Source organism: Gnatocerus cornutus, chromosome 4 (assembly GCF_029298725.1).
Source record: "Gnatocerus cornutus isolate USDA-ARS CGAHR chromosome 4, icGnaCorn1.1, whole genome shotgun sequence".
Taxonomy (NCBI): Eukaryota; Metazoa; Arthropoda; class Insecta; order Coleoptera; family Tenebrionidae; genus Gnatocerus; species Gnatocerus cornutus.
The window spans coordinates 6957467-7077671 of NC_142236.1; the positions used below are offsets into that span (position 1 = coordinate 6957467).

A 120205-nucleotide genomic window follows, 5' to 3' on the forward strand; every position below is an offset into this window, starting at 1 on the left:
AATGTTTGCGTTTTTTCAAAAACTTTTCTTTCCGTGTTAACGTATTTTTTAGAACTCATTTGTGGAATATCTAAAGCGGCACAAAATTCAGTTAATTGCGCATGACCCCCACCTACAGCAACATTTCCGCAAACAATAGATTCATTAATTTCACATCTAGCATTTTCTGGTTCTGAACTGAAAGTCTACAATTCTACACATGTTACACTTATACGTAAATATACTTTTTAAACCTATTCGTTTTTCCGCAATTATATCAAAGTTCTGAAAATTGCAATTAAATTGATCGTGTTTTAAATTTTTTATAGTATTAAACAAATGATTTATATCTACAATTCTACGACCACTGAGAGAAAAATTTGTATTATTGGAAACATTTTCTATTTCAAAGACATCGTCCGATAACTCTGACTCAAAACCGCTATTTACATTTTCACTTTTGGAACTCTTTCTAACATTTTTCCATAACCGCTTCGCAATTTGCTTCCTACTTTTTCGTTTAACTGATGTGCTTACATGATTTATTGAACCGTTCGCCATTGTAAAATAAAATAATTAAAAGCAAATAATAATCTAATCTAAAAAACAAAAATTTGCCAGTAACGATAAACACTCTCTATATCTGTAATAAACAGCAATTCTGATACAAGCAACTCACCCACTTTGAACAAAAAAACTCACTAAAGAGATTTAGAAAAGTAAATTGATTCAGAAGTCGAGCACAGTCAAAAACACAAGTGTTCACAGACTGAAAGAATTTAAATTTTTTTTTTCAAGATATTTATACATAGGGCTTTCATCCCTTTATTTGTTGTTGTAGTAGGATAAAGAAGTGGGGCTATCACCCTCTAAATGTCTTTTTCTAAGTAGGTAAGCTAAGAAACTCAAATTCGTTTTTAATTGCTTTTGGATGATTGGAGTTTAGGGATTTGCAATATTTTCTTGAAATGGAAATTATGGTGTTAATCTCGGGATTTTTTAAAGCAAAACATTTTTGAAAGCAAATTGTCTTATTGGTTAAGTGTAAAATCCACCGGTAGCAGGTAGCTTATTAGAGATGAGGATTTTTATGTAAAATTCGTACAATTAAAGACACAAGTGGATACAGGTTTTTAAAAAATAGTTTTTTGCATAATAACAATAAACGACAATTTTGCTTTTCCTGTGTGGTTCTGACTTAAAAAATATTAACCAATATAGAAACTATGATAATTTAAAATGTTAAAATTGTTAAAAATGAATTAGGGAACTATTTTTATTGATTATCGGGATGTATTATTATGAAGAGTTAATTTTTAAATCACAGAAAACAACAAAGTAAAAAAGGCCCAAAAACTCATGTGTCAGGTAAAAGGTTTGGTTAAAAAAAATTAAATGCGTTTTTCTCAAATAAAAATAATAAAATAATAAGTAATTTTAAACTTTCCCCGGCGACCAGTGAGGAAAAATTTCGGACTACATTTACGAAAATTACATTTTTCAATTAAAAAACATTTTGCCATTACGTACTATGGAAACTGGAAATTTGCGGATTTTATACATACATTTTCCATTAATTGAAAAAAAAAATTACGCCCGTAAAATTTTTACCTACTAGAACCAGAAATTTCACGGGCTCAAAACGCAGAGAAACTCAAATCCTGATATTTAAACTCATCTTTGGTCCAACACGAATTTATTGTTCCAACCGCTGGGTTTCTTAGGAAATGTGCAGGTCAAGCGACCGTTTCCATAAAGTTTATGATTCCCTCATTACCAAATCCTCGGTAATCCCTTTTGGCAGCTGTCAATCAAAGGTGTTGTTAAAGTTGCATACTTTTCAAACAGAAATTTTCGGGCAGGCTCGTAGACCCTTAATGCTATACGTTCTTGGTTTGCTTTAGCTTCAGTTATCGGATAGAAAGAGATAAAACCATAAACGTACTTCATTTCTTGCTCTGAACGCTTTTATGGTAGATCGGGATAAGTTCCTGAAACAGACTGTACGTGTCCAAAAATACTAATCTGATTTGTCATTGATGAATTGCTGAACATAGGGAAATAAATTTTTTTTCTAACACTAATATGTTATACTGTTTCTATGGTGCATAAGAACTCACCCTTTATATTGCTCTTAAAATACGCTTTTTTTTATAAAGTACGTCGTCAATGGCAACGTATCTTATAGAGTTATAAAATACGATTCAAAAATTCACTTTATTCATTTTGCTTAGATTTTTCATAAAAGTTAAAAGTACAGTAATTGAAATTTTGACCGACGTTGTTAGAACTAGCACATTTCTCCCGTAACATCGTTAATGTGTTTTCAGCTTCTTCTGCAAATATTTCATTCACAGTTGCTCTTGTAATAGCCGTTTCATTCTTAAACTCTCTTCCAGCATATTCTTCTACTTCGACTACTTCATTCCCAATGGCGCAATGGATGTTCCATTCCCAAAAACTTGTCTAGCTATCTTTAATCTTTCTCCCAGCGACTCTTCAATATAAGATTCTGCTACTTTTGCAGATTCCCATCCTCCATGTCTCTTCAAGGACGTAATATCTCCCCCTACATTGTAAATTTTATTATATGTTCTGAATAATAAACTGACTACTCACCAGCATTAACAAAAAGAGTCGCCGAAGTGCGGCGAAAACAATGCCCAGTGTAACTCGATGGATTTTCTAGTTTAAGATATGTTGCGATTTTCTTAGGAATTTCCCCCAAGGTGTTGATTTCCACACATTGGCAGCTGCACTTTCCCTTATTGTAATGTAAGAAAAATCTTGTAGGTGATTTTCTTGGGCGCAAAACAATATAACGTCTATACAATTCGATGGGATTAACCCCAAAACCTTCACTAACAATGGTGAATCGTCGTTCCTTATGGGTTTTAGAATCCGGAATAATGACATTTATTGTGTCACCACAATCATGTACGTCACTGAATTCCATAGCGGCCAATTCGGCTTTTCTACAGGCTCCAGCAACTCCGAAGATCAGTGCAACCTGAAAAATTTCATAAAATTTATGTCTAAATATAATTTATTCATTACTTTGACAAATAAATATTCCCCTTCATCCGCTTGTTGTAAAAATGTTCTAATTTCCTCTTGTGTCAAGACCTTGGACTTTTTACTGCGAAAACCAACATTTAAATTTTTTAAGAAAGGAATAGGGGGAAACTTGTCAATTTGTATGTTGTCTTTGGCTTTTAGTGTAGCCTTGAGCATGAAATATTCTGGCCACAATGAGGCTGGTGACAACTTTTGCGACTAAAAAGTAAATGTGTTAGTTTTTCAAAAATGTTCCATTTCTATTTACGCACTTACCCTCATATCCAGGAATGTCATATCCAGGAATGTCAAAATGACATCTTCCGTTACTTCCGTGATGCCATTCTTATTTTTCCAGTCATGAAATGAATGATACACTTTCTCGTAGGCGGGTTTTGATTTTGCAGGTAACAAATTGCCCCGTAATTCCTTACCTTTTTCCTTCATTTTTTGAGAAACACTCTCGCACATTTTAACCGATGCAAATTGTTTTTTTTCACAATTTGTTTACTGCTACTATAGGAAACCTACCACCGCACACTTTACCCACCACACTTTGACACATTTTGCTACAACTAAGAATTTTTTAATTAAAGAAGATTATTCATAAAACAAGCATTAGTGTTAGAAAAAATCTTGAAGACAACTCGTGTTTTATAGTTGAAAAATCTCGTTCTATAAAATCCTCGCTCGCTCCGCTCGCTCGGATTTTAACTACGAACTCGATTTTTAAACTCTGCTTTCCAGAACCTTAAAATAAAGGTCGATTAAAAGTGGATTGTACTTTAAGAAGTTCTTAATTTAAGAGTCATTTTTTAAATTAAATGTTATTGCGGCATTACTCAAAAAATCAAAACAAAAATGTGAAATTTCAAATTTCCCTCTCAAAGTTTGGAAGTTCGACATCTCGCTTATTTTTAGAGCAAACTTGCGTTTTTGAAACTGGTTTTACGCAGAATTTCGCACAAATTCGAAATCCGGGCTCAAAATCTACGTACGACAACAAATAATCGAGTTATGGTCATTTAAACTTTCGGACAGTCAATTTTTATTTTTCAAATTTATAATGCTCAATATCTTCGAAACTACAACAGATACAAAGAAACGGTTTGTGGCATCGTTTTTCTTGCGCCTTTCTCCTTTAGAATTCGCCTCCAAATACCCCAAATTTGATAATCTATTTTTTCGAAAAAAAAACTTCCAAATATCGATAAAAAAATTTAATTTTTTGTTTTTTAGCCGCTACTTGTAATCTATTTGCCCTTCCAATCTGAGATTTGACCAATTGATAGATGGTGCTCTTTGGATTGATGTAAACTCAAACGTACTTAACATCGTCTTCGCATAAAAAAAACACTGAAAATCACCCCAAAAAACTCCTCGAAAACGGACTTTTATCAATGTCTCGTTTATTTGTGAAGCAAACTCAAGTTATTTGTGCTCATTTATCGCAGAATTTTACGCTGAATCCAAAACCAGGCGAATTGTTAGCGTACGTCAACAAATAATTGAGTTATAACCGTTTAATTTTTGATAGTCGCCACAGACTCAAAATTTTGAAGGTTTATAAGTATTAAATATCAATATCTCGGAAACTACGACAGATGGAACGGAACGGTTTTGGTTATCGGTTTTTTCGCGATTTTTTAGATGTTTTTAGATTATCCGAAAATCGAAAATTTAATTTCGTTGAAAAAAAAATGCGGATAAAAGTATATCAAACTTTTGCGGTCGAAATCTCACTTATTTTTTGAGCAAACTTGCGTTATTTAGGTTCATTTTACGCATTATTTTTCGAAGATTCTAAATCCGGAATCAGAATCTTCGTACGATCACAAATAATTGAGTTATGACCGTGTAAAGTTTCGGATAGTTGATTTTATTTTTCAAATTTGCCCCAATAAAACCAAATAAACCAAAAAAAAAATAAAATTGCACGTGCAAAGAATCCACGAGATCAAACCAACAGAAAAATATAAGAAAAAATCATATCTGAGGAGTTTTTTAAATTTTTTTTGACTCGAATCGAGAACTAAAGAATTGAAAACATGACCAGCGAATTATATCCAATTTTCCTTATAAATTATTTAGTCAGAGAGAGGTCAATTACATTTCGTCAATAAATTACGATTGGAATACAAACCATGACAACACCGAGCTAGTAACAACAAGACCATGAAACTAAAATCAGTTTTTCTTCCAGTCCAAAAGCAAATCAGAAAAATACTTCAAGATGACCTCTTAAAAATTTTAAGTGCCAGCAACATTACAATTTTAGAGTTAATCTGCCACCCGATCACAAATAAAATTGTTGTTTTTGCATTGTTCTTTAGCTGCGTGATCGTACTGCTGCAAGGATACTGGCTCTTCGCCAACTTCAACTTGAATTTTTTAATCGACATTTTTATGTCGTTCAGCATGGCTCTTAACGTACGTTTCCACACATTAATTAGGTAGTGCTAAAACTTAAGATTTTTCAGGCGGTATTCTTCATTGGAATCGTTTTATTTAAACAAGAAAAATTTCTTAATAATTTCAATCAGTTAAATGAAATTGCCTCTCCGGGAAGATTTTCAAGAGAGCATAAAGTTTTTTGCGTCCATGCTCTATTCGCTGCTTGTCTTCTCCTGGTCTCCGTTCTGGCAATGAGTTTAAACTCAGCTTCAAGACGTCGAATTTTCTACATAACGGTTTTATTTGAAGAGAACTTCTCATGGCAATGGACGTGGTTCTTCAGTACCATTTATCAGATCATCCTCTTGTATTCTTTACTCTGTTATTTACTAATCTTGTTTTTATGCCACTCTTTTGTTGTACGCGTCATGCACCAATTCCAAATTTTAAATTTTAGAACAGAAAAACTCTCAGAAACAGCAGAACGCTCTTTGAAATTTGAGATAAAAACGATTGCGCAACTTCACTCGGCCTTGCTTCGGTTGGTTTCATCGAATAATTTTTCACAATTTTTATGACTATTTTTGCAGATTGTTAAAACAAATTTGTCAAGACTTTGTCGAAGTTGTTCATATTTGTGCACTACTATACCAAATCACCGTGGTCGGAATGGTTCTTGTGGCGCTAAATGTAAGTAAATATATAGACTGTTCCAAAAATCACACAAAGAATTTTTTTTCAGAGCCCAAATAGTGAAAAAGATGTTAGCACAATCATTATTGTCGTTATTACTGATCTTTATGTATCTCTATTGTCGGTGAAATGGGGTCAAACCCTGCAAGACATAGTCAGTTGTGTTATCATTTAGGTTTTTTTTTCCTAATCGCGTTTCTCCAGACGAGCAAATTTTTTAATCAACTCTTGGGGAGTTCATGGTACATCTGGGATAAAACAGAGAGAAGAATGTTACTGATTATTATGGAAAATTCAGTAGAACCTTTTGCTATTCATATTTATGGAATTGGATCAATTGGATACAATAATATTCTACAAGTAAAATTTATAAAAAAGTTGTTTTTTCTATTTTTTTTGTAGATTTTCAGGTTGACCTACTCGGTTGTTACGTTGCTATATGGTTTACAGTACCAATAAAGAAAAAGAAGAAACAAAACAAACACAAAAATACAGCAATTTTAAGCTTATTTTATTATAAAAGCTGGTCCACAATTCGACATTTTTCTTAAAAAACCATAAACTTTTGATATTGCGAAAACAGAAGAAAACATCAAATAAAATATTAACATTTTTGTGACACTTCTGGCCATACCGGTGTTAAAAATGTCAAATAAACTCATCGTGTATGTATGTAAATACAAATAAAATTTTCCTATCTTTTAATTTTTTTAGAATTGTTATTATGTTTTTTATACAGGGTCCGGCAACACTTGTGTCCACCCCCAAAATCGTCTTTAATTTTAAAGAAAAAATTTTGAAAATTTGCATACGCTCACAGTTGACGAAGCTCTAGAAGCTGACAAAAAAAATTGTTTTTTATCACGGTTTGTTTAGCGTCGCGACACCCAAGAAGTCTAATTTTTAGCGATTTTTGAGTTTTTGCGGAAATATTCGCGAATTCAAATTTTTTTCGACATAACTGTAACAAAAATATTTGAATTTTTGTTTTAAATCAAATACAAATTGTGTTTAAAATTTGCGAAAAAAACGCTGCTTTATCAAGTTAGTTTTCAAAATTATAACGGCGCAGTGGCAAACTACGTTTACACCAAAATTTCACAAGTCACTTCATTCACTTTATAAAGGCTAATTTTGATTTACACGGGCATGTTGCACTTTATGGACACCACAAATCGTTAATTAACATCGACAAAGCGACAATTTCACCAAGTAAGGCTTTTGTTACAATCTAAAGCGAGCCAATGAATAGATGTCATTTGTGACACAAGATGTTGACAGATGGGTGTAAACGTAGTTCCCAATTTTGACGTAATGAAATTAGAAACTAACTTGATAAAACAGCATTTTTTTCTCAAATTTTGAAGACAATTTGCATTGAATCTAAAATAACAACTGAGATATTTTAAACATACTTATATTGAAAAAAAAATAAATTAGGAGTTGATATCACAAACCCTCACAATTACCTAAAAATTACATTTTCAAAGCGTCGCGACGCCAAAACTATCAGTGATAAAAAAAAAAAATTGAGTCAGCTTCTAGAGCTTTGTTAACTGTGAGCGTATGCAAATTTTGAAAGTTTTATCTTTAAAATTAAAGATGATTTTGGGGGTGGACACAAGTGTTGCCGGACCCTGTATGTATGTTGTTATACAGGTGTCCCAGAACTTGTGACCCAGAGAAAAAAGGCTTATGAAGGCAACAATTCTGAACCAAAATTTTGAAACAAGAAATTTCTAGCTCAAAAAATAATCGAGTTAATACAAAAAAAACGGTGGCCAATCCGGAAGCTGAACAAAATTTGAAAATCGGTAACTATGGACACATACTATCGTCCATTGGTCAGACTCTCGTTGCCTAGGAAATTAGGATGGCCTTTTACTCCACCTCTAGAATAAGCTTTCGGGATTGGTTGTTAATTTTTTATCCTTTCTCGAATACTATTAAACTTAAGCAATTTTTGTTTTGAAATTTACCATCTGTATTGCTGTCGGCACCCTCCCTTGCTCTCTGGGTCATGAGTTCAGGAACATCCTGTATATCTACTGTTATGTTCATTTAAAAACAAATAGACAGGCCATGACTTTGTTTCACAACTTGGTAACACTGGTGAAGCCATAAAAAATGACACCTGAAGTAACATTTCGTTCATGACGTTAGCTCAAATTATTGATTGATATTCAGTGTTGCCGAAATCACATTAAAATCGTGGCCTCTCTATTTTATTTATTAAATGAACATCCTGTGAAATATCCCAGTTTTATAAAAATTTAATTTTTATGTCGCCGTCATTTTTTAACGTTTTTGGAGACATAAATAGGCCGGAAACAGCGTTTGACGCCCTAGGCCTCCAAAAAAACCTATTTTTTTTGTTTACCGGTTGGTATCAATTGACACTGGAGTGTGCTGAAGTATTTTAAGAAAAGTTAGAATGTTACTTGGAGAGCAACCTTTAAGAGTAAAAGTCACTAGATCAGAATCTTTTTTAGTTTTTAAAATTTTTAAATTTTGTTGATCTAAAAAATAGTGTGGAGCGCACGTCCGAAAGTACTTTTGAAAGTCTTCGTGTTGCTACGTTTGCTTCTTCTTCTACGTTGCTTCTTTCCTATTTCACTCAGACTTCCGGCCTTGTGATTCAAATTACTATTTTTTTTTTGGAATTTCCAGTGTTTTTGTAGATCTTTAGAATTCTTTTTGTTTCGGTTTTTAGAACTGCAATTACATTTCTCTTTTATGTCAATCTTTAACTCTACTTTTGTCTCTGTCTCTATTATACCACCATTTCTCTCTCTCCATTATCTTTATCTCTTTCTTTGTGATTGTTTGTTGTCTGTCTAGTTTCCTTTCTTTGCTTGTCTCTACGTTTAACCATGTTTTTATCTACATCTTTGTTCCTTTCTAAATTTCCGTTTTTAGAACTGCATCTGCATAAATTGTCTTCATTCTGAACAAATGCCTTTTACAGTTTTATGAATTTCTTTTCCTGCAGATAATTTTTTAAAGGCGCCAAACTTAAATTGCAACTCTTCGATTGGTCGTTTGTCAAAGCTGATTTTTTACACTTTTGCAAATCTTGCTGAATGTCAAACAGGAACTGTCACATTTGTCAAATTGTCACCAAACTGTAAAACCATCAGCAATAAACTTGCTTTTGTAATTTTCAGTGCCCTTTAGCAGGTACTCGCAATTTGTTATAATTTTTCGTTTTTTATGAATATATTTTGCCATTAGTAGAAAACTTCACAGCTGTTTGTAAAGTCTGTGGCTTAGTGCAAGAAAGACCAATTTAAAAAAAACATGATAAGATAACAATTGAATGGTGTTATGCAACAAAGATAAAATCCACAACATTTTTTTAATGAACTGCATCGCGTTATTAAATCCATAAAAATTGTCACTATCTGTTAAACTTCATATGGCTGGATCTTTATTGTGTAACCCTATTCAATTATGGATTAAATAAATGTCGTCGAATAGTGCGGTGCAGAGCATTTGTCGTTGAAAAAAATCCTTCTTTTCTACTTTTTCATTCACATTTATGTATACTACATATTAAACAAATAAACTCCAAAAAAAAATAGATTTGGTCTTTTTGTTTAAAAAATATTTGCTAAAATGGTCAGATTGGCCCTTTCAAAACTACATATTTGATGAAATAGTGCAACCTAAAATAGTACATTATTACACGTATTTCATAAGGCGAGTGTTGTAGCACGAATAAGTTTTGACCACGACGAGCGCAGCTAGGAGTGGTCAAATAGAATGAGTGCTACAAGTCGTCTTATGAAATGAGTGTAATATACTATTTTTTCTACTTTGCATTGCAAATAAATTTAAAAATTGCATTTGAAAGAAATTATTTTTGATTAGGGATTTTTGACAAGTTAGGTTTGTGACAAAAGATTCATTATTCCTAAATTCACATTTTCGTGATAATGATGATGATCATCATTGAGGTTTTGATTCAACGTTCAAGTGTCGGCATAATAACATAGCCAACATAACCAAAAAAAATTACTGTTTTGCGTGCTATAATAAAAACAATTGTTTTTAAAACAACATAAAAATATTGTTAACGCAAAGTAGAAAAACGGATATTTTAAAACTATTTTCGTTTCGTTTAAAGTAAAAAACTTATTAAATTCTAACACAATTCATTTTGACTATAAAATTTACATTAGAGGTTATTTTTTTAAATTAACTTAAATAAAATATTGAACAAATAGTTAACTACTAAACTTAAGCTAAAACATCTTATGCAGAGGAAAAGATTACATTATCCCATCTATAAATCCCTTCTAATAGAGTTGATTCGCTGAGGTAAGAAACAGCAACATCTTCAAATCATTCACTTTTTCAGAATTTAGTGGCAACGCTGTGGTAAAATCTAAAATTTTTATGAAATTATTTGAGGCAAGTTTTTTTTTATGTAATTTTTGTAGATCTAGAATTTTAAAAGTTTCTTTCCTATGAATGATTACTTTATAATTTATTTTGCCTAGACTTGCAGTATGAAATTGAAACCATTTAATAAAAAGACAATAAACAATTTTTTTTTAAATTTAAAAAAGATCTTTTTGTGCATGCTCAATGAAATTATCTATGGGATATTTCCTGTTGATGCTCCTAATTAAGCTAAATTAGTTAAAGCTAATTAGTTTTTAGGCAATTCAATTCACGGTAAATCGCATTAACACTGCAACGTGCATGAGATAAGCCCTTCTTGTATAAAAGAAATCATATCATATTATGAGATTGGCCCTTAAAAAAATCTAACTTGCAAAATATGAAATTTTTTGGTTTTGATCTTCAAGCAATAAAACAGCATTGTAATGCCAGTTTATTTTCGCTATAAAAAAAAAATCTCAAAATTCCAACAATCTCCAATTATTCGTTTGTTTCAGAGCCCAAACTGCGTAGAAGATGTCATAGCAATTTTGATTTTTGCCATTTTTTCGTTTAATTTTTACTTTTGTAATTTTTTCTCTTAATAAGCTCAACTTGTGAAAAAGAATTTCCACATTCTATTTGTACATGTATTTCAAAAACACCCTGTATAATAGAGAATCTAAAAAAATTAAAGAATCTAGAAAATCTAAAGAATATAGAACATCTAGAAAATCTAGAGAATTTAAAGAGTCTAAAAAATCTAAGAAGTCTAAGAAATCTACGAATTCAAGAAATCTAAGGAAATTAAAAACTCTAAGGAATCTAGAAAATCTAAGGAATCTAAGAAATCTAGAAAATCTAAGGAATCTAAGAAAATCAAAAAATCTTATGAATTTAAAGAATCTAAGGAACCTAAAGAACCTAAAAAAACCTACGAAAAGTAAAGAAAATGAGGAACTTAAGGAATCTAAGCGACCTAAAAAATTTAGAGAATATAGAGAATCTAAAGAGTTTAAGAAATCTAAGGAGACTAAAAAGACTAAGAAATTTAAGAAATCTAGGTAATCTAGGTAATTCTAAGGAATCGCACGTAAAGAATCGAATCTATTGAATTGAATCTATAAAATATAATCTATAGAATCTGAAGAATTTCACAAATCTCAATAACCGTAGACTATGGGATTTATTTATAGTATCTATGGGATCAAAGGAATTAAAAACCAAAAGTACCAAAAAAAACGAAAAGAAGCGAAGAAACGTAAATAACGTAAAAAACGTCAAGAATGTAAAGAACCTAAAGAATCTAAAAAACCAAAAAAATCTAAAGAATCTAAGATAAAATCTAAAAAAAAATTTAAAGAAGTTAAGAAAAAATTTTGGAAATTTAAGGAATTTAGGGAATCTAAGAAATCTAAATAATTTATAGAAATCTAAGGAATCTAAGAAAAACCTAAGAAATCTGAAAAGGAATTTAATAAACCTAAGAAAGACTTTAGGGAATCTATGCAATGTAAAAAATATAAGGAATCCAAGAAATCTATTAAATCCAAAAAATTGAAAAAATTTTGGAAATTGGATCTTAGGAATCGAATCTATTGAATCGAATCTACGGAATCTAACGAATCTCACAAATCTTAAGAATCTACTACTAGATTTATCTATGGGCTCTATGGGATCGAAGGAATTGAAGAAACCCAAAAATCCAACAGAACGTAAAGAAGTGAAAAAACGTGTAGAACATAAAGAACATAAAAAACGTAAAGAACGTAAAGAACGTAAAGAATCTAAAGAATCTAAAGAATCTAAAGAATCTAAAGAATCTAAAGAATCTAAAGAATCTAAAGAATCTAAAGAATCTAAAGAATCTAAAGAATCTAAAGAATCTAAAGAATCTAAAGAATCTAAAGAATCTAAAGAATCTAAAGAATCTAAAGAATCTAAAGAATCTAAAGAATCTAAAGAATCTAAAGAATCTAAAGAATCTAAAGAATCTAAAGAATCTAAAGAATCTAAAGAATCTAAAGAATCTAAAGAATCTAAAAAATCTAAAGAATCTGAGATATACCATAAAAAGAAATCTAAAGAATCTTAAAACAATGTAGACAATCTACGGAATCTACAAAATCTAAATAATGTAAGCAATCTAAGGAATCTAAGAAGAAGTTAAAAAAATCTAAAAAGGAATTTGAGAAATCTAGGAAAGGCTCTACAGAATCTATAAAATCTCAAGAATCTAAAAAATCTAGGAAATCCAAGAAAATTAGGGAATCCAGGAAATTCGCATCCAAGAAACCGCATCTATGGAATCAAAAATATTAAATAGAAAATATAGAATCGAATTTAAGGAATCTGACGAATCTTCCAGAAAAAGAATTTCAAGAATCTTAGATTACAGGATCTATGAGATCGAAGGAATTGAAGAAACCAAAAGAACGTACAATACGTAAATAACGTAAAAAACGCAAAAAACGCAAATAACGTAAAGAATATGTAGAATCATAACAATTTAATATTTTACCGTTAATGCTCGAAGTGAACATCAAATTTTAATTTCACCCGCATTAGCATCGATTAGATTATTGTAAGAAAAGCATCAATGCATATTTAATTCAATTATGAAATAATAAATTAGAACATCAATAGTCTTTGTCTTCGTATTTAGTAGCGTAAATTCTGATTTCGGTTGTACTCATTTACGATACGTAATATTCTTTTTCGAATTTGCCGCTTTAATAGGTCCATTAGAGTACTCAATTTGGAGTCGTTTATAGGTATCTATAAAAGAACTCGAAGTAGGAAATTTTGTTTTTTAAGAATTGGCAGAACTAATTAGTTTGGCTGTCACCTGTTTCCTGTCAAGTTCTTGGTCAATTTGGTTTTTACGATTTGTGTTTAATAAATTGCTGCGTGAATAAAAATGTATGAATATAATTGAACTGTCCTTTGCGGCTAACAATAATTGTACCTAAATATAATAGGTTTGAATACTGGCTGTGAGGTTAGGTTACGTTATGTCAAAATTCAGTGACAGTGAAACTCAATAAATGTCAAATTTTAAATTAAATTTGAAAATCAAGTGGCAAGTCGTGGTTACAAAACCATTACCAATCGTGTAACACGAAAACTCTTAGAAGTCTAAAATTTAATTTTTTTATTAAAAAAAGGGTGCAAATTCGAAAAAATAGTATAAAGGACTTGTTTTATAATGGCATTGGTGCACTCGTCCCATACAAAACTCGCCTACGGCTCGTTTTGTACACCGGGAACTCGTGCACCAAATTGGCCATTATAAAACACGTTCTTTAATATACTATAAAAAACATGTAAAATATAATGTAATGTTGAAATTTAAGATTGCAAAAAAGTGACTAGAAAAAAAACAATAAATTTGAACATCATCCAAACAACAAGAAAATGCAAGAAAGGAAGAAATGTGAGGAATGTATAGATAATTTTCACCATTTCTTCATTGATCAAATTGAGAACTAAAGAATGGACGATAGAGCCTGCAAATTACAACAAATTTTCCTTATAAATTATTTACTCACAGGTCAATTTGATTACATTTCGTCAATAAAACACGATTGAAATACAAACCATGACAACACAGGGTTAGTAACAACAAGACAATGAAACTAAAACCAGTTTTTCTTCCAGTCCAGAAGAAAATCAGAAAAATACTTCAAAATGACTTCTTAAAAATTTTAAGTGCCAGCAACACAACAATTTTAGAGATGGTTTGCCACCAGATTACAAATAAAATTACTGTTTCTGCTTTGTTCTTCAGCTGCTTGATTGTACTACTGCAAGGGTACTGGCTTTTCACCAACTTCAACTTAAAGTTTTTCATCGACATTTTTATGTCGTTCAGCATGGCTCTTAACGTACGTTTCCACACATTAATGAGGTAGTGCTAAAACTGAAGATTTTTCAGGCGGTATTCTTCATTGGAATCATTTTATTTAAACAAGAAAAATTTCTTAATAATTTCAACCAGTTAAATGAAATTGTCTCTCCGGGAAGACTTTCAAGAAAGCATAAACTTTTTTGCGTCCACGCTGCATTCGCTGCTTTTCTTCTCTTGTTATCCGTTATGGCAATGGGTTTAAACTCTGCTTCAAAACGTCGGATTTTCTACATAACGATTTTATTAGAAGAGAATTTCTCATGGCAATGGACGTGGTTCTTTAGTAACATTTATCAGATCATTCTCGTGTATTCTTTACTCTGTTATTTACTAATCTTGTTTTTATTCCACTCTTTCGTTGTACGCGTCATGCACCAATTCCAAGTTCTCAATTTCAGAACAGGAAAACTCTCAGAATCAGAATCAGAAGAACGCTCAGTTAAAATTGAGATAAAAGCGATCGCGCAACTTCACTCGGCGTTGCTTCGGTTGGTATTGATTTATTTTTTAACTTCTTCATGATCATTTTTGCAGACTGTTAAAACAAATTTGTCAGGATTTCGTCGAAATTATTCATATTTGTGCGCTACTGTACCAAATCACGGTGATTGGAATGGTTCTCGTGGCGCTACAAGTAAGTGAATATATAGACTGTTCTGAAAATTACACAAAAAATTATTTTTTTTTCAGAGCCCAAATAGTGAAGGCGATGTTAGCACAATCTTTATTGTCGTAATTACTGATCTTTACGTATCATTACTGTCGGTGACGTGGGGTCAAATCTTGCAAGACATAGTCAGTTTTGTTATCATTTAGATTTTTTCTAATTGTGTTTTTTCAGACGAGCAAGTTTTATACCCAACTTTTGGGAAGTTCATGGTACTTCTGGGATAAAACGGAGAAAAGAATGTTAATGATTGTTTTGAAAAATTCAGTAGAACCTTTCGCTATTTATATTTATGGAATTGGACCAATTGGATATAATATTATTCTACAAGTAAAATTAATAAAAAGTTATTTTTACTAACTTTTTTGTAGATTTCCAGGTTAACCTACTCTTTCGTTACTTTGTTGTATGGTTTGCAGTACCGATAAAGAGGAAGAAGAAATAAATAAGCACAAAAATACATCAATTTTAAGCTTATTATAAAGGCTGATCCACGATAAACTTTCGACATTTTTCTCAAAAAACGATAAATTTTTGATATTTTAATAACAGAAGTAAGCCTATACATCGAATCCAATGAAATACTAACAGTTTTTTGAAACTTCTGGCCATACTGGTATTATTAAAAATGTTAAATAAGCTCATCGTGTATACAGAATGTCCGGAAAGTCGAGCACCACCGTGAAACTGTATCATCGGACAATGTCATATATCACCGAAAAAATGTTAAAAATAGGTATGTCTTCAATTTTTCAAGATATGACGAGTTCAAGAGTTAAAGTTTAGTCACAAAATTAACGATTTCTGTGCAAAAATTTCGTGTTCAAATAAACTTGTTACTTAAAGGACAATTTGCCCAAAGACATGATGCAAAAAAAATTGGAAAAATCTTGTTCAAAACAATTGAAAACAATCTCGATCAGTCATCGTTCACGTGAAACCATAGTTACATTACTTTTTCATGAGCCGCCAACAATACAACAATATCGTTACTATGGCTTTGAATATTAGAAATTTAAATTATTGGGGGAACAGTTCAGCAATGTTATCATTTTCCTAATTTTATTTTGGTCCTACTGCAAAAACAGAGAGAGGAATTTTTTTGGTGCTCTAAGGGACCATCCAATTACCCCCTGTCAAGATGATGCGTCACTTTCCGGACAATCTGTATAGTATATGTACAGGGTCCGGCAACACTTGTGTCCACCCCCAAAATCGTCTTTAATTTTAAAGTTACAATTTTGAAAATTTGGGTACGCTCATAGTTGACAAAGCTCTAGAAGCTGAAGCAAAAATTTATTTTTTATCACGGTTTGGTTGGCGTCGCGACGCCTAAGAAGTATAATTTTTAGCAATTTTTGAGTTTTTGCGGAAATATTCGCGAATTCAATTTTTTTTCAACATAACTGTGATACAAACATCTGAGTTTTTATTTTAAATCTAATGCAAATTGTGTTTAAAATTTGCGAAAAAAACGCTGTTTTATCAAGTTAGTTTTCAAAATTATGACAGCGCAGCGGCAAACTACGTTTACACCAAAATTTCACAAGTCACTTCATTCACTCTTGTAAAAGTTAATTTTGATTAACACGGGCATGTTGCACTTTATGGACACCAGAAATCATTAATTAACATTGATAAAGCCACAATTTCACCAAGTAAGACTTTTGTTACAATCTGAAGCGAGCCAAAGGCTAGATGTCATTTGTGACACAAGATGTTGACAGACCGGTGTAAACGTAGTTCCCAATTTTGACGTAATGAAATTGGAAACTAACTTGATAAAACAGCATTTTTTTCTCAAATTTTGAAGACAATTTGCATAAAATTTAAAATAACAACTGAGATATTTTTAACACATTTATATTGAAAAAAAATTAAATTAGGGGTTGATATCACAAAACCTCACAATTACCTAAAAATTAGATTTTTAAGGCGTCGCGACGCCAAAACTATGAGTGATAAAAACAAATTTTTGCGTAAGCTTCTAGAGCTTTGTCAACTGTGAGCGTATGCAAATTTTCAAAATTTTCTCGTTAAAATTAAAGACGATTTTGGGGGTGGACACAAGTGTTGCCGGACCCTGTATATGTAATACCACTCTGTCTACGATTTTATAAGTGTCCAATATGTAAATACAAATAAAATTTTCCTATCCTTTAGTTTTTTAGAATTGTGTAAGACAATAAAAATGTGGTAATTGTAATAAAAAGCTCTTGGATTGGCTCAGTAACTTGTGCGCACCCCGGGTTGGTGTAAATGACGTCAGAATGCGTGACTTAAGCCAATTCTTTAAAGGCGCAAAATTTAAAATGCAACTTTTTGATTGGTCGTGTTTCAGAGCTGATTTTTGATGTCAAACAAAAACTCTCACATTTGTCAAATTGTGACCAAATTTGTTTTTGTTATTTTCAGTGCCGTTTAGCAAGTATTTTGTTATAGCATTTTGTTTTTCTATGATTATATTTTGCGATTACTAAAAATAATAACAATAGCTTGTGGAGAAAACTATTAATCAAAATTAACATGTATTCAGTACAGACATAAATTGCTGCTTTATAAATCGAAAAGTTTCTGGAGACAAATTTTTAGGTTCTTTCAATATCTTCCAGGATTTTTTTTACGTTCACTCATATGTATTTTTCGAATTTGCCGCTTTAATAGGTCTATTAAAGTACTCAATTTGGAGTCGTTTATAGGTATACTATATTTCAGAATTATTGACATCTCGGTAGGCCATGTCTGTGTAAAACGCCTCTAACAATGTGAACGACTTTTAGCATTTTGGTTCTAAAACTGTCAATGTAACATTTTCAGGTTATGAAGTAAATTATTTTTTAAGCTAATGGATTGATATTTTAATCAGATTCTGAATCTACCATCGTAATACAGATTTCTTCTGCTTCAGATTCCAGTTCCTCTTCAGAATCTGATGAATCAGATTCTAAGTTGACGTGACACACATTACATACACATAGGGAGAAATATAAATCTAAAAACACTAAATACGCTTATATCAGAAAATTCTGCCAACATAAATTTGAATTTCCAAGGCACACTAAGATGTCAATAATTCTGAAATATAGTATATCTACAAGGTGTTTATAAATGTTTCTAGCATCAAGCGTGGCTTTGGAATTCCTGTCGTACACTATTTTGTCGCTTTGTTTTCATAGTGAATGTAACTATCTTGACAATTATTCATAATGTAGCTAACTCCAATGACGTTTTAGTTACGGTTTTGTGCCCAAGTTTTGGATTTTCAGGTTTTAAGCCACAACTGGAACAGTTTATTTTTCAAAACGTATTTTACTTCATGTTTGAGGTTAACTGCAAATGTCAGTTGACAAATCGAAACCCATATTTGTAATGAGCGGCAAATTTCTTTGACATTTCATAGCCACCCTTGATGCTAGAAACATTTATAAACACCTTGTATAAGAGAACTCCAAGTAAGAAATTTTGTTTTTTAAGAATTGGCAGAACTAATTAGTCTGGTTGTCACTCGTTTCCTGTTAAGTTCTTGGTCAATTTCACCATTACGAATTTTACAATTCGTGTTTAATAAATTGCTGCGTGAACAAAAAATGTAACAATATAATTGAATTGTCCTTTGCGGCCAACAATATATGTACCTAAATATAATAGATGTGAATACAAGTTGTGAGGTTAGGTTAAAATTCAGAAACTCAATAAATGTCAAATTTTAAATTGAATTTGATTGAAAATCCAGTGGCAAGTCGTGGTTACAAAACCATTGCCAATCGTGTAACACTAAAACTCTTAGAATTGGAAAATTAAAATTTTTTATTAAAAAAAGGGTGCAAATTTGAAAAAATAGTATAAAGGACTTGTTTTACAGGGTGATTTTTTAAAAACGGCAGGCATTGTAAAATTTTTATTTATGAACCGATTTCAAAAATTTAAAAAACAAATTAAATGGTTTTTTATTTCCTATAATAAACTATAATTTTAAAATTTTTCTAAATGTCTTAGTATCTTTTGGGCAATACTCAACTTTCTTATTTTTTTGGAACCCATTTTGTTTTTTTTCATAATTTGGAAGATATTAATTTTCTTGATTCAGAAATGTGTAATATGTTCTACTTTTACAAAAAATATTTAAAAAAAATATATCAAAATTGAAAAAAAATAAGCAATAAAAGTTAATAAAATCTAGGTGCATGCTGTCAAATAAAAGAATGCCGTTATTGTAATGTCAAAAAGCAGCAAATAACAGAAAAGATTGGCAATTTTTTTTGAAATTATTAATAACAAAAGACAATAATAAATACATTATACAGGGTCCGGCAACACTTGTGTCCACTCCCAAAACAGTCTTTAATTTTAAAGTTACAATTTTGAAAATTTGCACGCGCGCATAGATGACAAAGGTCTAGGAGCTGACGCAAAAATTTGTCTTTTATCACGGTTTGGTTGGCGTCGCGACGCCTAAGAAGTATAATTTTTAGCGACTTTTGAGTTTTTGCGGAAATATTCGCGAATTCAATTTTTTTTCAACATAACTGTGATATAAATATCTGAGTTTTTATTTTAAATCTAATGCAAATTGTCTTCAAAATTTGCGAAAAAAACGCTGTTTAATCAAGTTGGTTTTTAAAATTATGACAACGCAGTGGAAAACTACGTTTACACCAAAATTTCACAAGTCACTTTATTCACTTTTATAAAGGTTAATTTTGATTAACACGGGCATGTTGCACTTTATGGACACCAGAAATCGTTAATTAACATCGACAAAGCGACAATTTCACTAATTAAGACTTTTGTTACAATCTAAAGCGGGCCAACTTTGACGTAATGAAATTGAAAACTAACTTGATAAAACAGCATTTTTTTCTCAAATTTTGAAGACAATTTGCATTGAATCTAAAATAACAACTGAGATATTTTTAACACATTTATATTCAAAAAAAATTAAATTAGGGGTTGATATCACAAACCCTTACAATTAAATAAAAATTACATTTTTAAGGCGCACAGTGGTCGGAGTTGCAGATCTAGCTGGACAAAATCCGAAACGATGTTAAAAATCCTGAATTTTTTACTAACCTAAAGTTTTTGTCTTTGCTGATTAACAATATAATTCTTGTTCATGAAAATTCATGGCCGACTAAAATGGCAAATATCATACAACGAAAATTCGCGTTTTGTGAATAAAAATTTTTTTTTAAATCACTTATTTAGAATGAGACAATAGTTAGAACAAAACAAATGACAAGTCCAGCATGGCCGAAGTTTCAATGTTCACGAATTTACCGAGGTTTTTCGTCTATACAGGGTCCGGCAACACTTGTGTCCACCCCCAAAATCGTCTTTAATTTTAAAGTTACAATTTTGAAAATTCGCATACGCTCATAGTTGACAAAGCTCTAGAAGCTCACGCAAAAATTTGTTTTTTATCACGGTTTGGTTGGCGTCGCGACGCCTAAGAAGAATAATTTTTAGCGATTTTTGAGTTCTTGCGGAAATATTCGCGATTTCATTTTTTTTTTCAACATAACTGTGATACAAATATCTGAGTTTTTATTTTAAATCTAATGCAAATAGTGTTTAAAATTTGCGAAAAAAACGCTGTTTTATCAAGTTAGTTTTCAAAATTCTGACAGTGCAGCGGCAAACTACGTTTACACCAAAATTTCACAAGTCACTTCATTCACTCTTATAAAGGTTAATTTTGATTAATACGGGCATGTTGCACTTTATGGACACCAGAAATCGTTAATTTACATCCACAAAGTGACAATTTCACCAATTAAGACTTTTGTTACAATCTAAAACGAGCCAAAGGATAGATGTCATTTGTGACACAAGATGTTAACAGATGAGTGTAAACGTAGTTCCCAATTTTGACGTAATGAAATTGGAAACTAACTTGATAAAACCGCATTTTTTTCTCAAATTTTGAAGACAATTTGCATTGAATCTAAAATAACAGCGGAGATATTTTTTACACATTTATATTGAAAAAAAAAAAATTAGGGGTTGATATCACAAACTCTTACAATTAACTAAAAATTACATTTTTAAGGCGTCGCGACGCCAAAACTATCAGTGATACAAAACAAATTTTTGCGGCAGCTTCTAGAGATTTGTCAACTGTATAAAAACAACTACCTAATTTAATTAAAATACTGTTGAAACGCCATCCCGTTTTTTTCATTGCACAATTGACACCTACGAGAAATGCATTGTGTATTGTAAGGTGTAGCCCCATCTTGTTGAAAGATAACTTGTTCTTTCTGTTATTTGCTGCTTTTTGACATTACAATAACGATATTGTGTTATTTGACACCATGCACCTAGATTTTATTAACTTTTATTGCCTAAATTTTTTCATTTTTGATATTTTTTTTTAACTATTTTTTGTAAAAGTAGAACATATTACACATTTCTGAATCAAGAAAATTAATATATTCCAAATTATGAAAGAAAAAATATGGGTGGCAATTTAAAATAAGAAAGTTGAGTATCGCCCAAAAAATACTAAGAAATTTACAAAAATTTTAAAATCATCAGTTTAGAGGAAATTAAAAACCATTTAATTTGTCTTTAAAATTTTTGAAAAACTTTTTGAAATCGGTTCATAAATAAAAATTCTACAACGCCTGCCGTTTTTAAAAAATCACCTGTATAATGGCATTGGTGCACCTTTCCCATACAAAAAGAGCCGTAGGCGAACACCGGGAACTCGTGCACCAAATTGGCCCTTATAAAACACGTTCTTTAATATACTATTAGAATCTCTATTAAAGATTCACGTTCGGTAGAACTAACTAAATTTAATTAGTAACATTTATTTTTGAGCTGTGTAACTAAGGTTATAATTTTTCTAGTGTAATGTCTTGTAAAACAGATGTCATCTAAATGACAGTTTTTGGTTTGTCATTAAAGGTAAATATTTATTTTCCAAACGAAAAAGCAGAAAATCATCAGAGCTCCGAATCAGATTCAACTAGTTCATCGATATCATCTTCTGAATCTGACTTTGTTAGTGTTACAATGACTGGTGGAAAATATTGTCTACAGCTGCGTCGCCCATGAGTGCTGTCCAGTCTTGCCTAATTAATTTTTCGCAGTGTGAAACAAAGTTTTTTCAGTTTGGTGCGCTTTGCGAAATTGATTTTAACCATAAATTTCTGACTTTGTTCCTTCCGATCCTGTTTTCTTCCTTTTGAAACTGCTTGTCTTGTAATAGTTGATTTCATCTCGTTATATTGTCAAATTTGAATGACAAATTTATTTGATAGACAATGATGCCAATGTTTAATTCCTAGTTATTTTAGACATTCAACGTAGCGACACAAAAGTATCTATTAGTTACTTCTACCGAACGTGAATAGCTAATACAAATTTTTTCTTTATATTTTTTTTTATATTCTACAGTATGTTCCCGGATTGAGTTCCCAAGAGGAAAAAAGTTTTCGATTTTAGGAACACAGCTTGATAATATTAAAGTTTTAATTGAAGCTTTATTCATTTTAATTTAAGCAAAAAATATTATTCCTTTGTCATTTTTTTGTAATATGAAAAATAACGTTTTTTTTCGTCTTGTGAACTCAATCCGGGGACATACTGTATAATACAGAGTGTCCCAGAACACACGCCTAGACGAAAAAAGGCGGATGCCGACAGCAATCAGGATGCCAAAAATGCAATTTGTTTTGTCCTAATGTGCATCAAAATTGAGAAATTGCTTAACGAAAACGACCAATCCCAGAAGCGAAAGCACACATAATATTAAGATTGCTAGGTTTCATTATTTAATCTTAAACAGGATAAATTGATTTGGTCCACTACATTTTTTTAACTGACGTCTAATGTCAATTTGACAAATGAAAACCACACAATGGCAGATCTAAAAGAACAAGGCACATGGTGTAACAGTTACATCAAATACTCGAACAAACCACTATTATTTTGGACACACAGATGACCTCTTCTAACCAAACTTTAACATGAATTTTCAATCATTTCTTGCGTGATGCAATCCACAGCTCCTTAAATGCGTTGTCTGAGCTCCGCTTCAGTATTTAGCGGCACTACATAAATAACATATTTGAAGTGACCCCAGAGGAAGAAATCAGCGGCTTTCGTTGATAAGCCATTCGCAAAAATCTCTTCTGACCGGATAATCCTAAGGGAGTAAATGTTGAATTCTGGTACGGGTGCCTGTGATCAGTCGCGAGGATTCTTTGTACAGAAGATCATCCGATTTCTAACTAGCATGCCACAGTTCGGATTCTTTGCGTGGGGTCCAAAGCGGCTTCTTCATTTTCAGCAGTTCTGGCTTGACTTGGTGTTTCACCAACGGCGCGCCAATCTGGTAATATCTGACCAGTCTGTCTAGCCCAAAAAATAACACAACGAATCGTTTTGTTGTCCGGACCTGGAAAACGTTCTCGATGCGTTCTTGCTACTAAAGCCAAATTTCTATCGCACTCTCCAAAAATAAGACACATTTCATGGCATCCTGTCGCCGAGTACATCTTGAGCCTTGTTAAGATATTTGTTAATACCAAACACCAACTAGGAAATCAGCAAGTGAGGGAAACCGAAAGAAACGCCGTTGACACACTCCACTTGGCTTTCCACTGTGTCAATTCTCCTGCCGGTTTGTCACTTGTTATTCATCGCTCGTCAACCAGTGTCACTCCCTAAAGTACGCTGAGCCGTTTCTGCACACTAAGTTCAAGGAGTTAACTCATTTATTGAAGTCTGTCATTCTAACGTCAATTAAGTTTACAGTGGACTAGATTATTTATACAAAATTCAAAGGAGAAAATTTAAACTGGTCTCTTAGCAACACGCGAGTGTATCCTCCAGACCATTCCCACGTGGCCTTGTGATTGGTCAACTTTGTCATGTCTTTTCAGTTTCTGTTAGAATTGGAACTTTTTTTTCAGCAATTTACACATTCACAGCTTTTCCCGATATGCCCGGTTTTCGGCTAGGCATGAGTTTTAGGACACCCTGTATATTTAAATTTGCTATAGAATTTGCACAAGAAGGAACATAAAAACAACTTTTTTAGGTTGCTTTTATGTTCCTTCTTGTGCAAATTCTATTTTTAGAAAACAGTTTTTGCTTAAAATTAAAGTTATAGTTGAACCTTAAATTTGTGAAAATGGTGGATGCGCCGGGACAACGAAATACTTTCAATTTCATTTCCACAATAAAAACCAATAAAATCAGAAAATTACTTGAGCGAACTTTTAATAAAAATAATCGAAACGATCAACCCGCCATATCTCAATTTTATCGATCCACAGCTCCGGTTAATTACACAGAACAATATTCAAGAAAAATAACATTTCTAGCTAATAATTAAGTTTCGATGTTTCGGATTTAAATATATCTTAGAAAGAAAGAAATAGTTTAAAATTTGCATTTTAAAGAAGTCGCATAAATAATAAAAATGATAATCATTACATTGATAAACCACAGTCAGGATTCTATCAATATCTGAGTTATATAACGTGAAGGATCCGCCGCCGCCGGACCTTTCAGTGCGCGTCAGTGTCGGTGTTAGAACAGTTTACAATGAGCGCGCAGTGGGATCTTCACCACAAACAATTCTCTTTCATGCTCAGACTCATGGGCCTGTGGCCTGAAGATAGCTACCAGTTCGACTGGTACACAATCTACTCAATTTTCGTGTTCACGCTTTTTATCTGTGGTCACAACTTTGCCCAAGTCATCAGCATCTTCTTCGTGGACGACCTGAAGCAAGCCACTGCTGTCTTCGTCATCATGTTATCAGTCCTCATTGTGGTAATGAAATTCTACGTCATCTCCGCCAATATAAAGACGATAAAACGGTTGATGGGCGATATAAACAAAGAGGAGTTTCTCCCGAGGAGTCGCCTCCAGAAGGAGCGAGGAAGATCCGTTTTGAAGTTCTGGGAGAGTATTTCTTTGTTTTTTGGTACCACGGCTGGATTTACGGTACTGATCTGGACGATGATTCCAATTCTCAATGGGAGTTACAAGCAGTACAACTTACCGTTTCATGCTTGGTACCCGTTTGACTACAAGAAGCCGTTTTGGTACGAACTGACGTACCTCCACCAACTGGTAGGAATTACTTACATCGCCATTGTTACCGTAAACACGGATTGTCTCATTTCCGGTTTTATGTCGTTCGTTGGAGTTCAATGCGAGCTTCTATGCGACAATCTGAGAAAGTTACAGCCAATGGACAACATCTCCGTGGAGTTCCTTAAGTGCATCCAACACCACCAGGAAATTCTCAGGTTCTTATAATTCACAAAAAACTTTTCTTAAAATCAAATTTTAGATACGCGCACGATGCTAATACTGCCATTGATTCGCTTGTTTTGATTCAGTTTTTTACCAGCGCCGTGTCTTTGGGGTTCACCATGTTCCAACTCACTCTCGTATTCTCGAAATTTCGCTTTTTATTCTTAGTTTAACTAAATCTTTTCAGATATCGTTTTTCAGCAACGAGTTTTTCTCTGTTTTGGGATACGCAAGCACCATTCTTTCGCAAATTTTCATGTACTGCTGGTTCGGAAATGAAGTCCAATTCAAAGTAATTGTGATAATTTTATGGGTCCTTTTTATCCGTTTTTTAGAGTGGAATTATTTCAACGGCTGCGTACGAGTTCGATTGGACAGATCTCCCAGTTACGTTGGAGAAAGATTTGGTTTTCTTTATCCTAAGGAGTCAGAAACAGATTTATTTTACTGCGCTTGGTTTGTTCCCTCTGTCTTTGAACACGTTCATGAGGGTGAGTAGAAAATAGTGTGCATTCTAGTTCTGCATTCTTACTCTTGCAGATTATAAAGAGCGCGTGGTCGTATTTTGCTATTTTGCAGACCATCAACATGTCTTGAGCAGATGTAAATCAATGATAAAAGAAAAACTTAATTTTAAAGAGAATTCAACTCACTGTAGATTCGACCAATCAGAGACTTTAATTCTTTTAAATTAACACACTTTTTTGAAATTTCACGAGTGAAAGACAAAGTTTTAGCGGAAGGCGCAGTGTTCACATTAAAACTACTGATCACCACAAGATGTAATAAAAACTGAAATTGTATTGTAATTTTTTAATTGTAGGATATTTTGAAACTTTTTAAAAACTGCTTAAGATTTGGCCAATTCGAGGTTTCTTCAAAATGTTTGACTTTCTGTGGGATTTTAAGGAGTTTTTAGGTTTTTGAAGATTTCCAAAGAGAATTCTGGACTGTTTAGGATGTTTCTGCCAATATTTTTGAATATTGTCAGATCCTTTTAGGAATCCACAAAACTTTCAAAAGTCCTTGGGGTCTTTTAAAAATCTCCGAATATTTTTGAGAAAATTTTGGAATTTTTAAAATTGGTTTAAAATTATCCTCATTTTGTGGTTAGTGAAAATTTTCCATAATTTTTCAGAACTTCTCAAGACAGGAAATGTTGGTGATTATTGAACAGATTTTTTAGATTTCTCACCCAATTTTCGCCCTTCATTCCATTCTTTCAAAACGTCCTTCATCATTTCCATTTCACCCATTTAAACATCGAAAAAATCTCTTTTTATATTACTAATGAAAATACATGTGCACTGCAATAATTTTGTTTTGCTTTTTTATGTTGGTTCCATTGATTTGCAGAAATTTAAACCAAACTTCTAAATTATGGAAGACAAAGTTTTAGCGGAAGGCGCAGTGTTCACATTGAAACTACTGATCACCAAAAGATGTAATAAAAACTATAATTGTATTTTTTAATTTTAGGATATTCTGAAACTTTTTAAAAACTGCTCAAGATTTGACCAATTCGAGATTTCTTCAAAATTTTTGATTTTTGAAATTTTTGACTTTCTGTCGGATTTTCAGGAGTTCTCCGGTTTTTCAAAATTTCCAAACAATTTTTGAGAATACTGGACTTTTTAGGTTACTTAAGAACTTTTTAGGATCTTTCTGCCAATATTTTCGAATATTGTCAGAACTTTTAGGAATCCACAAAACTTTCGAAAGTCCTTGGGGTCTTTTAAAAATCTCCGAATATTTTTGAGAAAATTTTGGAATTTTTAAAATTGGTATAAAATTATCCTCATTTTGTGGTTAGTGAAAAATTTCCATAATTTTTCAAAACTTCTCAAGACAGAAAATTTTTTGTATTATTAAACAGATTTTTTGGATTTCTCACCCAATTTTCGCCCTTCAATTCAACCTTTCAAAACGTCATTTCTATTTCACCCTTTTAACCCCCCAATCTCGGAACCTAAAGCCCCGAAATTGACTTTACAAATAACTAATTAAAACTAACAGAAGTATAAATGTAAATAAAAGTTTGTGAAATTTTATTTGGTCATAAAACTATAATTTTTTGTAATTTTGAAATTTGGTACAATTTCTAAGCTCTTTCCACACAAAATTCTAGCCCTCCAATTAAACCTTTCGAAACGCCCCCCATTTCAATTTCACCCTTTTAAGGCCCCAATTACCCACTTAACGCACTTTCCATCCACCTTGAAACCTAAAACCCCGAAATTAACCCCATAAATACCGAAACTCGCCACGTCCGCTACATCAAATGACAAAATGTTCCTAAAATGGACACAAATCCTCGGTCTAAACTCGGCAATAACTCCAAGAAAATCCAGTAAAATCTCAATCGTCCATTCTCTAGTTCTAACTATTATTTTCGTGGTTATCATAGTCTTACGTCTAACTGAAAACTCAAAAATTCGAAACCACACTTCAATGAACACCGCAGTGCTTAAACTACAGCTCGCAATTTACATCTTCACTTTCTTCGCCTTCATCCTTTCAAACTGGTTCCAGTCGAAGAAGTTCGTCCAGGCGATGAAGAACTTGGCGTTGTTTGACCAGAACGTGGCACGCATGGGAGGAAGTATAAACGTGAAGAGAATGAATTGCACATTTTACTTGACCTTCTTCTTCGCTTTGGCGGTGTTCTTCTTTGTGGCGACCATCGACTTCTGCTTTTCCGTGAAGATTTTATTGATGGAGTCTTCAGTGCATTGGTTCTCTCACTATATTCCTGTCATCGCAAATTTCTTTTCTTCTTATTTTATTGTGATCTGTTTGTACTTTTTGTCTCTTCGATTCTCACTTCTGGTGACAGTTTTTAAGAAGTATTTGGCAAGGGACTACTTCGTTTCCGGTCACCGCGATGTCAAAAATTACGTCACTTCCTTTAAGAGCTTGGTCAGTGTTACCAACTTGCTAATTCCTCAGTTTTCTTTAAGAATTTGTGCTCTTTTCACCCTGTCAGCAGTTACAATCACTAACAATATCTTCTTGCTTGTAAAAGGAAAATTTGATACTTATCAACGCTTGATATTGATAAATTTGATATGTCTCCACGCAGCTGAAATGACTTTGGTAGTGTCATCTCATTATCAACTCCAGATGAAGGTTCCTCCACCTATTCCAGTCATTCTAAATCCTCCAAGTGTGTTTTAGATCAACGAAATTCACGACTGGATCTCCGAAATTGTCATGAACGAAATGGAATTCCACGGCTGCACCAACGAGGTCATAGGATGCTACCTCCTCGCAGAAAGAAATAAGTTCGATGTTCAGGTGTTTGGGATGTTCACTGTGAATCCGACGACGCTACTTAGTGTGAGTCGTGAAAAAAATTCGATACGCAACCCAGCTATAAGAGACTTATTTTGTTGCAGGTTATAGCTTGGATTGGTTCGTATTTGATTATAATGGTTCAGTTTTCGCCGGAACAAGTCAATTCGTTAACTTGGTCGGGACGTGGTGCACAACCTCCCCAATGAGTGTTTTGGATTTTGTTTAGCTCTTTTTCACGATTTTTCGCTTGTGTGGTAATGAAAGTGTGATGTTAATAAAATTAATAAATCTAACTTCAGTGTGGTGTATTTTATTTACTTTCAACGAATTTTGGATTAATAGAGACAGAGGAAAATTAAAAAACGAGAAACAGAGATAGTAATCGAAGTAAAGTCATAAGTCGACGTAGCAATAGAAGTGACGAAGATAGATGCATTTCTAAAAACGAAAACAAGAGGAACAAAGATAGAGATAGAAATGTGACAAAGAAATTAGAGGGGCAACCAACAATCATAGAGAAAGATAAAGATAATCGGGAGATAGAGCCAATGATAGAAACTGATTAAGATAAAACAAAAAACGAACGAGTAAACACTTGATTTTGGTGTTACAAACCTGTCGGATTGGTACTGTACATCCATGAAGATATTCACCAAGTAGAACAGCCAACACAAGGAGAAGAAAACGAAGATACCATCAGAAGCACAACTCAGAATGATTTTATCTGCATTGACAATACTGTAGACAGTGTAGTACGCTGCAGTGATGATATTCTCAAACCAAATGTGCAAAGTCACCAAGATGATGATGTCAAAATTTTTGATTTTTGAAATTTTTGACTTTTGAAGACCCTTTATGCCGTATTAGGTTGTCTCTTCAGAAGTTTTTGAAAATTGCGAGGTTTGATTAAGACTCGTTTTTTGGAAATCTTTACATTGTTTTAAAAAAAGGTTTTAAGAGACTATTTTAGGAGTCTTTAGGACGTTTAGGTTGCATGTTTACCAATCAAGAGTTTCTGAGACTTGACAGATTTTTTTTTGGACATTTTGTTGAAGATTTTTCAAATATTTCCAGAACTTTTCAAAGCGTTTTAAAAATGTTGCGAGTTTCTGAAAATTCAGCTTTTTTGGACTTTTGAGGAATTACGGAAAATTTTTAAATTACTCAGGGCAGTGAAGTTTCTAGGAACTTTCAGGATGTTTGTAGATTTTATTTTGGAACCCAAGAATTGTTTGATATCTACTATTGATATATATTGATATATACTTTAGATTTTTTCAGGATTCTTCAAAAATTTATATTTTAGCTTCTAGCTTACAGAAAAGAGTACCAACATGTATAATTCCCAAATAAAAAAGTTTGCAAATTTTCTACCATCCATCATCCCAATCCACCATTAGATGTAAAACTGCACCAGAATAACAATATACGTGACCACAGCTTCAGTCACCTGCAAAATCTAAATGAAAAACTCCTCTCTTCATTGGTACCACTACCAAATGACAAAAACTCCAATTCAAAACAAAGAAATTCCTCGCAGAGAAACACAACCGGTTGTTGAGCACACGTATTGAAATCAGCTGCAAATGCCGCGTCTGCACGTTGGTACCATTAGAAGAGTACTTGTTCCAGACTTCATGAACCATCGTACCAAACCTGTCGGATTGGTACTGTACATCCATGAAGATCTTCACCAAGTGGAACAGCCAACAGAAGGAGAAGAAAACGAAGATACCATCAGAAGCACAGTTCAAAATGTTTTTATCTGCATTGAGGATACTGTAGATAGTGTAGTACGCTGCAGTGATGATATTTTCGAACCAAATGAGCAAAGTTGCCAAGATGATGATGTCAAAATTTTTGAACAGGGCTAGAGAGAGCTCGATTAAATTCTGGTGAGTCAGGGAGAGCTTGGTAACGTGGCGGACGACGAACTTCACATCGTCTTCTTCCAGTTTCTTGCTTTGGAGGCCACGAAACACGTTGGGGTTGGTGATGACTTCGCATCTCTTCAGTTCTTCGTTGATTCCGCTGAATTTTACCTGAAGACACGCCTTGACGTCGTCTAGGTATAGAATCTCAATGTAAAATAACAAAAAAGGAAAATAGATGTAAAGAAGGTAAAGACAAGGCGTGTTGGAAAAGATCATTAAGTTGAAACCAAAGACGAACAAAACGAAGAGGACTGGTTTGAACGGGTTGTTTCTTCGACTTCCTACTGGAGGACCTCGACTTTCTATTTCCACGAGTAAACACTTGATTTTGGTGCTACAAATCTGAAAATAAACAAAGTAAAAAATAGTGAAGACGATGTTTTCACTGTTTAAAAACGATTCGATTGTTTCTAACAGGGCGACGTCTTCATGGGGGTTTGTGTTTTAGAAGATAAAAAGGTACGAATAAATGGCGTAAAAGGGAAGAGAGAAGAGGCGATGATAGGAAGAGTCGGAGAAAGAGAAAGAGAAGTGGACGGCTCCGGTGAATTTGTAGATGTATTTTAGAAAAAGGGGAATTTTGCGGAGAACTTCCATGGTTAAAGGAGGTCAACTAATTGCGCGTGTAGTAAAAAATTAAGTAATTAGGTGATATTTAGGAAATTGTTTATTTACTGTAATGGAAATAAATAAAGGACGGTAGGAAAATAGATCGAAATTAATGTTAGGTGTAATAAAAAGCACTAATAAGTAAATATCGCTAATAAAGATCTTGATATAGAAAGAATTCACAAAATCCAAACAGACAATTTTTTGAAAATTTTACTTGTATGTACTATTAACCAACTAAAATTTTGAATATTTATAATGAAGTGTCTAATTCTAGTAGTTTTTAAGCTAATATATTAAAATGTAAGAATAACAATGGTCTTTTTGTGTTTATAACAAGTACTCAATTTCAAAAACATTTTTTAAAATTGTACTTCTACTAGCTTTTACGCTAAGAAATGAAAACTTGAAGAGAGTAAGTAAGTTTTCTTACTTACAAACTCAATCAAATAATAAAATGATGAGGAAATAAAACAAAAATTAGAAATTTCAAAAAAAAGATCTAAAATTTCCAAATGTTTATAAAATTTAGACTTTAGATAGTTTTAAGACGACGACATAAAAATTTGTGAAAGACGATGGTCTTTTCTGTCTTATAAAATGTACCAAATTCCAAAATTTTAGATCAAAATAAGCAAATTTTAGAAAACAGTATTTTCTCCAAAATCTAAAATTTCTAAAAATTTATTATTATGTATGATGTTTCTTGTGATTTTAACACTACGACAAAGAAATTTGAATATTTAAAAATTTAAGAAATTTTTGATTCTCGTGATTTTTTTTACCTTTTGTCTTTTTTGATCTAACATTTTTTAATTTAGCATAATTGATAGGCTAGTAAAGTTTATCGTTTTCGCTTTTTTTTGAGGTAGGCTTAAAAACCACAAAATGTAGGCATTTTTTTATGAAAATACATTTGCAAATTTTCTATTTTAGAGATTTTTGGTTTACAATTTTGAAATTTAGTATAAGTTATAGACAAGTAAAGACCATCTTTTTACTCACATTTACGTTTACATTATTGTATGTAAATATTTTGTTTCTTTTGTCTCGAATTTTGGAATTTAGTACAATTTGTAAGCTAGTAAAGTAATAGTAATTTTTTATTAGTAGTAGTAGTAGTAGTAGTAGTAGTAGTAAAGACTCACTTTCCCCAATTTGTTTTATCGTATGGTTAAAACCACAAATATCATTTTATTAAATTTATTTTGGAAATTTTAGATTTTTGAAAATATAAAATTTTACGATGTTTTTTTATTTACAAATTTTGTATTTAGGACAAGTTATAAACAAAATAAGACTACATATTGCTTTTCTCATTTTTAGCTTAAAAACTAATAAAAGGAGAAGTTTTGTAAAAAATTTGAAAATGTTATGAATGAATGTTTATTGTTGGTGAAGGAAACCTGATTGGTTTTACCAACTTTACAACAGTTAAAAATTACAAAAAAAAAGTACACATTGAAACAAGTTAAAATGACAAATCTCGCCTAAATTCAAAGTTTAAAAACTACTCCACCAATTAAAAATAGTTCGTTAAAAAATGTTTAATTTTCTTTCGAAAGATCTTAAGTGGCAAAAGTTTTAACTCCACTAGTAAAACATTATAAAATTTGATGCAATTGTAGTTCGTGGCTGTTAATTCGCCATGAAAGTAAAAATTGCTATTTTTTTTGTCCACAATTTTGAAATTTGATACAATTTACCTATAAACAAATAAATACCGTTGTTTCCTTCAAATTTCTTTGTCGTAGTATTAAAATCACAAGAAACATCTTACATAATAATAAATTTTTAGAAATTTTAGATTTTGGAGAAAATACAATTTTCTAAAATTTGCCTATTTTGATCTAAAATCTTGGAATTTGGTACATTTTATAAGACAGAAAACATCAATTTTTATGTCGTCTTAAAACATCAAAAGGCAAATTTTTATAAACATTTGGAAATTTTAGATCTTTTTTTGCAAATTTCTAGTTTTTGTCTTGTTTCCTCATCATTTCGTTATTTGATTGAGTTTGTAAGTATAAAAAGACAATTACTGTCTTTAAGTTTTTATTTCTCAGTGTTAAAGCTAGTAGAAGTACAATTTTAAGAAATGTTTTGCAAAAGTTTGCCATTAAAATAAAATTTTCGAAACATGTATTTTTTGATCAACATTTTTGAAATTTAGTATTTGTTATAAACACAAAAAGACCATTGCTATCCTTACATTTTAATGTATTAGCATAAAAACTACTAGAATTAGACACTTCATTATAAATATTCAAAATTTTAGTTGGTTAATAGTTCAAATAAAATTTTCAAAAAATTGTCTGTTTCTAATTTCTGTATTCTTTCTATATCAAGATCTTTACTAGCGATACTTATTTATTAGTGCTTTTTATTACACCTAACATTAATTTCAATCTATTTTCCTACCGTCCTTTATTTATTTCCATTACAGTAAATAAACAATTTCCTAAATGTCACCTAATTACTTAATTTGTTGACTACACGCGCAATAAGTCGACCTCCTTTAACCATGGAAGTTCTCCACAAAACTCCCGTTTTTCTAAAATACATCTACAAATTCACTGGAACCGTCCACTTCTCATTCTCTTCCTCCGACTCTTCCTATCATCGCTTCTTCTCTCTTCCTTTTTACGCCATTTATTCGTACCTTTTTATCTTCTACAACACGAACCCCCATGAAGACGTCGCCCTGTTAGAAACAATCGAATCGTTTTTAAACAGTGAAAACATCGTCTTCACTATTTTTTACTTTGTTTATTTTCAGATTTGTAGCACCAAAATCAAGTGTTTACTCGTGGAAATAGAAAGTCGAGGTCCTCCAGTAGGAAGTCGAAGAAACAACCCGTTCAAACCAGTCCTCTTCGTTTTGTTCGTTTTTGGTTTCATCTTAATGTTCTTTTCCAACACGCCTTGTCTTTACCTTCTTTATGTCTATTTTCCCTTTTTGTTATTTTACATCGAGATTCTATACCTAGACGACGTCATGGCGTTTGTTCAGGTAAAATTCAGCGGAATCAACGAAGAACTGAAGAGATGCGAAGTCATCACCAACCCCAACGTGTTTCGTGGCCTCCAAAGCAAGAAACTGGAAGAAGACGATGTGAAGTTCGTCGTCCGCCACCTCACTAAGCTCTCCCTGACTCACCAGAATTTGATCGAGCTCTCTCTAGCCCTGTTCAAAAATTTTGACATCATCATCTTGGCAACTTTGCTCATTTGGTTCGAAAATATCATCACTGCAGCGTACTACACTATCTACAGTATCCTCAATGCAGATAAAAACATTTTGAACTGTGCTTCTGATGGTATCTTCGTTTTCTTCTCCTTCTGTTGGCTGTTCCACTTGGTGAAGATTTTTATGGATGTACAGTACCAATCCGACAGGTTTGGTACGATGGTTCATGAAGTCTGGAACAAGTACTCTTCTAATGGTACCAACGTGCAGACGCGGCATTTGCAGCTGATTTCAATACGTGTGCTGAACAACCGGTTGTGTTTCTCTGCGAGGAATTTCATTGTTTTGAATTGGAGTTTTTGTCATTTGGTAATGGCACCACTGAAGAGAGGAGTTTTTCATTTAGATTTTGCAGGTGACTGGGGCTGTGGTCACGTATATTGTTATTCTGGTACAGTTTTACATCTAATGGTGGATTGGGATGATGGATGGTAGAAAATTTGCAAACTTTTTTATTTGGTGAATTTGTTGGTACTCTTTTCTGTAAGCTAGAAGATAAAATATAAATTTTTGAAGAATTCTGACGGTTCTCAGAAACTTCTGAAAAATCCTAATTCTGAAGAAATCTAAAGCAACCAAAAAGTCTTTAGATATCAAATAGTTCTTGGGTTCCAAAATAAAATCTACAAACATCCTGAAGGTTCCTAGAAACTTTACTGCCATGAGTAATTTAAAAATCTTCCATAAGTCCAAAAAAAGCTTCTGTGAATTTTCAGGAACTCGCAACATTTTTAAAACGCCTTCAAAAGCGTCTGAAAAATCTTTTTTTTTAAAACAATGTATGTCTTTGCATATCTAGAAAAACGTGGAAAAGTTTCAAAAAAAGATTGCAGATATCTTGAGAGTTTCTAGAAACATCCAAAAAAGCCCAAAGCAGCTTACAAAGACCTGAGAATCTTCAATAATTCCTCAAAATTCTCAAAGATCTTAAAAAAAATTTGGAAAGTCCCCAGAAAAATTTTGTAAATTGAAAGTTCTGGAAAATTATAATGAATCTTGAGTAGACACCAAAATCTACAATCCTATCACCACCTACAAATTTGTAAAGAGTCCAAAAAATCTTTGAAATCTTCAAAAATAATGAAGATCTACGGAGTCAAATCCCAAAAAATGTTTAGTCAGTAATATGTTAATGTAATTTTTTTATTAATTTACAAAAATCGTACGGTTTTCCAGAAACACAAGGAATTCGAAAATCCTACTGTTCAATAATTCCACAAAATTCTTGGAAAATCGTTGACAGTCCTAAAAATATTTCTGTGAATCTTCAAAAGTTGGCCAAAAATTCTAAAATATCTGAAGAATATTCTCCAAAGGAGTATACGAAGAAGAATCCTACAACAACCTAAAATTTAAAAACTTTCTAGAAACTGCAGCTATCATAAAAAAATTTTGAGTCTTCAAAAAGTTCCTGCAAATTTTCGAAAACTTGCAAAATTTTAAAATCTCCTTAAAAGTTTTAAAATATTCTGAAAAATCTTTATCAAAAAATCCGCAAAAATCAAATTTCAAGAACTCTTGAAGAATCCATACGCAATCTAAGTGCCCTAAAGACTCCTAAAAAAGCTCCCAAAAATTTTGAAGAATTCTCTAGTCCTTAAAACGTTTCGCCAAAAAAAGTGGTCCTCAGGTCTTAAAACCTTCTAAAAACCCTAAAGTAACCTAAATCATTCTAAACAATCCTCAAAAAGTCTCTGGAAATCTTCAAAAACACGCGGTGTTTCAAAATCCGATACAAAAACCAACAACAGTTCTAAAGTTTCTAGAAATGTCTTTACGAATCCTACGAAAGTGATGTCTGTCCCAGGAACTTGTAAAACGTCCTAGAGTCTTTACAAATCTATAAAAATCCGCAAGCATGAATTTAAAAAAACTAGAAAAATCCTGGAAAATTCTAAAGTCTTCACAAATCTTGATTTTTTTAGAGTAGTCTTGAGACTTTCCAAAAGCTCGCAAAAAACCTTAAAGTTACCTTGTATACTTTAGAACAATTAAAAATCCTTCACGAATTCTCCAGAACCATTAGAAATTGTAAAAATTCCCGAGAATGTCAAAAAGTCTGAATCTTCAAGAGCTTGCCAAAAGTTCTAATACAAACAATAGAGTCCTCGGAGTATTTTAAAAATATCATAAAAAAATTTTAAATCCTTAAAAAAAAATTACAGAACTTCCAAAAAAACAATTATAAAACTCTTAGGGCCCGATTTCATGTTGACTTTCGGCATTGCAAATTAGAGTTGCGCCTTAGCAATCCCAATCAAACTGATGCTACCTTAGCGCAATTTTGCACCATTGACTTAAAATCGAGCCCTTCGAAAGTTTCTGTAAGCCTTCAAGAACTCATAAAAATCTCTAAAATATTATTTTATTACCTTCACTACCAGTCAACAAGATTTCAGAAACTTTAGAGTGTCCTAAAGCAACTTTAAATATACTAAACTTCTCAAAAGGTGTTTAGAGATCTTCAAAAAGCGCAAGTATTTCCAAATCTCAAAAGAAATCTACCAAAATCCTGAGAGTTCTAGATAATGTTGTATGTACAAGCTTCACCAACCACAACCACTGTTCTCAGAAACTTCTAAAACGTCTTTAATGTCTTTAGAAATTTTCAAAAATCCAGAAGTACCTACTTGCCAAATCCGGAAAAATCTTAAAAGGTCTTCATAAATTCCTAAAATTTTTACAGAAGTCCTAAGACTTCCCAGCAACGCCCAAATATTCCTAAAGTAACCTAGAGAGTCCTGAAAATTCCACAACAATTCTGACAGTTCTTACAAATTCCTGAAAAGTTTGAAAGTCCTTAAAAAGTCTTGGGAGATCTTTAAAACGTAGTTTTAACAATATGATGAGTTCTAGTATCTCCCAAAAAAGTCTGCAAAACTTTTGTAAGTTCTCTAAAGGTTTCAAAAAAATCCCAAAGCACCTAAAAATCCTGAAAAATTTAAGAATACTTAATAACTGCCCAAAACTTTAAGAATTCTGTAAATCTTTAAAAACTTGCAAAGAATCTTTACCTAAAGAAGAAGATTCTTGACAATTTTCGAAACTTCCTGAATAGTGCTAAACCTACTTCAAGCGTATTAAAATTCTAAGTAGAAACTCAAAAAAACTCGATAAAAGAGACTAGAGAATTATTGAAAAATCTTTAAAGTGTCTTCAACTCTACAAAAAAAATCTAAAAAGATCTTGACAAACCTTTAAGCAGTCTAGAAGGTCCTAAACAGACCAATAATTCCCATAAATTTCTGTCTTAAAAAGTTTTGAAAAATTCTAAAAAAATTTGACCAACCACCAAATGAGTTCATAAATTTTCTGACTGTTCTCGGAACCTCTAGAATAGTTCTAAACTAATCTCAAAGAACCCAAAATGTCCTCAAAAATGTTCGAAAATCATTTAAAGACTCCAAGGGCTTTAGAGAGTTCTGTGAATTTCTAAAAGATCCTGACAATATCCAAAAATTATGACAATTTGCAGAAAGGTACTGAAAACTTCTCGAGTAACGTAAAATGTCCAAAAGAGTCCTGAAAAAGGTGTTCGCGGACCTTAAAAATCCCAGAGAGACGCCAGCAAAAAAATTCGAATTGGCCAAATTTTGAACAGACTTTAAAACATTTCAAAATATCCTAAAATTAAAAGAAAATACGACTTCATTTCTTATTACATTTTTTGTTAATTAGTGGTTTCAACGTGAACACTGCGCCTTTGAGAAAAAAATTTAAAACTTAAGTAAATTTCAGCAAATCCATAAAACCAACATAAAAATTCAAAAACAAAATTATTGCAGTGCACATGTATTATCCTTGAAATTAGTTTTTCCAATTATCACCGATTTACACCTTCTCAAGACGTGTTGATGCTCTGCAAAATAGCAAAATACGACCACGCGCTCCTCATAATCTGCAAGAAGAAGAATGCACCCACCACATTACAACCCCCAATTTTACTTACCCCCATAAACGTCTCCAAAGAAAGAGAAAACAAACCAAGCGCAGTAAAAAAAATCTGTTTCTGACTCCTCAGAATAAAGAAAATCAATTCTTTCTCCACCCATACTGGGAGATCTGTCCAATCGAACTCGTATGCAGCCGTCGGAATATTTCCACTCTAAAAAAAAGGATGTGAATGGATTAAAAAATTACCTCAATTACTTTGAATTGAACTTCATTTCCGAACCAGCAGTACATAAAAATTTGCGAAGTGATAGAGCTTGCGTATCCGAAAACGGAGAAGAACTCGTTGCTTAAGAACGACATCTAAAACGAGTTCATTTAAATTAAGAATAAAAAGTTAAACTTCAAGAATACCAGGGAGAGTTGGAACATGGTGAACCCCAAAGACACGGCGCTGGTGAAAAACTGAATCAAAACGAGAGAGTCGATGACAGTATTCGCATCATGCGCATATCTAAAATTTGATTCTAAAATTTTTTTTTTTTTAAATGTAACAACCTGAGAATCTCCTTGTGGTGTTTGATGCACTTAAGAAACTCTTCGGCGATGTTGTCCGTTGGACGTAACTTCCTCAGATTGTCGCACAGAACGTCGCATTGGACTCCAACAAACGACATGAAACCGGAAATGAGACAATCCGCGTTCACGTTTACAATAGCAATGTAAATAATTCCCACAAGTTGATGGAGGTACGTCAGTTCGTACCAAAACGGCTTCTTGTAGTCGAACGGGTACCACGCAAGAAACGGTAAGTTGTACTGCTTGTAACTCCCATTAAGAATTGGAATCATCGTCCAGATCAGCACCGTAAACCCAGCCATGGTACCAAAAAACAAAGAAATACTCTCCCAGAACTTCAAAACGGATCTTCCTCGCTCCTCCTGGAGGCGACTCCTCGGGAGAAACTCCTTTTTGTTTATATCGCCCATCAACCGTTTTATCGTCTTTATATTGGCGGAGATGACGTAGAATTTCATTACCACAATGAGGACTGATAACATGATGACGAAGACAGCAGTGGCTTGCTTCAGGTCGTCGACGAAGAAGATGCTGATGACTTGGGCAAAGTTGTGGCCACAGATAAAAAGGGTGAACACGAAAATTGAGTAGATTGTGTACCAGTCGAACTTGTAGCTATCTTCAGGCCACAGGCCCATGAGTCTGAGCATGAAAGAGAATTGTTTGTGGTGAAGATCCCACTGCGCGCTCATTGTAAACTGTTCTAACACCGACACTGACGCGCACTGAAAGGTCCGGCGGCGGCGGATCCTTCACGTTATATAACTCAGATATTGATAGAATCCTGACTGTGGTTTATCAATGTAATGATTATAATTTTTATTATTCATGCGACTTCTTTAAAATGTAAATTTTAAACTATTTCTTTCTTTCTAAGATGTTATTTAAATCCGAATGACATAGGGACTTAATTATTAGCTAAAAATATTATTTGTCTTGAATATTGTTCTGTGTAATTAACCGGAGCTGTGGATCGATAAAATTGAGATATGGCGGGTTGATCGTTTCGATTATTTTTATTAAAAGTTCGCTCAAGTAATTTTCTGATTTTATTGGTTTTTATTGTGGAAATGAAATTGAAAGTATTTCGTTGTCCTGGCGCATCCACCATTTTTACAAAATTAAAGTTCAACTTTAACTTTAAATGTTCAATTGTAAATTTGTAAACAGAATTAGGACAAACAAAGAACATAAAAACAACCCAAAAAATATATAAAACAATTTAGCAAATTTAAACAGAATCTACAGTAAATCTAAAAAAATAAAAATTATAATATTGTATCAAATATTTTAGAAAATGTAAAAACAAATCCTAGAAAATATCGAATGAATCTATAACTTTTCATGTAAAAAATTTTTACAAAGGAGACAATCTAAAAAAAAATAAAAATTTTAGGATAATTTCAAAGGAAATACAGTAGGGCCTCGTTAATCCGGAGAGGCAAAAACAAGACCCTTTCCGGATTATCGAGGCGTCCGGATTATAGTATGCCACATTTGACGGTACTAAAACACATGTTTAACTTTAGTTTCTTTAATCAATTTTTAAATGAAAGCATAAAGACAAAAATGTACATGTTCATGTAGAAAAACAGTAAGTTAAATTACATAAAACATTAGACTTTACATAAACAAAAGACTGACGACACACTGGCTCATGGCAGCCCGGACCTACACCCGCCCCCGCCCGTCCCCCCGCAAAGCTCATTGCCCGGCCGGATTACAGCGATCACCGAACTAGCAGGGGTCCGGATTACCGAGGCTCTACTGTACATCATACAACAAAATTTGAGAAAATAAATTGCTTTACTTATGTGGTGGGTAATAAAAAACATAAAAAAATCGTTTATTATTGAAGGTCATTAATAAACGATTTCCAACCAAAGAGCGAACATTAATGACCCTCAATAATGAACAGTTGACGGAAATAAAGGTCATTAATAAACGATTTCACACTAAAAAGCGTACATTAATGACCCTTAAGGTTAAGTTGTAATTAATTAAGATTAAGTAATTAAGGTTAAGTTGTAAATGATGTATGTAATTTAAGTGTCATCTGTCATAAAATTTGATTTATTAATAAATGAATCTCATAGTTTGAACAAGAACCAACTAACAAAACAATGCTTTAAGAAGTTTCTTAAAAGAGGTTTCTTAAAGCATCGATAACAATTAAAAACAAACGCTGCAATCTAACTCTTAAAACACCAAATCATAAAATACAGAGTGATGAAAAAAAGGCGTCGTTTCCATAGTAACGTAAAAAATGGTGTAAAAATGTATTTAAGAATTTCAAAAAAAAACAAGAAAATGTAGAAAATTTAAAAAAGAACTAGAAAATATAAACAGAACCTTTACACAATTTAAAAAAAATAACAAAAAAATTATAACATTTTTTTTTTTGAAAATATAGAGCTTAATCAAAATTTAAAAAAATAAAACAAATGAAATACGAAAAAAATATAAAAAATGTTAAGAGAATCTAATTGTAAGAAGAGTTCAAGAGCAATTTATGCATGATCAACTAAAAATCTACATGAAATTAAGAAAAAAAACTCAAAAATTCATACTGATTTAAAGTGTCTAAGAAAAATATAAAGAATGTCTAAGAACTATCTAAAGTGAATTCTAAAAGTTTAAGCCTAGAATAATAAGTCTAAAAACCATAGAAAAATTCCAATTAGAAAATTCATGAATATGAAATATGAAAATAATTTATGAAAAATCCAAAAAAAATCTGGACAATTTACAGAGTTAAGAATAATTTAAAATAAATTTCAGAAAAGTCTAAAAATAATTTAGATAATTTAGAAAAACTGGATAAAATCTTAACTTTTGATTTAGATCAACTCAAAAGAAAGTCCTAGGAAAATATTTATAGAATATAAAGAAAATCCAAAATATCCAGCCTAAAGAATTCAAGAAAGTTATTAGTTATTAGTTAAAAACATTATTTTAGAAAATGTAGACAGAAACTAAAGAAAATCTAAAGTTAATCTAAAAAATTAAAACCTTCTACAACAAATGGAAAATTCTAAAATGATCTAAGGTAATGACAAAATGAATAAAATAAAAATTTCAAAATTGCTCCTTTATGAATCCTAAATAATTCTAAAGAATCTTGGATCTAGAAAAACATTAAAAAGAATGAAATACAGAGTGTTTAACTCAAATTAAAAAAAAAAACAGTAAAATTTGGAGATTATAAGAAAATATTGAAAAATATGTATCTACAGGGTGTTAGGTAACGTTACGGCCATAGACTAATCGGTAATTAAGGAAGGCAAACTGTTTTGGAATACGCAATTAATTTTATTTTTTTTGTTTTAGTTAAAAAGCTACAAGGCTTTAAAGTTGACCAATAGAATGGCGTCAAATAATTTTTCAATTTTACAGAAATCCAAGTAGCTTTCGGACCAAACGAATAATTTGTCACTTTCCCGTCACATTTGAAGTTTTAAATCAGTGGCGTCAATAAAAGAGAAAAACAATAACGTAATTTTATTCAAAAAACAGACAATAAAGCAACACTATACTAGATGTTCAAAATGGCCACCATCTTGTTGAACACATAATTGTAAACGACGCAACAATGTTTCCTTTATTGTACCAACACATTTTCGTTTTGACGAACCTGATTTGTGATGTCCACAAAAATGGAACAAGTACGGCACTGATCAAAAATTAGAACTGTTAGTTTGACATTAAACAAAAAATTTCCTTCAGTAACTCTGATTCAAATTTTTGTAACCTTATGCAAATTGTTCCCTGATTGGTCACATTCAAAGCCTTCCAGCTCTTAAACGGTTCAAGAAAAACCGAAAAAAATTTCGAAACATTACTTTTCACAGCTGCCTCCATCACCCCTTTTTCTATGGCCGTAACGTTACCTAACACCCTGTATAAAAAGAATGTATAAAATTATAGAAAATCTAGAGATTCTAAAAAGAATTTCAGAAAGATGTAAAGTAGATCCAAAGACTTTTAAAGAGAATCTAAAAGAGATCTAAAAAAATAATTTTTAAATTAAAGTGAATCCAAAGAAAATTTCAAAATAAAATACAAAACTCGCTACCAAAACCTTTATTTTATTCCAACTAAAGTAACAAATCCTTAGCATGTTTCTCCCGGGGCGCTGCAAGAAGATCCTCCACAGGGTGTTCCGCAACATTCACCACCATTTTGACAAGAACTGTTGTCAGTACATTCATTAGCACAAATTCCAACGTCTTGGGCCAAGCTTAGATATTGAACTAGAATTAGACAACAAATGGCAAAAAGTAGTAACCACTTCATTTTCGTTTAATCGTTCTGGTACTAGTGATTACAGAAAACTAAACGAGCTGCTTTTATAAGTAAGAGATAAGGAAAAATTTTAATTTTTAAATGGACTTTAATGATTAGTTTAAAAGGCAAATGATTTATTTGACACGGTGACGTCAAAGAAAAGTATTTAACAATAAGTCTAGACGCGTATTTTTAAAATTCGGATTTCTTATCATATTATAAAATAATAATAAAATCCAGTATCAGAAGTGTCAGAAAAGTGAAATTTTATTTGCATTCGAACAACTGTATATAAGTATGAAATTACGGCTCTCCAGCAAATGCCACAGGCAATGGCAAAATTTGTAAGAATTCTAATTCTAATTTTTTGTCAATGTCACTTGCAATTTTCTAATCTTCTAATAAATCGCGCCCCAACAAAATAATTGTAATTAGTTTAATCTAGTTTTTTGCCGCACTGCTGCAGCTTTTCCGCACTGACAGCGCAAAAGAAAGGTTACCGGTACAATTTAAAAGGCCAAAACAGGTATTTACAGTACAAGCATAAAAAAAACTGCAGTGCCTATCGAGCGCGAAGCTAGAGTTATACTATGAGGTTTCGACGAAAGTTCTGTACATATTTTTTATTAATATTTTATACTTTTAGTTAAGTTATCAAATTATATATGTTTTCTACAGAATTTACAAACAGAAATGAACGGAAAAGAATTAACAGATAAAATTAACATAAAACTAAAAGATATTAAAAAAACAATGTTCATAAAAAAAATAACACCGTTCACACGTTCTCGTGCTGGCCGTGAGCACATTTTGCCTATTTTACGACCCTCAAATCCAAATAAAAAAAAACATGACACCAGAGATCATTTAAAGCCAAAATATTTCCATACTGACAGTTATTTTCCAAACCATGTCTTTGAAAACTTACCAAACAGTGCTTCTCTTAGTCATCCTCGGTGTAATCCAAGAAAGTGTCTCCAAAAACAACGAAGAAAGCCCCAAGAAACCGGGTGCATGTCCCTCGAATTTTAAAATTGACAGTCTCATCTTTTGTAAAGACGATTACACTTGTGTTGGGAACTGGAAATGTTGTCCAAATATGTTTTTTGGTTGGAGCTCGACCTGCAAGGCACCGATTCTTTCAGTGCCTTCGCAAAAAAATGAACAGTAGATGATGAAAATATAAGAAAAGGGTAAAAGGATAAATAAAGAGAATAGTAGAAATAGTGTAGATGTAGACAAATATAGGTAGCAGCAAAAGAAATTGTTTTTCATTTCCAACCTCATTTCTTTGCATAACTTGTTTTTTGGCACCAAATTAAAAATGCGGCTCTGTGATTTGTCAAATTGTCACCAAATTGTAGGAGCATTTACAATGTTTATGTCTTACCGTTTGATTATTGGCTCTGTATGGCTCGAATTTGCGGTACGTTAGAGGTACAATTACGCCCTAGAGCATTAAGGTGTCATAGCAACCTCACAACAAACGGTGTGTTCCGAAGATTTGTCCTCTGTTCGGGAGAATTCGGGTAAAGGTCCAACAAAGGGAAAAGGTCCCGACCAGGGTTTACCTGGGTTCTTCCCGAACAGAGTTATTCATTCCCTCTGAATCATCTAACAAGGGCAGATGTTTTAAGTACTTAGTCGACGGTGTAAATAGTTAGTAATAAACTATACAGTTAAAATAAATCTCAATTCATATGGTCCTTCGAGCTTACCTTAATCGAACCGGGTTTGGCAAACGCTTCAAACCCGCGATTACAAATCCCAAAAACATTTTGGTCAACTTCGAGCCGGATACCAGATCCAGCAATTCAGTGCATTAGTGAAGTGAAAAATCGAGAAAAAACACGAGATCAACAGAAGCATCTCCGAGAAGATCATCACCTCGCAAGTGTCGCGAAAGCCAAAATCCAAGAGTCCGTCGCCAAGTCCATAGTTCTAGCAGTCGAACATCTAGAAGGTCTAAGGTCAGTCCCTTACTTTCCCTTATATGTACAAAAATCAAACAAGCAGCGTTGTGTCAAATAATTCACTATCACCCTGAGCAAATTGCTCATCATTGCCTAAATCGCAACAATAACCTCCGAAATGACGAAATTAGCCGACTTGAAAACACAACGCAAAGTCATCAAAGGCCAAATCACAAGGTGCCAAACCGCAGTCAAAAACTTTAAACAAGGGAATGATCCCTTAGAATTTGATTCGCGTCTTACGGAGGTAACGGAGCTGTTCAAAAGCTATAAGTCCGTACAAACTCAAATTGAAATCGCGGAGTATCAAACGGCCGAGGATGAAGCCGCTTTGGAGGAAGAACATAGCACGGAGCGCGAACTGGTGGAAACCAAATTCCACCAAATAGTTAGCGGTATTAAAACCATTTTGAACGTAAGTCAAGCCAATAATCTAAATCAAAATACGGGTACGGTAATAAACATTACCAAAAGTGGGCCAGAAATTCCTGAGTCAGTGCTAAAACCTTTAGAACTTCCAACATTTTCAGGCAAACATAGCGAATGGACGGCGTTTTTCGAGCTTTACAAGGCACTCGTCCACGAAAACATTCATATGATGGATATTAGGAAGTTCTACTATTTACGGGATTGCTTAAAGGACGAAGCACTTCGTTCTATAGAATCTTTGACGGTAACGGCAGCGAATTACGAAAGCGCAATAGAATTATTAAAAAACCGGTATGACAACAAACGCTTGATAATTCAAGAGCACGTGTCTAACATTTTAAATATCGATGCTATTCTAAAACCGTCGGCTCCAGAACTCCGGGATTTGATGGACACCCTAAATAATAATCTCGCGGCGCTAAAGGTGCTAAAACAACCCGTCGACCACTGGGATACTCTCCTAGTTGGCATTTTGATAGAAAAATTAGATTATGCGACAAGGCGGGAATGGCAGATCGCGTTAGGCAAGGAACCGCCAACATTCCAGGAATTCAAAAACTTCTTAGTCAAGCGCCATCAAATATTGCAGGAAGTAGAACGACTTAATCAGCGAGGTAAAGAAAATCTGCCCAAAACCAATCCAAAACCAGTTCCAGCGGCCCCAAATAGGCAGTCCCGCGGAAATAAGCAACTCGGTCGAATCGCAAACGCGGTTACCAAAATCACTTGCATAATTTGTAAAGAAGGGCACAACATAAGTCAATGCCCAAGGTTCTTAGCAATGTCGACAAATGAAAGATTAAACATATCACGCGACAGTTTAAACCTATGCCTCAATTGCCTCAGAGCAAATCACTTCGTTAAAGATTGCCGAATCACCGCAACCTGTAGAATATGTAATAAGCGCCATCACACACTATTACACCAAGACGAAACCGGCCCCTCCGCAAACACAGTTCAATCAAAAAATCAAATTCTTTTGTCTACAGCTAGTATTTTCGTTTACGGTTCAAACGGAAAAATCGAACAATGTCGCGCATTATTAGATATGGGTTCACAAGTCAATCTAATAACTGCAAATCTATGCAAAAGACTTGGCATCGCAGCAGAAGGGAACGCGGAGTTTATCAATGGGATTAGCGATGCAAGAAAGGCCACACTTGGAAAAACCTTGATCACAATTAAATCTCGAGTAAGCGATTTCGCAGCAAACCTCTCTTGTTTGATATTACAAAAAATTACATCTCCCCTGCCGTCAAAAACAATAAACCAGGGCGAAATTAGTTTTCCCCACAACATAACACTTGCAGACCCAGAATTCAACATCTCCCGCGAAGTCGACATGTTAATCGGAGCCCAGTTGTACTGGCAGTTGTTAATCGGAAACCCAATTCAAATAGACGGAAATCAACCACATTTTCAAAATACAAAGTTAGGTTACATCGTAGGCGGTCAAGTGGTTTCCAGTAATCATCAACGTTCAAACCTTCACATGCATGTATCTTGTCATGTAAATTCATTAGAACCCAGTATAGAAAATAACTTCGCTAAACTCACAAACCAAGAAATCGTCACAGGCAGCGAAAATGAATTTACAGAGGAAGCAGTAAATTGCGAGAAAATTACACTTAGAACCCCATCCGGTCGGTTCCAAGTAAAGGAATATCGGACCCCTGACCAAAGGGACGGCGGCGCATTTAGTTTGAAAGGAAACTGCAATAAAAACCCTAAACGTAAAACCGCTTACGAAGAATGCATAAAGGAATATCGGACCCTCGGCCACATGGTGTCGATTTCCAAAAGGAACCTGGTTTTTCCTAACAGCCTTTACCTGCCACACCACGCGGTGTTTAAACAAACGCCGGAAGGCCCCAAATTTCGGGTGGTGTTTAACGCCTCATTTAAATCTTCAAATGGGATTAGTCTAAATGACGACTTAATGACCGGCCCCACAATACAGCAAGACCTCTTGCAAGGACTTTGGAACTTAAAATTAAACTGGGATGAACCGGTACCAATCGAGATACAAAACGCGTACGTTGAATTTGTAAATACTCTAAATCACTTAAAGGACTATGGCATACCGCGTAAGGTAATACCAACAACAACAGTAACCGCAATCGAACTTCACTCTTTTGCAGATGCCTCGTCAAAGGCATACGGTGCGGCTATTTATTTAAGAGTCATCCATAATGATGGAACCGTTTCAGTGACTCTCCTTAGCGCCAAATCACGGGTAGCACCCAGAAAATTGATAACATTGCCAAGTTTAGAACTAAACGCGGCGGTACTGTCCGTCCAACTCGTCACTAAAATAATCGGCATTCTAAACGTACATATAACAAAACGATACTTTTGGACTGACTCGACAATCGTATTATCATGGCTGAACAGTAAACCAGAAACCTGGAAACAATACATAGCAAATCGGGTGGCCCAAATTCAAAACAAAGGTGAATCTAACGAGTGGCGACTTGTCAGATCTGCGGACAATCCAGCGAACATTGTATCTCGCGGTAGCACGCCGCAAAAATTGCGCCAGCTCGACCTATGGTGGCATGGACCACATTGGCTTAACCAAACCTCTGATCAATGGCCCACATTAGTTGAAACATCCAACTTAGTCGGGGACGATATTTGGCAAGAACAAAGAGCCACTTCGGTCGTAAATGTAGTACAGGTCCAACCGGAGGAACTGCCGGTAATTTCTAAATTCTCATCGTTTCGCAAATTGCAAAGGGTAGTTGCATATTGCTTAAGATTTATACAAGCCACGCGAAACAAAATCCGCGCCAATTTAAGTAGCCTCACTGTGGACGAACTAGAGTCTGCAACGGCAAAGATCATAAAACATGTCCAACAACGGGCATTCTGCAACGAAATTCAGGCTATCGGTAAAAATAACAAACGGACAAAATTCGCGGCTCTGGACCCATTCTTCGACGACAGCGGACTCCTCCGAGTGGGTGGTCGCTTAAAAAACGCGCCGATTTCGTATAATCAGAAATTTCCAATTCTGCTACCAGCCAATCATCACATCTCCAAGGCGATAATACGAGAAACGCATGAAACTCAGTTACATGCAGGAAACGACGCAACTTTGGCTGCCGTTCGCCAAAAATATTGGCCGCTCTCAGGTAGAAACACGGTACGCTCCATAATTCACAAATGCATAAAATGCGTACGAGCGAGCCCGGTGCGGCTGAATCAAAAAATGGGTAATCTTCCGGAAAATCGGGTTCAACCATTGCGCCCTTTTTACGTAACCGGAGTCGATTACGCCGGACCGTTCTTAATTCGAGACGGTAAAACCAGAAGGCCAAAAAGGGTCAAAGCCTACATCGCGCTATTTGTTTGCTTTTCAACTAAAGCGGTTCATCTCGAGCTAGTAGGAGATCTAACAACCGAAAGTTTTTTAGCAGCTTTGAAAAGATTTTCCTCGCGCAGAGGTCATATTCGAGACCTATACTCAGATAATGGCACAAATTTTGTCGGAGCCGAGCGCGAATTGTTGACGTCGGCACAGTTCCAGGACGAAATAAATAACCATTGTAAAATAACCGCGACCAAATGTCACTTTATTCCAGCGCGATCCCCTCATTTTGGCGGGTTATGGGAGCGTGCAGTTCGCAGTGTAAAGCAGCACATGCGCAGGGTGATAGGCGATGCATCATTAACGTATGAAGAATTTTATACGCTTTTAACGCGCATTGAGGCTTGTTTGAATTCGCGTCCTATCCATCCTTTATCCCAAGACCCAAATGACTTGCAAGCTCTGACGCCTGGCCACTTTTTAATTGGCGAAGCCTTGATGAACCCCATCGAACCAAACCTTCAGGAAATCAAGATAAATCGACTCTCTCGCTGGCAGAGAATTCTGCAACTCCAGCAGCATTTCTGGTCCAGATGGCATCGAGAGTATCTGCAGCAATTGCAACAGCGTCCCAAGGGTCAGCAGACTACTCAGAACAACGTCGCCATCGGGCAGCTGGTCGTTCTGGTCGAAGAGAACCTACCGCCACTTCAATGGAGACTCGGACGCATTACCAACGTTTACCCAGGAAGTGACAGTGTTGTGCGAGTTGTGTCTGTCAAAACTTCAAGTGGGATCGTCAAGAGATCCGTAAAGAAAGTGTGCGTTTTACCCACCGAACCCTAGTGCAGAGATAAAAAACTTTGCGATTCATATTTTTCATATTTTTTTTTTTTTTTGCCTTTTGAATCATGATTTTATAGTGTAGACCAAGTGGTTTATACCTTGTATATATTTTATCGTTCAGTTTCCATCTTTTATCTTTACTTGGATATTATTTGTAATTATGGTCTCCTATTTGTTTAGTCGGTAGTTTTATTAATCGTACATTTGTAAGCCAACCCATAAGGTTGAAGTATCAGTTATACTTCAAGGGGGCGGCATGTTCCGAAGATTTGTCCTCTGTTCGGGAGAATTCGGGTAAAGGTCCAACAAAGGGAAAAGGTCCCGACCAGGGTTTACCTGGGTTCTTCCCGAACAGAGTTATTCATTCCCTCTGAATCATCTAACAAGGGCAGATGTTTTAAGTACTTAGTCGACGGTGTAAATAGTTAGTAATAAACTATACAGTTAAAATAAATCTCAATTCATATGGTCCTTCGAGCTTACCTTAATCGAACCGGGTTTGGCAAACGCTTCAAACCCGCGATTACAAATCCCAAAAACACGGTGACTGGCTACGAATCGACTTGCTTTCTTTGCCCGCTATATTCAAAATGCATTTTAACTTAATTATCACCAAACAGTCAAATTCAAAAGGTAACTGAATAAATAAACTGGTTGTAATGTTTTTTTTGATCTTAATTCTCCATTTTGAGGCTATAACACATTCATGCTTTGCAGTTCGCCATGTTCCACTGTGCGCGCGTGTTTTTTTGACGTTAGTAATTAAATTAGAAATTAGTAATTAAAATGATTAAATCTTTAAACTAACACAAAACAACGAAGTATTTTTTGTAAAGTCTTTATGTAGATTTATGAACAGAAATTTAGATTTGTGAAAAATTATTTATTTTTGAGAAATCAAAATTTATTGGTAACACATCTCGGGCAACTTACAAAGTCTCGGGCCGAAGGCCCTCGACCATGTAATTTAGTTGCCCTCAAACATAAACATCCACATTATGCCTTTAATACATAAATAACTATTATTAATTTGGCGTTATAACGAAAACAGTTTTGAATGCGTTAATAGACAATTTCTACGCCGTGTTTTATTAGATGCGCTAAAATAGCGTGTTACCAAAACAACGTAAATAAATTTCGTAAAAAAATAGTAGGAATACATAGTATAAAAAAAACAAATATACAGGGTCCGGCAACACTTGTGTCCACCCCCAAAATCGTCTTTAATTTTAAAGTTACAATTTTGAAAATTTGCACACGCTCACAGTTGACAAAGCTCTAGAAGCTGACGCAAAAATTTGTTTTTTATCACGGTTTGGTTGGCGTCACGACGCCTAAGAAGTATAATTTTTAGCGATTTTTGAGTTCTTGCGGAAATATTCGCGATTGCATTTTTTTTTTTAACATAATTGTGATACAAATATCTGAGTTTTTATTTTAAATCTAATGCAAATTGTGTTTAAAATTTGCGAAAAAAACGCTGTTTTATCAAGTTAGTTTTCAGAATTCTGACAGCGCAGTGGCAAACTACGTTTACACCAAAATTTCACAAGTCACTTCATTCACTCTTATAAAGGTTAATTTTGATTAACACGGGCATGTTGCACTTTATGGACACCAGAAATCGTTAATTTACATCCACAAAGTGACAATTTCACCAATTAAGACTTTTGTTACAATCTAAAGCGAGCCAAAGGATAGATGTCATTTGTGACACAAGATGTTGACAGATGGGTGTAAACGTTGTTCCCAATTTTGACGTAAAACTAACTTGATAAAACCGCATTTTTTTGTCAAATTTTGAAGACAATTTGCGTTGAATCTAAAATAACAACTGAGATATTTTTTACACATTTTTATTGAAAAAAAATTAAATTATGGGTTGATATCACAAACTCTCACAATTAACTAAAAATTACATTTTTAAGGCGTCGCGACGCCAAAACTATCAGTGACACAAAACAAATTTTTGCGTCAGCTTCTAGAGCTTTGTCAACTGTGAGCGTATGCAAATTTTCAAAATTTTATCTTTAAAATTAAAGACGATTTTGGGGGTGGACACAAGTGTTGCCGGACCCTGTATAAAAAAATCTACATTGCCATGATGACAAACCTATTAACGCATCCGATGTAGAAATAGTCTGTTAACGCACTCAAAACAATTGCGGAAATAGTTTTGATACTACAGCATAATTGTATCTTCTGTATTATTCTTTATGGGTAATGTTGACATTTTGGGTGCGCAAAAGTGATCAAATCTGTGCTTAAATGTATGTCACTTTGACAGAAATTGAAATTGTAAGTAAACAACCGTTTTGTACTTCGACTTATAGCTGATTTGTCAACTTTAGTTTCAACTGTTAAATTGGAGTAAAAACTTTGATTCATTAATAAGAATACTTAATGCACGTTTTAATGTAAATCTCGATTATAATTAATCGCTTTCATTACCTAACTTGTTCGTTATTTAACTTGCTTTCAGGTGAAATGTCATCTTTGAAATATGCACTTTGAATAGAATCGTTGATATGTAGGTGACCTTTTCTAGTACTATTGTTAATATATTAAAGATGAATTAAGATAAGACAAAATGAGACTTCAACAAGCAAGAGGAAAGAGACAAAGAGTAGTAAGTACGATAAGATATAGTATAATATGCATATGAAGTTTGCGAGCATTTGTTTTAACATAATTAAAAAGTGATGAAACTTTTTGGTTCTTTCTGAAAATAAAAATGTTTAAAAATTTTAAAATTCTGTTTCTGGTTCTAAAATGTTGAAATTTAGCACTGTGAAAGTTAATATACAAGTAGTAAAGCGTGTTTTGGGATTCAAACTGGCAAAATTACCGAATATGAAAGTGGTAAAAATTTAAAAAATGTATACTTTTGGTTCAGCTAGAAACTAAAAATAATTAAAATTTGTATTTTTTGCTTTATACATTTAGCAATTTGATATAGTAAATTTAAACTATATAAAATTGACACTTTGTTTAAATTTGGATGCTATAACTTTAAAATCACCAAAGCTTCGAATTACAATACAAAATTTTAAATATTTTTGATACAGCTGGAACAACAAATTCTAAAATTTGTATTTTTAGCTTCATAATTAAGCGATTTGGTGGAGTTAACAATCGATTCATAATTAACAAATTGTCCAAATTTTATTGCTATAATACTAAATTTACCAGAGTTACAAATTCTTGTAGAATATTTTGGATATTTTTGATTCAGCTTAAAAATAAAAAATTCTAACATTAGAATTTATGGCACTATAATTAAGTGATTTGGTAAACTTAATAAATGATTCAAAATTAACAATTTGTCGAAAGTTGATTGCTTTAACACTAAAATTACCAGAGTTACAAATATAACAAAAAATGTTGGATATTTTTGAATTACCTAGCTTAAAATCAAAAATTTTAACATATGTACTTTTGGGTCTATAATTAAGCGATTTGGTAAAGTTAATAAACAACTTAAAAATAACAATCTGTCTAAATTTGATTACTCTAGCACTTAAATTGCTTGAGTTACGAATTTTAGTAAAAAAATTTGGATATTTTTAGTTTAGCTTCAAAATAAAAAATTTTAAAATTTGTATTTTTTGCTTTACAATCAAGCGATTTATTTAAGTTGATAAACAACTAAAAAGTAGCGCTGTGCCAAATATGATTGCTATAACACTAAAATTGCCACAATTTTGGATATTTTTGGTTCAGTTTCTAAAAAATTCTAAAATTTGTAGATTTTAAGTCTACAATTTAGCCACTTGGTAGAGTTAATAAACGTCTCAAAAGTCCTAATTTGCCAAAATTTAATTACAATAACTCTAAAATTTGTAAATTTTAGTAAAAAAATGGAAAATATTCGTTTAGCGAAAATAAAACATTGTAAAATTTGTATTTTTGGCTGTAGAATTTAACGATTTGGTGAAGTTAATAAGCGATTTTAAGTTAACAAGTTGTTGCTATGACACTAAAATAACTAGAGTTGCAAATTTTAATGAACATTTTTTATTCAGTTTAAAAATAAAATAAAAAAACATTGGTTTTTGGTTCTATAATTTATCGATTTGGTAAAGATAATAAACGATCCAAATTAACGATTTGTCAAAATTTGTTTGCTATAACACTAAAATTGCACAGAGATACGAATTTTAATTAAAAATATTAAATCATTTTGGTTCAGCTTAAAAGTGAAAAATGGAATAAACTTGGGTTAATACCTCTGTAAGTCATTAGTTAAATATGTAACACATGTTAATTGGTACGATCGCTATTTTAATAAAAGCATAATAATAAATAAAAATAAATAACTGTTTGATTAATTGGTTTTACGAGCTTCAGACATGTTTTATATTCGAGCGTTTTCACATGGTCTCCATGTCACATAAATGGTAAATAGTGTCCAATAAACGCCAGTTTATTGTCTAATATAAATAAAACAACCTTGAGATAAGGCTTTTATGTCCAAGTTATTACCTAACTAGCACACAACTACGTTCCGACCTCCCCTAAACTTAATAAAACTTCACTTACCCAAGTAGTAGCAGTTTTTAAGTTAAACTCCACAAAGTATGGTTGCCCGAATTTTGGACATCACAACTGCCACAAAGCTTCTTCAAAGTCTCAAAGGCTTTGATCGTGTTGTAAACAAACTGAAATTCCTCACACTTGCCAACGGAAAGTGCTCAGTTGAAATAATTGTGGACGAAAGTCATACCAACCCAATGGGTGTGTTGCATGGAGGTTTTGCAGCCACTTTGGTAGACTTCGTTTCGACTGCAGCGTTGATGACGCAAGTTCAATTGCCACATGCAACTGTAGATATGCATTTGAGGTATTTATAGTCCTGTTGAAGCAGATTTTGATTTTTTTGCAGTTACTTGAAGGCGGCGAAAATCGGAGACGAGCTACTCGTTGATGCAAATGTTGTTCGTAAAGGGAAGACGTTGGCGTTTCTTGAAATGGAAGTTAAAGAGAAGAGAAGTGGAGATCTTCTAGTGAAAGGATCACAAACTAAATTTATATTGTAGTTTTTAATAATTTTTATTATGTACGAGTATTATTAAAATAACTTTTGAGAATTGACCGAAAGAATAATAAAATTTTTAATAAATTAAATCCCATTAGACTTGTATGTACTACAATATTTTATCCAGCATTTAAAGAATTTACAAGAGGGACACCAATGACTTAATTTTATGTCTCTAGAGAGTATTATAGGACTTTATCTGTCTCAAATAAGTGAGTAATATAACACTTTATTGATTTTGGTTCAACAAAATAAAAATAAAGTTCAATTAAACATTTAGATCTTCAGGTCTTCGCAATGCTTTAGGATCATTTTTAATTTTTTAGTAGTCTAATAAAACTGTTTATATTTTGTCGTCTTCAACTGTACGATAATAAATTACTCGTATTGATCTACGTTCTTCGGTTTTGAAGCAGCTCACTTAATTACAGAGAATTAAACCCAAGAAAAATTATTCTAACTAGTAATTAACTCTCCACGTCGTCTCCATCTTTTGGAACCCCAATTTAAATATACACCACGATAAAAATCTGTTAAAAATTAATGTTTTCAAAACAGAAGCATCAATAATAAAATATAATTATAAGGTAATGAACAGAAAATTCTATCAATAATTGAAGTATATAAAGAAAAAAGTCCGTCTGTTGGAGCTTTCAGAAGTTGACCATGCGACCACAGTGGAGTTTCCACAAGTCTTTTGCCATGCTCCGACTGATCGGGCTGTGGCCACAAGATTCTTATCAGTTTGATTTATACACAATCTACTCCAGGATCTTGTTAGGCCTCAACTTCTTCCAAATTGTCGACATCTTCATCGTCGACGACTTAAGTCTAGCTACGGCTATCATTTCTGTCGTTTTAAGAGACTTTCTCGCCATACTCAAATTCTACGTTGTTTTCACCAACATCAAAATAGTAAAGCGTTTGATGGAGGATATCAACAAAAAAGTGTTTTTCCCGAGGTAGGAACTCCAAGGAGATTCCAGTTGGAAAGTCGGGTAAAACTTCGTTTTTCTTTTTAGTGGAACGGCTGTAGATACTATGGTGTTCTGGATGTTGGTACCAATTCTGAATGGTACTTACAGAGAGTACAGCTTACCGTTTCTTGAGTGGTACCCATTCGACTACAAGAAGCCGTTTTGGTACAAACTGACGTACCACCTCCAGGTGCTGGATATCATTTACATGACGTCTATCAATCTGAATGTTGATAGTATAATTGCTGCTCTATTGACGTTTGCTGAATTCCAAAGTGATCTTCTGTGTGATAACTTGAATTTGAGACTAAGGCAAGAATTCATCGGCCTTATTAAGTACCGCAAAGAAATCCTCAAGTTTGTATGATATTCCGTCAATCTGAAGAGTTTTCTTCAATTCAATTTTAGATTCGCGCGAGATGCCAATTTCTTTGATTCTCTCGTTTTGGTTCAATCAATCGCAGGCGCGGTGTCTGTGGGATTCACCATGTTTCAACTGACTCTAGTAAGTCCTCAACTTCTTTCTTGAGTGTACTAAAGTTGTCTTTACGTGACTGTTTTTAGCAGCGAATTCTACTCTTTCGCGGCTTTTGGAAGTGCGGTCACGATGGAAATCCTCATGTATTAGTGGTTCGAAAATGAAGCTCAATTTAAAGAATGTTCCAAATAAATCTTTAAAGTCTTTTAACCGTTTTTGGTTCTGATGTGACAGTTCTAATAAATTTTAAAAAACCCAACATTAATTAAAAGTTTTTCGGCCAAAAAATTTAAGACAACTTTTGTACGTTAACCATTTTAGAGCGCTTAATCATTAAAGTCAAACTGATTTCGCGCTAAATATGTAAATATATTATAATACTTATATAAAATATAAGTTACCACATGCGACTGTAAGTAACTATTACTTATGTTTCCCATTAAAAATACATAAAAGTCTCAAAAATTATATGTAAAATCTTGAAGTTATGAATTTAAAGAATTGATATCTTGGTTCGCTCATATTAACTTATTAGGCTTGAAACTAAACTAATCTTAAGAGAAAGATAAATGTAATTTTTTATACTTAAAGTGATAGTAAACATTCAGAATAAATTTACTAATTGTAAGTAAAAAGGTATAGGTTGTTACCAAGTAAAAAATTAAAGCTTAAGTATTCAATAATATTTGTTTTAAATTTTAAGAAAATCAGTTTACAAATAACAAATACATATTTTATATAGAGCCTTGTCTATTGTAGGGTAAGGTCTCAGTTTCTTACTAACTTCTAAGGAAAACAAATTTATTTATGTCTGGTCTGCCAGACCCCACCTGCACCACAGTTTCCGAAGTCACTGAGTGTACAAAAATATGGGTTTGCGATAAGGCATTGATTATAACTCCATTTGAATCTATATACCATTGTGCCGCCAAAGGATTTGTCGCTGCATATGCAACATGAAGTTCGAAGTAATTACCCCCCGGACCTCTTCCAATAGGAGCTAATTGTATTCTGCATCAACATCAAAAGTGAATCAAGCATTAATATTAATATAGATCCTTACTCTGAAGTAATGCTATAAATATAGAACCGTCCAGGGTAATCTGTACACTCAAAACGCCAGAGCTGAGAATTAACACCAGTAAAGTTCCTAATAAAGATTTCTTGTTTAATCGTCGCATCTAGCACTAGATCAGAAGTTGAAGTTCGAATAACAAACGTTGCATTGTCTTCACAATATTTTGCCAGTACCCCAGTGGTATATACACAAACGAAAGCGAAGAAAATTCTGGTTTAAGAAAGCAATTTTTAATGTTATTTTAGAACAAAATTGGCACTTACATTGTTTTAAGATACGACGTCATCTTTGAAAAGTTTTTTCTACACTATGATTTTGATTACAGATGGATCATTTTATAGAAAAATTGCTAATTTATTTAGAACAATCTAAGATAAGATAAATAAACTTAAACAATGTATGTTGTAATATTTACTTATCTTATTAGGACAGTTTAACGCATTTTTTCACCACTAGCTTAAGAACATATCTCGTTGATTGGCTTCCGAACTGTGAAATTAAATTTCTCTCCTACAAGAAGGTAAAGAAATACGTATTTTGGATTGCCTTTATTAGGCTATTTAGTGATGGAAATACAGGGTTATTCACATACGAAAAAATGTCATATATAAAATTCAAAAAAAAAATGTTTTATTGGTTTTAAGTCAGAAATGTTTATTCAACAATAATTTTCATTTAATTTATATTGGTTTTGTTCTCCAGTCATTTTTTTGGATTCTTAAGATTCTCCTTGAGGTTGTCTAGTATTCGTAGTATCTTTAGATAATACATATCGTCAGCTTAAATCGTTAAGTTGCTAAATCCGTTTTGATTTTTTTTGACGGAGGTCGATAAATTTCATTTTTTTAAATTTTTGTCGTTTTGTCGTTTAATCTGAGATCTGAAAACTTGTGGACTGAAATTACAACACATAAAAGAATCGAATGGTAAATCTTTTGGTTTTCATTTCTATAAAATCCCAAACGCATTTGATCCAAAAATGGACTTGGCAACTTATCAACTTAAAGCGACGATATCTAGATTTTCTGCAGATTATTTCCAGATTAGTTTGCGACTTGCAAGAATACTTTTTCGTACTTGAAAATTATAGATTTACCTATGAAGTTGAAAGACTCATTTAAACAAATTTACAATCCCATTGATCGTCTATCTTTAGACTATAGCTCCTTATCAGCTAGAAATTGCCCTGTCAATAATTTTAAGAGCGGTCGCATCCTAAAATGCTTATGGGAAATGTAATGTAAACTTATGCGATCATAATTCAAAAACGGTGTAAAATGTATTAATTAATTATTTTTTGGCAATTGAACATTAAACTACTGCTACTTGTTATGTACCATTAATGCGAACTGAAATTATGCAAATCTATTGTAGTCAAAGCACATTTTGAACAATTAAAATAAATTTGTTTTACCGCGAAATGTTACCACATGATACGCCTTTGGACTCCAACTTCGCTGTCATCTGTCAAGTCAGGTGTGTGTTAGATTTACGGATTGCTCGTGAGCTTGTCTCATTGTTATGCTTGGTGACAATTAACAAAATAACGTTCACCGGTGCTAAGCACGCAGTTTTTTCTGACTTGAGCAGAATCGTATGGTGTAAGAAAACACATGTTCGAAAAATGTCAACGCACCCTTTGATTAATATAATAAGAATCACTTTGTAGTTCCAGTTGCTACATTAGAGATTTTTATCAATTTCATGATTTTTTCGGAAATGATAGGGATTTCAAAGTGTCAAATCTGATTGATTATTTTTTAATTAAAGAAATATGTCGGTAAGTAGTTATATTAACAACTTATTCTGATTATCATCTTTTATTATCGTCGGATTAAGTCGTTAAGCTGCTGAATACATTGTTGGATTAAATGCGTTTAATTTTGTAAAAACAAAAACAAAAAAGTTTAGCGTTGGATTTTTGTATTTGTTATTATTTCAGAATTAAGAAACATTCCATTTTCAGTCCTCAAGTTCAAATCTCAGATTTCTCGATAAATATGAAAAAAATAGGTGTTCTCGACCTCCGTTAAAAAAAATAAAAAAATAGGTTAATAAATCTTTAGAATGTGTAGAAATTCAAACTTGTCAAAAAGCAAAGACAGCAATGGTGCACAAAATGAACGCTTTCATTTGTGATTTCAAATTATCTAAATAAAATTTGTTAAGATACCATTACAGATCATACAGGTGTCCCAGAACTCGCGCCCCAGAGGTAAAAGGCTTATGGAGGCAACAATTCTGAACCAAAATTTCGAAACCATAATTTTTTAACTCAAAAAATAACCGAGATAAGACAACAAAAAACTGTAGCCAATTCTGAAGCTGAACAGAATTTGAAAATTGGTAACTATGGACACATACTATCATTCATTGGTCAGATGAAAATTAGACTCTCGTTGCCTAGGAAATTGGGATGGCCTTTTACTCCACTTCTCGAATAAGCTTTCGGAATTGGTTATTAATTTTTTATCAGTTCTTGAATACTATTAATCTTAGTTAATTTTTGTTTTAAAATTTATCATCTGTATTGCTGTCGGCACCCTCCCTTGCTCTATGGAGCGCGAGTTCTGGGACACCTGTATAGCAGAAAATTAATTTGTCGTGTCACGGGTGTGGCGCTTACAAATTAACTTTATTGTTTTTAATAACATTTTTCTATATTTCTGTCAATAACAAAACTCTGATTCCTTTTCCTTTAGTACACAAATACAGAGTGTCCGGAAAGTCGTGCACCACCGTAAAACTGTATCATCGGACAATGCCAGAGATCACCGGAAAAATGTTAAAAAAAATCCATGTCTTCAATTTTTCGAGATATGATGGATTGAAAAGTAAAAGTTAAATGCCAGAATTAACGATTTCAGTGCATTAATTTTTTGTTCAAATGAATTGGGGATCTAAAGGACATTTTGCACAATGGGATGGTGCAAAAAAATTCGGAAAAATCTTGTAAAAAATGGCTGAAAACTTTTTGAATCAACAATGTCGATCAGTGTGGCACAGAGAGTTGAGACTATTATTATTAGAGGATGAAAAGGTGGTGGTGGGGATGTTTTAACAAGGGCGCCATGTTGGAAATAGTCTTTCTTGAAATGTATGCAACCAAATTTGATTCAATGTATTGATTAAACAATTTATTTCCATGTTTTTAAAGATACGGCTCAACCACATCAATAGACAGTTTAATTTTTAATTGTCTGGGAAAAGTTTTAGACAAAAATTAACCAAAATTGATTTATTTAAACACCAGTAATAATAAATTCAATCAATTTGATATCACTTTTATTCTTTCTATTGAGAGCGGTTCAAATTTTATGCAAAGTTTTGGTCTACAGCATGTACAAATTAAACAATAAACAAAAAAATAAATTTTTTTTCGTAATTTAAGAAGACCTGTGTATCATCATAATTGTTGCGATTCATTTGTTTTGCTACCAATTTTTAAATCAAGTAGCTTATGACTTTGTAAGTATTAAACTTTTTTGTTTTTCAAACGAAATACTTTACACTGCTTAAATCCAATTAACTCAAAACTAATGTAAAAAGAACGAATTTTTGTAAGCGCAAAAGTTTGCATCAAAGTTGGCGGTCAGATAATTTATGATTTATAATCTGCATTATAATTTCTTTTATTTAATTGTTTTAAAATTTTCGTTTTTCTTGATATAGTTTAAATATTTATTACAATAAATTTAATACGTTAATATAATAAGACCTGCAAAAACAACTTCTTTTCTATATTTTTTAACTATTTTTCAAATTGACATGTTATGGTTGTACGTGATACGGGTAAAAGGTAAAAAAATTGTTTTGTACTTTGTTTAGATCACATCAACTTTCAAAAAGGACAGATAATAGTATATTATAATACAAGTTTATAAGCAAGCCTTTAAAACACGCACGACGAGTTTAAGAGCACGACGCGTCAGCGGAGTGCTTTTAACGTCGTAAGTGTTTTAAAGGCGCTTATAAACGAGTGTTATACGCTATTTTTTATTATACCTATCCATTTACAATCCTTAAGGAGCATTTAAAAATTGTGAATTTGCCCAATAAAATTATCAAAGGTTGTTTGTGAATCGTTTTCGTAGAGACGGTTAGCAAGCAATTGTTTGTTTACGTTGTTAAGCACATTTTTTCACGTTTGTAAAAATCCGTTCAGAAAATGAGTGAAGATAGTAAAAGGCTATCAGAACATGCAGAACTGCGATTAATTCTGAATCTATCCGACGCTGAGAAGTATGCTGGTCATGCTTTCCGACGAACTTCATACGATTATGGGAAACAGTGGTGGCATCAATGAGTTGAAACGTCAGGTGAGATGGAAATCTTCGAGTGTGGCTTGTGGCTATATTGAAGAATCCACTTTAAACAAAATAGTTGTTTCCAAACGCATTGCTGGAGTTCTGAACACATCGGTTGCTAAATCAACTTCATCAAGAGCTGTGGACGTCCAACAGAAGAATGAAAATGAAAAAGCTTCTACTAGTTATGAATTAGAAGCAACACACAACAGTAACCAGCTTAAAGTGGCGGGCTTTGAAATTTCAAACAATAGTAATTGTATTTTTCATGTTTATATTATAAATAAAAATTGGTCCTGACATTTCACTATTTCTTGTTACCTAGACGACTTTAAAGCTTTAGTGTTTTAAAGACCCCTTTTTGCACGCTTTTGCGTGTTTTAATTTAGGATTATGATGAAGGTATAATAAAAAATTAGTTTTAATTTATCGGGCAGTGTCATAATTAGCATATTTTTTTTTTAAGTTTATTTAAGTTAATCAAAATATTGAACTGTTTATCAATTGTTGATAAAAAATAATAATGAATTTAATGATTTATAGACATTTTTTTTTCATAAAACAACAGTTTTATTTACTTATCTTGTATGCACCCCCTTATTAGTAGGCAACCCCCATTTACACTATGCCCAAAACATAGCATTTGACTATTTCCAATATGGCGCCCTTCCATAAACAGTTTTGGTTACCCCCTCTACCAGATTTTCATCCTCTAGTAATATTAGTTTCAACTCTCTGGTGTGGCATCGTTCACATGAAACCATAGTTACATCACTCGATCATGAGCCGACCATATGAACGCCAACAATATAACAGCAACGTTACTATGGCTTTGAATACTAGAAATTTAAATTATTGGGAAGCAGTTCAGCAATGTTGCCAGAGAGCCTGGAATTTTTTTTAACATTTTTTGGTGCTCTGGGAGATCACCCAATTACCCCCTTTCAAGGTGGTGCACCACTTTCCGGACACCTGTATTTTGAACAAAATTTCCTTTATTTTAATTGGGATTTCCGAGAAATTTAACGCTGCACGTGCCACTCTCGATTTAGGAATTCCACAAAAACATTGTTTCCCCTCGACTCCGCGCAGAAGGGTCGGATTACCCGGAGAGTCGGTCTAGCGGAAAGCGGATTAGCGAGGCTCTACTGTATTAATAAACTTGACGTTTAGTTGTAAATCCATCTGTTAATCATGTATCAACTACAGTTATCTAACTTATCCCTTTATTCAATAAAGAAATAAACTTGATTTTGTATTTAACCTGTAAATTAGCAGATATTTTATTAAAACTGTATGTATTTAGTTGTGGTACTCTATGGTTGTGGTCTAATGAGCAAAATTAACGTGTATCCTCTGCAGGTATCTAACTTTCAAATCCTACTGATTTTTAAAACTACTCTTACGTAAATCGATAAATTCTCTGCAGGAAAAATTAGAGTGATTTAGCTCCATTCTTTGAATTCTCGATACAATTTCTCTTCTGTATACTCCTACATTTCCTAGACTATTATCTGTTTATGAGTAATTCTATTTCCTCGCTTTATAGTCTGTTTCTTTAGAATCTCTTTAAAATTTTATGTAGATTCTGACACTTTAGAAGTTTTCTTCTCGGGATGTTTCAAATTACCACAAAAACTTTTCTTTAACACTACGATCTGATCCTTCAGATTTTCATTACATTTACTTTACATTTCCACTAAATTCTCTAAACTTTTCCTTGGATTGTCTGTATTTTCTCTAAATTTGTATACAGTCTCTGCTCATTCTAATTCTCCGTATTCTTTAAATCTTATCTATAGTTACCATTACTTTGTACTCTAGAGTTTCTCTATATTTTTTATATAGACTGTTTTTTACTGTATTCTTACTTGTATATTTCTACTTTTTCTTCTCTAGATTCCCTATACTGAAGCAACGATGCACAGCGACACAACTTTTGAAATTTCGGCCGGGAAATTTGAAATTTTACATTTTTTAGTTTAATTTCTTTACCAATGCCGTTTTAGCATAGAATTCTACAAATAGCTCTCAGAATAAGAATTATCTAGAGAAAAATCCGCCGTTAATAAATTCCCATGTTATTTCTCTGTATAGCAATTCGAAATTATATACAGTCAAGAGCAAAAAATGTTGATTTTGAATTTCGCTGAATTGACAAGTTACTCACGAAACGTGCAAATGCAAATAATTAAAACACAACTGTCGTTTCCATAAAAATTATATTTTCTTCCAGAACTTTGCAATAAAGCTATCACAACTGATCTTACAAAACAATAATAAATATAACTAGAAAAACATAATGATTATCAATTATCATTATCACAATTTAGTACAGTTTAAGTTCGAAACTAAGAATTTTCTTCTGTATGTCACCAATCGGAAGCGCGTTAACAAGCCAATAAAACTGTCTAGTGCTCTTCACATTAAACTTCCTCGCCAGGTACTTCCGGAACACATTCCTCGCAATCTCCACCAAAAGCGGAACTTCCTGATGCTCCAGAACCGTCGCCATTACCTCCTCGCTCGGTACGATCTTCCTCCTATTCACCTCCAAGAGAAAACTCCGGAGCTTCGGATGAGAGTAGTACCCCAATAGCTTTATCGTGTCTTTCATCCCTTCGTACGTCTCGATATCCTCGGAGATTTCTTTGGGCCCCAAAGTGGGGTTACATATCAACGTCACCACGATGTTCTTCACGTAAGTACTATCGGTCTCTTCCGTGTCCAAGTGGAGGAGGAATTTGAAGAGATCGCAGTACCCGTACTTGGAGTAAATCATGTGGAGGAGCGAAACTCGACATTGCAACCCGTTCTGGAGCATAAACATGAGGACTTCAGTGGCGGTACTCTCATTGTAGTCCCCTGCCATGATGCGAAGACACACCCGATGGCTGTCCAAGCCGCGGAGGAAGTTAGTCATGTAGGTCTTCATCTTCGGACTGCTTTCCAGAAGAAGGTTCATTTTCGTTAAAATACTATCAGAGCTGAGGAAGTAGTACTCTCGGATCGAGCGGGTACGACAGATAAAACCCGAATTTTGTATCATCTGGATGTTACCAAAGCAGTGGTCTCTGGTCCGAGGAATAGTATCGGGGCCGAAGAAAGGAAGAAGCGCCACTTTCGTGATTTGGCAGATAACGGAGTGACACTTCTTGAGGAGGAGTTTCAAGTAGTCGGGTCGTACCAAGAGGAGGTCGTAGAAGAGGAACGACAACTCCGCCTGTGTGAGACTACCAGCGATGCACCTCACGTGGTAATGGAAGAGTCTGTGGAGGAACACAGACTCGTACAGCGCGAGGTGCACCAAGACTTTGATATGTATGTCGTAGCGGCCGAGGGAATCAAACGTGTAATTGAACACCACTTCTTGGATCAGAGGAGAGTGGCCGTGGAGGACGGCCAGCTCAAACGCCGTGTAGCCGTTGGAGCATTGAATGAAAGGATCAGAGCCGTAGCAAAGGAGCGTCGCGATGATTTCGTCTTTGATTCCACGGCTGGAGCGTAGCAGCTTGTGTAAAGTGGTGTTTCCTTCCATGTCTTGGATGTTGACGTCTAGTCCATTGGCGAGGAGGAGTTTGGTAATGTGCACTGACCAAGACATGACTGAAGAGTGTAAAAGGCTTTGGCTATCACAGCGCCCTTTTATAGGGACTCCTTTTTTGATTAATTCACAAGCGTAGTACTCATAGTACTCATGGAGATTAGACCTGTAGCGTGCAATATGCAGTGCGATTTCTAAGGCAGTTTGTTTTTTATCATTCATTATCTCCAAGTCCTCTAAATTGTGGAACGGCAACATATAATCAAAAATCTCCTTCCTGAAAAATAGCCCCATAAAAACAACCCCTAAATCCGACCGAATTTACTTGTTCAATTTCATCGCTTTTTGCAACAATGTAGACCCTGTAACTTTCCATTGGCACCATTCTAGTGTGGGGAGACTCGCCACCAGCTTCTGGAACCTCTCAAAATCGTTATTCTCTATTGCTGCTGACATTTGGGAAGCCTGGAATTTCCGGATTAATTTTTGAATATTGAGGTTAGACGTACCGTGTCGTCCACGAAATTTGCCATCTGGTGTTGTGCAAAAAGACAGGAAATGATAATTTAGTATTAAGGTGGTACCAAAGACACTTCGATTCGCATTAGGTCAACAGAATAAAACAAAACGAAGAAACGTCAAATTGTTAGGTTATGTTGTCAAATCGGTAGTGGCGTTTTACTGGTTGCCTACTTTAGAATCGTTCCTAAAATAAAACGAAAAATAAGAAAATATTACATGGAGGGCCAAAAGTAACTGGGTCACTTTTTTGTTCTTGTAAACTGGGTTAAAACTGTTTTATTGAACTACTAATGTAATGAATGAAGAGTCATCAGAACTACTGACTCTAAGTAGGCAATTAATTAAGGGTGTCGATACATCCAATAATACAAGAAAATAAATTACCAAACTACACCAAGACACGGAACTTCAGCTTCTAGAAGAACGCATTGTTCATTATTTTCATTTGTTTTAAACCTACCGTTGTAATCTTATGCCTACTTGAAAATCCAGGTTTACACAACTAATTTAAAAAAAATGGCATCCAAGTTTTATACCAGTTATTTTTGGTGGTCACCGTAATATTAAACTTTGTAAAAAACGAAAAATACTCAATATCACTGGAGGACTTCCTTGTTTAAACTGCTTTTACATTAAATAATCAAATAAATGCAGCTTTTAGTTATCGATGTAGATGTTTACATATTGTAATTTAACGGATGAGCTTATCTTTTTTATTGTGTGCTAAATTTATCTCTTATCATTATCTAAATATAAATGTAGTTTTGGGGTTGGATCGCGGGGATTTACCCACTTATTACAGAGTGAACCAAAAATGGCTTATTAACTCTTCAGTAGGCACGTTGTGCAGAAGCGCTTAAAAAAAAACTTTACGTTGAAAATTACAAGAATCATCCTTTTATAACAATAAGTTTGCTTCTAATGCATGGAAACATAGGCACGTAATTTTTCCTAATGGGAATGTTTCGTCACTCAACGTTGTTGCCAAATATATTTTATCAAATTAGTTCAAAAATACACTCGTAACTTTATAAATTTCAAATGAAATAGTAATTAAACTTTATCATTTTTTTTATTATTATTTTATATAAGTAATTTTAATAATAAGCGTTTCCTATTGTTGTTAATTTGACCTTTTGAGTCAATTATCCAGCAAAATGTAAGAGATTTATTATTATTATTTATTATTATTCCAAGATTATTTTCAGGATACTTTGGAACTTTTTTTAAGTTTCTTTACTCTACTTCTTACTTTTGATTGTCTCTACATGTAGATATTGTGTAGAGTGTATTTTCCCTTTATTTTTCAATCTAGATTTTTTGCTATAAGTTCTCTATAAATTGCCTCTACATTTTCTATTTAAATTATCTGGATCCGTTGAGTTCTCTCTATGTTTAGCATATTTGTTTTTATCCAAGTTCTAATTCCGTAGATGTCCTCAAAATTTTGTCCACTATAGATTGTTTCTACATTTCCTTTAGAACTCTTTGTATTCCGCTTATGATTTCCTCGAGATTCTCTCTACATTCTCTCCAGATTCTCTTCTGATTTTCTTTAAATTATCTCTATAGATTCCCTCTATATTTTCTATATATTCTATTTTTTCCACTTTAGATTCCCTCTAGATTAGAGTCTTATTCTTTGGCATCTCCACTTTATCTACGTTCTAATTCTATGGATTTTCTTTAAATTCTATTTACTCTAGATGTCCTGATTTTTTTTAAAATCTATGAGTCTCAAAACTTTTTGAATTCCGATTCCGATTTCCTTAAGACTAGCTCGACATTCCCTCTAGATTATAGATTCCCTCTTTAGTTTTTTTACTCAAAATTCTCTCTAGATTCCCTCTACATTCTCTTTGAATTTTATTGCAGTTTTATTTGCTCTAGATTAACCACATTCTTTCTACAATCTAGTTCTTCAGATTTTCTCTACGTTCTCGTTACATTTTTTCTATACTCTCTATAATCTTCTATTTACTTGGATTCTCTTTAGATTCTGAGATTCTGTTTTCTACTTTAAATTACTTCTTGATTAGAGACTTATTCTTTGGGATTTTTTGGCAAGTTCTAACTCTATAGATGTTCTCTAAATTTTGTGCACTCTAGATTCGTTCTATATTTTTTCTAGACTATATTCTGAATTTTAGAGAATCTAGGATTTTCTGGACTTTTGTATTCTAATTTTAATTCCTTTAAGATTCTCTCTAAATCCTTTAAAAATTCTTTTTAAATTCCCTCTACAGTTTCCATCTAAATTCTTTGAATCCTTAGAATTTTCCCTAAGTTTCATTTGCTTCTCATTTTCTCTAGATGGTTTATTGTTCTTCGGATTTTCCCGTAGATCCTTTTTACATTCTCTCTTGATTCTCAATAATCTTCTATTTACTTGGACTCTCTGGAGATTCAATTTTTACACTCTAAAATTCCCTCTTAATTCTTTGGCATTTCTTTTTATCCACGTTCTGATGATTCTATGAATTCTCTCCAAATTCTGTTTACTCTAGATTAAATTCTGATTTTTAAGAAATTTAATTTTCTCTCAACTCTTAAATTCCAGTTCTGATTTCCTTGAAATTATCTCTACATTCTCTCCAGATTCTGAATTCTCTCGATTACACTAAATTCTCTCTAGATTTCCTCTATATTCTCTATATCAATTGTGTGGATCCTTAGAATTTTCTCTGAATTCTCTGCAGTTAGTTTGATTAATTCACAATCTGAATCTTCGTATTTTCTTTACATTCTCTTTACACTGTTTCTATATTCTATATAATCTTCTCTATATTCTCTGTTAGATTCTGTTCTTCCACTTTAAATTTCTTATTAGAGTCTTATTCATTGGCATCTCAAATTTTAACTAAGTCCTGATTTTATGGTTATTCCTCAATTTCTGTCTACCCTAAATTCCCTCTGAATTAAATTCTGATTTTTAGAGAATCTAGGATTCTCTGAACTCTTATCGATTCTGATTCCCTCGAGATTTTCTTGACATTGATTCCAGATTCTAAATTCTCTGTCGAGTATTTTCAGTCGAAATTTTCTCTAGATTCTTGCTACATTATGTATCTAAATTTACTACATCCTTTGAATTCCTTTTAAGCTTTCGTTTACTTTTTATGCTCTCTAGACTGTCTCTGTATATCTCTAAAATCTAATTTTTCAGATTTTCTCTACATTCTCTTTATTTGCTCTATAATCCTCTATTCTTTAGAATTGATCTTGGCTCTATTTTTTCTCTATATTTCTATAAAGTTGAATTTGCAGCATTCTTTGGATTCTCTATGAAACTTGTCGTCTCGACATTCCCAGAATATTATTCTTACATTGTCTCTTTAAATATTGATTCTCTAGAGTCTTATTCTGCGTTTTTCTGTTTAAATTCTGCCTACATTCCATCTGAATTCCAATTCTTTAATGCTTCCTTATTTTAATTCTTGAGATTTTCACTAAAATTTGAATGATCACAAAAAATCAAAATTGAAACTAAATTTGGGGTATTTTGTGTTAATTACGCGTATAGTGGCAGCATTGCTGGTTAACTGGTTGCCTATGCTCTCCCCCATAAAAACTGTTTTATTATCAATAATACAAGCATTTAAAATGAAGCCGTTAAATCCAGTCAATCGTTTTATTAAAATAAACAAAAAAAAGATTAAGAAAATGACACATCAAATGACAGATAAAACTCCCCAGATCTAGGGTCTTTGGTGCTTGCTCTGACGTTTGCGACTTTGACATTGACGTTTGTTTGACTCAATTGGCGAACTCATCGAAAGGCGTGTAACAATAAATAGAATTCCCGGAGAAAATGGAAACGTACGATGTAATCGTCAATCAACCGGTTGTGATAGATAATGTACGTACCCCCTTGAAAATCCACCCTTTACTAACTGTCATTTTCAACAGGGATCTGGGGTTATCAAAGCGGGCTTCGCAGGCGACCAAATCCCGAAATGTAGATTCCCAAATTAGTGAGTGTCCCCCTTGTCAAAGCCCCACAATCACAGAATTTTTTTCCAGTATCGGGCGGCCCAAGCACGTCCGCGTCATGGCCGGCGCCCTCGAAGGCGACGTGTTCATAGGCCCCAAAGCGGAGGAGCACCGCGGCTTACTCGCCATAAAGTACCCAATGGAGCACGGCATCGTGACTGACTGGAACGACATGGAGAAGATCTGGACGTACATCTACAGCAAAGACCAACTGTCTATCTTCTCTGAGGAACACCCTGTACTGTTAACAGAAGCGCCTTTAAATCCACGACCAAACCGGGAGAAAGCCGCGGAGATATTATTCGAGTCGTTCAATGTCCCCGCTTTGTTCATCTCAATGCAAGCTGTACTTAGTTTGTGAGTATCGCCGGGTTCCCGGGGTGGTTCTAAGGGTTGTTTTGTCCAGATACTCAACCGGAAGGACAACAGGGGTGGTCCTCGACGCCGGGGATGGAGTGACTCACGCGGTGCCTATTTACGAAGGTTTCGCCATGCCCCACAGTATCATGCGGGTGGACATCGCAGGGCGAGACGTCTCGCGCTACCTCCGACTCCTCCTTCGTAAAGAAGGCATCAACTTCCGGACGTCGGCGGAGTTCGAGACCGTTCGAACCATCAAAGAAAAAGCGTGTTATCTAGCCAACAACCCTCTGAAAGAGGAGTCGGTGGATACAGAACACATCAACTACACTCTTCCTGATGGTAACGTCATCCAGATCGGCCCTGCGCGGTTCAGGGCGCCGGAAGTTCTCTTTAGACCGGATCTTATCGGGGAAGAGTGCGAAGGTTTGCATGAAGTTCTCGTGTACTCGATCCAGAAATCGGACCTGGATTTGAGGAAAGTCCTGTTCAAGAACATCGTCCTGTCGGGAGGGTCGACTCTCTTCAAGGGCTTCGGGGATCGGCTGTTGTCCGAGATTAAGAAACTGTCACCTAAAGACGTACAAATCAAGATTTCGGCACCCCAGGAACGTTTATACTCGACGTGGATCGGGGGGTCGATTCTGGCGTCGTTAGACACTTTCAAGAAGATGGTGGTGTCAAAGAGGGAGTTTGATGAAGAAGGGCAACGGGCGGTACATAGGAAAACATTCTAGGGATTTTTAGTTATCAGCTTTACGTCTTATTATCGTTAATTTATAACTAATTATAATATTTAATAAGAAATATATATTTAAGCTTTACATAGTCGTCAATATTCGTCTTTTTTATACTTTTTTTAAGTGAGCACTAGGACTAATTCACGCAGCTTTAATCTATGGTTTGTTTTTGTAATAAATTATTTCTTTGTATGATGATTTTTAATACAATTAGGTCCCGAAACAGCTACGAAAGAATGAGAGGACTGGAAATAAAGTTTTTTAATTTTTATCGGCTTTCTTTAATTCGGTCCGCGAAATGCCACTTTGACGGACTAAGGTGGTAATGGCCACTTTGACAGACTAGGGTGGTAATGGCCACTTTGGCGGACTAGGGTGGTAATAGCCAGTTTGGCGGACTAGGGCGGTAATGGACATATTGGCGGACTCGGGCGGTAATGACCACATTGGCGGACTAGGGCGGTAATGGCCATTTTAGCGAACTATAGTGGTAATTGTCACTTTGGCGGACTAGGGCGGTAATGTCCGCTTTGGCGAACTATAGCGGTAATGGCCACTTTGGCGGTCTAGGGCGGTAATGGCCACTTTGGCGGACTAGGACGGTAATGGCCACATTGGCAGACTAGGGCGGTAATGGCCATTTTAGCGAACTATAGTAGTAATGGCCACTTTGGCGGACTAGGGTGGTAATAGCCAGTTTGGCGGACTAGGGCGGTAATGGACATATTGGCGGACTAGGGCGGTAATGACCACATTTTCAGACTAGGGCGGTAATGGCCATTTTAGCGAACTATAGTGGTAATTGTCACTTTGGCCGACTAGGGCGGTAATGGCCGCTTTGGCGAACTATAGCGGTGATGGCCACTTTGGGGGACTAGGGCGGTAATGGCCACTTTGGCGGACTAGGACGGTAATGGCCACATTGGCAGACTAGGGCGGTAATGGCCATTTTAGCGAACTATAGTAGTAATGGCCACTTTGGCGGACTAGGGTGGTAATAGCCAGTTTGGCGGACTAGGGCGGTAATGGACATATTGGCGGACTCGGGCGGTAATGACCACATTGGCGGACTAGGGCGGTAATGGCCATTTTAGCGAACTATAGTGGTAATTGTCACTTTGGCGGACTAGGGCGGTAATGTCCGCTTTGGCGAACTATAGCGGTAATGGCCACTTTGGCGGACTAGGGCGGTAATGGCCACTTTGGCGGACTAGGACGGTAATGGCCACATTGGCAGACTAGGGCGGTAATGGCCATTTTAGCGAACTATAGTAGTAATGGCCACTTTGGCGGACTAGGGTGGTAATAGCCAGTTTGGCGGACTAGGGCGGTAATGGACATATTGGCGGACTAGGGCGGTAATGACCACATTTTCAGACTAGGGCGGTAATGGCCATTTTAGCGAACTATAGTGGTAATTGTCACTTTGGCCGACTAGGGCGGTAATGGCCGCTTTGGCGAACTATAGCGGTGATGGCCACTTTGGGGGACTAGGGCGGTAATGGCCACTTTGGCGGACTAGGACGGTAATGGCCACATTGGCAGACTAGGGCGGTAATGGCCATTTTAGCGAACTATAGTAGTAATGGCCACTTTGGCGGACTAGGGTGGTAATAGCCAGTTTGGCGGACTAGGGCGGTAATGGACATATTGGCGGACTAGGGCGGTAATGACCACATTTTCAGACTAGGGCGGTAATGGCCATTTTAGCGAACTATAGTGGTAATTGTCACTTTGACCGACTAGGGCGGTAATGGCCGCTTTGGCGAACTATAGCGGTAATGGCCACTTTGGGGGACTAGGGCGGTAATGGCCATTTTGGCGGACTAGGACGGTAATGGCCACATTGGCAGACTAGGGCGGTAATGGCCATTTTAGCGAACTATAGTAGTAATGGCCACTTTGGCGGACTAGGGTGGTAATAGCCAGTTTGGCGGACTAGGGCGGTAATGGAAATATTGGCGGACTCGGGCGGTAATGACCACATTGGCGGACTAGGGCGGTAATGACCACATTTTCAGACTAGGGCGGTAATGGCCATTTTAGCGAACTATAGTGGTAATTGTCACTTTGGCCGACTAGGGCGGTAATGGCCGCTTTGGCGAACTATAGCGGTAATGGCCACTTTGGGGGACTAGGGCGGTAATGGCCACTTTGGCGGACTAGGGCGGTAATGGCCACTTTGGCCGACTAGGGCGATAATGGCCACTTTGGCGGACTAGGGCGGTAATGGCCACTTTGGCGGACTAGGGCGGTAATGGCCACTTTAGCGAACTATAGCGGTAATAGTCACTTTGGTGGACTAGTACCGCCACGGCTGCTTCAAATGGCGGATTAATACCGTAACGGCTGCTTTAATTTGTGGACTAGTACGGTAATGACATATTAGTACGCTAATAGCAAGTTTGGCGGACTAGTAACGGTTGCTATGCTAGACTAGTACGGTACCGGCTACTTTAATTGACTTACTGGAACGATTACGGCTGCTTTCATTGGCGGACTAGTACGATAACGGGTGATTTGTCATACTAGTACAGTAATTGTTACGTTGGCGGACTAGTTTGTAACGGTTGCTATGCCAGACTGGTACGGTAATCGCTACTTTAATTAACTAACTAGTACGGTTACGGCTGCTTTAATTGGCAGACTAGTACGGTAACGGCTACTTTAATTGGAGAACTAGAACGGTTACACCTGTTGTAGACGATTAGTATGGTAATGGCTGCTTTAAGTGGCGTACTAGTACGGTAATGGCTAATTGGCTATACTAGTACGGTAATTGCTACTTTGATGGCGTAGTACAGGAACGGTTGCTATGCTGGACTAGTACGGTACCGGCTACTTGAATTGACTAACTAATACGGTTAGGGCTGCTTTAATTAGCGAATTAATTAGCGGTAATTGCTACTTTGGCACACTAGTACGGTAACGGTTGCTATGCCAGACTACGGTAACGGCTACTCAATTGCATAGTAACGGCTGTTTTAATTGGCGGACTAGTACGGTATCGGGTGATTTGTCATACTAGTACAGTAATTGCTATACTTTGACGGACAAGTTTGTAACGGTTGCTATGCCAGACTAGTACGGTAACGGCAAATTTAGTTGACTTACTAGTACGGTTATGGGTGCTTTAATTGGCGGACTAGTACAGTAACGGCTCCTTTAATTAAAGGACTAGTACGGTTACAGCTGTAACGGTGGCTTAAATTAACAGACACAAATAGAACACATAATATAAAGTAACGACTGCTCTAATTGGCGAATTAACGGCTGATTTGCCGGACTAGTACAATTACGTCCGATAAAGCTGTAAAGTTAAAGCAATTGGCGGACAGGTACGATTACCGTTGCTTTAATTGACGAACAAAGACGGAAACGGCTGCTTTGCCGGACTAGTACAGTAACGGTTGTTTTAACTGGCAGACTAGTACAGTAACAACTGCTTTAATTGTCGTACTTTGACGAAGTAGTACTTAAATTATTGGTGCTTTGTCGTTTACAATGGAAGAGAAGTGAAAATATGTAGAGAATTTAGAATAAAGATAAGATGTACCTACGCGGAAAAGAAAGTATCAAATTCTAGAGAAAGTTTAAAAAATTAAAAAAGACGAATTTACCACGAAACTAAAAATAATCCAAAGAAACATTTTAGTAGAGAAACGGAAAGTTGAGGAAATTTAGAGTAGAGGCCCTAGAAATTGTCGAGGGAGCTAATAAAAAATACAGAGTCCAATTTAAACAAAATCTAGAAAGATCTAGACCAGAAGAATTCAAAGAAAATGCACAAAGAAGTTGAAGAGAATCTAGAAAATGTAGAGAACATACAACTCAGTTGACAAGATCCAATATACAGTATGTCCCCGGACTGAGTTCACAAGAGGAAAAAAACGTTATTTTTCATTTTACAAAAAAATGACAAAGGAATAATATTTTTTGCTTAATTTAAAATAAATAAATCTTGAATTAAAACTTTAATATTATGAAGCAGTGTTCTTAAAATCGAAAAAAGCAATAAATAACGGGGAACTTTTTTATTTTTAATTTTGCAAAAAATGTCAAAGGAATGAAATTTGTTCTTTAACTCAAACCAATTTCCACTATTTCATTGACCCATTACCTGTTTTAGCACATAGTTCAATTCTAACTCGTAATTCTGTGTCGAATTTTCTCAATTATTGTTAAGGATGCAATTGCATTTTTTTCCAATTTTTTAATACTTACACGTTATTGAGTAAAAATAATTTTTCTTTTATTATTATAATCTGTTATTTGATGTAGTGAATCCACAGCCTGATCTTATTTAAATACGATTACAAAATTTAATAAATAAAAATAATGAAAAAATTAATTTTAAGAGTACAAACTAATAATTTTGAAATTTTAATTGCAGATTTATCTGTTTTGAAATAAGCAAAAAATGTTATTCCTTTGCAATTTTTTTGTAAAATAGAAAATAAACTTCTTTTCCCTCTTGTGAACTAAATCCGGGGACATACTGTAGATTGTCATTTATTTCTTTTTTTTCTCAAGATTTGTTTAGTGTTTTTTTTGCATTTTTTTTACATTTTGCTTAAATTTGTTAGATTATATTTGAGTTCTATTGATTTTTTTGAATTTAATGGTTCTTTTTTATTTTTGTCTAGATTTTCTTTAAGTTTTTAGATTTTTTTTTCAAATTTTTTCTTAATATGTTTTTTATATGCTCATTATTCTTTGTCTTTTTCGAACTTTACAGATATGCCTAAAATTCTCTAGATTTTCTTTCAGTTTTGATATAATTTTCTAGATTTATTTTGAATTTTATAGATTTGTGTTCCCGTCAGAATTTGTTTGTTTTTTCTTGATATCACTTTAGAATCCTTAATATCTCTTTTGTGTTCATGTAGTTCTCCTTAAATTCTTAATCTTTTTGTATATACATACTACAAATTTTCTTTATTTGTAAATCGTAGACTGTGTTAGGGTAACTTTACGTAATACGTGTAACAAGTGTGATGTACAACATTTTATCTACGACCGACGTTTGACAGGTAAATTACATTTCGTCGACAAATTGAATGTCATCAAAATGAGTTTATTATTCAACTCATTTTTTCATTGATTTATCTGTTTTGAAATAAGCAAAAAATGTTATTCCTTTGCAATTTTTTTGTAAAATGGAAAATAAACTTTTTTTCCCTCTTGTGAACTCAATCCGGAGACATACTGTAAGTAATATAGAGGTACATTCACGGAAAAGTGGGGAAACTTTAGAAGGATATTTTAATGATAAAATGAGACTTCAATAAAAAGTCGCTTTTAATTTTATTTTTTCGAGTTCTACGTTGGTGTCTCCTCAACTTTATGATTGACTTTCTTATGCGAGTTAAGATTTCCAGTCGTAGTAAACGCTTTCCCACAAATAGAACACACATACGGCTTTTCCCCAGTATGTGTCCTCGTGTGTATAGTCAAATGAATATTTTTCGAAAAAACTTTCCCGCAGATCTTACACAAAAACGGCTTTTCTCCCGTGTGTTTCCTCATGTGTATCCTTAACATCCTCGGATGGACAAAAGTCATCTCGCATAAGTCACAATGGTGTCGTTTTTCATCACAATGAGCGCTATTCATGTGCGTGGATAAATTACTGCGGGTTGAATACGTTTTTCCGCATTTACTGCAAATGTACGGGCGCTCCCCTGGAAAAAATGTTGTACACAACATCATTAATCAACTGAGAGAACTACCTGAGTGGACACGAATGTGCACATTTAAGTTGTACTTTTTTGCAAAAGACTTCATGCAGACTTTACATTTGAAGGGTTTGTCATCTGGGGGCGCATGAGTGAGCATGTGGTGTTCCAACCCTGAGGAAACTGTAAAAGTCTTTCCACAGATCGTACACAAGTGCTTTTCTTGCTTATTGGTGTCTTCATCACTTTCCAACTCAAAACTCCCTTCCAAGTAAGACGGTTGTACCTCTTTGCAGCTCTCACTGAAAACTACCCCCAGACTTACCCCATTTCACTGAAAAACCCACAACTTACCCTCAAACGAGCAAAAATCACACAATTCTCCTCCCCCGTTGAAAATGTATTTTGCGCATTTCCCATTCAAATTGAAATTAAGACAAGTTCTCACCCCATGGAGGTTGTATATAAGAGTCGCCAAATCAGACACTGCTTCAATCTTGGAAGGAGCACAAGGGGGCTGTATGATCTCATCGTTGAAATACACAGAAGTGTTCACAGAGTTGGTTCCATTAGTTAGTAGGACTCCTTTGTCGATCACAACTTTGTCGCTGGTGGTGTTCACGTGCAAAACTGCAAGAAATTCTTCCTTTGGGTCGATATGGACGGCCCACAGGGATGAGGGAAAAACTAGTTGATGCAAGTTTTTGATTAAAGTTGAGATGTCGGTTGTGCACATTTTTCAGGTTAAAAAGTGACAGGTAAATAAATAAATAAGGTGGTGGTAATTAGTGGTACCAACTTTGGGTTGGCGGCCCTGTTTGGCACCAAGTAAAATAAATGGGATTTTTTTAATAAATTCAGGCGCAAATTGTTGAATTTTGTTCATTGTTTAAGTGTGGCGATAAATAAGAACCTTTGGAAACTTTTAGATGCATTTTTTCGCGTTAAATGTCAAGAGTAAAAATGCGCGAAATTCAAACTTAAAAAAAATAAAACTATTTTTTTTCTGTAATTACTTTAGACATTAGAAAACTAAAATGTTGTATTAAATTATCTGTAACATTTTTTAAGTTCAGTGTCTTACATAACAACATTTTTATAACATAAAATTAGAAATTTAAAATTTTTAACTCACAGGACGAACTCAAATCAATTTTTTTTTTATTAAATTCTGTAAACCTGACAGTTTTCCAGTAAAAACGGCGAAATTTAATGTTTTTTTTTCTTTGGAGACAATTATTGATTATACTAAATTGTAGAAGTTTAGAACAGAAAGTAAAAATTTTAGAATTTTTATTGTAGGGCAAAATCAAAATTCAAAACTTACCATTAAATTGTGCAAAATCGGCAATTTTAACGTTAAAGCAATGAAATTTGGTGGACTTATTTCCTCAGGTACAGTCATTGAGTGTATTAAATTAGAGAATTTTAGAGCAAACAGTAAAAATTTTGTAAGACAAACTAAAAATTTAATTTTTCATAATTAATTTCCGTCCGATATTTTCAAATTTAAAACAATGAAATTTGATAAACTTATAGTTTTGGAAGTATTAATTGAGTGTACCAAATTATAGAATTTTAGAACAGGAATGATAAGTTTTAGAATTTTTCATTTGTAAGACAATTAATTAATTTTCAATTTTGATGCTAAGGCCATGAAATTTGGTGAAATTCTTACTTTAGAGATAATTATTGAGTGTACCAAATTATACAGAATTTTAGAGCAAAAAGTAAAAATTTTAGAATTCTTCATCTGAAGAAAGAACTTAAAATTCAAAATTTTTAATTCAATTCTGTAAGATCGATTATTTTAAAGTCAAAGAGTGAAATTTGGCGAGCTTATTTCTATGGAAATTTATTTATTGAGTACTAAATTACAGAATTTTGGGACAAAAAGCACAACTTTTATGATTTTATTTTGGAATACAAACTCAAAATTCAAAAATTTCCGTTAAATTGTGTAACTCCTACAGTTTTGACGCTAAAGCAATGAAATTTGGTAAACTTTTTATTTTAAAGATAATTATTGAGTGTATCAAATTACAAAATTTTAGAGCAAAAAGTAAGATTTTTTTTGTAGGACGAAATCAATTTTTAATAAATTCTGTCCGACAGTTTTACATTTATAATAGTAAAATTTGGTAAACGTATTGCTTTGGTAGCGTTAATTAAATGTACTAAATTACAGAATTTTACATAGAATAAGAATAATAAAATTTAGGATTTTTCATTTGTAAGATCAACTCAAAATTCAAAATTTTCCAATAAATTATAATATTCCTAGAGTTTGGACGCTTACGCAATGAAATTTGGTGAGGTACTTACTTTGCAGACAATTATTGAGTGTACCAAATTACAGAATTTTAGAGCAAAAAATAAACTTTTTTCATTTGGAGAAAATCAAAATTCAAAATTTTAAATTTCAAATTTCTAATTTGAGTCCGACATTTTAAAGATAAAAGAGTGAAATTTGGTAAACTTATTGCTTAGGAAGTTTTTATTGAGTGTACTAAATTACAGAATTTTGGGACAAAAAGTACAAATTTGTTTTTTATTTTAAAAGACCAACTCAAAATTCAATTTTTTTTATTAAACTGTATAAATCCAACAGTTTTTACGCTAAAGCAAAGAAATTCAGTTTCTTACTTCGGAGATAATTATTGTGCATCGAATAGCAGAATTTTAGAGCAAAAAGTAAAAAGTTATATTTTACAAAGCGAATCTAAAATTTTGTATTAAATTCAGTCAAACAGTTTTGCCGTTAAAGTAATTAAGTAATTATTGACAATGTATCCGAAATTTCGGAATTTTACCTACTTTTAAATGTTTTTTTTGACCGAACTCAAAAATGAAAATTTTCATAAAAATTCGGAAATATTACACATTCAATATGAAAGTAAAATAAAATTGGTGATTTAAAAACTTGTCAAATTTAAATAAATAGTAATTTACGCCTGATAACCTTCGACCCAGGCGGCATTTGCTAGAGAGCCGTAAAATCCATTCCATGCTAAATTAGTATAGAAGTTGTTTTCTTTTAAAGGTCCCTAAGGGGGGGCAGTAAAATGTGATATTTTTGCCGCACTGCCAGCGTAAAAATCGGGCTATAAAGTGTTTGTGTAACGAATTGTGTTGGCTAAAAGAGGATAGAGTTAAACGAATGATTTCTAATGTTTATTTTAGAACTGTTTCATTTCCCCAAACGCAAGGAGAGCTTTTATTGAATGTTTTATTCAATGCAAAAATGTGTTATACCAATACACAGCAGATAAACCATTGTAACAAATCATAAACAGAGCACCTAACCAAATACTGTATAGCTAATTGAGGAGGCTTTATTTACATTGTTTTGTATTTAATTACAATTAAATTGAAAAGATAGAAACGCTGTAAACTATTTGTAATAGGTACAAATGGTCACTTTATCTTACAAACTAAAAACAAAAAAAAAATTAAATAAAATAAAAAATAATAAATAACACATAAATTATACAATATACTGAAACTTAAATTGAAGATTCTCAACACTTTGATAAGAGAGTAATGACTAAAATTTAAAAATTTCGAGCATTATTTATGTGCGCTAACATGAAAGTATGAAAGATTAGAAAAGTAGTCACAAAATTTCTGGAGGTTATAAATCAACTCTGTCCATAATCGCACTAAGCTCTTCACCCGCTGCGACCACTTAACACTTAAGATAGCAGTCTCGCTAACGTTGAGGATGTACGGTTCACGGAACCAAACAGTCACTCTGGTATCAGCCAGGATGGGGCAGACGACCGCCCTCTAGATAAATACATTTTACTACACCGGGAAAAGATATGCAACACAACATCAACAATATCATTAATACATAATAAAAAAAAGGAAAAAACTCAAAATGTCCCTCTTATTTTTTTTTTCAGTTGAATGGAGCGCACAATGGATTATGAAGCGACGACGGCGCCCTCTAGGCGGTGGTACCGTTCACCAATGTTTCCTTAGGCTTCGAGTCGGATCGGCGAGCTGGAGGCGGCCGATTCGACCGGTTCTTCGGGTCAACTCGGCTTTTCGGAGGACCCGGATTGGCTCCTGCCTCGACGCTAAGACTGTCATTGGAGATCACGTGGTCGCCAGTACCACCAGCCGGACCCGCCTGGCCGTTGTTTACTGCAGAAAACAAAGTACGGTGTAAACTGGGGTAGAGATCTACTTTACCGACCACACACACGCAATTTCGAACGGGTTGTTATAAGTAAAGGTACCTTCACACCGCCGCTGGTTAAGGACATAAGCACAAACTCCTGCTACTCAAATTAATTACCTGTAATGGTATCATTGCTCACAACCGGTTGTGACGATGGCGTTAGGCTACGTTGTCTCCCTCGGCGTCTACGTCTTCGCTGGTTTCTACCACCTGACCAAGAGGTCGCTTCCGCGCTCGATATAGATTCTAAGACAACCCGGCTCACATTTACTATTTACATTCACCAACATGCTAGTCTAGTCTACGCTACCCCCAAAAGTTTTGCATGCGACTTATACAAACCTTCGCGAAGAAGTGACTTTGCACCTACCTCTATCAACACTAGAAACCTCTTGGCTGTCGAGAACTGTCTCTTCATCGTCGGTGGTGCGACGTCTGTCATCTCTTCGGTTGTCGCGACGTCCTCCACGACCTCTGGAGCTGCCGTAGTGACGAGGGGGCAAGTCGCTCACGCGCTCGTCTGAAGCCTCCGGGGTTTGGTGGCGGGATCCTGGAAGAAAAGGGGCAAATTCCAAAATTAAACTTTGACTATGATAGATTTTAGAATTTTTTTTCTTGCTTGATCAACTCAAAATCTAAAATATTGTGTTCAATTCGGACGGTCTCACGCAGTCATGGTATTTTGTGAATTTATTCGTTTTTAGTGTTCTAAATTTGAAACTTTTTGACCAATGTGTAAGCAAATTTTAATAGTAGTAAATTTTCTATTGAATTTGGTGTTCAAATTTAGACAACTTTAGAATATTTTATTTATTAAATAAAGTCAAAAATTAAAAATTTCCATTAATTTCGGTTTTTAATGTTAAAATATATGAATTTTAAAAATGTATTGCTTTGAAAGCATTTATTTGGCGTTCTAATTTCGAAAATGTTAGAATTTAATATTTGTAAATTGAACTAAAAAGTCATTGAAATTTGAAAAATTTATTGCTTTAAAAGCATTCATAAAGTGTACTAATTATGAAAATTTAAGAATTTTTTATTCGTAAATTGAACTCAAAAATCAAAATTGAGGAGTTATTTTTCAAAACTCAATAAATCCAATTTTGACTGACATTGGGTTTGACGTAAATTTGAGATTATTTTGGGTAAATCTAACAATGTGTATTTTTTATTCAGTGAAAAACCTCTCGCTAAAACATTGTCAAAATAGTTGAAGTGAATTTGAAGAAAATTGAACAAATTATCGTTTTTTCTAAACCCTTGTAAAAATTTATAAAATGGATTTATTGAGTTTTGAAAAATAATTCCTCAATTCTCCATTGAATTCAGCAAGTTCGACAAATTTTATGTTAAAGCACTGAAATTTGAAGAATTTTTTACTTTTAAAGTATTTGTTAAGAGTTCTAATTTAGAAATTTTTTGAATTTGTCATTAGTTAAATAAACTCAGAAATAAAAAAAATTCTATTAAATTGGAAAAGATCGACAAGTTTAACGTCTAAGGATTCATGAAGTGTTCTAATTCTGAAAATTTTTATTTGTAAATTGAATTCAAAAGTCAAAATTCTTCATTGAATTCAGTAAATTCGACAAATTTTATGTTGAAGCACGGAAATTTGAAAGATTTAATACTTTGAAAACATTTGTTAAGCGCTCTAATTTAGAAAATTTTAGGATTTTTCATTAGTTAAATGAACACAAAACTCAAAGTTTTCTATTAAATTGGAGAAGTTCGACAAGTTTAACGTCGAAGGATTGAAATTTGAAAAACTTGTTACTTTCGAAGCATTTATGAAGTGTTCTAATTTCGAAATATTTTGAAATTTTCATTTGTAAATTAAACTCAAAAATCTCTTGAATTCGGTAAGTTCGACGAATTTTATCTTAAAGCATTGAAATTCATTAATTTATTACGTTAAAAGCATTTATTAATTTTAGGATTTTCACACTTTTTTTAGAATTAGCCATTTGTAAATTGAACTCACTCAAAAACCAACATTTGCTCTGAAATTGGATAAATCCAACAATTTGATTTTTCGTGAACTATTTGCTCCGAAAAAAAAATTAAAAATGAAATTGAAACATCTTAGATTTTTAATTTATGAACGAAAAAAAAGTTTATAGTTTTAACGTTGAAGTAACAAAATTTGAGGATTATAGCATTTTTGGAAGCACTTAATTAGAGAATTTTAGAATTTAACATTTTTTTAATCAAAAATAAAAATTTTATACAGGGTCCGGCAACACTTGTGTCCACCCCCAAAATCGTGTTTAATTTTAAAGTTACAATTTTGAAAATTTGGGTACGCTCATAGTTGACAAAGCTGACGCAAAAATTTATTTTTTATTACGGTTTGGTTGGCGTCGCGACGCCTAAGAAGTATAATTTTTAGCAATTTTTGAGTTTTTGCGGAAATATTCGCGAATTCAATTTTTTTTCAACATAACTGTGATATAAACATCTGAGTTTTTATTTTAAATCTAATGCAAATTGTGTTTAAAATTTGCGAAAAAAACGCTGTTTTATCAAGTTAGTTTTCAAAATTATGACAGCGCAGCGGCAAACTACGTTTACACCAAAATTTCACAAGTCACTTCATTCAATCTTGTAAAAGTTAATTTGGATTAACACGGGCATGTTGCACTTTATGAACACCAGAAATCATTAATTAACATTGATAAAGCAACAATTTCATCAAGTAAGACTTTTGTTACAATCTAAAGCGAGCCAAAGGATAGATGTCATTTGTGACACAAGATGTTGACAGACCGGTGTAAACGTAGTTCCCAATTTTGACGTAATGAAATTGGAAGCTAACTTGATAAAACAGCATTTTTTTCTCAAATTTTGAAGACAATTTGCATAAAATTTAAAATAACAACTGAGATATTTTTAACACATTTATATCGAAAAAAAAATAAATTAGGGGTTGATATCACAAAACCTCACAATTACCTAAAAATTAGATTTTTAAGGCGTCGCGACGCCAAAACTATGAGTGATAAAAAACAAATTTTTGCGTTAGCTTCTAGAGCTTTGTCAACTGTGAGCGTATGCAAATTTTCAAAATTTTCTCGTTAAAATTAAAGACGATTTTGGGGGTAGACACAGGTGTTGCCGGACCCTGTATGTAGTTTCGTAATTCTGACAATTTTGACGTTGAAGTGATAACATTTTCAAAAATTTTTGTTACGGAAGCATTTGTTTAGTATAGTACTCTAAAAATTTTGAAAATATGAAAACCATTTGATAGACCAATTCAAAAAATCAAAATTTCCTACTAAATAAAATTTTAGAAATTTATTACTTCGAAACAATTTACTGACGACGTACTAAATTCAATGTTTTAGAAGTTTTCATTTGTTGATCAAATCTGAAAATCCAAATAAAACTCAAATTTCTCCTTTAAATTCGGTGATGTCAACAGAGTTTCGTTAAAATAATAAAATCTAGTAGCTCATTTGTTTGTGTTCCAAATTAAAAGATGTGAAAAAAATGTGTAAAAAATTTGAATTTTACCTTTTGTACGCAAAAGCACAATCAAATTTAGCGTACTTTTCACTTTAGAAAAATGTATTTAGTTCACTAAAATACGAAATTTTGGAACTTTTCATTCGTAAACAAAACTCAAAATTCAAAATTTTGTATTACATTCAGAAAGAATTAAAAAAATATGACTTTGTGGTGCCACTGGACGTATGAACACCCTGTATAAGTGAAAATAATTTTGTTATAGATATAGAAAGTGTTTATAAATGTTTCTAGCATTAAGGATGGCTCTGAAATTCCTGCCATGCACTCTTTTGCCGCTTTGTTTTTATAATGAATGTAACTATATTTAATTACACTTTAGCCACCCTTGATGCTAGAAACATTTATAAACACCTTGTAGTACAGTTCATGAGCATTATAATCATTCTGCCAAAAACGGTTCGTTTGTTTCAGCACTCATATATTAACACCCTGTACTTTTCCCAAATTGGTCGAAAATTCTAAATGCGCAAGAAATACATTTATAAACTTATAATCTACAAATGTTTTCAGAACTGGTGCCAGGCCCACAAAATTTGGAATTTCAAAATCTTTCGATTATCACATTTCTGACCTTTTTGGCAGTCATTGTTGACAGAATTTGACTAAAAATGCCGCCCGAAATTCCAAAGCCGCGACTGTAGCAGTGGTACTAGGTTAGCTCATTTTAGTACCAACTCAGCATTGCAATTTTGAGTTTTTTTCCAACTCTTCGCCAACATGCACAGGAAAAGACAAACGAAGTGTGGGTACTACCAAAACACTTTCCACTCTTTTTACGGAGAAAACGAACCACAACAAAACCAAGACAACAAATGGGTTTAAGCCAACAGGAGGACGTTCCCTAATTAATCGTAAGGCCCCAAAATTTGGAACGTACCTTGATGATGTTAAGAAAATCAACTTTAACTTTCCTCTTGCAGACAAGCTGGTGGGTTAGTGAGCACAGACTTCCACCCTTCAAGCGTTTGCATGCTCATGCAACAGTTAGTACTACATTCAGTTAGCTTTGGTGGTAAATATCTGACACTTTACTGGAAGGGTACGAGTCCGTACTCATACTCAAAAAAAGAGAAATAAAAACAAGAGACGGTTTTTTAAATCAAGTTATATTTCTAAAAAAGTCTTCACAATTAGATACGTGACACAATTTAGTGAGCCAGTCTTTTGCCATGGCAGTCACTATTGCCCATTTTATGTTTTTTCCTTAAGTAGTGTTAGCAAACTCACAGTGAGCTCACATCGTTCTGACTCACTTGATTTCAGTTTCTAGACAATGACATGGCTAAAAATCATCGATTTTTGCGTACCCTTCCAGCAAGGTTTTATGTCGAGATATTTAGAAGCCTCATGGGGGTTTACTAACGTCTAGGTCCGCTCAAACAACACACAAAAGTGATTATAAAATCGAAACCATCAGAGTTTTTGTCTGTTGTTATGAGCAACCAACTAATTATCTTATTGACAATATGGATTAGGAAGGTGCAGAAGTTGAAACAAAAACAACAGAATACAACTGCAAGTTGTCTAATTGATCTGCACCGACCGTCACAACAAGCCTTGAAATTAAGTCATATTTCAATAGCGAGAATACTCGCTAGCAACAAATCCAATATTATGATTACATTTACATTGTACTCTATAATACAGCGTAAATATTAATGTGAAAAAATTAAAAGAAACTTGGAAAAGAAAAAGAAGCAAAGGAACGCGACTGCGTGTCGAGGCTATGGCAGAATAAAAAAAAATCGTTACCAGTCAAGCAGTTAAAGAAATATGTACACTTGTTACAATCAGTAATTTTGGGAAATTAGTTTGAAGCGATTAATTAATTAAAGTCAAAACAGAACGTGTTAATCAAGCAACAATGTCTCCATTGTACAGTTGGCCGAATTCTCTAGTGCGATTATTGTTTAGACTATCAGTCAAAACCATAAACGCACTAAAGCGTCTGGTGAACTGTAAGTTGCTATTTCTCATCATCATCAGAAGGTAAAGTCTAATCGTAATTGAACTCGTGAAAATTGTCGTCAGCCGGGTCAGTCTATGAAGTCACCTGAACGTATTTTAATATTTTTTTTGTATTATTTTTATAAATCGGCTTTATGCACCACCGGTCAGAATCGTTATTGATAAAACAACCCAAAGAATTTCATAACGATACCAACCAATAACCAAACGCACAACGGTATAAAAATTCACAGCAAAACCAAAGTAAAAACCAGATGTGATACATAAAGCCGTTCCGGAATTCCGAGTGTTGTGGTTAACAAAAACGCTCGAGCGTTTTGTTCGTGTTCACGTCCCAGCCCCCATCACTTCCTCTCTGTCCCCCTGTCGCCCCCTCCGGCCGAGTCGATGGACAACCTACCCTTGTTGGGTCGTTCGCGATTGCTGGCGGGACCCCCTCGCGGGGGCCTGCCGTTGCTGCTGCCGCCGCGTCCACCGCCCCTGCCGTTTCCCATAGGTTTGTTGGCGGAATTGTTGCGTTTATCCACGTTATTTACGTAATCTGTGATCGTACTACCGGAACTGTAGCGGTCGTTCTGACGTCCTCCGGGACCGCCTCTTCCTCTGCCCCGACCTCGCATGGAACCGCGACCGGGACGTCCGCCGCCGTCCATGTCGGAGTTGTAGCCGCGGTCGTTCCGCCGACCCATGGACAGGCTCTGCATCGAACCCAACGCTGTACCATGAATGCTGCGGAGTTGCTGATCGATTTCAAGTTTTTCCTGTCGGAGCTGCTCCACTTCCTGCAAACATTTTTATACACGCCATGTTGGGGGAGAAGGTGGCGGTTTCGTACCTTCAGATGTGCTAAGTGATATTTGAGGAGGACTTTTGCATTGGCTATGCTCTCTACCGTACCAACGAAGACGAAGGGCACCTGTCCTTCTTCGCGTGGGATCGTCGGTTGCGGCTCATTGTCACCCTCGATCTTCACTCGTACCTTCAACAGAAAATAAAGCATTTTTTTAAAATTATGAAGACTTAAAACTCGATGCGAGGAAGGAACAAAAACGAGGCCAAAATTTTTGGAGAAATGGACAAAAATTTAAAGAAAATCAAAGAAAAAAAGAGCCTTTTAGTTAATTATCTATGGCCGTGCTGTTATATCACTCATGTTAAGCTCCATGAAAAAATGAGTTGAATAATAAACTCATTTTGATGACATTCAACTTGTCGACGAAATGTAATTTACCTATCAAACGTCGGTCGTAGATAAAACGTTGTACATCACACTTGTTACTCGTATTACAATACTCGTAAAGTTACCCTAACACAGTATACGATTTACAAATAAAGCAAATTTGTAGTATGTATATGCAAAAAGAATAAGAATTTAAGGAGAACTACATGAAAACAAAAGAGATATTAAGAATCCTGAAGTGATATCAAGAAAAAACAAACAAATTCTGACGGGAACACAAATCTATAAAATTCAAAATAAATCTAGAAAATTATAACAAAACTGAAAGAAAATCTAGAGAATTTTAGGCATATCTGTAAAGTTCGAAAAAGACAGAATAATGAGCATATAGAAAAAATTTGAAAAAAAAACACCTTCAAAAAAATCTAAAAACTTAAAGAAAATCTAGACAAAAATAAAAAAAGAACCATTAAATTCAAAAAAATCAATAGAACTCAAATATAATCTAACAAATTTAAGCAAAATGTAAAAAAATGCAAAAAAAACACTAAACAAATCTTGAGAAAGAAAAGAAATAAATGACAATCTACAGTATGTCCCCGGATTGAGTTCACAAGAGGGAAAAAATTTATTTTCCATTTTACAAAAAAATGACAAAGGAATAACATTTTTTGCTTATTTCAAAACAGATAAATTAATTAAATTTTCAAAATTATTAGTTTGTACTCTTAAAATAAATTTTTTCATTATTTTTATTTATTAAATTTTGTAATCGTATCTAAATAATAGCAGGCTGTGGATTCACAATATCAAATAGTGCGTTAAAGATTAAAGAAAAATTTACCCAATAATGTATAAGTATTAGAAAATTGGAAAAAAAATGCAGTTGCATCTTTAACAATAATTGAGAAAATTCGAAACAGTCTTAAAGAATTACGAGTTAGAATTGAACTATGTGCTAAAACAGGTAATGGGTCAATCAAATAGTGGAAATTGGTTTGAGTTAAGGAACAAATTTCATTTCTTTGACATTTTTTGCAAAATTAAAAATAAAAAAGTTTTTTGTTATTTTTTGTTTTTTTCGATTTTAAGAACACAGCTTCATAATATTAAAGTTTTAATTAAAGATTTATTTATTTTAAATTAAGCAAAAATATTATTTCTTTGTCATTTTTTTGTAAAATGAAAAAAAAAACACGTTTTTTTTCCTCTTCTGAACTCAATCCGGGGACATACTGTAAAAAATTTAGAGAATTGAAGGAGAATACAAAGAGTTTAGAAAACCCGGAAAGAAAAAAATCTATAAAATTCAGATATTATCAAGAAAATTGAAACAAAATCTAGAAAAATAGAAAAAGAAGTTAAAGAATCTAAGCAGAATATAAAAAAATGTAAAAAAACTAGAGAAAACCTAAAGAAAAGAAAATATATAAAATTCAAATAAAATATAGAAAACTGAAACATAAAAGAGTACAAAGAGAATTTAGATAATCTTAAAGCAAATTAACCAAATTTCAGAATACTTACCAAAAAAAATTAGGGATTTTAGAATGTTTTTTTTAGATTAAGATTTTAGAGAATTTAAGGATCTAGTGTCAAAAAAAAAATTAGAAAAACTGAAGAAAATTTAAAGAAACTGAAGATAACACAAAAAGAATTAATGAAATCTGAAGAAAACTTTGACACTTTGAAAATAAAACACTAACTATAAAATTCAATTCAAAAATAATATCAAAAATTATGACAGATTCGAAAGAGAATGTAAGAAGGAATCCAAAATCTTCCAAAAAAATTAGAGAATTTAAGACAAACTTTAAACACAAAGCAAAAAGAATCTGGAGAAAGTATTACGAGAAATAAAAGAATTTCGAGGGAACAAAAATCTAAAAAAAAAGCAACAGATTATCTAGAGAAACTAAACAACAAGGTAATTTAAAAAAACAAAATGTTAAGACAATTCATCCAAATAAAATATACACACCAAAGAAAAATCTATAAAAAGAAATCAAAAAAAAGAATTTACAAACTCAAAATAAAAATTTAAGAGAGAAAAACTGAAAAGCATTTGGAGCTAATAATTAAGAGAATTTCAACATAAAAAAATAAAAACTAATTATAAAATTCCAAGAAATTGTTGAGATTGTAAACATAAAAAACAAAATAAACAATTCAAAAAGAATCTCCAAAATTAAAACAGACCTGACAGAAAATTCAAGGAATATACAGCAGAAATCTAAAATCTCTTCGACAATGAAGAGAATTTAAGAATAATTTAAACAGAAACCAAACAAAATCTGGAGCAAATATGAAGAAAAAAAATTAAAGAATTTCTAGAAAACAGAAATCTAAAATAAAACAAAAAAATGAAAGAAAACGGAGAGGCATACAAAAGAAATATAAAAATTAAAAATTGAGATTTTAAGGAGAATCTGAGTGAAAAAAAACAACGAAAATCTGAATAAAATTTTAAATATGAACAAAATCTAGAAATTTAAAGAAAAGTGGAGAGGAAATAAAATATGTACGAGTGGAAATTGCAAAAAAATAGAGAATTTAAGAAGAACCTAAACTTGTATGCAAAATTTGCTTTTAATTCAATTAGAGGATGTCCATTATTCACTCGATTTGTCGATTTTTTGTGTGTTTTTCAAACGTTGGATGTAAAACCCGGTTTACAAACACCCTGTATACATGCGTAAATGTTCATTATGTATGTTAGGCACACACCGTTAGGACACCTGTGCAGGTTAATCCTTGAAAACATGCAAAGTCCACACTAAATGTATCTTCGCATATTCCCATAAAAATTGTATGTTGTCCAGATTCATAATCTGCCAAAAAGCTTTTGAAAAGACGTGACATTTGACCATTTCCCCGCCAAATTTTGACCGAATCAAATCACAATTCATTAGTGACACCTACCACTCCACTCTTATCGACAATTTCCTGTATAATCCTGCCATTTTTCCCAATAACTTTTCCTACTAACGCCCTCGGGACCTGAAGAGATTCTTCGCTATATTCTAACATCGATCGAGCTCTCTTCACAGCCTCATCAGTCTGAAACCAAACCGGTCAACCTTCCACCAAATCCCCTCATCAAAATTACCTCTCCATATATTTTAAAAGTGCAGGAATTTTCTTCCAATTCTATGTTCGTAATACCGTCAACTTTCCTAGCCTGTTGAATGTTGGCACCATGCGCACCGATCGCTAACCCCATCAGATCCTCCCTGACGTTGAACTCGTCCGAAAATCTGCAAAGAAAACTCATCAAAACCAAAATCCCCAAAATTGTACAGCTGTGGCCGAACAACAACAAAACATATTCCTGGCTCGATTGTTCAAAAAACACATGCAAATTTTTAAGTTGGTATTACGCATGCGAGTGTCCGGTAAATTGCCCCGACTCGTTATCGATAAAGAGCCAAGAAGAAAGAAGATACACAGCTACAAACATGCTCTTTCTTTGTCTTATTTTAACTTTTTGTCGTCTCACCTTGGACATGCGCGAATCGTTTCATAATTAGAGACGCGCCGGTACATGGGCTTATATTTGCTGAAAGAGAAACACAACGTCAGATAATAAACTTATAGACCAACCCTTTTTGGCTCAGAAAATTCAAACGAAAAGGCAATTCACCGTTTCAAAAGGATCTTGTTGTTGTTTTTATTAAAATGGGGGTGGTTCTTACCCGCCGATTGTCGCCAATTTCGTACTCTCCAATTGCCTCGCCGCTTCTTCTGTACGTTTCAATAAGAGCACTTTTTGCGATAAACTACGGAAATGCATGTCCTGGAGGAGGCGCGCGCATCTGCGACTCGATTCCGTTCTCGATATCACTAACAGAACACCCTTTTCCGGAACGTACCTAATCAGACTAGCACCGATGGCATTTTGGAACTCCTTGTGGGCATTTTCTATTTTTGCGCTAAAATGAAAAAAATTACCTTCAACTTCTTTAACGCACTGAAAACTTACTACTCGCGGACATCCTCTGGTACTTCAATCTCAAATTTAACGAACATTGTATTATCAATAGGGGGGTTGGTATTTTTGACTCTGAGACGGTCATCGCTCACAATTTCCGTGTACGTCGTGTCCCAACCTACATACTCCAAAACGTAAAAGTCGCCCTTCATCATCTGCAAAAAAGAGTCAAAATATCATTTGTGAGAAGCTCTATGAATCCTAGCCTAGCACTAGTCATAGTGCTATAAATAAACGCATGCGGGCGTTGTGAGAAACAAAAAATTATCAATGTTTCAGCGTGTCTCTTTAAATCTCGTTTATCACGAGAGCCGTTAGGCAATTACCAGAAGAAATCTTAGCAAGATTCAAACATGTCACGTTTGTTGACAGGAAAAAACTACGTTTCCTAGCGCCATTAAATGATTAACAAAAATTGTGTTCGAGATAGGCGCTGGAACCAGGACGTACGTCTATTCTTAAATAGCCACCGACTATTTGACAAAGCGAGAGGATACCTCCACAGCGTGTGATAAAGAGAGAAAAGAAATTTACCAAAGAGTTAGTTACAGCCCACTGCGAGTGGAAATTTTCGCTCTTGTGATGAAATTATTTTCAGTTGTACACAATTTCAGAGTTTGAAACTTTGGCAAAAAATTAATAAATTATCTTTTGTATTCAACAAAAGAGCGCGTATTCTCTTTTAACAAAGCTATTATGACACAGTTCGTTTGAAGTAGTGGGCGTTTGGGTGCGAAGAGGAAACAAATATCAATGAAATGTCTGTTTCTAACAATGAAATACAGTCAAGAACTAAAAATTCGGGGCGCCAAACTGGCATTTATAGGTTGTTATGTTGTGTTTAAAAGACCAATCAAATGATAAATCTTATGTCAAATCAGTAAAATTTTTTGTTCCCGACTGTACTGTAAAATGCAATTATGATATCAGGGATTATAAGCCATCAAGTTGGCGGCGCTTTTTGTACACATTACGAAGTGTTTGTGATAAATCTAAAAATCTAACCCAACTTTAATCACAAAGTTAAAACTATTGTTGGCTAGTAGTAAAAACAACTGAATTGTAATGACTTTGACAGAACGGACACCAAAAATAAGAAAAAACTTCGAAAAAGTCATTTTGACACAATATTGTGAATCAATAACACACACGTTTGTTATGTCTCCTTAGTCATCCATGAATTTTATTCGGAATGTCGTGTTATTAATTCATATAGATCTGTCAAACTTAACTTTCTAAACAGAAAAAATCGCAGTTTTGATTCTGAACTGTCACTTTTGTCAGTATGGTTTAATACAAGACATTCCGAGCAGAAATCATGGCTGTCTAGAAAACAGTTTTTTTTTATTTAGTTATTTTATAAATTCAAAATAAACTGAGCACATTTGACAGTTACAAAAAGGAGTCAGAGTCGACACATAACCTGTTAAAAGACCATTATTACACGATAACAATTTTCAAATTCAAATTCCTGTGATCCAGTTTTTTATGACGCAATAGTAAAATTGCTGTTTCATTTAATTTATGGCTTTATCTGAAAAGGTAATAAAGATTTGCAAACAATTCGTTTTTCCGTAATTAGAGATAAAAAAAATTGTCGCTTGCACCACTGCTGATTAAATTTAATTTCTAATTTATTTACAATCGTGCAAAAAGTGCGCGTTTTTTGAAAAAAAAATTATTGCCTGTTGCACGCTGTTGGCTTAACTATGATAAATCAGCTGTCAAATTTTATTTGTTTTGACTTTTTTTGTAGATTAATGGAAAACAATCGTAGATAAAACGTTGTAAGGCACACGCTTAAAAAGAATTTTCATCGCTTTCGTGGCTCAAGCAATAAATTACTTTTTAAATTTGCATCTTAATACAATCGGAGGCAAATCATTTTATTGACATTTTGAAAATTTAAGTGTACTCTATGCATTACTGTCAAGTTGACGTGCAAATTTCAATTACTATTGTAAAAAGTGACAGTAAAACACAAAGAATTCTTTACACTTTATGACAATCAAGTGACTTTGATGTCCAAAATGATTTGGCAGCGACTGCAGTACATAAAAAACAAATTTCGTAACACATGTGTTTTCTGTTAACGCAATATTTCAAGTTTTTCTAGAAAAACATTTTGAGGTTTCCATTTTCCTAGAACGGAGATATGTTGGTGAAACGTCATTTAAGTGTCATCTGTCATTAAATGACGTATATTATTATAGTTTTGGCAAGCAATTGACAAGAGTACCAGCTCACAAAACAGTGCTTTAAAAATCTTTCTTAAAGCATCGGTAACAATTAAAATACAAAGCTATAATTTAGTTTTTAAAGCAAAAATAATCACAAAAATTACTATTTTATGTACACTGGCCGCTCAAGAGCATTTAAAACGAAAGCAATATTTACCACATCAAAAGAATATCTATACAAGTTGTTTCGTTAATTAAGGTAATTTTTAGTATTGTCAAAGAATAGTTACATCAAAATCGTTAATTCTGCTTTGGATAATTTATCGGTCAAAATTTTTTATACAAATCTCGTATTTTACGGCGCTCTAGCAAATGCCGCATAAGTCAACATTGGTCTCGAGCCATAAAATCTTACTTACAGTTGCTCGAATGTAAATAACTGTTAATTACAGTTGCTAATGTTTTGTTAATAAATTGTTTAAAAGGAGAAACGAATTCTCAATAATTATAAAATCAAGTTGAATAAATAATAATAATTCAATTAAATTTAAGTTCTGAATGACTAATATTTTGGTAATTTAAGATAAATGCATATAGTTGCGAAAACAAAAATTCGCACGGTGAATTAATTCGACTGTAAAGAAGTGTAAACTAGCCTTTATGTAACTGGTGTTCGTTTAAATTTCCCCTCCAGTTATCCATATCTTTCTTGTTAGATTGATTTAAATGTCGTAGTTTGATTCAGACGCTGGTTATCAAAATCAGGATCAAGTTTACTTATTGATAATTATCTAAACTTTTATCAATAATAGTTAATAATTTTACAAGTGACAACACTCATTTAGATTAGAAAATAAGTTGGAAGCGACGTACGTTGACTCATCCACAGTTGGCTTTGTAATTCCAAGACATGCCTTTGATTGGAGAAACAATCTTTTGATTCTGTCAAGTAATTTTACATTGTCAAACTAAGAACATTGTTAAAATTTTAATGAAAAATCTTCACAAAGCCGTCATATTTGAAAATAGAAAATTAATTACAACGCGTACATTTGCTTTTCATTTTTAGCATTTCAAGACAGTTTCCATCTAATAACTTTAAAATTGGCAGCTGTCAAAGTGACGATTAAGAACATAATATGAAATTCCAAAGGTAACTGAGAATGAGCTTTTATTTGATCTCTCAACATTACAAATTTTTTTGGACGCGACTGTATATGGTTGTGAATTTATGTGAAACTTTTTTAATGACGATGTTCACCGAAATTTATATCTCGTGTACTTAAAGCCATGCATTTTAAACGTATGTCTGCTTCTTGCTCGCAAACTGTCAAATCTGTGAAATGGTTAGTTTTCATATGTCAAAACTTCTGGGATGGTGTTAGTTACGACATATGAATGAAATCCCAATGAAATTTTATGGATCCACACATTACTTCAAGCAATTGTTAATAAATTACCATTTGAAATGCAACTCTGCAGATTTTAATAAACTTTTGATTTGAATAAAAATTTTACTGTTTTGTTGGAGTTTAAGCGCGGATAATTCAAAAATAGCAACGAAGATGTAGACTGTAACTTGAAAAATTTACTCGAAAGCATACAGTTTGAACGTATGTCCACTTCTTGCTCGCAAACTGTCAAATCTGTGAAATAGTTAGTTTTCATACGTCAAAAGAGATGGGGTTAGTTACGATAATTTTTTTTCAAAGGCGACTTCAAATGAAATTTTATGGATCTTACATTACTTCATGCAATTATTAATAAATTACCATTTGAAATGCAACTCTGCAGAATTCAATAAACTTTTGAATAAAGATTTTACAGTTTTGTCGGTGTTTTAGCGCTGATAATTTAAAAATAGCAACAATCACACTTTTGTTATTGATAAACCTACGAAATCACGTGCGTTTGTAGAAGAAGTTGATAACGGCGCCCCATGAAAGCTCACCTTAATCCTCGATTTCCACCATCCATATGCCTCTTGATGGTTTGCTCGAGAGTAGACTTCAACCTCCATGTTTTCAGTGAACTCCACTTTAGAATCGGGCTTCGGTGGTAACCGTACTTGTGTGTAAGGAAATTTGGAGTCAGGCTGCCATCTGAAATCCCCAAATCACAATTGAAAGCCCCCAAACTCCCCATGATTCAACTTACTCATCTTCAAAGTGTATGAGAACCGTGTCGTCGAACACATCCATGATGTATCCCTGGAAAAAAATTGAATGTTTAATTCACCCATGTAACATGATACTGCCCCAGCACATAACCTTGCCATATTCCACTCCACATGAACCGGTCGCGATTTTTCGACGCGTCTTAGAATTTTCAATGAGGAAAAACGTGACGGGGAGTTTAACAAGACACATGGAAAATCTACGCCCTGTCAGATGGTCATGGCGTCAAAAGAACCGCGTTTGCACCTCCAACATTTCGGGATTTTTCTCGGAAAGTATGAGGTGGAAAAGGTGGTAAAAGTTGGGTGTGGGGGGTACACACACCGGGGAGAAGGCTTAAGGGGCGAAGTGGCGTGAAACAAGCATACTTTGTGAGGTACAGACCTTATAAAGGGCCCCATTTTCGCCGCATACTTCCACTGCCAGGTCCTCCATGTTGATTTTGTTCTTGGGTGAGGAAACAGCCTTGAGGAGAGAGGGAGTTGCACTGCTGCCACTCTGCAAAATACAAAAGCATGAGATGACAGATCGAAGCGAGCGCGCTGATTGGCTGGCGCGGGAAGCCGACAGTGGCGGCGCATGAATTATTTTTTAACGTGGTGCGGGTTTCAAAACTAAATTATTAATCAAAGAATATTTTTAGGCGTGCGTTTAATGTTTAGTCACATCTGATTCTAAAATCAATCAAGTAACAATATTACTGTAATAAACAAAAAAATTAGGCAAGTCTTAGTATATTTCTTTTTGTTACTGTAATACGGAAAAAACAGGTTGTTGTTTTCTTTAATACTTAATTTTATTACAAAAAATATAAAGAATTTAAAGATTCTAAAAAATTCGAAACTACAAGTCAATTCAAAGAGTGATTTAAAGATCAATCTGAGAGAGGTCATTTCAAAATCATAAGTCAATCCGAAGAGTAATTAAATTAATGATCACTAGAAATCGTCATTTTAAAGAATCTTCTAAAAAGTCTTTCCAAAATGATTATAATAAATTATTATTATTTTCAATGATCATTCGAAATGGTTTAAAAATTTTAAAGTTCGTTCTGAATTTTAAAAATCGATTTAAGGAATCAATTTAGATAATCACAAGAAACTATGTTTCTATGAACACTTTCAAGAAGTCTTTCTAAAATGTCATTTTAATTCGAAACTTAAAATATTATTTTTTGATGATCAATTAATCACTCAAAATGATCATTTAAAGAACTCAGTCATTCAATTTTAATAATTCTTCTAAAAATAAATGTGAGGAAAAGCTATCCTAAAGTCATCCAAGTCATTCTAAAATATTCTCCAATAAGTATTTCCAAAAAATCATATTTTCAATAAATCGTTCCAAATGATCAATCTTAGTGATCATTTTAAGTAGTTCTGGAATCGTCCAAATAATCGTCCAATGAATCGTCTAAAAAATTGCCCAAAGAATCTAATAGTCATTCTTTAGAATCATCTAAAGAATGGTCTAAAGAATTATTAAGGAATCGTCTAAAGAATCAGCTAAAAAATTGTCTATAAAATTGTCTATGAAATCGGGTAAAAAATCGCCCAAAGAATCTAAAAAATCTAAATGGTGTTCTTTAGAATCGTCTTTTTAGACGGAAATTCTTTTGAATTGTCTAAGAAATCATCTAAAAAATCATCAAAGAAATCGTCTACAAAATCGTCTAAAAGAAAGTCTAAAGAATCATTAAAATAATTCTTTAAAGATCGTCAAAGGAATCGTCTACGGAATTGTCTATGAAATTGTCTAAAAAATCGTTCAAAGAATCTAAAAAATCTAAATGGTGATTCTTCAAAATCGTCTAAAAAAATCCTTTAAAAATCGTTTAAGGAATTGTCTTAGGGATCGTCTAAAGAATTGTTTATTAAATCGTTCAAAAAATCTAAAAAATCTAAATGGAAATTCTTCAGAATCCTCTAAAAACCCTCTAAAAATCGTTTAAGGAATTGTCTAAGAAATCGTCTAAAAATCGTCTAAAAATCGTCTAATAAATCGTCTAAAAATTGTCTAAAAAATCGTTTATTGAAACGTCCAAAGAATCTAAAAAATCTAAATAGTCATTCTTTAAAAACGTCTAAAAAATCATTTTAAGAAGCGTCTAAGAAATTGTCCAAGAAATCGTATAAAAAATAATAATTGTATAAAGAACTGTCCATAGAATTTTAAAAATATAAATTGTCTACAAAAACGTTTAAAGGATCGTCTATAAAATCGTCAAAAAAATTGTCTATAGAAACGGCTAGTATATGGTCTAATAAATCTTCTAAAAAATCGTCGAAAAAATCTAAAAAATCCAATAAGTGATTCTGTGGAATTATCTGTGATTCTATGAAAAAATCATTTAAGGAATCGTCTAAAGAATCTAAAGAATCTAAATGGTGAAAAAATCGTCTAAGAAATCGTCTAAAAAATCGTCGAATAAATCGTCTAAAGAATCGTCAAAAAATCTAAAAAAATCTAATTATTAATTTTTAAAATCGTATAAAAAATTATTTAAAAGAATCGTCTAAAAATCGTCTAAGGAATCATCTAAAGAATCGTCTAAAAAATCATCCACTGAAGGTAAAAAATCTAATAAAGAATTTAAATGGTGATTTTTTAGAATTGTCTACAAAATTGTCTAAAAAGAATCGTCTATGAAAACGTCAAAAAAATCGTCTAAACAATTGTCTAAGTAATCGGCTAAAAATCGTCTAATGAATCGTCTAAAGCATCGTCAGAAAAAATCTAAAAAATCTAAATGGTAATTCTTTAGAATCGTTTAAAAAATCGTCAAAAGAATAGTCTAAAGAATTGTATATGAAATCGCCTAAAAAATCGTTTAAAGTATCGACAAAAAAATCTAAAAATTCTTTAAAATCGTCCAAAAAATGAACAAAAAAAATCATTTAAGAACTGGTCTAAATAAACGTCTATAAAATTGTCTAAAAAATCGCGCAAAAAATCGAAAAGATCTAAATGGTGGTTCTTTAGAATTGTCTAAGAAATCGTCTAAAAATAGTCTAAAAAATTGTCTAAAAATTGTCCAAAAAATCTAAAAATCTAAAAGGTAATTCTTTAGACTCATCTAAAAAATGGTCAAAGGAATTATCTAAGGAAATCGTCTACATTGTTTTAAACTCTAATTTACGTGTTGCACTTAAAAAAAATGGAGACGAAAAAGAGGGAACAAATCTTGTCTACCATTAAAAACACGACGACTGCGCCCAGTCCCACTTTACACAACTAAATTAAAAAAAAGGGTTTCTCGACTTGCCCCATTTTTACGATAAGACTGTTTTATAATTTTTGACAGCTGAATCAAACAAGTGATGTTTTCGGTTTTGCCACTAAGGAGTGGCTCCTGGGAGTGCCCCCTTCGCGCCGCCACTGCGTCCTCAAAGTCCTTGAAACCAGTTTGCGATTTCGTCATCGCATTTGACAGCTGCGATTCCAAATGGCGCTGTAAGTAAGCACGCGAATGTTTTAAAATAACGTCAAATTTCCAAAATTGATGCCTGAAATCGGTGTGCGCCCCCCAGTCATGACGAGTCGGTTATGAAACAATGTCCAGCAGCAGCGACTCCGAGGAGTTTTATGACGCCGAGGATTTAACGCCTAGTCACAGTGCAAGGTACAAAAAGTCTAAAGTCTTACCTCTAAGAAGACTTTCATTGCTTTCGCCGTGTTGAACAAGCACAACACTCGCACTTGACTTATTTACACTTTCACGAGAAAAAACAATTGAAACATGTGATTTTTGACAGAAGGTAGACAACTGGATTGACGCAAGTTTTTTGTAGAAAATCGCGGAAGACGTCGAAAGACAGTCTTTCGCAGCGCGCCAGCTCGGAACCGAATGTCTCCACCCTTCCAAAGAATAAAGAAGAAAAGCACCCCCAGTCAGTCAATGAGACTGTTTTTGTAAGAAATCACAAGCAAAATTGGACTTCTTTCTAACAAAACTTTCAGGTTGAGCCTCTGAATAAGCGCACTTCCTTAGGGGGGCGCCGGAAATTCAAAGAATTAAGACAGAAACTACAAAATGACGACGAAGACTGTCAGACTGGGAATGTCACACCTCCAAATAGCCAAACATCTTCAGTGGAAGGAGTTTTTGCCGCCTCCAACAAAACCACGCATCCTTTTAGAATTATAGAACAAGACACTGTCAGTTTACAGAGTATTAATTCCCTCGGGAGACTCACGAGGATTTTGGGTGGGGTTCATGATGGGGGTAAGAAAATTACAGGTTTCTAACTTACCGGCACCGGGAAAAACGGGAATTTCTGAACTTCACCTTCCTCTTTCACTGTGAACTCGTGTCTGAATACTTCTTCAGTGACTGATGTGTCTAATAAGTCGCTGGTATTAACAAAAACGGCTTAGTAGATCCGAAACTGAGCACTTTTGATTCTGAGTGATTACAGTTTTCGTACTTACCGACACCACGAAAAATGAAATTTTTCGTCCCGAAAATCAATCAATTCGTTGTAATTATTGCCAAAATTCTAAGTTATGGATAATCGATTTATATAAGTCAGATTCCTGGCGGGAAATTCAAAATTCATTTCTTGTCTGTAGACCCCGGCCGCAAAACCGCGTCTGTCTCCGCCCTGTCGTCGAGCTCTTTGGACTCGGGCTCCACCCCCAGCTCTAAAGGCATGTCCCAGTACCCCAGCAACGCCACAATTTCAACTTTAACTTCCCAGCATGAATTCAGAGAGAAACCTGGTCTTCCTCTCCAAGAACCGGACGTGATCGCAAGCACAAAGGCGTCATGCTCTTCCCAGAAATCCGAGGACTCCAAGGAGAGTGTCCCGGTTGCTCCACCACGTCGGAAGAAGAAGAACAAGGCTTTGGACATCAAAGTAAGAACTAATTTTGAGACGTTCGTTTCTATTGGAATTTTCTTCCAGAAATCTGCCTCAAGTACAACGTTCGATTCGAGCGATTTGGCGAGTCCTGCGAGTACGATCGAGTCGTTGACGCGCGAATTCGAGCACTCGTTGGATCGACTCCCGTCGGTGAAGTCCACCAAGTCCGACATCTACGAGGAGTCGTTGGACATCAAACAGGCGCTGAAGGGGCAATTTGTGGTCAAGCCCCAAGATAGTGATAGTTTGAAGGCGCAGAACAGTAAAGAAATCAAAGAGGAAGGTTTGGAAGTGGAGAGCTCCACCAAGCAGACTCCGAGTCCGCGAGGTTCGTCCACGAGGAGCAGTGTAGGGCACTACAGTCTCGGACCCCACAGGTAGAAACTCTCTAAAATCGCTTTTTTTAAAGTTGAAGTTGCAGAGGGACGCACCAGTCGCACAACCGCACTTCCAACAAGGAGCGCCGCCGGTCGGCAGGCGATGAGAACCTTCTTCAGGGGATAAATCTGCGCGTGCGGACTCATACCGACTCCGGGAAACAGCTCTCGGATTTCGAAATTCTCGAGCAAGTTACGGTTTTGAACCTCGATACTGGCGAGAGGGTGCCTTTAAGCGTCGCCGAAGACAAACTCCCTCAATGTATCAACCCTCTGTCTCTTCACATCATGCGGTTGACGTCGGAGTACGTTAGCAGCTCCAGTATGGAAAAAGAGAAGGAATCGGACGAGGAGAGTGTCGATACGAAGAAGGTGGACATCCCGATTGTCGATGATAACGAAGAAGTCGGTCGCATGAGAAAAAAAGCGGCGATGCTGAAGAAGTACGTGGGGACGGCGATGAAGAAGACCATGCATAAGGCGAAGAGTATAGCCCAGGAGGTGTCCCACGCGCGACATAAGGAGGATACCATCGACATCGTCGACGTGGTCAACCCTGGAGAACAAAACATCAAGTTGAAGGCCTCCAACTCCCACAAAGGTCCTTACGATTTCGAAAAAGTCGAGCACGTACAAGAACTGAAGGATGAACACGAAGGCCCCATCTGGTGCATGAAGTTCTCTTGCTGCGGACGTCTCCTCGCGACGGCCGGACAGGACAAAGTCCTCCGGATTTGGATAGTCCGAGACGCCTTCTCCTTCTTCCAAGACATGAGGACGAAGTACAACGCGGAGAAGGTCTCCCCAACTCCATCCCAAGAGTCTTTAGTGTCGCACCACTCCGGAGAAAACAGCAACTTGGCGGTGTTAGAAGCACTCAACTCCGAAGACTGCGGGAAGATGACGTTCATGCCCAAACCATTCTGCACCTATTCGGGCCACACCTCCGACTTGTTAGACGTTTCGTGGTCAAAGAACTACTTCGTCTTATCCTCATCGATGGATAAGACCGTCCGATTGTGGCACATCTCGCGGAAGGAGTGTCTCTGCTGCTTCCAACACATCGACTTCGTCACGGCGATCGTCTTCCATCCAAGAGACGACCGGTACTTCCTCAGCGGTTCTTTAGATGGCAAACTCCGTCTCTGGAACATCCCCGACAAGAAAGTGGCCGTCTGGAACGAGGTCGAAGGCAACCCCAAACTCATCACAGCGGCGAATTTCTGCCAAAACGGCAAATTCGCGGTGGTTGGGACTTACGATGGCCGCTGCATCTTCTACAACACCGACCAACTGAAGTACCACACCCAAATCCACGTACGATCTTCCAGAGGTCGCAACGCCACCGGTAGGAAGATCAGCGGCATCGAACCGATGCCTGGCGAAGACAAGATTTTGGTGACATCGAACGACAGCAGGATTAGATTGTACGACTTGCGGGATCTCAACGTTTCTTGCAAATACAAAGGATATGTCAACATGAGTAGTCAGATTAAAGCTAGTTTTAGTCATGATGGGAAATATATAGTCAGTGGATCGGAAAATCGGGATATTTACATTTGGAAGACTAATCATGACTATGCGAAGTTTTCTTCAGTGAGGAGGGATCGGAATGATTTTTGGGAGGCCATCAAAGCTCATAATGCGGTTGTGACTTGCGCTATCTTCGCACCAAATCCTGAGGGGATTATTAAGATGGTTGAAGAGAGTATTAAGGCGGAGGAGGAGGCAGCACAGTCTGGTGAAAGGGTAAGTTTGACTTCCTCGTACTCTGTACACACGTAAATTCTATTGCCGGAGGACTAGAACCGGGATACAGTGAAATCTCGAAATGCTGACGCTTTGAATTTTATGTCTTTAGAGTTGCACAGGCGACAGGAAGAATTATAAAAAGTGTGAAGATACAGTGAAATCTCAATCTGTTTTCGCTTTGAAAATTTATAGAGAGCTTTCTATGTTGGTGGGGTCGGAGTTTTACTGTAAACACGAATAATTAAAGTAAAAGTTATGAAAAACTGACAGAAAAGTTAAAATGAGTTTTCTCCATGTGTTTTGAACCAAAATTTCCACTGTAAACGGGTACAGAAACAGGATACAGTGAAATCTCGAAATGTTGACACTATTGAAAATTATAGACTTGGATAGGTTTTTAGAAGCGAAGTTGCACCGACGATATGAAGAATAATAAAAAAAAAAACAATGAAATGAAATCTCAATCTTTTGACAGTTTGAAAAGTCATAGAGAACTGTATATGTCGGTGGACTCGTAGTTTCAATGTAAACATGATCGATTACAGAAAAAGTTTACAGCGAGGAGAGTTACAATGAGATGTATTCATGCCTCTTTTGAACTAATGTTTCAGGGTAAACAGGTACAGAAGCTGGATACAGTGAAATCTCGAAATGCTAACACAGATTTATGTTGTACTGTACAGAAGTTAGACAAATTTTTAATTCCTTTTTGATCCTTTTGAGATTATTTTTTCGCTAATTTCTTTTTAGATTTTTCTTAAATTACATATATAAATCTGAATATGTCTGTGGAATCGAAATTGTACTGTAAACATGACTAATTACAGCCGAAATTTTCCAAAAGTTGACACTAAGGAAAGATGCTATGAGTTCTATTTATGTTCTTTTTCAACCAAAGCTTTACTGTAAATGGATACAGAAACAGGATACAGTGAAATCTCGAAATGCTAACACAGCTTTATTTTGTACTGTACAGAAGTTAGAAAAGTTTTTAATTTTTTTTTTATTCTTTTAAGATTCTTTTTTTTCTATTTTTTTTTAGATTTTTTTTAAATTACATATATATAAATCTGAATATGTCTGTAGAGTCGAAATTGTACTGTAAACATTATTAATTATTACAGTGAAAGTTTCGAAAAATTGTCAGAGGAAAGTTGCAATCTCTCAATGTATGTTTTGAACCAAAATTTTTACTGTAAATAGGTACAAAAACTGGATACAGTGAAATCTCGAAATTTTGACACTACTAAAAATTATGGACTTGAATAGATTTTCAGAAGCGAAGTTGCACCGACGGTGTGAAGAATTATAAAAAACAATGAATTTTTAATTTTTTGGCACTTGATAAGTCATAAAGAACTGTACATGTTGGTGGAATCGAAGTTTCACTGTAAACGTGACTGATTGCAGAAAAAGTTGATACAGAGGAGAGTTGTTACAATGAGATCTATTCATGTCTCTTCTGAACCAAAATTTTACTGTAAACTGGTGCAGAAACTGTATACAGTAAAATTTCGAAATGCTGACAGCTTTATATTGAACTGTACATAATTTAAAAAATTGTGTATATTTTTTTTTGAGTTCTTTTAGGATCGTTTTGCTTTTTTTTTAAACTCTTTGTAGATTTTTCTTAAATTTTATAGATCTAAATATGTCGGTGGAGTCGCGACTAATTACAGTGAAAATTTTCAAAAAGTTGTCACTAAGGAAAGAGGCAATGAGTTCTATTTATGTTCTTTTTCAACCAAAGCTCCACTGTAAATGGGTACAGAAACAGGATACAGTGAAATCTCGAAATGTCGACATTATTGAAAGTTATAGATCTAGATTATGTCTTTAGAAGCGAAGTTGCACTCACGACTTGAAGAATTTTAAAAATGAACAATGAAATTTCAATTTTTTGCCACTTTGCCAAAAGTCATAGAGAGCTGTATATGTCGGTAGAGTCGAAGTTGCACTGTAAACATGACTAATTACAGTGGAAGTTTCGAAAAATTGGCAGAAAGTTACAATGAGCTCTTTTAATGTTATTTTTTTTTGAACCAAAATTTCTACTGTAAACAGGTACAAAAACAGGATACAGTGAAATCTCGAAATGTTGACACTACTGAAAATTATGGACTTGAATAGGTTTTTAGAAGCGAAATTGGACCGACGATGTGAAGAATTATAAAAAAAAACAATGAAATCATAATCTTTTGGCACTTTGATAAGTCATAGAAAACTGTATATGTCGGTGGAGTCGAAATTTCACTGTAAACATGACTGATTGCAGAAAAAGTTGATACAGAGGAGAGAAATATTCATGTCTCTTTTGAATCAAAATTTCACTGTAAACTGGTGCAGAAACTGCACTGTACGTGTACATACGTTAAAAAAGTGTGGATATTTTTTTTGAGTTCTTTTTGGATTGTTTTGAGATTTTTTTCTAAAACTCTGTAGATTCGTCTTAAATTATACAGATCTGAATATGTCGGTGGGATCGAAGTTGTACTATAAACATGACTAATTACACTGGAAAAATTGCGCAATATCAAAATACTGTGAAATCTCTCTCATTCCATGAACATAATACAGTTGCACATGTCAGCGCAATCGAAGTTCTACTGTATATAATTCAACGTATTATTGGCTGTGGGTGCAATTAACGGATTTCTTTATATAGTTTTGTCTTTTTCCAGCAGGTGGCGGACCCGATGGTGGAACAGCACACCAAAGGCTGCGGCGGCTACGTCCTAATCTCCGCCGACTTCAACGGTTGCATAAAAGTCTTCATTAACAAAATGAAACCAAAACACAGCTCATTACCCGTTTCTGCTATGGTTTCTAACTCCAAAATAAAAAAAGGGTAATATTGTTTGTTGTTACTAAATAGCTGATGTATTATAAAAAATGTATTTGTATATTTTATTTTAGTCTTTGTAATATATAACACTGTTTTTATTGCACGTGTGCGTTTTTTTTACCCGTGATGGTGTTTCATGGGATGTCTTCGTAGCGACGGTGAAAGCCTCTCCGCGACTAGTGACGGCGGCATGTCACTAATGATTTTGGTTTCACAGTCATTTTGGGCCATTTCGAACATGTAAGATAGATCGATGTCGTAACGCGGTAGTTTATCTCGGAGATAAGAAATGACGTTGATTCCTAGAACGGGTTCTCGGCTCATTATGAAGCTTGAGAGGTATCGGGGGACTTTTGATTGCTCGGCGCAGTGGAGAAGGAGGGCCCAGGAGGTATAATCGGAATCCAACACGAAAGTATTGTAAATACCTTCGTCTGAAAATAAAAAAAAATAAAATTTGTCAAGATATCTGTCATTTCGTAATATTCTTGCGAATATTTGACGTTTGAGCGGTAGAGCCAGCGAATTGGATATAGATATTTTCCTACGACCCCATATAAAAGTGGCATTTTCCACACGGTTAAATCACTCGGAAAGTTGATGATTTCGTACATCAATTTACGAAAGTAAAAGTCACTAGTGTGATATGAATATATCCGCACAGACCTGTCAAAATTGACAGTTATTTTCAAATACAAATTTAACTTCTGACTTTTTGTCTCAAATATCTAGATGATTCACTGTAAAACAACATGCATAATGGTAACAATGAATTGGTTAGGTGGTTTCTGACAAGACAATTTTGACAGGTCTGTGCGGATATATTCATATCACACTAGTGACTTTTACTTTCGTAAATTGATGTACGAAATCATCAAACATCTAACTATGTGGAATACGTCACTTTTATTTATATAAAACCTCATTGTCGTAAAAAATGATATTTAGAATAGACAAGAAATGAACTATTGTCAAGGCTTATGGTTTCTTCTTGATGATGGAAGGTCATAGGAAAAATAGTGTACACAACTCGTCGGAAAGTGTCTTTCTTGCACTCGTGTACAATCTGCACTCGGCTGGCGCCTCGTGCATCTACTTTTACACTCGTGCGAAATTGCTCACTTTCCGCACTTGTTGTGTAATAGATATTTTTATACTCATCGCTTGTTTTTCGATGTATTGCGCACGCTTTTCAGTGCGCGAAGCAGTGTTTCGCGGTTGAGTAGGGCTAGTCGACCGCAAAACAAAACAAAAGACAATCGTGCCTTGACAACCAGTGTCAGTACGGAACTTAATATTGAAAGGGTGAACCAAATAAATAACACGAGGTTTTATTATTCGACATTGGGGCACACAAATTTGAATATTTCACAATAACAAAATTACAAATATAAAAAATGGTTGCTAAGTTACTAAATAACTATTTGATTTAATTTCTCGTTTTATTTCTGAACACAAAAACTTGAGCAGTTTGTCTACCCCTTTGTTTGCCTCCTAAGTGACTTGGAAGTACCATGTAAAAAAAGGCTTACAAATCATGGCAACCGCATGACAATTCTGTCTAAAAATTTAGTAAAATCTAAAAAATTTAATTAAAAATATATTCGTATAAAAAATGTTATACAATCCTCGTGCGCGAAGCTTGTTCGTGCATTCGCGTAAATAAAACACTCGCTTCTTTCAGTCGCTCGTGCTTTAAATAAACGCTGATGCACGAACATAAGCTTCGCGCACTAGTATTGTAAATAACTATTGTCTCAAATATCTAGACGATTCACTCTAAAACAACATGCATAATGGTAAAAATTAGTTGGTTAGGTCGTTTTTGACAAATCAGTTTTGACAGGTCTGTGCGGATATATTCATATCACACTAGTGACTTTTACTTTCGGAAATGGATGTACAAAAACATGAACCATCTAAATACATATGTGAAATACGTCACTTTTTTATGAGGTTGTAGAAAAATGGCATTTAGAATAGATAAGAAATGAACTATTGTCGAAACTTATGCTTTCTTCCTGATGATGAAAGGTCGTAGGAAAAATAGTGTACATAACTCGTCGGAAAGTGTCTTTCTTGCACTCGTGTAATATCTGCACTCGGCTGGCGCCTCGTGCATCTACTTTTACACTCGTGCGAAATTGCTCACTTTCCGCACTTGTTATGTAATAGATATTTACATAACAAGTGCCAGCCGAGTGCAGATGTTACACGAGTGCAAGAAAGACACTTTCCGACGAGTTGTGTACACTATTTTTCCTACGACCTTCCATCATCAGGAAGAAACCATAAGTCTTGACAATAATTCATTTCTTATCTTTTCTAAATATCATTTTTTACGACCATGAGGTTTTGTACGAATAAAAGTGACGTATTCCACATAGTTAGATGGTTGATGTTTTCGTACATCAATTTACGAAAGTAAAAGTCACTAGTGTGATATGAATATATCCGCACAGACCTGTCAAAATTGTCTTGTCAGAAACCACCTAACCAATTCATTGTTACCATTATGCATGTTGTTTTACAGTGAATCATCTAGATATTTGAGACAAAAAGTCAGGAGTTAAATTTGTATTTGAAAATAACTGTCAATTTTGACAGGTCTGTGCGGACATATTCATATCATCCTAGTGACTTTTACTTTCGGAAATGGATGTACGAAACATCAACTTTCGGAGTCATTTAACCGTGTGGAAAATGTCACTTTCATATGGGGTCGTAGGAAAAATATTTTTGTCATTCTAAAAAAGATAAGAAAGTTTCAAATCATTCGAGGATAGAAAGATAGAACTAAAGACTTTTTTTTTAAATATTTTTGGGATCCTCCAGGTTCTTTTTTTAGAGCATTTTTCAGACGACTTCAGGAACCTTTAAGATTCCCTGAGATTTCTAGGGATTTAGAATTAAGATTTTTTAAATTTTTTATAACGTTCTCGAGGACTTGTTTAGATTATTTTAGATTCTCTTTTTTCAGTTTGGTCTTTTCAGATTTCTGGAGCTTTTTTGAGATTTTCTTAAATTCATCAGGAATATTCAGGATATTCTAGGACTCTTTGAACTATCAAGAATCTGCGGGATTCAAGAAAGTTTTATAAGGTTTTTCTCCATTTTCACACAGCTTCAGAAGTTTTTAAAATTATCTGAGAATTCCTGGAATTCTACAAGATTCTTCAAGATCTTTTAGAACCCGAATTCGTTCCATTCTTCATAAAATCTTTCTGGTTCTTTTAAAATCCTTTTCCTATTTCATTAGATTTTATAAGATTGTCTGAGATTTTTAGGATTTTCTAGTAAATTCTAGGATCTTTTAGAGGTGGGGGGGGGGCAGGACTCTCTTGGATTTCTTGACATTTCTTTACATTCTTTTTTCTCTGAAATTTTACGGCAAGGTCTCTTCAGATTTCTTGAAATTCTCTTAAGATTTTCTAAAATTCTCCACAAGTCTTCAGGAAGTTCTAGGATTCTTTGGGATTACGTGATTCAGAGGAATTCTAAAGATTTTTTTCTATTTTTAGGAATCTTCAAGATTCTTTGATATTGGCTAGTATTCTAAGATTTCCTAGTTCCTATTCTTCTCGATTTTAGGGACATTTCAGAACTCTTTAGTATTGGTTGCGATTCTCTGGGATTCTATATAATTTTCAAGATTTTTCAGCATTATTTAGGGCACCTCAGGAATTCTTTGAGACTTTTCGGGATTTTACAATATTTTAGAACTCACATTTCTCTAGAATTTTTGAAATTTATTCAGTATAATGCATTTTTACGTGATTCTGCAGGATTCTATAGGATTTTTCAATGTTGTTTTCCATTTTCAGGATCTTCAGACATTTTCGAGATTCTTTGGGATTTTCTACAAGATTTTTCAGGATCATCTAGATCTGGATTGAAATTATCCATGCAATGTTTCAGGATTTATGGGTTCCTTTATAGTCTTGAGACTCTAAGAATGTATAGTATTCTTCAGAATTTTGGCGATATTCCAGGACTTTTTAGCCCAAATTCTATCGAGTTTCTAAGATTTGTGGCGTTTTTCAGACTACCCTAAGAACCTTTAAGATTCGGGATTCTACGAGATTTTTCAGGATCTTTTAAAACTTAGATTTTTCTAGAATTTTTTAAATTAATACAGTTCATTGCATTCTTTCCATTTTCTAGTATAACATTCTCGAAGATTTTAGATTTGTTTAAATTCTTTTTTCTCGGTTTGGTCTTTTCAGATTTCTTGAGCTTTTTTGCGATTTTCTAGTATTTTTAAAATCTTCAGGATAATTTAGGTCTCTTTGAATACCAAGGTTCTGCGGGATTCTACAGGGTCCGGCAACACTTGTGTCCACCCCCAAAAACCGTCTTTAATTTTAAAGTTACAATTTTGAAAATTTGCATACGCTCATAGTTGACAAAGCTCTAGAAGCTGACGCAAAAATTTGTTTTTAATCACGGTTTGGTTGGCGTCGCGACGCCTAAGAAGTATAATTTTTAGCGATTTTTGAGTTTTTGCGGAAATATTCGCGAATTCATTTTTTTTTCAACATAACTATGATATAAATATCTGAGTTTTTATTTTAAATCTAATGCAAATTCTGTTTAAAATTTGCGAAAAAAACTCTGTTTTATCAAGTTAGTTTTCAAAATTATGACAGCGCAGCGGCAAACCACATTTACACCAAAATTTCACAAGTCACTTCATTCACTCTTATAAAGGTTAATTTTGATTAACACGGGCATGTTGCACTTTATGGACACCAAAAATCGTTAATTAACATCGACAAAGCGACAATTTCATCAAGTAAGACTTTTGTTACAATCTAAAGCGAGCCAAAGAATTGATGTCATTTGTGACACAAGATGTTGACAGATGGGTGTAAACGTAGTTTCCAATTTTGACGTAATGAAATTGGAAACTAACTTGATAAAACCGCATTTTTTTCTCAAATTTTGAAGACAATTTGCATTGAATCTAAATTAACAGCTGAGATATTTTTAACACATTTATATTAAAAAAAAAAATTAGGGGTTGATATCAAAAACCTTCACAATTAACTAAAAATTACATTTTTAAGGCGTCGCGACGACAAAACTATCAGTGATAAAAACAAATTTTTGCGTCAGCTTCTAGAGCTTTGTCAACTGTGAGCGTATGCAAATTTTCAAAATTTTATCTTTAAAATTAGAGACGTTTTTGGGGGTGGACACAAGTGTTGCCGGACCCTGTATAGAGTTTTTCTCCATTTTCAGACAACTTTAGGATTTTACAAGATTCTTCAGGATCCTTTAGAACTAGACTGGAATTAATTCAATTCATTAGATTCGTTCCATTTTTCATAAAATTTTCCAGGATTTTTAAGTTCTTTATAATCCCTTTTTAGAAAACGTTATGGTCCTGTCTCAGATTTTATAAGATTGTCTGAGACTTTCAAGATTTTCTAGTATTCTTCATGATTTTTGTGATATTCCAGGACTGTTTTGGATTCGCTGCGATTCTCTGGATTTATATCGCGTTTTTCAGAGCACTCCAGTAAGTTTTAAAATTTCCTGAGATTTCCAGGACCCATTAAAACTTAGATTTCTCTAAATTTCTTGGAATTAATGCATTTTTTTTAATTTATTTACGTTCTCTAGGTTTTTAGGTTTCATTTTTTACATTCTTTTTTCTCCGAAATTGTACGACATGGTCTCTTCAGATCTCTTAAGTTTTTCTTAAGGTTTTCTAGAATTCGCTACGAATTCTATAGAATTTTTTAAGGATTTTCTCCATTTTCAGGAATCTTTGAGATTTTGTGAGATTGGCTGGTATTCTAAGATTTTCTAGTAAGTATCTATTCTTCTGGAATTTGGGGAATTTTCAGAACTCTTTAGGATTCCATGGATTTTCGGCATTTTTCAGGGCACTTCATTATTTTAAAAATTCCCTGAGATTTCTCGGGACGCTACAAGATTTTCCAGGACCCTTTAGACTCAGATTTCTCTAAAATTCTTGAAATTAATGCGTTTTTTCAATTTTGTACGTTCTTGAGGATTTTAAGGCGGATATAAACTTGCGTGAGTTCTCGCGCGAGTTTTTGCTTAGGTGTTTACACTGTTTGCGAGAAATACTGCAGGATTCTATGGTTTTCTCCATTTTCAGGAGACTTTTGGAATCTTTGAGATTTTGTGAGATTTTCTGGGATTTTACAACATTTTTCAGGATTGCTAGATCTTTTCCATTCTCTACAAAAGAAAACAGGAAATTTTTGGAAGTCTACATGAACTAGAAAACTCACAAAACCCACAGAAAAATAATATCGAACAACAAAATAAAAGATAAACTTTGGGTCATTTAGACAATTTAGAAGTCAAAATATCCAAAGAATTGAAGAATTTAAAATGGTACAAGTTAAGAATCTCACTCACATGTATCTTCAGAGTGGGTCCAATGTGAAGGTACAGCCGGATTTGGTATAGTCCACGTGATATTTCCCACCAACTGCTCATTGATGGGGTCATCGGTAAAACTGTAAGTGAAGTTCATTGTTACGTCTGATATAAAAGAGGACATGGAGAATTCCGCATGCATGCAGCGATAAGAAAGGGCTTCTTCAGACGACGCGTAGTACTGGATGACGTACCATCGACCCATCATCTAAAAACATTTTTTTCAAATTATAGTACATATAGTGGACTGTGGAAAAAAAGTGAAACATTTTTTTTTTCAAAAATTTAGCTGTGTAAACCTGGTTTTTGCCGCGCGGTTTTATGACTTTGTTTACCTTGAGTTATGTGAGACGCTTCCAGAATTCACAAACAAGAAATTTTTCAAAAAAATGTGGATAATGGCTTAAAAATCGTACCTTGTCCAAGTCAAAATTCCTGATGGCTTTCACTTTGGGACATTTCGTTTTGTCTTCGGCTCGTTTCCTGCAGCAGGAGCCGGAAATTAGCAGGACCAGCAGGAATAGTCGTGGCAGCATTTTTGCGACTGATTCGTCGGCATTGTTGATGTCTTGCTTCCGTTTAAGAGATAGTGTTATCATTATCAAGAAGTGGGCGAAGTGTTTTGATTATTTAGAAACTTCGGGTGTATCAAAATATAAATATTGTTGATGTGTGTTGTGCAGAATTTAGGAATTTGGAACTTTTGAAATTCGTAAATTAGAACGAATTTGAAGAAATGGACATTTTGGAACTGTGCCAGTTTGGTGTTCAGATTTGAAGAAAAATAAAAAACAAAAAAAAAATAAAAAAGCAATGTAAAAAGTTTGTGTTGTTATGATTCACTCTGTATATTATAGGCAGAGCCAGAATAATTTTGAAGATATCACGTTTACGAGGGAGAATCTGAAGATCTCTTCGACTGTTAATGATTGAAGAGGGAACTGTTTTATTTTCTCACTTCGGTTCATAGATGGCGCGCACTCAATAAAATGTTAAAAATCTGGTTGTTTTGATTTTACGAATTTTCAAATTTTGGATTTACAGGCTTTAATCTTTTTGTTTTAAGATTTAAATATTTTGGATTTTTTGTTCACTACGATCGTTCTTTTTTTATTTTCTTTTACTTTTCGTAAATAATAATTTTCCTCGAATCTTTCAAATTTCTTCATTTTTCAGGTTCCTCGGAGTCATTTTTTTTTCTTTTTTGAGTTCTTAGTATAATGTATGTTTCAAGTCCTTCGAATTCTCAAATGTATCGGAATTTTTTAAATCTTAAAGATTCCTTACAATTTTTAAATTTTTCTAATTATTAATTGTGGAGAGATTTCTCGAAACCTTCAGATTTCTCAACTGTCTCAGACTGTTTAGATCAATAAGTGTTCTCAATATCCCAATTCTCGCAAATTTCTTAAATTCTTAATTTTTTTGATTTCTGAAATTTCTCAGATTTCTCAAATTTTGAATAAAGTCTCGAAAATGTTACATTTCTCAAGTTTCTCAACTCGTTCAGGTTTATTATAAAAGTTCAAATTTTTCTAGATTTTACAGACTTCTTCGTAGAACTGGTTTTTTAAATTCTTATATTCTTGAAATTTACGAACAATTCGTTAGATTCTTCAGTCTCAATTGTTCAAATTGTTCATATTTTGAGATTCTGAAATTTCCCAAATTCCCGTTTTTTACATTTTTTAGTTTATTTATTCTTCAAATTGTCACCATCTTCAAATTCTTCGTATCTTCCAATTTGATAGATTTCTCATTTTCTTCATTTAGTTTTCCAAATTTCCTGTTCGTTAGGATTATCAGATCCAGGAAAATTTTTAGATTGTTTTTATTTTTAAAAATTGCTAAATTCTCAAATTCCATAATTTTTTCAGATGTCTAAATTGTCAATTTTCGGATTTCTCAGTCATTTTTTCTCTTATATTTTCAAGTCTCTCAGATTAACCAATTTTTTGACGCTCAGTTTGAATTTTTTGTAGATTTCTCAAATTCAAGTTCGGAAATTTTTAAAAGTATTCAGAACTTTTGTGTTTTCTTTAAAAAATTCTCAGATTTTCCAAACACTACATTTAAATTTTAAAATTTTTTAAATTTCTCAATTTCCAAAATCTTTTAAATCCTCGAATTCTGCAATTTCTTCAGATGTTTAAAGCTTCTCGAGTTTTTTTTCCTAATTTCTCAGATTTTTCATATTCTCAATTTTTCAAATTTTGAAATTTCTAGAGTTTCAAGGACAATTTTCAGATGTCTCACTTATTGTTTTCTTTCGATTCTCAAATTCCTCAAGTTACCGAATTTTTAGACGCTGAATTTAAATTTTTTATAGATTCTTCAAACTTTTCAGATTTCTCAAATTCTTCATAACAATTTTCAAATTTTCTATGTTATCTGCAATTTCTTCCCATACTTATTGTGAACTTTTTAGTTTTCTGTAAACTCTTTGATTTAAAAAAAAAAATCAGGCTTCTCAAACGGTACATTTTTGAAAATTTTCAGATTTCTCAATTTCCACATTTTAAATCGTTAGAATTTCTCTTTGCCAATTTCTTAAATTCTTCATATTTTCAATTTGTTAAATTATTTTTCGAGATTTTTTTTAAGTTCTGTAGATTTTCTAAATTCCGAGTTTTAAGATTTCCCAGTTACTTTTTCCTCAGATTTTCGTTTTTAAATTTTATAATTTTTTTTCAAACTTCTGAGATTTCTCAAATTTCTCATTAAACTTCCTAGATTTCTCAAATTTCTCAACTCGTCCAGGTTTATTATAAAAGTTCAAACTTTTCTAGATTTTACAGACTTCCTAGAACTTAGAACTTTTACAGACTTCGACTCAATTGTTCAAATTGTTCATATTTTGAGATTCTGAAATTTCCCAAACTCCCGTTTTTTACATTTTTTAGTTTATTTATTCTTCAAATTGTCATCTTCAAATTCTTCGTATCTTCCAATTTGATAGATTTCTCATTTTCTTCATTTAGTTTTCTAAATTTCCTGTTCGTTAGGATTATCAGATCCAGGAAAATTTTTAGATTGTTTTTATTTTTAAAAATTGCTAAATTCTCAAATTCCATAATTTTTTCAGATGTCTAAATTGTCAATTTTCGGATTTCTCAGTCATTTTTTCTCTTATATTTTCAAGTCTCTCAGATTAACCAATTTTTTGACGCTCAGTTTGAATTTTTTGTAGATTTCTCAAATTTTCCATTAAATTTCTCAAATATTCTAGATTTCTCAAATTTCATAACGTATTCGTAACTGTTCAATTTAATTTAAGCTCTTCGATTTTTTAGAACTCTCAATTTTTTCAGATGTTTAAAGCTTCTCGAATTTCTCTTTCTCAATTTCTCTGATTGTTCATACTCCTAATTTTTCAAATTTTTAATTTTTCCCAATTCTGTAGATTCTCTAAATTTGCAGTTTACAAATTTTTCAGTTAATTTTTCCTTCAAATTCTCAAATTACTCAATTTTTTTCATTTCATCAATTCCTCAAACTTTTTAGATTTCTCAAATTCTTCATTAAATTCCTCAAATTTTCTAAAGTTCGGAAATTTTTAAAAGTATTCAGAACTTTTGTGTTTTCTTTAAAAAATTCTCAGATTTTCCAAACACTACATTTAAATTTAAAAATTTTTTAAATTTCTCAATTTCCAAAATCTTTTAAATCCTTGAATTCTTCAATTTCTTCAGATGTTTAAAGCTTCTCGAGTTTTTTTTCCTAATTTCTCAGATTTTTCATATTCTCAATTTTTCAAATTTTGAAATTTCTAGAGTTTCAAGGACAATTTTCAGATGTCTCACTTATTGTTTTCTTTCGATTCTCAAATTCCTCAAGTTACCGAATTTTTAGACGCTGAATTTAAATTTTTTATAGATTCTTCAAACTTTTCAGATTTCTCAAATTCTTCATAACAATTTTCAAATTTTCTATGTTATCTGCAATTTCTTCCCATACTTATTGTGAACTTTTTAGTTTTCTGTAAACTCTTTGATTTAAAAAAAAAATCAGGCTTCTCAAACGGTACATTTTTGAAAATTTTCAGATTTCTCAATTTCCACATTTTAAATCGTTAGAATTTCTCTTTGCCAATTTCTTAAATTCTTCATATTTTCAATTTGTTAAATTATTTTTCGAGATTTTTTTTAAGTTCTGTAGATTTTCTAAATTCCGAGTTTTAAGATTTCCCAGTTACTTTTTCCTCAGATTTTCGTTTTTAAATTTTATAATTTTTTTTCAAACTTCTGAGATTTCTCAAATTTCTCATTAAACTTCCTAGATTTCTCAAATTTCTCAACTCGTCCAGGTTTATTATAAAAGTTCAAACTTTTCTAGATTTTACAGACTTCCTAGAACTTAGAACTTTTACAGACTTCGACTCAATTGTTCAAATTGTTCATATTTTGAGATTCTGAAATTTCCCAAACTCCCGTTTTTTACATTTTTTAGTTTATTTATTCTTCAAATTGTCATCTTCAAATTCTTCGTATCTTCCAATTTGATAGATTTCTCATTTTCTTCATTTAGTTTTCTAAATTTCCTGTTCGTTAGGATTATCAGATCCAGGAAAATTTTTAGATTGTTTTTATTTTTAAAAATTGCTAAATTCTCAAATTCCATAATTTTTTCAGATGTCTAAATTGTCAATTTTCGGATTTCTCAGTCATTTTTTCTCTTATATTTTCAAGTCTCTCAGATTAACCAATTTTTTGACGCTCAGTTTGAATTTTTTGTAGATTTCTCAAATTTTCCATTAAATTTCTCAAATATTCTAGATTTCTCAAATTTCATAACGTATTCGTAACTGTTCAATTTAATTTAAGCTCTTCGATTTTTTAGAACTCTCAATTTTTTCAGATGTTTAAAGCTTCTCGAATTTCTCTTTCTCAATTTCTCTGATTGTTCATACTCCTAATTTTTCAAATTTTTAATTTTTCCCAATTCTGTAGATTCTCTAAATTTGCAGTTTACAAATTTTTCAGTTAATTTTTCCTTCAAATTCTCAAATTACTCAATTTTTTTCATTTCATCAATTCCTCAAACTTTTTAGATTTCTCAAATTCTTCATTAAATTCCTCAAATTTTCTAAAGTTCGGAAATTTTTAAAAGTATTCAGAACTTTTGTGTTTTCTTTAAAAAATTCTCAGATTTTCCAAACACTACATTTAAATTTTAAAATTTTTTAAATTTCTCAATTTCCAAAATCTTTTAAATCCTTGAATTCTTCAATTTCTTCAGATGTTTAAAGCTTCTCGAGTTTTTTTTCCTAATTTCTCAGATTGTTCATATTCTCAATTTTTCAAATTTTGAAATTTCTAGAGTTTCAAGGACAATTTTCAGATGTCTCACTTATTGTTTTCTTTCGATTCTCAAATTCCTCAAGTTACCGAATTTTTAGACGCTGAGTTTAAATTTTTTATAGATTCTTCAAACTTTTCAGATTTCTCAAATTCTTCATAACATTTTTCAAATTTTCTATATTATCTGTAATTTCTTGCCATACTTATTGTGAACTTTTCAGTTTTCTTTAAACTCTTTGATTTAAAAAAAAAATCAGGCTTCTCAAACGGTACATTTTTGAAAATTTTCAGATTTCTCAATTTCCACATTTTAAATCGTTAGAATTTCTCTTTGCCAATTTCTTAAATTCTTCATATTTTCAATTTGTTAAATTATTTTTCGAGATTTTTTTAAGTTCTGTGGATTTTCTAAATTCCAAGTTTTAAGATTTCCCAGTTACTTTTTCCTCAGATTTTCGTTTTTATAATTTTATAATATTTTTTCAAACTTCTGAGATTTCTCAAATTTCTCATTAAACTTCCTAGATTTCTCAAATTTCTCAACTCGTCCAGGTTTATTATAAAAGTTCAAACTTTTCTAGATTTTACAGACTTCCTAGAACTTAGAACTTTTACAGACTTCGACTCAATTGTTCAAATTGTTCATATTTTGAGATTCTGAAATTTCCCAAACTCCCGTTTTTTACATTTTTTAGTTTATTTATTCTTCAAATTGTCACCATCTTCAAATTCTTCGTATCTTCCAATTTGATAGATTTCTCATTTTCTTCATTTAGTTTTCTAAATTTCCTGTTCGTTAGGATTATCAGATCCAGGAAAATTTTTAGATTGTTTTTATTTTTAAAAATTGCTAAATTCTCAAATTCCATAATTTTTTCAGATGTCTAAATTGTCAATTTTCGGATTTCTCAGTCATTTTTTCTCTTATATTTTCAAGTCTCTCAGATTAACCAATTTTTTGACGCTCAGTTTGAATTTTTTGTAGATTTCTCAAATTTTCCATTAAATTTCTCAAATATTCTAGATTTCTCAAATTTCATAACGTATTCGTAACTGTTCAATTTAATTTAAGCTCTTCGATTTTTTAGAATTCTCAATTTTTTCAGATGTTTAAAGTTTCTCGAATTTCTCTTTCTCAATTTCTCTGATTGTTTATACTCCTAATTTTTCAAATTTTTAACTTTTCCGAATTCTGTAGATTCTCTAAATTTTGCAGTCTACAAATTTCTCAGTTAATTTTTCCTTCACATTCTCAAATTACTCAATTTTTTTCATTTCATCAATTCCTCAAACTTTTTAGATATCTCAAATTCTTTATTAAATTCCTCAAATTTTCTAAAGTTCGGAAATTTCTAAAAGTATTTAGAACTTTTCTGTTGTCTTTAAAAAATTCTCAGATTTTCCAAACACTACATTAAAATTTTAAAAATTTTTAAATTTTTCAATTTCCAAAATCTTTTAAATCCTCGAATTCTTCAATTTCTTCAGATGTTTAAAGCTTCTCGAGTTTTTTTTCCTAATTTCTCAGATTATTCATATTCTCAATTTTTAAAATTTTTAACTTCTAGAGTTTCAAGGACAATTTTCAGATTTCTCATTTATTTTTTTCTTTCGAGTCTCAAATTTTAGACGCTCAGTTTAAATTTTTTATAGATTCTTCAAACTTTTCAGATTTCTCAAATTCTTCATAACATTCCCCAAATTTTCTGTATTGTCTGTAATTTCTTGACATACTTACTGTGAACTTTTCAGTTTTCTTTAAACTCTTCGATTTAAAAAAAAATCAGGCTTCTCAAACGGTACATTTTTGAAAATTTTCAGATTTTTCAATTTCCAAGAGTCTTCTAAATCGTTAGAATTTTTCTTTGCCAGTTTCTCAAATTCTTCATATTTTCAATTTTTTAAATTATTTTTCGAGATTTTTTAAGTTCTGTAGATTTTCTAAATTCCGAGTTTTAAGATTTCCCAGTTACTTTTTCCTCAACAGATTTTTGTTTTTATAATTTTTTTCAAACTTCTTAGATTGCTCTAATTTCTCATTAAACTTTCTAGATTTCTCAAATTTCTTAACATAACAGAACATTTCAATTTTTAGTTTTCTCAAACATTATATCAAATCTTTGAAAATTTTCAGATTTTTTTTTTAATATCCAAAAGTGTCCTAAATTCTTAGATTTTTCAACTTTTTCAGATCTCTAAAATTTTCTTAATTTTGAAAACAGTTTTCCATTCCCTTATTATTTTTAAAATTATTATTTCCTGACATTTTCCATTTTCTGTCGTATTATTTATTTTTAAGATCTTTTAACTCTCTCACAGATTCTATAGATTTTTTGAATTTGACAAAACTTTTCCTTGGATTCCACAAACTTTTCAGATTTTTCACTTTTAGGAGATTTTTTTGGTTTATTTAACTTACTCAACTCTTCAGTTTTTTATTTTTTTTGTCAGTATTTTAATTTTTGCATGATCATGCGGCATTTGCTAAAGAGCCTCATATTCTTTCCTTCTTAGTTTTAGAATCCTCTAATAGATGGCGCCACAACAAAATAATTTTCAGTTTGATTTTAAGAGTGGAAAAATATTTTTTGTAACTGATTTTATCTAGAGTACAACTTCAGTTATACAAACATAAACTGTGATAACTCCAAGTAGTGTCAGCATTTCGAGGTTCGACTGTATTCCTTCGTAACTTTAAGTCAATAGAGACACTTATAAGTGGTATGATGGTAATAAACCGTACAACTTAAAATAATTTTTACATATACAGGGTGTTTACGCAGTGAGTTATACCAATATATACAGAGTGATGTAAAACAATCTGAATAATAGTTTTTTGGTGTTTCTCTTCTCATCACTAAGCTAATCGCGATTATGACATTTCTTCAGGCCACTCACTCAACCAGCCTGGTATCTTTCGAAACATCT

The 120205-nt window shown here is 33.5% G+C and overlaps 10 protein-coding genes and 1 long non-coding RNA gene across 17 annotated transcripts; 5 read left to right on the plus strand and 6 right to left on the minus strand.

Annotated features, from left to right (window-relative positions):
* The first annotated feature begins 24653 nt into the window (after positions 1-24653).
* On the plus strand, positions 24654-25970 carry LOC148176302 (odorant receptor Or1-like). Its single transcript, XM_088035035.1, has 5 exons — positions 24654-25366; positions 25411-25510; positions 25561-25665; positions 25709-25864; positions 25914-25970. The coding sequence occupies exons 1-5, from the start codon at positions 24654-24656 to the stop codon at positions 25968-25970; spliced, it is 1131 nt and encodes a 376-aa protein (XP_087891161.1).
* Positions 25971-38284: 12314 nt separating this feature from the next.
* Positions 38285-39614, minus strand: LOC148176303 (4-vinylanisole receptor-like). Its single transcript, XM_088034593.1, has 5 exons — positions 38913-39614; positions 38769-38868; positions 38613-38717; positions 38413-38568; positions 38285-38361 (listed from the first exon to the last, which is right to left on the minus strand). The coding sequence occupies exons 1-5, from the start codon at positions 39581-39583 to the stop codon at positions 38305-38307; spliced, it is 1089 nt and encodes a 362-aa protein (XP_087890719.1). The 5' UTR covers positions 39584-39614; the 3' UTR covers positions 38285-38304.
* Positions 39615-43001: 3387 nt separating this feature from the next.
* LOC148176304 (uncharacterized) lies at positions 43002-44463 on the minus strand. Its single transcript, XR_015770007.1, has 2 exons — positions 44149-44463; positions 43002-43186 (listed from the first exon to the last, which is right to left on the minus strand). It is a non-coding gene; the product is annotated as an uncharacterized LOC148176304 (long non-coding RNA).
* An 848-nt stretch (positions 44464-45311) lies between these two features.
* On the plus strand, positions 45312-49781 carry LOC148176305 (uncharacterized). Its single transcript, XM_088035037.1, has one exon. It carries the CDS (start codon positions 45312-45314, stop codon positions 49779-49781), a length of 4470 nt encoding a protein of 1489 aa, XP_087891163.1.
* Positions 49782-54299: 4518 nt separating this feature from the next.
* Positions 54300-54820, plus strand: LOC148176306 (acyl-coenzyme A thioesterase 13-like). The gene is made up of 2 exons (XM_088034606.1): positions 54300-54624; positions 54667-54820. The coding sequence occupies exons 1-2, from the start codon at positions 54362-54364 to the stop codon at positions 54818-54820; spliced, it is 417 nt and encodes a 138-aa protein (XP_087890732.1). The 5' UTR covers positions 54300-54361.
* Positions 54821-63862: 9042 nt separating this feature from the next.
* On the minus strand, positions 63863-66265 carry LOC148176307 (uncharacterized). The gene is made up of 4 exons (XM_088034588.1): positions 66186-66265; positions 65713-65909; positions 65529-65668; positions 63863-65480 (listed from the first exon to the last, which is right to left on the minus strand). Exons 2-4 carry the CDS (start codon positions 65734-65736, stop codon positions 63989-63991), a joined length of 1656 nt encoding a protein of 551 aa, XP_087890714.1. The 5' UTR covers positions 65737-65909; positions 66186-66265; the 3' UTR covers positions 63863-63988.
* A 3146-nt stretch (positions 66266-69411) lies between these two features.
* On the plus strand, positions 69412-71010 carry Arp1 (Actin-related protein 1). Its single transcript, XM_088034592.1, has 4 exons — positions 69412-69584; positions 69635-69699; positions 69749-70075; positions 70125-71010. The coding sequence occupies exons 1-4, from the start codon at positions 69537-69539 to the stop codon at positions 70813-70815; spliced, it is 1131 nt and encodes a 376-aa protein (XP_087890718.1). The 5' UTR covers positions 69412-69536; the 3' UTR covers positions 70816-71010.
* A 5098-nt stretch (positions 71011-76108) lies between these two features.
* On the minus strand, positions 76109-77300 carry LOC148176309 (uncharacterized). The gene is made up of 3 exons (XM_088034594.1): positions 76851-77300; positions 76551-76805; positions 76109-76502 (listed from the first exon to the last, which is right to left on the minus strand). Exons 1-3 carry the CDS (start codon positions 77230-77232, stop codon positions 76141-76143), a joined length of 999 nt encoding a protein of 332 aa, XP_087890720.1. The 5' UTR covers positions 77233-77300; the 3' UTR covers positions 76109-76140.
* Positions 77301-79657: 2357 nt separating this feature from the next.
* Fmr1 (synaptic functional regulator FMR1) lies at positions 79658-96232 on the minus strand. Of its 6 annotated transcripts, none has more exons than XM_088034916.1 (12): positions 96103-96232; positions 95699-95751; positions 95493-95643; positions 91353-91516; positions 91066-91302; positions 90480-90627; positions 90293-90430; positions 87026-87169; positions 86747-86972; positions 81056-81235; positions 80803-80931; positions 79658-80648 (listed from the first exon to the last, which is right to left on the minus strand). In XM_088034916.1, the coding sequence occupies exons 1-12, from the start codon at positions 96151-96153 to the stop codon at positions 80449-80451; spliced, it is 1821 nt and encodes a 606-aa protein (XP_087891042.1). In that variant the 5' UTR covers positions 96154-96232; the 3' UTR covers positions 79658-80448. The 6 variants fall into 6 exon arrangements, with proteins under 6 accessions (XP_087891042.1, XP_087891041.1, XP_087891040.1 ...); XM_088034915.1 differs by having other exon boundaries at positions 86591-86972; XM_088034914.1 differs by having other exon boundaries at positions 86591-86972; positions 87026-87172.
* Positions 96233-99128: 2896 nt separating this feature from the next.
* Positions 99129-105660, plus strand: LOC148176311 (WD repeat-containing protein 44). Of its 2 annotated transcripts, none has more exons than XM_088034908.1 (7): positions 99129-99340; positions 99510-99630; positions 99679-99943; positions 100291-100577; positions 100626-100960; positions 101005-102709; positions 105394-105660. In XM_088034908.1, the coding sequence occupies exons 1-7, from the start codon at positions 99273-99275 to the stop codon at positions 105562-105564; spliced, it is 2952 nt and encodes a 983-aa protein (XP_087891034.1). In that variant the 5' UTR covers positions 99129-99272; the 3' UTR covers positions 105565-105660. The 2 variants fall into 2 exon arrangements, with proteins under 2 accessions (XP_087891034.1, XP_087891035.1); XM_088034909.1 differs by having other exon boundaries at positions 105397-105660.
* Karl (lipocalin/cytosolic fatty acid-binding protein Karl) lies at positions 105594-112553 on the minus strand. Its single transcript, XM_088034917.1, has 3 exons — positions 112394-112553; positions 111957-112185; positions 105594-105991 (listed from the first exon to the last, which is right to left on the minus strand). Exons 1-3 carry the CDS (start codon positions 112511-112513, stop codon positions 105675-105677), a joined length of 666 nt encoding a protein of 221 aa, XP_087891043.1. The 5' UTR covers positions 112514-112553; the 3' UTR covers positions 105594-105674.
* Positions 112554-120205: the final 7652 nt, after the last annotated feature.

Coding starts and splice junctions, on each gene's coding strand:
- Karl (XM_088034917.1), bottom strand. CDS start 112,513: ATGCTGCCACGACTATTCCTGCTGGTCCTGCTAATTTCCGGCTCCTGC. Junction 112,186..112,393: donor GGAATTTTGACTTGGACAAG/GTACGATTTTTA, acceptor AAATGTTTTTAG/ATGATGGGTCGATGGTACGT. Junction 105,992..111,956: donor GACCCACTCTGAAGATACAT/GTGAGTGAGATT, acceptor TTTTATTTTCAG/ACGAAGGTATTTACAATACT.
- LOC148176306 (XM_088034606.1), top strand. CDS start 54,362: ATGGTTGCCCGAATTTTGGACATCACAACTGCCACAAAGCTTCTTCAA. Junction 54,625..54,666: donor ACTGTAGATATGCATTTGAG/GTATTTATAGTC, acceptor ATTTTTTTGCAG/TTACTTGAAGGCGGCGAAAA.
- Arp1 (XM_088034592.1), top strand. CDS start 69,537: ATGGAAACGTACGATGTAATCGTCAATCAACCGGTTGTGATAGATAAT. Junction 69,585..69,634: donor AACCGGTTGTGATAGATAAT/GTACGTACCCCC, acceptor CATTTTCAACAG/GGATCTGGGGTTATCAAAGC. Junction 70,076..70,124: donor ATGCAAGCTGTACTTAGTTT/GTGAGTATCGCC, acceptor TGTTTTGTCCAG/ATACTCAACCGGAAGGACAA.
- LOC148176305 (XM_088035037.1), top strand. CDS start 45,312: ATGACGAAATTAGCCGACTTGAAAACACAACGCAAAGTCATCAAAGGC.
- LOC148176309 (XM_088034594.1), bottom strand. CDS start 77,232: ATGTGCACAACCGACATCTCAACTTTAATCAAAAACTTGCATCAACTA. Junction 76,806..76,850: donor TGATTTTTGCTCGTTTGAGG/GTAAGTTGTGGG, acceptor GTCTGGGGGTAG/TTTTCAGTGAGAGCTGCAAA. Junction 76,503..76,550: donor GCACATTCGTGTCCACTCAG/GTAGTTCTCTCA, acceptor CATTTTTTCCAG/GGGAGCGCCCGTACATTTGC.
- LOC148176307 (XM_088034588.1), bottom strand. CDS start 65,736: ATGGCAAATTTCGTGGACGACACG. Junction 65,669..65,712: donor CAAATTTCGTGGACGACACG/GTACGTCTAACC, acceptor CGGAAATTCCAG/GCTTCCCAAATGTCAGCAGC. Junction 65,481..65,528: donor AAAGCGATGAAATTGAACAA/GTAAATTCGGTC, acceptor GCTATTTTTCAG/GAAGGAGATTTTTGATTATA.
- LOC148176302 (XM_088035035.1), top strand. CDS start 24,654: ATGAGCGCGCAGTGGGATCTTCACCACAAACAATTCTCTTTCATGCTC. Junction 25,511..25,560: donor CCATGTTCCAACTCACTCTC/GTATTCTCGAAA, acceptor AAATCTTTTCAG/ATATCGTTTTTCAGCAACGA. Junction 25,666..25,708: donor GAAATGAAGTCCAATTCAAA/GTAATTGTGATA, acceptor TCCGTTTTTTAG/AGTGGAATTATTTCAACGGC.
- Fmr1 (XM_088034914.1), bottom strand. CDS start 96,153: ATGGAGGACCTGGCAGTGGAAGTATGCGGCGAAAATGGGGCCCTTTAT. Junction 91,517..95,492: donor GGTGGAAATCGAGGATTAAG/GTGAGCTTTCAT, acceptor TCTTTTTTGCAG/ATGATGAAGGGCGACTTTTA. Junction 90,628..91,065: donor AAATTGGCGACAATCGGCGG/GTAAGAACCACC, acceptor TTTTCTTTGCAG/ATTTTCGGACGAGTTCAACG.
- LOC148176303 (XM_088034593.1), bottom strand. CDS start 39,583: ATGCTCAGACTCATGGGCCTGTGGCCTGAAGATAGCTACAAGTTCGAC. Junction 38,869..38,912: donor CACCACAAGGAGATTCTCAG/GTTGTTACATTT, acceptor ATCAAATTTTAG/ATATGCGCATGATGCGAATA. Junction 38,569..38,612: donor GAAATGAAGTTCAATTCAAA/GTAATTGAGGTA, acceptor CCTTTTTTTTAG/AGTGGAAATATTCCGACGGC.
- LOC148176311 (XM_088034908.1), top strand. CDS start 99,273: ATGTCCAGCAGCAGCGACTCCGAGGAGTTTTATGACGCCGAGGATTTA. Junction 99,944..100,290: donor GGGTGGGGTTCATGATGGGG/GTAAGAAAATTA, acceptor TCTTGTCTGTAG/ACCCCGGCCGCAAAACCGCG. Junction 100,578..100,625: donor ACAAGGCTTTGGACATCAAA/GTAAGAACTAAT, acceptor ATTTTCTTCCAG/AAATCTGCCTCAAGTACAAC.